The sequence below is a fragment of the Chenopodium quinoa genome, unplaced genomic scaffold (genome assembly GCF_001683475.1).
Source record: "Chenopodium quinoa cultivar QQ74 unplaced genomic scaffold, ASM168347v1, whole genome shotgun sequence".
NCBI lineage: Eukaryota > Viridiplantae > Streptophyta > Magnoliopsida > Caryophyllales > Amaranthaceae > Chenopodium > Chenopodium quinoa.
The window spans coordinates 6,899,411-7,043,540 of record NW_018743292.1 but is presented as its reverse complement, the minus strand read 5'-3'; the positions used below and the strand labels follow the sequence as shown (position 1 = coordinate 7,043,540).

The 144,130-nt window shown below is 34.4% G+C and overlaps 6 protein-coding genes, 1 long non-coding RNA gene and 1 other non-coding gene across 9 annotated transcripts; 4 read left to right on the top strand and 4 right to left on the bottom strand.

Annotated features, from left to right (window-relative positions):
- Positions 1-5,534: 5,534 nt before the first annotated feature.
- Positions 5,535-11,633, bottom strand: LOC110736732. The gene is made up of 2 exons (XM_021917027.1): positions 11,322-11,633; positions 5,535-5,925 (listed from the first exon to the last, which is right to left on the bottom strand). The coding sequence occupies exons 1-2, from the start codon at positions 11,471-11,473 to the stop codon at positions 5,865-5,867; spliced, it is 213 nt and encodes a 70-aa protein (XP_021772719.1). The 5' UTR covers positions 11,474-11,633; the 3' UTR covers positions 5,535-5,864.
- Positions 11,634-16,766: 5,133 nt separating this feature from the next.
- LOC110736038 (GDSL esterase/lipase LTL1-like) lies at positions 16,767-19,817 on the bottom strand. The gene is made up of 5 exons (XM_021916195.1): positions 19,372-19,817; positions 19,150-19,277; positions 18,250-18,492; positions 17,401-17,653; positions 16,767-17,270 (listed from the first exon to the last, which is right to left on the bottom strand). The coding sequence occupies exons 1-5, from the start codon at positions 19,613-19,615 to the stop codon at positions 17,038-17,040; spliced, it is 1,101 nt and encodes a 366-aa protein (XP_021771887.1). The 5' UTR covers positions 19,616-19,817; the 3' UTR covers positions 16,767-17,037.
- Positions 19,818-42,355: 22,538 nt separating this feature from the next.
- TRNAN-GUU lies at positions 42,356-42,429 on the bottom strand. Its single transcript has one exon. It is a non-coding gene; the product is annotated as a tRNA-Asn (tRNA).
- An 81-nt stretch (positions 42,430-42,510) lies between these two features.
- LOC110736730 (protein ILITYHIA-like) lies at positions 42,511-72,678 on the top strand. Its single transcript, XM_021917026.1, has 60 exons — positions 42,511-42,825; positions 44,448-44,824; positions 44,943-45,071; positions 45,153-45,534; positions 45,669-45,815; positions 45,918-46,102; positions 46,188-46,314; positions 46,437-46,510; positions 47,146-47,222; positions 47,370-47,406; positions 47,479-47,642; positions 49,717-49,900; positions 50,525-50,602; positions 51,079-51,198; positions 51,287-51,346; positions 52,044-52,127; positions 52,467-52,566; positions 52,660-52,829; positions 54,543-54,845; positions 54,921-55,037; positions 55,139-55,240; positions 55,322-55,471; positions 55,945-56,109; positions 56,186-56,362; positions 57,795-57,917; positions 58,084-58,164; positions 58,244-58,360; positions 58,438-58,610; positions 59,128-59,205; positions 59,336-59,483; positions 61,461-61,583; positions 61,684-61,740; positions 61,832-61,942; positions 62,029-62,220; positions 62,288-62,461; positions 64,215-64,325; positions 64,411-64,480; positions 64,583-64,661; positions 65,024-65,126; positions 65,243-65,413; positions 65,505-65,627; positions 65,713-65,826; positions 66,585-66,691; positions 66,844-66,895; positions 66,978-67,084; positions 67,176-67,235; positions 67,314-67,428; positions 67,531-67,641; positions 67,738-67,875; positions 67,952-68,074; positions 68,199-68,270; positions 69,437-69,549; positions 70,001-70,159; positions 70,280-70,376; positions 70,457-70,639; positions 70,734-70,928; positions 71,037-71,216; positions 71,306-71,438; positions 71,544-71,622; positions 72,262-72,678. Exons 1-60 carry the CDS (start codon positions 42,711-42,713, stop codon positions 72,302-72,304), a joined length of 7,839 nt encoding a protein of 2,612 aa, XP_021772718.1. The 5' UTR covers positions 42,511-42,710; the 3' UTR covers positions 72,305-72,678.
- Positions 72,679-79,366: 6,688 nt separating this feature from the next.
- Positions 79,367-86,612, top strand: LOC110736727. Its single transcript, XM_021917024.1, has 7 exons — positions 79,367-80,161; positions 80,295-80,381; positions 80,743-81,012; positions 83,083-83,253; positions 83,810-83,863; positions 85,491-85,637; positions 85,975-86,612. Exons 1-7 carry the CDS (start codon positions 79,955-79,957, stop codon positions 86,350-86,352), a joined length of 1,314 nt encoding a protein of 437 aa, XP_021772716.1. The 5' UTR covers positions 79,367-79,954; the 3' UTR covers positions 86,353-86,612.
- Positions 85,546-88,500, bottom strand: LOC110736729. Of its 2 annotated transcripts, XR_002514271.1 has the most exons (3): positions 88,273-88,418; positions 87,591-88,176; positions 85,546-85,659 (listed from the first exon to the last, which is right to left on the bottom strand). It is a non-coding gene; the product is annotated as an uncharacterized LOC110736729 (long non-coding RNA). The 2 variants fall into 2 exon arrangements; XR_002514270.1 differs by lacking the exon at positions 85,546-85,659 and having other exon boundaries at positions 86,388-88,176; positions 88,273-88,500.
- Positions 88,501-88,976: 476 nt separating this feature from the next.
- Positions 88,977-89,760, top strand: LOC110736728. The gene is made up of 2 exons (XM_021917025.1): positions 88,977-89,381; positions 89,510-89,760. The coding sequence occupies exons 1-2, from the start codon at positions 89,287-89,289 to the stop codon at positions 89,736-89,738; spliced, it is 324 nt and encodes a 107-aa protein (XP_021772717.1). The 5' UTR covers positions 88,977-89,286; the 3' UTR covers positions 89,739-89,760.
- Positions 89,761-121,516: 31,756 nt separating this feature from the next.
- On the top strand, positions 121,517-137,472 carry LOC110735878. Its single transcript, XM_021916056.1, has 16 exons — positions 121,517-121,926; positions 124,476-124,550; positions 124,875-124,963; positions 125,059-125,143; positions 125,567-125,648; positions 125,762-125,850; positions 126,729-126,995; positions 127,095-127,154; positions 127,338-127,385; positions 129,288-129,420; positions 129,505-129,581; positions 129,827-129,922; positions 130,041-130,111; positions 130,237-130,327; positions 130,429-130,537; positions 135,759-137,472. The coding sequence occupies exons 1-16, from the start codon at positions 121,741-121,743 to the stop codon at positions 137,246-137,248; spliced, it is 3,048 nt and encodes a 1,015-aa protein (XP_021771748.1). The 5' UTR covers positions 121,517-121,740; the 3' UTR covers positions 137,249-137,472.
- Positions 137,473-144,130: the final 6,658 nt, after the last annotated feature.

Here is a 144,130-nt window from a genome sequence, read left to right as displayed (position 1 = left end):
GTCCTTTTGTGACTGTCAAACTTACCAGAAATCTTAATGTAGTTGCATCAACTACTGGAGAATATGTTTCTTCATAATCAATCCCTGAAATTTGAGAAAATCCTTGGGCTACAAGCCTTGCCTTGTATCTAACTATCTCATTTTTCTCATTACGTTTTCTCACAGATACCCATTTGTATCCAACGGGTTTTACACCTACTGGTGTAAAAGTTATTTTTCCGAAAACTTCTCGTTTTTCAAGTGACTTCAACTCAGCCAGCATTGCCTCCTCCCACTTTGGTCAATCACTCCTGTGTCGACATTCTTCCACTATTCTTGGTTCAACATCATTTTCATCAGACACAATGTCGATTGCGATGGACTTTGTGAATATTTCATCCACGATAACATCTTTCCTATTCCACCGAGTCTTGGTAGAGATGTAATTCATTGAAATTTCATTGTTATTGATGTTTTGAACATCTTGTTCATTCCCCGTAGGATTGTTTTGTTTGTCCCCTTTTGGATTATCATCATTTTCTTTACTTTCATCCATATTTGGTCTTTCTTGACCTTTTAACGGGGGAACATCATTAGTCTCATTTTCTATTCCATCCAATCTTTTCAATTTCCTTGGATTAGAATCTTTTGAACCAAGTGGTCTCCCACGCTTTCTGCATGCTTGAGATTTATTCTCAATGGCCTTATTATTAGTTGGGATTTCAATACGTGCAGGGGCAATTTCTGCTGGTATATGTGATTTTGTCACCTTCTTTGTGTCTACAAATGCATCAGGCAATTGATTTGCAACACTTTGCAACTGAACAATTTTCTTGACTTCTTGTTCACACATATTTGTTCGTGGGGTCTAACATCAAAAGTTGTGTTGCATTCCAAATAAGTTCTATTTCTTTCTTGCGTGGGTCCACTTTCTCTCCCCCTAAGGCTGAAAATACTACTTCATTAAATTAACAGTCAGCAAATCTAGCCGTAAATAAGTCACCAGTCAATGGTTCAAGATATTTAATTATAGAGGGAGATTCAAACCCGACATAACTTCCCAGCCTTCTTTGTGGACCCATTTTATTCGTTGGGGTGGAGCAATAGGAACATATACAGCACAACCAAATATTTTTAGATGTGAGATACTTGGTTCTCTACCACAAACAAGTTGTAGCGATGAGAATTTATGATAAGCTGTAGGTCTCAATTTAATTAGTGCTACTGCATGTATTATAGCATGTTCCCAAGCAGATGATTGCAATTTTGATCTCATTAATAATGGTCTTGCAATTAATTGTAATCTCTTAATTAGTGATTCAGCTAGACCATTTTGTGTATGAACATGAGCTATTGGGTGTTCAACATCAATTCCGATTGACATACAATAATCATTAAATGTTTGGGATGTAAATTCCCCATCATTGCCGAGTCTTATTTTCTTTATTGTATGATCTGAAAATTGTGCTCTTAATTTGATAATTTAGGCAAGTAATTTTGCAAAGGCAACATTCCTATTTGAAAGCAGACTGACATGTGACCATCGTGTAGAAGCATCAATTAAAACCATGAAATATCGAAATGGTCCACATGCCGGATTAATTGGCCCACAAATATCTCCCTGAATTCTTTCCAAGAATTTTGGGGATTCAGTAGCAATTTTGTTCATAGATGGCCTTATTATTAATTTGCCGAGTGAACATGCAGAGCATGTTAATCCATTTGATCGAGGAATTTTGACATTTCTTATTGAATGTCCAACTGAATTCGCTATTATTCTTTGCATCATCCCAGTTGCTGAATGTCCCAAACGATCATGTCATAAAATAATCAAATGTTTGTCATCCAACTTCTGGTTAAATATCATATTGGTTTCCACAGGTCATATGTTTATACGATATAACCCCGAAGAATATGCTGGCAATTTCTCAGAAATGTGTTTCTTGCCATGTTTTCCTGCCGTGAGGCATAAATACTCCTTTTGACCTGTTGTCATTGTTTCTAAATGATAGCCATTTTAGCGTACATCTTTAAAGCTTATGAGATTTCTTCGAGATTTACTCGATTATAAAGCATTAATGATCATCAATTTTGTTCCATTTGGAAGCATTATACAAGCCTTTCCAAATCCTTCAATTAATTTTACTGACCTAGAAATAGTGTTTACATTTGCTTGAAACAACTTTAGTTGTGAAAAATATTTCCTATCCTTGAAGATAGTGTGTGTTGTTCCACTGTCCAAAAGGCACTGATATCCGGAACCAACTTCAGGCATATCCATATCTCCATAAATATGAGAATAGTTTAGAATAATATCATACAAACCTTTTATTGATTATAGAAATTAAAAATACACTGACTAGATATTTAAAATACAGTACATAACAGAAAATACATCAAAACATAGTATATATTACATTAGTAGATGGGTTATCTAAGCATTGTTATTTTCTCCAAAGATGAAATCATTTCCAATTTCAGCATTGTCCATGAAGAAATCGAACACATCAAGGGTAGGATATGGAGCATTTTCTTCATTAACATAATTTGCTTATTCATTTTTCTCTTTGCCTTTTACAGAAGTCTGGTAAAGGTCTACCAAATGTTTGGCCGTACTACAAGTACGTCCCTTAAACATGCCACATTTGTAACATGTGTCTTTTCCTCTTGAAGGAGTTTGTTTGTGGCTTCCAGATGATTGTCCCTTCTGTTTTTCATAATTTTTGAAATTACTGTTTCTTTGAAAATTATTTCTACCACGTCTGATCCTCGGCCTCGTCCGCGATAATTTTCATGGCCTCTTTCACGGCCATTTTAATATCCACGTCCACCTTTTCGTGTAGCATTAGCCTCGAGTGGATAAGAACTTGTTGCATTTGCCTCATGATGAGTGGCCAAAGACCCAGTTGGTCTAAGATTATGATTTTTCAACAAAAGATCACTATTTTGTTCTGCAATAAGCAATACACTCATTAATTCATTAAACTTTTTGAAACCTCTTTCACGATATTGTTCGTGCAACAGTATGTTGCTTGCATGAAAGGTAGTGAGTGTTTTTTCAATCATCTGTTCATCGGTGGCTGTCACAGTATCTCAATATAGATACTATCTCATGTATGGTTGAATTGTAATCAATTACAGATTTGAAATCCTGGAACTGTAAATTTGTCCAGCCAAATAATGCCTTAGGAAGGAGCACTTTTTGTGGTGTCCAAATCTTTCATTAAGACAATCCCATAATTCTTTGGGATCTTCAACCATCATGTACTCAGTTTTAAGGCCTTCATGTAAATGATGCCTTAGTGACACTAAGGCTTTTGCCTTTTCTCTTTCAGTTACAGGTTTTACAACCGTCATTGCAGAAGTGGTAGCATCAGTTGTTTGACCATAGTGACTTTTTATTATCTTTAACAGTGTGCTCCAACCCTTGAGCTTTTAAATTCATCATGGCATTCACTTTCCATTCCAAAAATTTCTTTTTAGATAAATCTAGGATGCTAAATTGTTTTTTCATAAGATCTCCCATTTTAACTACAACAAATTACGTGATAAATAGTGTATAATTATAAATCATACGTACAACACATATGTTTAATTCTTCCATATTTATAGTTTGTTAATGAAACACATGATAATTAGATTTATTTAACAATAATAAACTATAAGTAATATAGTTCTTTTCTCCCCCTTGGTTTATTATTGTGAGTAATTATATAATTAGGCAAAGATAAATCATATTAGTTGCATAAACAGCAAAACGATGACAACAACAGTAGTAAAAATAATTATAATAATAATGGTAATATTATATAATGATGATTAATAACAACAAAACAACATAATAAAACAAAAACATGATTTTAATCTACTAATACGACAAAATAAACAAACTTCACTTGTACATCATGATAAAAATTAATATTGCTACTAACAGAACTACAAGCGCCATAATTAGAAGAAAACATTGTTTTATCTTCCTTAAATCTTCCTCAAAGGTGAAGGTGAAGGTGTAGGTGTTTTGGTTGCCGTCGTCGGGGAACATATCGAAGAAGTAGGGGTGAAAAATTTTGGGTGATTTTTGGATAAAGAAAAAAAATGGGAAAGGATAAGGGATTTGTGGTGAAAATCAGGGGAAAATCTGCCTTTTATAGAGGTAGGTTTATCTGTTACTATTCTGTACAACTGTAAAAATATCATATAATAGTCTAATGTACTAGCAAAATTATGATCCAAATATAAATATTTATAATTGTATAAGGGTATCACACTGGGAATGCAAGCCATAGTGGTCCGAGAGCTCTAATATCTATAAAAGATCATGAGTTTGAAAATTGAAGGAAACACAAAAAGTACGTAAAAGAAAGAAAAATAATAAGTATAAAAAGGCTAATGAATTCATAAGTAAGAGTATATTTTTCACTGTTTTTTTTTTTTTTTTTTTTTTTTTTTTTTTTTGTGATACATGATACAGTAAATGTTTGAGTTTCTGGTATAGAGGTTCCCAAAATATGGGCAACTATAGAGCATACTCCTCAAAACATTTAGAAGTAGATAGTATTTATTTGTTATAATTTTGAGAAGTAGGTATAAATATACCTGACTAGGAATTGGTGTTGATAACGTGTTAAAAGAATTTACCGATAAAAAGGTTTTGATCAGTGAAAGGAGGAGTAAAGAAGAAGTGAAAGAAGATGGGTGAAAATGCCGTAGTATTTACTACTACATCAAGTCTCAATTTATAGTAAAATTTTTACAATAAAATATTAGACATTATTGTACTTTTGAGTATATAATTGAGAGCATATAATTGGGATCTAAATACCACATGTGAACTTTCACATTTGTATTTTTTTCTCAACAGGTTGTACATTTTAAAAAAAAAAATAAAAAATAATGTTTTGTACATACATCATAGAGGTGTCAATTTGGGCCACTAGGTCGAGTAAGGTTAGGTCATATCAGGTCTAATTCGGGTTTGCGTATGCTCTGTTTAGATTGGATCGAGTTATTTTTGACACCTTAAGAGTGTGCTTGGATTGAAGGAAATGGAGGGAAAGGAATGGAAGAGAAATGGAGGGAGGGAGTTTCTTTCATTTGGATAAAAAATTAGAGATGAAGGTAATTGAAGGGGAGAAAAATGAAGGGACTAAATTCTAAGAAAATGATCCCTCCAATAATGGAGAGATTTGAAAGGAAAAATCGTCCTTCTTCCTTCCACTTCCTTTCCCTTCCCTCCCTTTCTTTTCCTTCCCTTAACATTACCCAAACAAACTGTTAGTTGCACGTGCTTATTTACGGTAATTTTTTGATCATTTGAGATATTGTAAATTCAAATGAGCAAAACACATTTTATTTTCATACCATCACTATTGTACGATAAAGTAACACCATTTACTACTGAATTTTGATGGTTTGAAATCAATAATCAATCAATACATAGCACCATGAACCTTGTATTTCTTTGTTATTATTTACTCGTATTTCTTAATATGTTATGAGTTTACCAAACTTTATTAAACTGCTAGTCAAAATTGTATTTATAAGATATCATAAGCATTTATAAGATATCAAATTTATTAAGATCACAAAATGATTCAAGCGATCACACAATGCAACTATTATCTCCATCTACAAAAAATGTTTTACAAAACCATATCCATCACACAAGAACAAGACTGCATAATGAGAATTATGTAAGCCACATTACTCTTCTCCATCACGTCGACTGCAAGCTGAACCTAAGAACCTCGTAAGAATTAGCTTGTTCATGGGAGCTAAAGCACAAAATTATCTCTTCCATGTACATATGACAAAATCTACTGTTTATCTCTCTTCATAATATTTCTGTTGACCCGTGCGTAGCCTGAACTATTCGCCAAAAACGACTACTTGTCTTTTTTATGAATATCTTTATCCAGCTCTTTGGGTTTTGCCTTCTCAGCAGACCTGAAAGAGGCAAATTAGTAAAACTCATTAAACTGAAATGCTCAAAAACACAAGCTTCTGTATTGGTGATTTGGTGATTAAGTAACTGAAAAAAATGACAGTACTTCCATATGAATGCATTTGGGCAAAGATACTCTCTTGTTAACATATCTTACAAGTACATCATAGAAATATTGGTTTTTTTAACCCCTTTACAAGCCTCCACCCATTACAAGCAACAATATAATTGAATTTTCTCCACATATCTGAATTCATCTTGTGTGCCTACAATCTAAAGTCCACATAAAAAACGTAAAAATCTCATACTACAGCTAGTGACTAAGGTAGATTAATCATAAGTGAAGAGGAGAATAAAGAGTGATAGTTAGGGCAAATTCCTCACTTTTATCACACAACCATATGAAGTTGACTAGAGAAGAGGGGTAGATCGTACATGTTATACAATTTTCATTCCCATATCCCGAAATATGCTTTTTTAATGGCCAAGTCTAGCTCGATATCTTTGAATTGGTGCCCCTGCCATTTGAAAAAAATGGAACGAAATTGAATTAAGCTTGATAATTTACGAGGTCTATCTCCACTCCCAGTCTCCCACACCTAATTACCTCTATTAAATATTTTGTATAAGAAATCTCATTCACCAGTACGGATGTCAGTGGGACGGGTCAAGTAGGAGACCCGCCCCATCCTCACCCCAGTAGGGCGGGGATGGGTCTCGGTTTGGCGTGTGGTGGGGCAAGGTGGATTTTAGGCTGTACCCGCCCCATCCCCACCTCATCCCCACCCCATATCCACATCTATATATTAAAAAATTATATACTTTTATACTATTTTATAAGAAAATTATGTAAAATAAAATAGTAAATATAATACTTTGTAATACATTTATATTATAAACAAAAAAGTGAGTAATATTAACAATGATTTTTTTTTTTATTTATTTTTTTTATTGTAACCTATATTAATTATGTAGGATTGTGTATTAGGAAGGCAGGGTTAGGCGGGTTTTGGGTGGGGATTAGGTGGGGGTGGATATCCAAGTGGGGGGTGAGGCGGGGATGATTTTGGAATTGTACGCGCCAGGCGGGGATGGGAAGAAAATTTTAGGTGGGGATGGGGATGGAAAGGCCAACAATCCGCCCCGCCCCGCCCCATTGACATCCCTATTCACCACCATATGTGAGCAAAGCAATAACAATCTTAACAAGAGTCAATGACATGATTGGACTATGTTAAATGCCAAGTACAACCATAAAAGCACACATGAAGCTTTCCCAATATCATTTCACAGAAAAGCAATAATCCAGCATAGAAGTCTGCCAATCTGAAAGAAATAGTACATAAATCAAAGATCAATATAGATCCACTCAATTCTATATGATAGCCAAATAATTAAATCATAAACCCCACACCGAATGAGCCCAATGGATGACAGAGGATTGGTTAATTCAGCACTTTTTTGTGATGCCTAGTGATAGGTCAATAGAGGATGAGAAAAGGTTAGTAACTCTTGAGTAAATTTTGAAATATGTACACAAACGACAACAAAGCTCATTTCTATATTTGGTGATTTTAGATAATTACAGTTTGTGTTTTTCACAAAGGATGGCCAAACTGCAGAAGTACATTGGTTGTGTAGTGGTTTCAACGATGGTAACCAACGTAGTAGTAAAACAGCTTGAAAATTTTTGTCTCAGATTTTGTCTTTATCTTGTATATTTTTTTTTTGTCTAATTTAGACAAAAAATTTATTGTCTGATTTTTTTAATTTTTTTCTGGAAGATTAATTAAATTACAAAAAATTTTAAAAAAATGTTGTAATTTAAAATTAAATTTAGATTTGTTATAATTTAGAAAATTATCTGGAAGAAAAAAAAAATTTAATTATCTTGAAGGAAAAATTGGAAGATTAAAACTAAAAAAAATTAATTATTTTCTAGAAGACAAAATTATTTTAATTAATTTTTTTTTAATTAGACAAAAATCTTTTAATTTTCTTGTCTAAATTACCTCCAGAAGCAACCATTTAGAAGATGCCAACAAGTTCTTAATTTCTTGTCCTTGTCTAAATCTAAGGTAAATTTCATACACTTTATAAAAAAGGAAAATTTAACAACAACGAACCAATTTTTGCTCCATTTTCCCAAAATGGACCAACCTTTAAATCTTCCCAAAATAAACACAAGTTTGTATTTTTTTTTCTCCTATATTAAACCAAAATGACTTGTGACCTAAACAAGCGGTCACTTTTTATTTTCCTTTAATTACCTTTTTTAAATTAACAAAAAAATTTAAAAAAATTAAAAAAAAAACAAAAAAAAAAAAAAAAACTCAGACCCCCACCCACTACCAGCCCCTCCTCCCCCCTTCCCCCCATCATGAAACCACTAAAACTTCTCCCATATCTCCTCTTTCTCCAACTCCTTCTTCTTCTTCCCTCCCAATCTCTCTCCTCTCAGCCACCTCCAACCATCATTGAAAGCGAAATCTCCAGCGCGCCAGTCTCCCATTTCCTCTGTAAATACTCGCCGGAACCCTCCTCAATCGCCGCCATACATGTCTTCGAGAAAAACTCCGTTGTCGGAGATCATATAGCTACTATCACCAATCACCATTGCTAACAATACTACTCCGTTGTCAGAGGTCGTTTCATGTGGTTTAATTCGTTTAAACTTTTGTAGCGTTTCCAGTTGCGGGAAAGGGGGGAGGGGCGGTGTCGGGGGCAGCGGGAATGGGGGGAGGGGCGGTGTCGGGGGCAGCGGGAATGGGGAAAGAGGAAGGCTGCGCTGCCGTGAGTGGGAGAGAAGGAGGGGTGGTGGTTTCCGGTGCCGGAAAATCGGGTTGGGCGCTGGCAGGGGAGGAGGGGCTGGCAGTGGTGGAGAAAGGGTGGTTTTTTTTTTATTATTATCAAAATTTTAAAAATGAAATAAATAATTTATTTAAATTATCAATTTTTTTTAACAAAATTAACCAATGAGGAGACGACACGTGGATTGCAACCTGGTATAACAGGTCAACTTACCTGCTTGGTTTAATATGGGAGAAAAAATACAAATATGTGTTTATTTTGGGAAGATTTAAAGGTTTGGTTCATTTTGGGAAAATGGAGCAAAGTTTGGTTTGTTGTTGTTAATTTTTCCAATTAAAAACAAGGGAGAATATAATCAGGTAAACACATACCAAGAATGGTATAAGAGCACAAATCACATTCACAAAATCATAAACTTAAGTAACAAAATCCAACAACTGTAAATTTACAAGTAGTGGTTCTTGTGTGAATAAATAAGGGCAATTTGACTTAATTTGCTCTTCTACTTCTTAGCCTATTTATAGTAATCCATGACTCCCTTGAATTTGTCAAGCTAAGTGTGCTACGATTGTAGGCTAAGTAGGAGAAAGACTGTTCACAAGTGTTTTCAAAGTATTCTTTGATTACTTGAAGAGAGAATACAACTTGAAGGTGTTGGCTCATATGTACAAGGTTTCTGTAGGAGTCTATTTATAGTGCTCCATCCTACTTACAAGGTTTCTCTAGATTCTTCCTAACCTCCTCAAATGGAAGGTTCTAGACTGCCATCTAGAGTATTCCCACCTCCAAAGGATCTACATACAAGGAGGTTCTACACACATATATGCTAGAATGTACAAGAGAAGCCTAGGACATTCTAGAACATTACACTACTTATGTACATACATAGAAGAACCTAGAAACCTTCTACTATGTACAAGATCTTCTTTGAACCTCCAAGAGATGTTTGGAACCTTCTATAACTCTCCCGCGTTTTCCGAACTTCTTGCTGCCCAAACCCATATTTCGGGACCTCATCTAGGAAAATCAACACTTCCATGATGATCCTTGACCCAAAATATGGTGGACCCCTGAAATTGAGTACATTTAGAGCCCATTTCCCCCTCCAAAAAAAAAGGCTCATTATTGTGATACTGTCAAATGGGTGTTCATTAGAAATACAAGGCCATAACAAAATAAAGCTCTATAACAGAAAGTGTGCTGCTAGGCACCAAGGGCAAGCCCCCTAGACACGATTATGCCGTATTGCCTAGTGACCCATTCGACGCCCATCCTTGGTGTGAAAGATGACCCGTGACAATAAACCAACAATCTATACTACCACATGAGATAAAGACCCGACTAAACCCGATTCATTTCATTGGTTAGAATATTTCAACTTAGTCAAATCTCATTAACTCAAACACAAGATCTCATCCTCTTTTAGCCTCCTCAACAATAGTGCACAAAACTGGTAAGATTTCTCAATACCTATTCTCTAATTTTTGACTCAACATTAATACTCAATAGGATTCTACACTTATAAAAGAGCACCAATTTGATAGTCTCCTTCACAGTGGTTTCATTTCCCAATTTTTACACAAAGCACACCTTAGATGACTATTTTAAACTCCTCAACAAAGGTTTGCTTGATAAAATTTCCCCTGACTTCTTCAACAATAGCCTATGACCTATATATAAAAATAATTCTTCATTAATTGATTATAATTCTCAGTTCCACAAGGCTTGGTTTTCACATACTGTCACAATTAGCTCAACATCGGAACATTCACCGCAGTATTCACAACAACCTCATAAGTAATAAACTCTTGAGCCAACCATTTATACTACCACATGGTATAAAGACCCCACTCAAATTGATCATTTCATTTGTTCAGTGGCTTAATAAAATCTAAAGTAGCAGACCTCGATAAATCCTTGAACTTATAACAGAGTACAGGAGTAGCATATTTCAACATAGTCAATTTTCTTTACCTCATATACAGAAACTCACCCCTTTTAAACTCCTCAACTGCACAAAATTGCCTCAAACTTCCTAATTTCTATTCTGTATTCTCTACTATTGAGATCTTCCTTTAGCCTCACTGAGTTACATGACTGCCTGTGTTACTTGGACTTGGGAACTCAAATCAGACATGCGTACATGTCCAAGAGTCTAACTCAACTTCTCCATGAAAATTTCCATAATAATTGTCCTATATGAAGGGTCGAAGTTTCCATACCCACGTCAAAATGTCGAGGATCTACTCACACTTATACTTCAGGTAATCGAAGAATCCGAATAACATAACCCACTATATGTACAATATAATTTAACATCTGGGTTTTGCTAAATATCATCAAAAATCATGATTGACCCACAAACAACTTCGTCTTGTACCCTCATGATCAAAACAATGACCCAAATTCACAATCAACCCTTGAAACCCAAAACCTAAATTTCATCGAACAGCAGTCACAAACAAGCAATAAAACCCATCAAACAATAAAATCATAAAATGACAAAAATTTATTCAACAAATATTGCAAAAATAACAAACACCCATAATCTAAAAAATTAAAGAGAGAGAATAAAAAAGTAATATACTTGGAAGCAGCAGATGATTCTTCTTCAAGCCAATTACGAATGTGACGAACATTGCGACGGAAAACAGCAGCAGATTGTCTAACGTCGCTTTTGGCAAGAAGAATAACAGCACCAACTGCTGCTACTGTCACTACAAAATTCGTCAATCCCATCTTCTTCTACCTCCGTTCTCTCTCCTCTAAAGATTGATTTTTTTTATTAATATTTTTGTGCGATTTCTAGTAGTGAAGAATCACAAGAAGGTAGCTCTCTCCTCTCTGTATGTTGAGGTCTTTCATTCTTCTCCAAGAAAGGGATTTTGATTTTTTTTTTTGGGTTGGGGGGGGGGGGGGGGGGGGGGGGGGGGGGGGGGGGGGGGGGAGGGACCAAATGGCTGAATTGGGCTTGCATTTTTTTGGGTTTTTCAGTTTTTGCCTATATCATCAACCCAAAGTAAAATTTTTCAATTACAAATTTTTACCTACACCTATGTGTAGTTAGCTCTGTTTGCATCTCATTTTTATCATACGTACTATATTCAAATTAGTATTTTCCATTACCCCATATCTATCATACGTGCTATATTCAAGTTAGTATTTTCCATTTTTATTTTTAGACAGTTTTTCTTATTGATTTGTCTTATTAATTAGATAAATTAATAGGCTTAGTTTGAAAAAAAAAAATATCTTTCAATGTAGAATAAAATTAATTCAATTACAATTATAATATCATTTTAAATTAATACATACTCATTGTTTCTTAAGCATAAAAAGAAACTCTTTTAACTTTTCAAATGTACAAATGCTTAATTTTATTAACAATAAAAATAAAAAGTGCAAATCTTAATAAACTTCAAAAATTTACATATCATATATATGTGCTTACAAAATGATCATTGTCTTTTAATTTAATTAATACATTTGGTATAAATAAAGAGTACATAGGATCATCGTCCTTGTCATACGGTCGTACCCCTTCGACTTTTATGATGTTTGTTCGTTTTCCTTTATACGTATCTTTTCTCAATATATACATAATCGTCTTCAACTTTATTTCATTGTCCTGTGTAATAAGAGATCAAAATATTTTAAAGAAAAATGTTAGTAACAATCAAAAGACACTATAAACAAAACAGGATAATTAAATAAACATTTACGAAACTAATTTGAACACATTGCCATAAATGAACATAGTTCAATATGAGAATGAACAAGTAGTAAATTATATATGAACATCTTTCAATATAAAAATGAACACATAACAAAAGTCAAATGAACATTTTCAATACAAGAATAAACAAATATAAAAATTCAATTGAGCATTTTTTTATATAATAACAAACAAGTATTAAAAATTGAAATAAATATCTTTTAATATGAGAATTAGCCTGTATAAACTAAATGAATATGTTTAGATATTTAGATTGCAAATGAACATATTTTATTGTGAGAATGACCATGTAATGCAAAGAGAATGAACATGTATCACATTTAAATGAGCATTAGTTAATTTTTTTTTTCTTAGATTTTTATTAACTAATTGTTACATATGCTTCATTATCATTATTAAATACGAACATCTAATTATCTTAAATTGAACATTGAATATAAACGGTTTTTTATTTATTTGTGCACTTATGTACACTAACATGTGTGAATTAGTCTTAAATAAATTTAATATATAGGGCATTGCATATAATTTACAAATGAGCATTATATAAATATATAAATATACATATATCCAAGCTAGGATGAAGAATTTATGTATTAATATTTGAATAAACATTATCAATAAAAAAAAAATTACATGTATGTAGTATTAATATCCAAGTGAAACTCATGAGCATTCCTAAATATGAGAATGAAATGAACGTGTATTAAAATCCAAGTGAATATTTTTCAATATGAGAATGTACTTATATAACAATCCAAACGAACATTTATCAAAGTTTAAATTGTCATCAATTAGTATGTGAATGAACATATATATAGATCAAAATGAGCATTTCTCAATATGAGAATGGATAAACATGAAAAAAAAATAAAAAAAAATCCATTATTAGTCAAAATAATCATAAAAACTAGAACAAATTGTACACAATTTTCAAAAGTTTAGCCAACAATTTATTAATAGCATAAAATCACGTCATGAATTAATTTAACACAAAATTTGAACAAAAATCAAACATTAACATAATTCAACTATAATTATAAAAATTACTTACTTCCACAAAAAAAGTATAAGTAGTCGCAAACTTTTACTCAAAGTCTTTAATACTAGAGAGAATATTTGATAAAGATGACAATAATATGAACATTTATCAGAATTCTAATGCTCGACGATTGATATGTGAATGACCATTTACTAATACGCTAATGAACATCTATCAAAACGAAAGTGAACATTTTTCAAAAATTATTTTTTCACAGTAAACTAAATTTACATCTCAAAAATCTGATGAAATAGATCAAACAATCCAGAAAGTTAGCCCTCTATTTCCAATTTTTTATGTCTAATAATTTTATAATATAACAACACATTATAAACTAATTCAACACAAGAGTACATCAAACATTGATATAATTCAACCAATATATTAAGTTTTCTTTCTAAGATTTGACAATTAATTTGGGGAAAAATTAGAGTAATCAAATCATCATTTAAAAATTATATCAAATTGTTGAAATGAATAAAAGAGAGAGAAGTTAATACCTTATCAATGAATTTGCGTCAACAATGAAGCTCCGGTAAGAGGTGACGTGAATAGATGATGATTAAACTTTTATGATGGAAAATATGAAGGTTTTTAGATAGAGAAAATTGAATATGAAGGTTTTTGGAGAGAAAATGGAGATAGTGAAATTTTTTGAAGGTGATAAAATGAAGGATGAATGTTTTTGGAGAGAAAACCATAGAATCAAGCTATAACAATGGTGATATATACAAGTATATAATCTGTTTTTTTTTTTTTTTGGAGACTTTATTTAGAAGAGAGGTAAATGGGTGGGGGTGGGGGTGGGGGTGGGGTGGGGGGTGAGGGCGTAGGTATATTTACCTACAATAGAGTGTAAGCATTAGTAACTCTATACCCCTCAAAAGAAGGAAAAAAAAAAAGAGTAAAATCTTGCTTTCAAAAAATTTGTCAATCTGTTTAATTTTTTTTTTAAAAAATGCAAATTCTTTGGGATCGGATTAAATCACTTAACAAGTAATTTTATTATCATCATGATGGACAAAATACAAAAAATATGTAGAGTGGTAAAATTGTAACTGAATCAACAAAAATATTCACTCAATATGACATTTTTTTGTTTGTTAAAATGGTTCGAGAACTAGATTTAAGTTGCTCAAAGTAAGCTAAAAAATCAACAAATTTAAAAGGCTATATTTGCCTACTTGGTGAAAAATTGTTAGCTCATATACATAATTTCTTATTGATATGCATCTTTTATTTATCAAAGTGACAAACTTTTATTTTCTCATAATCATATGTCCATGAATACCATCAAGTAGTAAAAAGAAATTAGAACAATAGATTGATAATCTACAACAACAACAACAACAAACAAAAAAAAAAGTGCATTAAAAGTTACCGTTCATTAGGGCAAGGTCGTAAAAGATGGATGATGGGATTTATATTGTCAAATAGGTGTTTAATAAAACGAAAAGCAACAAATAAAAGTTGCAATGTTAGTAGGAAAAACGGGTGTAATTGTGTTTGATCAAACAAGTCAATGAAAAAATAAGAACGAAAAAAGCAATAAAGAAGATAAACAAAAAACACAAGGATTTACGTGGTTTGTTCAATTTGACCTACATCCACGGGTGGGGGATTCGAGAGCTTCTTCACTATAATGGAGAAAGAACGAGAGAATAATACAAGGAGTCCTGAGTCTAATGGCTCAAAAGGTATGATCGAATTGATCAACTAAAGGGTCCTTTTATAACATAAGGAAACCCTAATTAAACCCTAAAATTGTTCCCTAAGTATACTCAAATAGCCGTCATGAAAAAGATATAATTTTAGGAAATTATTCCTAAAATAATTAAGCTAAAACCGGACCAAAAAAACTGAAATTTCGACTAGGCATGGGCGTGCCTCTTTTAGGCACGGACGTGCCTAGTCGCGTACTTCGTCAGCAATATTTCCAGCAGCGTCAGTTCTTCTTTAAATGGCCATAACTTTCTCGTTTCTTATTGGAATTAGACATATGACCTATCGTTGGAAAGATCTTGAAGCAAGCTATCACCTCCAATTTGAATCATCTCAAAATCATTTATAGTTTGAGATATATATGCATTCAAAATCAGCCCTACTAGATTTCGAGTCACAATCAAACAAGGACAGCTCTAATGTCTTTGAAACTTTGTACAAAGATATTCAAAAGGTTTACTTAGATCATTTGTTGAGAGACCAATTAGTTAATTGATATCTAAATTTGACTTTCATCATTGATCAATATGTACTTACTTAGTGCAATATGCATAATTGTCTAAGAACCATGAAGGGCATGAACAAGCATCACTGGTGCATTATCTGTTTTATTTGACTTCTTAGCTTGACAAACCCATTTTCCTTTTGGCATATTCAATAGAAAACAAAGGAACAAATTAGCTGTAATTTCTCCTTAATTAGCATAAAGTAAATGAGTAATTTGACTAGCTAGTATGCAAATTACTTTCTTCTGCATTAGCCTCAAGAGTCTAAAATCCAACACTATTACAGAAGGTTTTAATTAATGATCAATTGAAGAACACTGTTAGGCACCCGGAATAGTGTAGCCCATAAGATTACAAGGTGGTGATTCGATAGACTTTTCGACTATTCAAATAGCTCCGGCAAGTTAGTATAGAATAGGGACCATTCTTTTTCATCTTAATTGGAGTACTACCATAAGAGAAAAAGATGATGGAATTGCTAATAATAATGCATTGCCTAAAACTAGAACACCCCTTAAATGAGGTTTTGCCGATAGTTTAGGACTTTAATTTGATAATTAGCTTTAATTAATTGTGACAATTGTTGATTAGTTTGAATAGTTGGAACCTGGAGTGATATCTGCATGAGCTGCAGTTATGAGCCACCTACTCTACGAGATTGATCCTCATTTCACTTTTCATGCCAATTTTTTCTAGTAAATTGTTTTTTTCAGCTTGATTCATTAATTTATTGTCACGGTCATATAGGTTACACAAATTGCAATTAACTTGTTGATTAATCAATCTATTGTCACGGTCATATAGGTTACACAAATTGCAATTAATTTGTTGATTAATCAATGCAAGTTGATATGTACAGATCTTGTAAGGAAGGCGAATTTATTGGAATCCATAGCTCTATCTACCATTCGTGTTCACGCAACCATGCATGAAGGATTGGTTCACCATTTTTGCTGCATAGTTTGCTAATAAGTTTAATTTTGCCATGCATAATTTATTAACCTTCAATTCTATAAAGAGAACAAATTCAAAAAGGAGTTTGATTTGATTTTCTTGAACATAATAATCCATCTATTACTTATTAGGTTACACCATCTTCAAACAGTTCTAGTCTTCTCCATTTAAAAAACTCCTCTTAGCCCCCCAAACACAACTAGGCCGACATGCAACGTACAAATTACTCATCACTACGATACGATACGATGATACATGACATGCATAACTTAACAAGGACTACCTATTTCTCCCTAGCAAAGTAAATAGATATTACGATACGATACATAAGCTTATCACTTCATCAAACTCTAGAATCCAGCTCCATTATAGTGCTGAGGTTCATGGGGTGCATGTAGTCTGTGTTGCCACTCAAAATCTGCTCAACGATCAACCTATTCGCCTTCTCTGTTGGGTGAAAGGCATCCCAAAACGCGTATGCATCCCTATTTGGACATAAATTTGATACCACTGAGCAAATTCCTAGTCCATTGTATGGTCCTTGTCCACAACATGCCACCTTTGATGTCACAAATCCTACATAAAACCAAAAATGTTACTTGAGAGGCCTTATATTATATATATATCCCCTGAATTTTTATATATACGGCATATATATGTCTTCAAGGATTATTAAAGAAAGCTAGTAAAATCTTTGAGATATTACCATATGATTGAGGGCTTTCAATGAAATCCATATGCATTTTAAATGCATTAGCAGCAACGAACACATTCGAGCCAGCTTTGTTGTTAAGCTTACTGATCATGTCAACAAGTCGAGGATTGAACAAAGCAGCTGCCCTTTGTGGTTCCTCTGCACAATTTCCATTTCTGCCTCTTTGTGCTATCTCTGATGGTACACACCCTAGTGGTCCAGTCCCTGTTACTAGGACTCTTCGAGCTCCCAAATCGTACAATTTCTGCAACATTAATTCCAAGTAATTAAGCATGTAAACCTATGATTCCATTCTGCATCAAAATTTGTATATATGTGTGCTTATATATAGAGGTAATCATCAACCAGTTCGTGCAGGCTAGGCTTGCTAGGTATGGAGAAACCAGGAATAATGAGTCACAAAATAGACGGGCTAGTCCGGTCCATTTTTGTGAAAAAAAAAATGGCTAATAATTAATCTGGCTAATCGAGCTGGCATGGTGAGCTAGTATGTTCATTTTACGTGTGTTGATCATTGTACACTTTTACTTTTAACATGTAACAACTATAGTTCTTTAAAAACATCACATAAAAAGTACTAAATCTTAACATGGATCTAGCAACTACTATCATAATATAGTCATAAATGTAAACAACAAAAAGTTCTACATGGATGCATAAAATGCATTGTGGTAACAAAGTCTGTGACATTAACAAAAAGCATATATTTGGTAATCTTGCTTTAATTTATAGCATTTATGTTTTCATGTGACAGCTTAGTACTGCAATTTGCAGGTAAATGTAACAAATAAAATTGTGTTACACTAGTTTATATAAGATAAAAATAAGATTAGTTTTCACCTCAAGAATCCTGCTATACTCTTGTATGAGATAATCAACATAAGCAGGGAGTGTGAACTGGGTAGATCTGACTGAGAAAGGAACCAAGTAATAGTTGTTAACGAAATCATTGCCACCAAGGGTGATCAGCACCAGAGCTCGGTTTACTAGTTGTTTTGCTCCGGCTTCTCCGATTAAGGCTCTCACTCTTTGTTGGTACTGACGGAAATAATCTAGCTGCCTGTAGATTCTGATTATGTTCAGCTGAAAAAAATGCAGTATCAGTTATTTTTTTCGAGTACTTCAGTAATTGTCTAACAAGAAAATCTATGAGACCTTTTCGTTACATATCACAGCAAGTATTTTTTTTAACTAGTAAACATGCTACATTATGAGCCAGCAAGAAGAACAATGGCATTCAGTAATAGAGTACCAAATTTTTTGTATGAAAGATCTATGCAATTTTCCAAATATAGTATAATCAAACTATTGTACATTCATGGAGACGTGGGAATTAATGAACTACATTTATCATACATTATTGTATAGACTATATAATATAGTACATTCAACTAGCTTAGGTTAGAGAGACTTACAAGTCTGCAAAATGTTCAATAATTGAAGAGCAAAGGCTACATAAGCCATGCAGTAAGCCAATAATAGAAAGTTGTCACATTCGAAATTGGACCATGTAAAGCAAGGCAGTACTTCTAACATGGATGCTTTTTTTTCATCAATTTGTACTTACCACATTGTCAGTGAAAATAACATACATGCTCATACTTACACAAATAAAGCTGTTATTTTGTCATATAATCCTACCATGTAAAACAATCAGTAGTTTCATATAGCGTTAAGACAATACTAACAAAGAAATTGCAAAAACAATATGAATGTGACATAAATTTGGTTGATTCTTACAAACTGAATTCCGGTGTCATTGAGGATTCCTATCCCAGCTGAAGCAAAATTAGCTCCAACTAGTAGCCTCTGCCCCGTTAGCTCGGGACTCAAGTATGGCAATGTAGGTTGTGAACCAAGTCTTTCACCTAATCATAAGAAGTAAAAAAAACACATTAGCCTAACACAAAGACTTAAAGACTTAACAATATAACACGCAACATAAATGTTGTGAAACTTAACTGATGATATCAGGGATGTTAAGTCCATTGGAGAACCTCCCAGTGGCACGGTGTGTAGGGTAGTCGATACCATAGGGAGGTGAATCAGCGCGAGCAGTGGTGGCAAGGAAGTTATTGTTACCACTATCCACGAGTGAGTCACCAAACACGAAGAAAGCCCGAGGACCATTCTGACCAACAACAAAGGAAGACATAAATGAAAGTAATAATGTTAAAAACAGGAAGATAGCTAATGTAGTTTCCATTATAATGTATCTTTAGTATTGACAGAAAATGACCAGCTTTTTAACCCAAACAAGTATAAGATGAATGAACTGAAGTTTATGAATAGGAGTATATAAAGGCCTTAAGAACTAGGAAGTGAGTTTGATGATATTAATTAATTGCAATTTCCCCTCTACTTTCACGGTTGCACCTAAAGATCATAGAAAGTGGACCACCCGAAAATACTGCTGTAATGTTTTTGAGGAAGAGTTGTCAAGAAGTTTGTATTTATAAAGTGTTATAATTGCTGTAAATTAAAGGCTTAAAGCCTTAAAATTTAGGTGTACATGTTAATGAAACATACAATAAAAATTGTTTTTATCTAACCCTAGTTCTACCAATGAAATTAACTTTATTGCATGCACGATCGATGACCTTGATTGTTATTTGCCTTGTTGTAATAATAGATAAAGCTGCTAGCTAGGCTAGCTTAATGTAATGTGTTTTATTTCATGCATGACAACCTTGAATTTTCTTTTCGGTGTAAGAAAGTTGGTCATGGATAAGATTTGATCTTGAATCTTGGACATCGCTCCCTTATTAGACTTTAACCAAGTTGGTTAACGTGTTGAAATTTGAGATTTAAGTACTTATTTTTCTGTAAGTTGTATTGATGATTGTCTCGCACAAATTTTGTTATAAATCACTGCGTGCAAAATGTAAGCATTTGAAAGATTACTTGTGATTAACCAAAAAGGCAAATGATTATTACTACGTACAAGATTTTGTCATAAAAAGAGATATATAGTGGTAATAATCAAGGTATATTAATGTATGTATGTTATGTATCGATCATGCTATGATGCTCATCAAATATCTTGATAGAATGAACATCATTATTCCAAGCTAAATGTAATATAATATGCTCTAGAAAAGGCACAATAAAATGTCAAATTTATAAATTTTTACTTAAGAGAAAACACATACTAGTAATTTCTTTGGTCAATTATTTCAAACAAACATGACTAATTAATTTAATCATGGCCAACTATTCAACTACCTCCAGCAATATAGTATAGGATTATAGGAAGTTAGGTAGGGACCACACTTTGTTTTTACTTTCTTAATTTTTGGATTGCCATAAGAACAAGGATGGCCTGGTGGTGGTAGGCCGGATTGTTAGTAAATCATTGCCTAATTTGGAAAATTTATTGAAAATGTTTTGCTAAAAGAGTAGGACTTTAACTCAAATTTTGGCTTAATAAGTCAAAATAGCTGGAGCTATGAGCTGCAGTTTCTTCTCTTGCAAGGGTTATTGAATTTGGACTTGACCTACTCATGTCCTTCATTATTTCATTTTTGATTTTAAGCCAACTTTGTATTAACATGTGTTGAGTCCCTTAGGTTTTGATTGATAGTTTTGAATGATGACAAACAGCTAAGGGAAACAGGTCCTTGAAAGTGTTCGATACAGTTGGGGGAACCAGCTAACATAGAACACTGTTTCCCCAGACAAGTTATTACTTACATGAGTTTTCTTATTGAACTAACTTGTCTTTATACAGGGAACAGTTATATGATAAAAGTGTTATGTACTGGTAGGGAACCAGTATGTACTGTTTCCATGGTTGCTACGTGGTAAAGCAGTCACATACTCTTTATTGTGCATTAACCATGTTACATGTGCAGTAGTTGAGTTGATTCCAAGACTTGGAGCATAGAAGCCTTTCGAAGATATTTCGAAGAAAGATTGTTTGCTCATAATAGAAGTATTCAAGGAAGATTCAAGTCTTGAAGATTACATGAAGAAAAGACGATTTATGCTTTAATATGTTATCTAGGTTTTCATGTAATATGCTCCGTAGTATGCTTGCATGTTTGGGTTATATAAGTGCTTAAAAGTATATTGAAGTATGATATGAAATCTGGTACAAAGTTGGAACAGGTTTCATAACATGTTTCAATTCAGGGAACCAGGTCGGGGAACCAGGTTCACTGTATTCGAGCTGCCGTTTTGGAAAAAGATTTTACAAAAAGATTTTTTCGAAAAGATTATTTTGAAAATATTTTGTGCAGCTGGAAATAAGATGAAATATTCTTGGTTACCTAAAAACTAGGAGTATTTATCTTAATTGATTCTATCTTTGTGATTAAATCAAATAAGATAAAAACTTTCCTAAAATTACATTATATCTTATTCTCTAAGATTGTGTGATTTAAGGAAACTAGGTTTTAGGAATCTAAGCTTATATAAACTCATCTTATTTCACATATTTCGTGTGCCTCTCCAGAAATCAAAAGAGCAATTATTTGAGAGCATATACTTAAGCACTAATCCCATTCATCAAGTCATATACAAGAGCATTCTAGTACTTAAATATTTTCTCTTAATTAGCTTCGTAGAAGTGAGATCAAAGGGGAGTTCTTGATTCTTGTATTGAGTCTTTAACAAAGGGGTTAAAGGCTGGGTGAGTGTTTGTGAGTTCAAACACATTGGGCTTACGAGTGTAAGTCGAGAGCACACTCGGAGTAGAGTGTGGGGTTTGCTGGTTCCCGGAGTAGGGAACAGCAGAGTGTTCTTTGTCTTTGTTTTTCGGAGTAGATTAATAAAGAACTTAGGATAGGAGGACGTAGGCCTGAGTTGGCTGAACCTCGTTAAATTTGTTGTGTTCTTTATTGCTTTGTTTTATTTCGTTAAATTTGTTGTCTTCTTTATTGCTTATTTATATTCCGCTGCGTACGGGAACCAGCACAACTGGTTCCTCACACATAATCCGAAAAGAAGCAAAATTAGCCAACGATTACTTAACACTCAATTCACCCCCCCCCCTCTTGAGTGCCCATTGAACCTTCAATTGGTATCAGAGCCTAAGCTTCTCGAAAGAGTAACATCTAGAGGAGTTAAGAATGAGTACTCAAGAATTAAGTGCAATCGGTTATGACAACAAGTCACCCAAGTTTAATGGAAATAATTATGCTTGGTGGAAGAACAGGATCCAGAATGTTATCATGGGTATTGATTATGAATGCTGGCTCGTAGTTAAAAATGGTCCTAATATCATTCTCAAGACAGATGTTGAGGGGAACCAGGTTCCCAAGAAAGATAGCGAATTGGTCACTGCTGATTACAAGTTGCTGGAGAAGAATGCTAAGGCAATGTCAATAATACAACAAGCAATAGGTGAGACCGAAACAAATCGTATATCTGGCTGCAGTAGTGCTAAGGAGATATGGGACACCCTTGAACTTGCGTTTGAGGGAACCAGTGAGGTAAAACGGTCTAAAATTGATTTAATCATGTCTAAATATGAATTGTTTGCCATGAATAAAAATGAAAAAATCAATGATTGCTTTCGTAGGTTTATGACTATTGTAAATGATCTTAGATCTCTTGGTAAAAATTTATCTGACGAGGATCTTGTGAGAAAATTATTGCGTAGTTTAACAGATGCATGGACAGCCAAGGTAACAGCAGTATATGAAGCAAAGGATCTGTCTACCTTGTCTCTGGAACAGCTGATTGGTTCCCTTATGACTCATGAGATGCTGATTGACTCTAAGTCTGAGAAGGAACCAGCAAGAGGCATGGCGCTTAAGGGAACAGTAGAAGATGATGAAGATGAAATTAGCATGATTGCAAAAAGATTTGAGAGATCTCTTCGAGATCAAAGAAAGAATTTCAAAGGTAAGCATTTTAAAAACTATAAAAAATCTAACTCTAATTCTTCTTCTACAGGATGTTTCAAGTGTGGAGAAAAAGGACATCTTATTCGAGATTGTCCTAAGTGGAATGACAAACAGTCTAAATCCGGAGATAAACAAGCATACAAGAATGCCATGATAGCTTCCATGTGGGGAGACTCTGACTCAGGGTCAGATGAGGAAGAAGGATCACCCAACTCAGATGTTTGCCTAACTGCCTTTACAAACATCAAGGAAAACAGCACTGGTCCAGGAACCAGAGGGGGAACCAGTACATTCAACAAATGCTTTATGGCAAAGAAGGATGTACTACATGAACGCAAGGTAAGCTTAGAGCAAATTAGAGAAGATATGCATGAATATGATAGAGAAAATATGCTTGCTTGTATTGATTCCTTACTAGATGAATGCTATAAACTAAGTGAAACATACATAACTTGCAAAAGAGAATTAAAAGAAAAACGTGGTGAATGTAATATTGCTATTGCTAGTTGTGATCATCTAGAAGGAGTCTGTTATGAACTAAAAAATCAAGTAGCAGAACTAGAGGTTGAATTGGACAAGTGTAAAGTGGAACTAGAAAAGGAAAGATCGTTTGAACCAATTGATGGTGAAGAGGATCTGACCTCCTGGTTCCCTAGAGACTTATCAACCACTAGTGATACTCTTGATTTTTCAGTAGCTATAAGTAAAGCAAATTCGTGTACTAGAACTTCCTTGTTGAAGGCCTTTGAAACATTGGCTTACAACCTGGAAAACTCTCACAAGGAAATTGCTTCACTTAAAGCTGCACAGTTCACTGTTTCCCCTACAGGTACCAGTGTAGATGTCAGTAATACGATTGATAAGTATGAAAGTAATATTTGTGATTTGCATGCGGAAATCAATCAACTGAAAAAGGACAAGCAACCAGTGACTGTTGACATGTCTATTGACTCTATGGTTTCAAAACTTAATCTACAATTCGAAGCTTTAAAAAGTAACTTTGATTTTCTTAAAGAGAAAAACGAATTGTTAACTAAAACACTTGAAACCAGAGAAAAAGAACTTAATGATAGTCATAGACATGTGGACAAATTATTGAATGCTCAAGAATCCTTAAATTACCTGACTTCATCAAGAGGAAACAGAGGAAAAGTTGGTCTTGGTTATACTAGACAGAGAACCAGGACTAACTGGTCTCCCAGAGAAACCACCTGGATCAAAGAATATCAACGAGGCAAGTATGTCATGACTAAAGAGATGCATGTGTGTTTTCATTGTGGTAAAAATGGACATAAGATACATGAATGTCCAGCTAAGAAAATTAGTGCTAATAAGAACAGCAAGGGTGTAAAATATGTGTGGAGAAGAAAGGATCAACAAGATGTTAATGTTGTTGAAAAGGGACCCAAGTATGTTTGGGTTCCTAAAACTAATGTTTGATTTGCTCTTGCAGGCTAGAGTGAAGGGAGACACCTATTGGTATTTGGACAGTGGTTGCTCAAGACACATGTCCGGGGATAAAGATCAATTCCTTTCACTAGTGGCCTTTGATGGAGGAAGTGTCACCTTTGGGGATAACAACAAGGGAACCATCACTGGTTTAGGTAAGGTTGGTAAGACACTTTCTAACGCAATAGATGATGTTTATTATGTTGAAGGCTTGCAACATAATCTCTTGAGTATTTCTCAATTATGTGACAAAGGTAATATAGTTGAGTTTCAAGCCAACCTATGTCACATAGTTAACTCACAAACAGGAGAACTTGTATGTGAGGGAACCAGGAAGCATGATGTTTACATCACCTTCTTAGATAAAATCCCTCAAGACAAGTCCATCTGTTTGAGAGCTGTTTCTGACAATAATCAATGGATTTGGCATAAGAGGTTTGGACATGCTAGCCTAACACTTCTAAACAAACTTAAAACACGTGACTTAGTTGTAGGCCTTCCTAACATTAAGTATGAAGCTGATAAAGTTTGTTCTGAATGTGTAAGGGGGAAACAGGTCAAAAATTCTTTTAAGTCTAAAACTGTTTTGAGTACCAGCAGACCCTTCGAACTTGTACACATTGATTTGTGTGGTCCCATGAGAGTACAAAGTCGAAGAGGTCATAGATATGTCTGTGTTATGGTTGATGATTATTCCAGGTACACTTGGGTAATGATGTTACACACAAAGGATGAAACGTTTGAAGAATGGGTAACATTGGTGAAACAAGTGGAGAACCAGCTCACCCACAAGCTGGTCTCGGTAAGATCAGACCATGGTACTGAATTTGAAAATGCTAACTTTATTGATTATTGTAGGGAACATGGAGTTAATCACAACTTCTCAGCCCCTAGAACACCTCAACAGAATGGTGTTGTAGAAAGGAAGAATAGAACTCTTGAGGAGATGGCGAGGACGATGCTCATTGAGAGTGGTCTCCCAAAGAGTTTTTGGGGAGAAGCTGTTGACACTGCTTGCTATATATTGAATAGAGGTCTCATTAGACCAAAGTTAAATAAGACTCCCTATGAACTGCTTAAAGGTCGAAAGCCCAACATTACATATTTTCGCATTTTTGGATGTAAATGTTATGTGCATAATAATGGGAAGGACCAGCTTGATAAATTTGATCCTAGAAGTGATGAGGGAATCTTCCTTGGATACTCTTCTCACAGCAAAGCATATAGAGTCTTTAATAAAAGGACTCTTCGTGTTGAGGAGAGTGTCCATGTCATTTTTGATGAATTTAACATGTCTTCTGAGATTGCGCAGGTACAACCTGATGAAGTGATTGGATTGATGGATTTCACGGGGAACAAGTATACTGGTCCCACGGATGAAGTGCAAGCAGATCTAGGCCTACCAAATACTCCACCAGATGATAATGATGAAGTGCCTAGAGAAGAAAATGAAGATAATGAGGACTCTGAAGGGGAACCAAGTCCTGATGGTTCCTCAAATAATAGACAGGTAATGAGTTCAGGGGAAACAGAAGAAGGTACCACTCCTGAACCTGAGGTAAGTAATGATAGAGGAAACAGCATGAATGTGAATCCTCCTGGCTCCTCAGAAGAAGGAGAGATCCATGAACATGCTGGTTCCCAACTTAATGAGAAAGCACAAAACAGTCTTAATTTTAAAAGTTATAGATATCAATCTTCTCATCCCACTGATCAAATAATTAGTGATATAAATAAGGGGATTCAAACGAGAACAAATGTTTTTCAAAACTTTTGTGCTTTCTATTCTTTCCTGTCTAATGTAGAGCCTACTGACTATAAAATGGCATTGACTGATCCTGATTGGGTACTAGCTATGCAAGATGAGTTAAATCAGTTTCAGAGGAACCAGGTTTGGCACCTGGTTCCCCGTCCCAAGGAAAGATCAGTCATTGGCACTAGATGGGTCTTTAGAAACAAGTTAGATGACCTTGGTACTATAGTCAGAAACAAAGCAAGGCTAGTGGTGCAAGGGTACAATCAACAAGAAGGAATTGACTATGATGAGACGTTTGCACCAGTAGCTAGGCTAGAGGCTATTAGGATTTTAATTGCTTATGCTGCTCACATGAATTTTAAGCTGTTTCAGATGGATGTAAAGACTGCCTTCCTCAATGGATATTTAAAGGAAGAAGTATATGTGGAGCAGCCACCTGGTTTTGAAGATGCACTGTTCCCCCAACATGTGTACAAGTTGGACAAAGCATTATATGGGTTGAAACAAGCTCCGAGGGCTTGGTATGAAAGATTGTCCAATTTCTTGATGGCAAATGATTACAAGAGGGGAACAGTAGACAAGACCTTGTTCATAAGAACCAGGGGGAAACACTTGATTGTAGTACAAATTTATGTTGATGATATTTTATTTGGTGCTACTAATCAGGTTTTATGTGATGAATTTGCTAATCTTATGCAGAGTGAATTTGAAATGAGCATGATGGGAGAACTAGGATTCTTCCTAGGACTGCAGATTAAGCAAATGGATGATGGAATAATGATCCATCAACAAAAGTACTTAAAAGAGTTGCTGAAAAAATTCGGCATGGAGAACAGCAAAGCTTATGATACACCTGTTCCCCCATCTACAAAATTAGATGCTGATTTTAAGGGAAAAGATGTTGAAGCTTCTCTTTATAGAGGAATGATAGGTTCTCTACTTTACCTAACAGCTAGTAGACCTGACATTGTGTTTTCTGTTGGTTTGTGTGCTAGGTTTCAAAGCAATCCAAAGGAATCTCACTTGAAGGCTGTTAGAAGGATACTTAGGTATCTTGTAGGAACAGCAAATCTGGGATTGTGGTACCCCAAAGGCAGTACCATTGATCTTATTGGATACACAGATGCAGATTATGCCGGTTTCTTAGTTGATAGAAAGAGCACATCAGGTATGGCACACTTTCTTGGCTCTTGTCTAATTTCATGGGGTTCTAAAAAGCAAAATTCAGTGGCCCTATCCACGGCAGAGTCTGAATATATAGCTGCAGCTTCATGCTGTTCCCAGCTACTGTGGATAAGGAACCAGCTGAAAGATTTTGGTGTTATTTATAAAAGTGTTCCTATTTTCTGTGATAACACTAGTGCAATCAATATTTCAAAGAATCCTGTGCAACACTCCAAGACAAAACACATTGAAATAAGACACCATTTTTTAAGAGACAATGTGGAAAAAGGATTGGTGGAGATGTTGTTTTGTAAAAGTGAAGATCAAATTGCTGATATCTTCACAAAGCCTTTGTGTAGAGAGTCTTTTTGTAGGTTAAGAGTCCTTTTAGGTCTAGTTAGATTTTAGGTATTGGCTTCAATTACTTCCTTCAATGATTGGTTAGAATGGTATTCTCTTGTATAGTGTGTGTACATACTTATGTTGATATCTTTCAAGTGTTGTGTAGATGGTTCAAAATCTCAAAAGGATTGAGAATCATTGTTGTAAGAAACAGGTGAAATCAGGCTGAATTGCCAGAAACAGCGTGACATGGTTCTATACAGGTACCAGCAAAGGAAAACAGCAGACCAGCTCTGATATGTCATCCGATAATATCTTTTATTTTCGGAAGATTACTATAAGATATTTCCTTTTGGAAGGAATTTATCTTATTTCAGTTATTTAATCCCATATAAAAGGCAAACATATCATATGCCTTATTTATAGTTGGTTGAGATAATTATGGTAAAAGATAATTACCAAATTTTTGATTTCAATTTAAAAATATCCTTTACAGTTGCTTTTTATTGGCTCAACTAACTCTTTTCTTTCCTTCTTCTTTCTTTGTGCTTCATTGTTAAAATATACACTAACCCTTTGTGCAGATCATCAATCATCATCACTCGAAATTCTCTTTCTCTCTCTCGTATGCTTTAAATTCATCATTGTTCATTTGGTTACTGTTCACTCAAGGAACCAGCTCAGTCTCAGGGGGAACATCAGAAGGAAGCATAAATGTCCTTAAGCCCGAAGTTGGAGGAAATTCAGAAAAGTCAAAGTGAAAAGGATGAAATAGAGGTTGTTGGTTATTATGAGGAGACACCCACTGCTAAGACCATGGTACGAAGTAGAGTAACTCAATTAAAGAAGTTCACTGAGAAGGTGCAGGAGGAACAGTCCATTGACGCTGTTCCAGGAACCAAGAGAAAAAGGGTACCAGCAAGAACCTCTTTGCTTGATTGATGTGATGCTAGTTTTGCACTCGTTATGCAACAAGGAGAACAGTTTTGCACTCGTTATGCAACAAGGAGAACATTCTGAATCAGTACATATCTCTCATGTTTTATAAAAAAAAAAAAAAAAAAAAAAAAAAAAAAAAAGAGGAACCAGCAGGTCAGGAAGTGGTTTTGAAGCAGATTGGGGAATCACAAGAATATGCTTAGTAATATAATGATTTTGGTTTAAGCAGAGCATGGTGACAAAGATGAAGAGGAATCAGATGATAATACAGAAGATGTTGCAAAGTTTGAGGAGGAGGAAGGGAACGAGAATGATGATGAGAAGTGATGCTGTTTCTGTTCTTGTTTCCTCACCCTCATGTTTATTCTAAAATAACTGATTTTGTTGGTCTGTCTACTTCTCTCCATTCCATGAACTTTCTTTTTGGATGGATTTGGGCTTCCTTGGTTGAACTTTGTTGGCTTGTATGAACTACTAACTCTGCTATGGTATGAACTGTTTGACTAATCTCTTTTTGCAGCATAATGCTTGAATGGTGGTTGATGCCATTGTATGGATAAGCACATTAACTTGTGCACATTGCTTTTACTTGTGGATACTTTTTAATGATGCCAAAAGGGGGAAGTAGTCTGAAGTTGAAGCCTAAGGTTTAGCTAGTTTAGATTGAGTCAGTTTGAGTCTTTTTATTTCGTATTTTCTATTTTCTGTTTAGGGAACCAGTTGGCCTAACTGACTTGTTCCAAAGAGTTTTGAGTCCTTGAAGTTTTTGACGGTTTTTCTTTTTGAGCATGTCCACAGGTTCAAGAACTTCAAGAGTTTGTCATCATCAAAAAGGGGGAATTTGTTGAGTCCCTTAGGTTTTGATTGATAGTTTTGAATGATGACAAACAGCTAAGGGAAACAGGTCCTTGAAAGTGTTCGATACAGTTGGGGGAACCAGCTAACATAGAACACTGTTTCCCCAGACAAGTTATTACTTACATGAGTTTTCTTATTGAACTAACTTGTCTTTATACAGGGAACAGTTATATGATAAAAGTGTTATGTACTGGTAGGGAACCAGTATGTACTGTTTCCATGGTTGCTACGTGGTAAAGCAGTCACATACTCTTTATTGTGCATTAACCATGTTACATGTGCAGTAGTTGAGTTGATTCCAAGACTTGGAGCATAGAAGCCTTTCGAAGATATTTCGAAGAAAGATTGTTTGCTCATAATAGAAGTATTCAAGGAAGATTCAAGTCTTGAAGATTACATGAAGAAAAGACGATTTATGCTTTAATATGTTATCTAGGTTTTCATGTAATATGCTCCGTAGTATGCTTGCATGTTTGGGTTATATAAGTGCTTAAAAGTATATTGAAGTATGATATGAAATCTGGTACAAAGTTGGAACAGGTTTCATAACATGTTTCAATTCAGGGAACCAGGTCGGGGAACCAGGTTCACTGTATTCGAGCTGCCGTTTTGGAAAAAGATTTTACAAAAAGATTTTTTCGAAAAGATTATTTTGAAAATATTTTGTGCAGCTGGAAATAAGATGAAATATTCTTGGTTACCTAAAAACTAGGAGTATTTATCTTAATTGATTCTATCTTTGTGATTAAATCAAATAAGATAAAAACTTTCCTAAAATTACATTATATCTTATTCTCTAAGATTGTGTGATTTAAGGAAACTAGGTTTTAGGAATCTAAGCTTATATAAACTCATCTTATTTCACATATTTCGTGTGCCTCTCCAGAAATCAAAAGAGCAATTATTTGAGAGCATATACTTAAGCACTAATCCCATTCATCAAGTCATATACAAGAGCATTCTAGTACTTAAATATTTTCTCTTAATTAGCTTCGTAGAAGTGAGATCAAAGGGGAGTTCTTGATTCTTGTATTGAGTCTTTAACAAAGGGGTTAAAGGCTGGGTGAGTGTTTGTGAGTTCAAACACATTGGGCTTACGAGTGTAAGTCGAGAGCACACTCGGAGTAGAGTGTGGGGTTTGCTGGTTCCCGGAGTAGGGAACAGCAGAGTGTTCTTTGTCTTTGTTTTTCGGAGTAGATTAATAAAGAACTTAGGATAGGAGGACGTAGGCCTGAGTTGGCTGAACCTCGTTAAATTTGTTGTGTTCTTTATTGCTTTGTTTTATTTCGTTAAATTTGTTGTCTTCTTTATTGCTTATTTATATTCCGCTGCGTACGGGAACCAGCACAACTGGTTCCTCACACATAATCCGAAAAGAAGCAAAATTAGCCAACGATTACTTAACACTCAATTCACCCCCCCCTCTTGAGTGCCCATTGAACCTTCAACATGAAACCTAATTAATCACCTAACCAAAGAGCAAATAAATACTTTTGTGGTATGTTTGTAATGTGCATTGTTTGTTCTCTATTATTTAGGAGTTGTTCTCTTCATCTGAAAAGGCTAATAAAATGTATTATTATGATTTTATGAAAGTTTTTTTTTTTTTGTTCTGATCTGATCTAAATCTTTCTAATGTGATGACTTTGGTCTAACGGTTAAAATAAAAAATTATCAAGTAGAATCTTGTTATATCCGTCTCAACATGTAATTAATTTACAGATATCTATTCTCATGATATTATTAATATTATCCAATAAAAGATACTTCCTCTTTTTTTTTTTTTTTATTACTTGCAACACTTCTTATTTCACGTGTAGCTATCAATGCATTGTTTCATTTACTATATATTTAGTTAACAATAATACATATAGTTTATAACACTTTAATATAGTAATAGTATAGTACTTTGTAGGATTTCTAATAAATGACTAGGCTATATTTTTCCTTAGCTACTAATCATCAAAGAAATAGTAATAGACCAATGGATTTAAAAGGCGACTTTGATTTAGTATTTGATCTAGTATGATCATATAATTAAATGAGGTAAAGAACAAGTTTTAAAAGTTTTCACTTTCGTACTATGTATAACTGTATAAGGGTGTCAATAAATGATATTTTGTTCACCTTATTTTCACTTATTTCATATTTAATAAGTTCAGATAATTTTAGTTAAGTTCAGCTCAGGTTCTGATAAAAATTATCCAAGTTTAAATTACAGCTAAAATAAGTTTTAATAAGTTCAGATTTATTCATTTAAATTCAAATAAGTTCGGATAAGTGAAAATCAGGTGAAAACACACTGCACCTTCAATGTTTTTAAAAAAAAGAAGAAGAATTGATCTTTGAATGCATTATTTGACATTTGAAAGATTTACAAAGTCTAATTTCATAAAATTGATTTTCACACTTTCAAAATTTATAACATGCTTTTCTATCTCTATTAGAGTAGAAGAGCATAAAATTACAAACATATTTTTCTTGGAGTAATTGTACTATTAGTTTTCATAATTCAATTGGCGGCCAATTAATATGTTACATAAAATTAAAGAAAGATAAAGAATAAAACCATAGCAATGAATGCACCATGAGAATCTAAGTTAATAGGGTAGGGTTGTTTTTCATCTACTCCTCTTTAAACACCTCTTATATAATTTGATTATTTCTCACTTATTTGGTTTACTTCCAAACATCTTGCCTTTCTTCATTGATTTAACTTCGTCTTTTTTGCTGGATTATTGTCCATAACATTACTCCAAATTGCTTACTAGAGCATTTAACCTATCTAAGTGGGACTGTGACTGATATATACAAAATTATAAGTCTATTATTATTATTATTATTATTATTATTATTATTATTATTATTATTATATCTCGAAAACAGACAAAGGCATACAACTTACAATAAATTAGTGGGAAGCCGAGATACAATCTAGGCCCCCACTCCTCTAGCTATAGCAAAGCCTACCCTAGTGATGATATGAGCTGCAGCACGAGCCCCAATGTCTGGCGTCACCGAGAACCTCTGAACCCGCTTCAGCAACGCAACAGTCTTTTTCTCTAATTCCCCAAGCGAAGAAAAAGAGAAGGGAAATGAAACCATATCCAATGAGCCGACAACTAGCTTCATACTTCACCCGCTTCCGATGAGCCACATCAGCCACAACCCGTCCAGGAACAAAGTCAGATAGCCCTGTCCGTGTCAAAGGAGAAGACCCTGTTAAGTCCACACATACATCGCGACCACGATCCCATGAATAAAGTAACACATCTGCAGGTCTGAGGGCCCCGTCATTTCCTCCAGACAACCCTATGTTAACCTCCTTTCTTGCTGAAATCCCAGATTTGTAGCAAATATCAACAAGGGTATCTCGGACAACATTATGCCGATGTTTAATACCCACAATACCAGCACACGACACCGCGTGACCGAGAACAAGCAAAGCACGGCGTCGAGATAGAGAACAATGAAACACCCATCTAGTAGCACAACACACATCGGTAGGTCTTTGCGTTCATCGACTGACCAAACCCAGAAGTAGGGACCACCCGAAGCCAAGAAGAGGTGTGATCCCCCTGCTGCGATTTCACAATGCAGATTGCCGAGGAGAAAAAATAAAGGCGGATTCTGCAGAAGCGGTAACCTTTGTGAAATATATATCTGCCAATTTCTTCATGAGTTTAGGGGCAGCGACCTCACTAGGATTACTCATAATGTCAAACTCCACCGTTCTATTGAACAAGCTCAACGCATCCTAAAAGACTCGACCAAGGCCAACAACGCCAGCATGCCGTAGAAGCCTTGTCTGCAACCCAGCAGATTGTAACCACAAAGCAAGAAAAGCATAATGACAAACATCACTTGCGGAATAAACACCAAGCCCGCCATACGCAAAGAGGTAAGGTGGAAAGCCGCCACTGCCAATCGCCAAACCCAGGCCCTGAAGCAGTAACAATACGCTCCAAGGAAGATCGAAGAGCCCCATCAAATGTGCGCTGAGCCATCTCAAAAGTACTAGGAGGACAAGTACGCAATGCAAAGTAGAGTTTAGAAACTCCGGTACAAGCCCTAAGCAACAACAGCTCGCACTGAGGATCATCAAGCTTTGCAACCCTATCCATAAGCGCAATGGTCTTGGTCACCCTCTACATCACAAGCTCACCTCCAAAACCGGAATCAGAACTAGCGGGACCACCAAGCAACTTAATACCACGCAAGGGTCGAGCAATATTAGGTGGAAAGACACCCACAAGCCTGCTTCGCGGCTCTTCTAAAGGCTAGAAAACTTCAGTTTTTTCCACGTTAAGATGCAACCCAAGACGAGGCTCATCCTCCATAATCAACTACTGAACCTTCCCCACCACCAACGTGTCACCAATAACAGTGCTGTCATCCAAATACCAAGCCTGAAAACATACATCAAAAGTGTCTCTGATTTTACACACCAGGGGTTGTAAAACCAAAGCAAAAAGCAGAGGACCAAGGGGATCACCCTGCTGCACCCCCTGAGACGACCATAAGGTGTGGTCCCCGTAATACAATCTAGCTGGATTAGAGTAGCAGAATTCAACCCATCGCGAAAGGCCCGGACAATGATAAGTCTATTTTATATATTTTTATTCCCCGTCCCAATAGTCATAATTGTGTTTATTTGAGTTCTATGGAGCTACTTTTGTTACTAATATGCGTTTTCTAGTGTTTTCGTAGTTGTGGCATTATTTTACAGGAAATTACAGATTTGGACCATTTCCCCGTACTAAGTTGAGCCGCCGCGAGCATTGGAGCGGAAACGCATTGCTATGATCATATTCCGAAGCCCGGGACCGCGTTAGAGAAGTCAACCAGGTGATTAAGGGCTCGGTGAAGAAAAGAAGAGCTCGGGCATTGGACCGTAATTCAAGACCCAAGGATGGAATCTTATTGGGCCAACAAAATTAGCCCAAAAGACTTGAGAAACCTTTGCCCGGGAGCTCGCCCGACCGGGCAGGGCTTCGCCCAAAGGCGCGCCCGGCCGGGCGAGGGAGTATAGGAAAGGGCGAGCTTCACCCTATCTCGCGCCCGACCTGGCGCGAGCGAAGCATTGGAAGAGAAAAGGCGCGCCCGACCGGGCGCGTGTTTACGTTAGGATTTTTATTTTGTTTTAGCCTTTTCTTTAATTAGTATTTAGAGTTTAGTATAAGTACGCTTTTGTTAAGCGAGTTTGGGGACGAATTTTCTTTACCTTCTCTCTCTCTCTCTATTTTCCCTCTTACTTTCTCTCTCTACACTTCTTCTCTCTACACACTCTTGAGTTTTATGCAATTAATTGTTTTCCATTAATTTTGGTAACGATTTCTTCCCTCTTTACTTTCAGTAATTTAATTGCTTTGATTTAATTATGTCTTGTCTTATTGCTTTGCTTAGTTTAGATTTTAATATGTGTAAGTAGTTTAATTCTAGGGTTGTGGGGATCCATGAATATTACGAAGGGGTAATTTATTATTGTTGATTATTGATGATTGATTAATTTCCTATTGATTGATTTAATGCTATGCAATTAGATTTGCGCAGGTTTAATTGTTTGAGTTTTGCAATATTGATTCGAGATTCGAGAGATAAGAATTGATGTTTAGGCTTAGTTTCAATAGGCATGTTAATCTATTAATGGTTAGGTCAAGATTCGAGAGATGCGATTTAATACCAGTAGATTGATTATGTGATTATAATACGTAGCGACAGCCCTTTATAATCTGATTAATTTATGCATTGATAATTGATTGTTATGTTTTACCCTGAAGTATTATTTACTGGTGAACCTATACCCTAGATCCTTTAGTATTGATTATTCCCTTATTTTATTTGCTTAGTTTTATTATTAGATTAATTCCTACAAACATAAATTGGTTACCTGATAATTTAGATTATAATAATTAATTAGGAGTAAAAGAACATTGTTTCCCTGTGGATTCGACCCTACTTCCCTATCTACTTTAGTTAGAGGACTTAGGAATTATTTTTGATTAGGTGATACGACTAAAGCCTGTCAGACAACGATGACGAATTTCACGTAACATGGCCGCACGATCAACTAGATTGAAGGCATTGTGAAAATCCACCAATAACATAGAAAGACAAACATCGGAACCACGATCCTCAATCAACCGATTCACAGCACGAAGAATCGCCTCACCTCCCGAAGAAATCCCAACACCAAATTAGAGACCATAAAATTAAATTCCTAAAGACTGGCCAACCATATCAGCACCAACCTTCGAAACCAGACGCCGCCAAACAGTACCCACAGCTATAGGACGAATACCACCACCAGGCTTGACAAGTGGTGTAAGAGGAGCAGTGGCAATATACTCTCCTAGTTCCATATGACACTTTCCAGCTAGAAATAGATTAACCACCCCGGTAATAAATCCAACTAACTCATCTGATACAGCCACATCAGCACCACTCAAGCAATCCAAAAGGGGCTGAGCACGTAAACCGTCCCTACCACATGATGTGCCACGTGGAAAACTCTTAATCTGATCCAAAACAACAGCAGAGTAGTAGTAACGAGTATATCAAGCAAGGATGGAGCTGGAGAAGTAGAGTGTTTAGACTGTAAATCCGCGAGAGTGGCGTCATTATAAGGAGCAACGCTTGAAGAAGAAAGAACCTGGACTGCAGCAGTGTAATGGCCGTCACAAATCTTCCTACGACATTGCTTGATATTAGGGGTGAGCACTACCGGGTACCCGGTGTAAAACTAAAGACCCGGTCCCGGAACTGGTTAGTACCGGGTCCAAGATTTTAGAACCGGATCCGGAACCGGTTAGTACCGGGTCCATAATTTTCAGATCCGAAACCAGAACTGGTAGGAACCAGTTCCAGAATCGGGTACCCGGTTGGCTTATATCTCAGCCAATATTTGCTTAAGGAATAAATCTGAGCTAAAGAAGTAAAACCAAAACTCTTTTCCAAATCAAGCCAAATTTCTTTGCAAGATCTAATGAATATCACACTACTCGCAATGCTCTCCTCCAGATTATACAGAATCCAAGAACACACCAAATCATTGCACCTTCCCAGTTGTACTCATCACTCAATTCATATAAGCAACAATGTCAGAAGCATATCTCTTTTCCAGTTAGTGAATCCGTCTCCACTTAACTTGAGCGAAACTCATTGAAATCGAATTCGCATCCGAAGGATGTATGTAGTAGATGCTGGCAGGATTTTGATTCAGAGTTAAATTTGATGTTTTCGATCGATTTTCAGCCATTTCAGGAAGTAATATGAAGAAATCTGAATCACAATTGAAGATGACGGGAAGAGGGTGGAAAAAGATAAAGAGAAGGGGAAGAGGAGAAAGAAGCAGATGAAGATTGGAGAACTGGAGACTGAAGATGAGAAAGAGGATAAAGGGAATAGAGAGGAAAGAGAAAGGGGGGGGTGGGCGGTGCGTTACTGTGTATGATATTTATGAACTAGGGTTGGAAACTTGGAATAAGTTGGGCTGCTTTTACTTGGGCTAATTTTCGTATGGGTATTAAAACAAAAAAAAAATTAATTCATAACTGAAACCGGGTACCCAGTGGGTACCGGGTCCAAATTTTTAGGACCCGGAATTGGAACCGATTCCAACCGGGTCCGAAATTTTGGAACCGGTCCCGGAACCGGTGAGATCGGATCCGGGTTTGGACCTGGCGGATCCAAACCGGTTTCGGGTCCGGTACCGGGTATCCTGGGTCTTTGCTCACCCCTACTTGATATTACGCTCTTCCAAATCAAGGTCCTCATTACCTAACCACTGATAAAGTAGGAGAATCCTCTGCCAAAGTATCCCTCACAAGCTGCAAATTACCACCTGGTGCACTCCAAGAACAAATAGCACGGGAAATACTCTCTTCTTAATGCCAACGTTTTACCGAAGACCTAGACTCAGAGCTGCTCCGTGGGCGAAAGGTTTTAAGGGTGCAAAGAGGTAACACCAACAAAGCGACCCAACTAGTAATGTCATCAGGCCTAGAGATCACCTTGTCAAGAGCACCTTTGAGAACCCGAGAAAACCCCAAACGACACTTGGGAGGTATAGACTTCACAGTACTAAACCCCTTGGAGAACAAACAATCAAGAAGAGCCACATCAAAAACACAATGTTGATCTTGCACCAAACCACATATGCGCCCAAGCTGAGCCGGAAAGAGGGAGCTTGCGGCTTGGAGAAACCATGAAGCACAAAACGAACAATACCATCTCCTTCATCCGGGGGTGACATAATCTCACTCCGACAATGACGACACTTAGTACGATGCGCATGCGTGTTGTAGCAAACCCCACATAACCAAATCCCCATACGCGAAAAAGTAACTTCAGCCTCAGTATAACCAGCCAAATTAGAAGTAAGAGAATGTCGTGTGATATCCGGCGCACCGATGCAACAATGACGATCACAAAGATGCTTGATCAAAGAATTTCTAGTAAGGCCATTTCCACCCCCATCTTGACAACCACTAAGACCCGCAAAGGGACAATGAAACCTCACGGACATAGCTTCACCACCACCATAGCCAAAAGCACCTTGAAATACCAACAAAAACCTATACAAAACCACCAAGAATTGCACCAGAAATAGAAGGTACAAATAGACGCTGCAAACACAATTCCACAAAACTACACCACAATTGCACCAAAAGAGAACCCAAAATTGCTCACCAAAATTGCAGTAGAAAGCCTTGGAAATTGATCACCGACAGAAATAATGATCACCGACAGAAATAGTGATCACCGAAATTGATCACCGACAGAAATAGTGAACACCGACATATGATCACCGAAAATTGATCATCGCTAAAACCACCAAAAATATGACCTGTGGGCACCGGAAATAGGCCTGAATATATCATAAAATCACTGCCACATGACGCCGGAATGCTGCCTGAAACACGCCGGAAAGCCGCTTGAAACACGCCGGGAAATTGCGCCTCGAAACTGGACCTAAAAAGCCCGAAACCACTTGAATTTCGCCCAAGAAAAAACCAAGAACCCACCTGACATGAACTCGCGTGACCTGAACGATCCTAATCGTTGGTAAGCCGCTTGAAACTCGCCGGAAAGCCGCCTGAAATAGCCCGGAAAAAGGAAGCCTACCCTACCCTAATCGCCCTTAAACGAGAGAAAAAATTATTATTATTATTATTATTTCATACATCCTTAATTTATATATATATATATACACTCCGTAGTTCATCACCTTATCAACTTCTAGATATAGTAAATAAAATTTGAAATGTTTCTTATAACCCTTAGCTTGACGGTGCCTTTAAGGCATTAACAATGGATTTTCTTTTAAAATTAAAAAATAATTAAAATATCTATTACAAAGATCTATGTATTACTTCCTCCGTTCTAATTATATTAAAAAAAAAAATCTATGTTGTTATGGCGATTGAATAGGTAGAAATTGAGATAGTGAAAGGATATTATTGTTGTGCTTTAGCTCATCAATTACATAAACAATAACCCCAATCAAATGTATTACTCCCTCCGTCCCTTTATTAGAAGCCTATTTCTAATATTTATTACTCACATATTAAAGAGAAATAGACTTCTAATTTAGGGACGGAGGGAGTACGCATTACTTGTATAATACTACGTAATTAAAAACAAAAGTACTTTGATAAATTTTTGTATTCTTATGTATATCATAATGATACCCTCTCGTGTGTGTGTATATATATATATACACCGTGTGGCAGGAGTTACTCAAGTTACTCGGTCAGGGTTTACTCGTTACTCGAATAGGGGTTACTCGAGTTCTTCGATTAGAGGTTTCTCGAGTTTTTTCGGTCAGGGGTTACTTGAGGAGTTTGGTCAGGGGTTACTCGGTCAGGGGTTACTTGAGGGGTTTGGTCAGGGATTACTCGAGGGGTTACTCGGTCAGGGTTACTCGAGGGGTTACTCGGTCAGGGTTACTCGAGGGGTTACTCGGTCAGAGATTACTTGAGGGTTTAGTCGGTCAGGGATTACTTGAGTTATTCGGTTTAGGGGTTACTCAGTTACTAGGTCAGGGGTTACTTGAGTTATTTGGTCATGGATTATTCGAGTTACTCGTCAGGAGTTATTTGAGGGGTTTGGTTAGGGGTTACTCGGTTAGGGGTTACTTGAGGAGTTACTCGATCAGGATTAACTCGACTAACCCCCATCACACGGTGTGGCCAGCCACACAGAAAATTCCCCCTATTAGCTTATCCTAACCCAACATCAACTTCTTGCCTGTTGAATTGATTTTAAAACTTGATACCTCAAGTTTCAAAAGGAAAGTTCAATTTAGTCACTCATAAAGTCCCCGTATGTAGCTTGATTAGTACTTCTATAACATTTGAATTTTTAGATTTTTTTTTTTTTTTTTTTAAAGGGCAAAACTAACCTAAGAATCCATCCAAATGAATTTTGATAAGCTAGTTTTGCAATAATCATATCAATTACTCCAAATAAATCGATTTGAGATCCAAAAAGTTATCTTGTAGATTTAAAAATGTTCGTTTTATGTCAACTTCCTATGTCTAATGATGTAGCGATTTCAAAACTCAAGACCATAATTCACGATAGAATGTATTTTTACTAACCACCTAAACTCTTCTCAATTTCTTGGTATGTTAGTAAATTAAAATGATGGTTATTTTTAAAACTTAATTATGAATAGTTGCACAACTGCCAACCAAAAATTTCAGCCTCCTTAACTTCCCATTGGTTTTTATTTCCACCCTGGTCGAGCATGCAATGAAGTAACTACCAAATATATGTGCCTTTGCTTTGTTCAAATAGGAAAAAAATACATGATTTATTTGCTATATATGGCAGTAAGCTAGTGTAGTTTAGTATAAAAAAAAACAGATCATCTAAATTATGGTAACATGTATGAAAAATTTATGTGGAATAGTGATTAATTTGATGTAAGTCGCATAGATTTATTTCATGGTCATTGGCTCGTGTAAAAATGTTAACTCGTCATTTGGTCACGATAAAGTATAAACATTGAAAATTTGATAGTCCAATTATTAGGCCTGTACAAAACTATCCGAGAATCCGAAATACCGATAATTCGATCCGCAATCGATTCGAATTTTTGGATATCCGATCCGAAAAAGCGGATATCAGATGCGAATTTGGATATTGATTTTTCGAAATTTCGGATATCCGATATCCGAAATATAAAGACTGAAATAGTGAAATATATATAAAATATTTAAATTATCCATATAAAACTGACCCTGTATTATTAACTTATTATAATGTTCATAATATATTTGATGATAATTTTTATTGCAAAAAGACTACTATTTTGTTAAAATATGTTGTACAACTTAGCAATAAAAAAGCGATAAAATTAGTGAAATTTAAAAAGTAATCACAATTAATTTTACTTATTATTGGATAATGGATATCCGAAGCCTCCGATATTCGGATACCCAAAATTTTCGGATCCGATTTGGATATCAGTTTCTGATATTCAAGTATTTGGATATCCGATCCATAAACAGGCCTACTAATTACACCTTAAAATAAAAATCGTCTATGAGACCAATTAAATAAATGACTAACATCAATTGATTTTGCATTAGAAACGGATCTGACATCCAAATGAGACTCGAAGTAACATATGTATCTATTTGAAGATCTAATTTAACAACTCTATTGTACTCTCAAAAGTAGTTGAAAAAGTCGTTGAAAGTGAAAAAGTAATTAGTTAATTAATCATATGTGGAAAACAATTTAATTATGAACAAATCATCTATTATACTATGAGAGTGACACACCTACTCTATAATTGTTAATATGTTATTGAAATTATACTATCTTAGTTGGATTTTATCTAATGCAAAATATATGTTTGACATTACTTATCAAGCACTACCTGAAATGATAAGGTTCAAAATATATTATTAACGACTCTACTCAAATAATTAAAATTGATTGATCTTAAATAAAGACAAAGGTGATAAAAAGGAATTAAATCAAGAAGTTGTCTTGAAATACTTAAGATAAAAGTTGTTATAAATTTTATATCTAGTTATCTAAATCATTTTTATTTTTAAATTCAAATGCTTAAAAGAATTTCAACTATTTTAAATAAATAATAATAATTGTTTTGTCAAACATTTAGGTATTCCTTATTAAGTTTAGTACCTCGTTAATTTCCAATACTAACCTATTGATTTCACTTTATTAATTTTTATCTGTTTTTCAAAGTTCAAGTATCCATCGTTTTCATAAAATAAAATAAAGTATCTGTTGTTGTCAAGCATAGGCACAGGCTAATGGTGATCATCAATGATTAGGCCTGCTAGCCCGATTTGAATCGACCCTAAAAAAAGTGTGGATTTGGGTAAGCCTAAATACCCAAATCAAGCTCGAAACCGCTAATTTAGCCCGACACTTTTTGTGAATTTGGGTAAAATATTTTGTGATAAGGCTCAACTTGACTCAAATTTTAATTACCTCTACCGGTTAAGTTTAAAAACGTTGGAAACCCTTGAAATTCTCTCTCACATTTATTTTTTAAGTTTTCCTATTTCTATTTTTGGATCGTCTCAAATAAAATGAAATTCGCTAGAAGGAGGGGTCGAACCTCCGACCTTGTGGTTAACAGCCACACGCTCTAACCAACTGAGCTATTCCAGCTTCTTGAAATACCATTACCCACAATTATATTTAATACAGTATTAAAAAACCTGAATCAAATATCTTTGTCTTCCACAACTCAACCAAGCAGCAGTTTCAGCAGCAACAACACATCTCTAAAACCCTAATTACATTATAACCTTCAAACCCACCACCTTCGTTTTCTCTCTCCTCCATTTTTACAATCCTTCATTCATCACCATTTTTATCACATTTTCTCTCTCCTCCTCATTCGGATCCTAACCTCATCGTTGAAGCTTCCTTCTTCTTCTTCTTCTTCAATGGCGGACTCTGTTGAGCGGCTGAGTTCACTCGCCGAGTCTGTCACTTCTTCTTCTACTGATCTTCGTGTTCGCCTCTTTCGCTATGACATACCCGATGTTCTCAGAAATTCAGGTCCGAATTTATCTCCATTTTAATGCTTTTTTTTTAGCCATTGTTGTTAAAGTATGGTGTTGTTGGTAAAGGAATTGTTTGTTTGAATGTAGGATTGAACTTTTATGCGTATTGATGATTAATTGAAGTTTTGAGATTGATTTTAATTTTGTTTTTCGGTTTTCGGAACGATTTAAGTGTAATTATACTTAATTTGAGCTGGATTAGAGCAACTGGAGATTCAAGTAAAGTTTTTTGGGTAGAATTATGTTGGGAGATGAGGAAAAATGTTGATTTTACTTATTTTGGAATGGTAATTTTTCGAGTTCGGTTGATGATATAATGATGGAGCTTAGATATGGTAATGCTAATGCTGTATGGACGCTCATATGAATAAGGTGAAATGGATAGTTATTGGAATTGGCTGTGTGCTTGCATCATGGATTGAACAAATCGAGCTTCTTAGTGTAGTGGATGTTTTGGTGTTCGCCGATATTGAAAGAATGGTACTTTTAGTGACGCTGAATGTGGAACGAGTATGTACATGAGGTCGGGAGGTGATTCTTTGTTTGGTTAGACTGATTCTCTGCATTTTTGGTGATGAGGAGGCATACTAGATCACTTCCAGAATTTTCCTTGGTAAAATAAGTGAAATTAAAATCCTCTACTTAGAGTTTATTCCATCAGAATTTAGGCTATTGATGTGTATCCTCTTGTGGGACTCTGTGCATAGACTTTTAAAGCATAGACTTTTAAAATACACATTCAAATATTCAATGGAGAAACATACTTGTGAACTGAACACATTCAAAAATTTGACTTCTTTTTATGAAGAATTGTTAGGGGGCATGTGCAAACTGAATAAGGGTGTGGTATGTCTATCCTTAATGTAAAGGAACATACATTATTGACTGAGGATATTCATCTTATGTTGGATGACAAGTCGGGGTGCAACTATGTTTAGTCAAAAGGGGTGTGTAGTCATTCCTACAAGTTGAAGTTAGGCATTGTTATGTTCACCTTCTATCGGCTTATTTCAGAAAAGTACGTTCAAATGAGGGTTAATAATTTCTAATAAGATAATATAAATTATGTTAATAAAGGTTACTCAAGTTCAACTAAAATAATTCTAATAAGTTTGAATAAGTTCAGAATTTCAGATGACATAGCCTTAGGCATTAAACTTAATTTTTGGAAGTTGGGAGACTTAAATTAGCAAGATTTTGTTGTGCAAACATCTTGTTAAGTTGTAAAATTACATGCCGTAGTAGATATCGAATTTCACGTACTTTTTGTACAATTTTTGGCCAGGAGAGTTTATGCATCAAATGAGCTTGAGGTTTGTTGAATTATGTAAATTACTTTTTTCATTAGGGTAGATGATTTGAAAATGGCTGTAATTTTGATTTATTTTTCTTATCCCAACACTCACAATAAGTCTAGCCATTCTTATTCATCACAGTTTAGTTCTGGGCTTCTTAATTGGATGTCAATATTTGTTTTGGTATCACATAAATCTTTCATTTAATTTCTTGCTCTTATCTAAACAAAGGTCAACATTTCACCTGATCTGAGTATAGCTTGATTGATTCTAGCTTAGTTCAACACCATTGTCTCAATTGATTGTTTTTTAAACATTGCAGATATGTCAAGTGAGGTCGCTGTTGTCCTTGTGGATATTATATTTAAAACTTTGTTCATTTATGATGATCTTCGATCGAGGAAGGCTGTCGATGATGTTGTTTTAAAGGCGTTGAGCGAGGTTGTGTTCATTAAAGCTTTTGCAGCTAGCCTTGTTCAGTTTATGGAGAGGCTGCAAAAGTCTCAATCTTATGTTGGATCCTACAGGCTTATTAAGTGGTCCTGTTTTCTTTTAAGTAGCAGTAAATTTCCCTCTATCTCAAAGAATGCTATGTCCAGAGTAATTGCTGCACAGGCATCACTGTTTCATCTTGTTATGAAAGGATCTTTTCGTGAGATAAGGGCTTCTAAACGATCATTTTTTAGCCTATTGTCTAAGGTTGAATCCCATTACCCCAGAATTGCAATTTGCTAGAATCATTTCATTTCATTTTAATTTACAATTCTGACTTTGGAGCTGGTACTAAATATTGTTGTTATGTGTATAATGTCATTAGTCCCAGGATATCTACAAAGCCTATATTGATGAGTTGAAAGATGCGAAAATACCATACAAAGAATGTCCTGATATTGTTTGGTTGTTGATAGAATATTCAAGAAAGAATCCTTTGTTTGGACAATACAAGGTGAGACTTTTCTCTGTTATTTTGTCATATTGGCAGCTGTTCTCTTGAGATAGAGTTCTAAAGTAACTTTCCATTGTGCAGCCAATATTCCTCGATTTATATGTGAAAGCTATTCTTAGTTCAAGAGAAAAACCAGCAAAGGGACTTAGTGAAGCTTTTTCTCCACTTTTTTTGTCCCTAACGCATGAAGAATTCGAAAATGTTGTTGTTCCTTCATCTGTCAAAATGTTGAAACGCAATCCTGAGATTGCTCTGGAGTCAGTTGAGGTTCTCTTGAAATCAGTGAGCATTGACTTGAGTAAATATTCGATTGAATTCCTTTCAGTGGTTTTACCACAAGCTCGCCATGTCGATGAAGGAAGGAGGCGTGGTGCTTTGGCAATTATACAGTGTTTGAGTAAAAAATCCAGTAATCCAGATGTTATTGATTTGATTTTTAAAGCCATTAAATCTGTAATTGGAGGTATGATGTCAACGTTTATAAAGCTCTATAATGACGGATTGCTGTTACTGGCTGAAAGTTGAAGTGTTGCTTAAGTATCTTGTGGTATTAGTGTTCTATGAAACTTTAATTGGTAATTTATTTTTCAACAACAGGCTCAGAGGGAAGACTCCAATTTCCTTACCAAAGGGTTGGGATGTTCAATGCCCTGCAGGAATTGTCCAATGCTCCTGGAGGAAAATTGTTGAACGATTTGTCATCTTCATTATGCAGCTTTCTCTTGTCTTGTTACAAGGATGAAGGTAATTAATATTTGTACAAACTGTGATATGCCTACATACATGCATAACATGTATGTTTTTCTAGTAAACTTCATGTGACTGATTTGTTTTCCAAATATGCAGGAAACGAAGAAGCAAAGCTTGCTATCTTGTCAGCATTGGCCTCTTGGCTAGCGCGAGGGGCAGATTCTATCCAACCAGCTACAGTTTCTTTTTTGAATTTGGGATTGAAAGAGAAGGAAGGCCTTAGAAGAGGTCATCTCAGATGCCTAAGGATTATATGCAACAATGCTGATGTCACTATACAGGTAATTATTGTATTCTGTGGCTATTTATAGTTTTCGGCCACAGCTCTTTCTGAGTGTTACTTTTGCTGCTGATGTTACTATGTAGGTTTCATCTTTGCTGGGACCTCTTATCCAAATAGTAAAAACAGGTTATACCAAATCAGTTCAGCGTCTGGATAGCATCTATGCGTTGCTGTTGGTTGCAAAGATTGCAGCTGTTGATATGAAAGCAGGTAGCCTTTAAATTGTAACTAATATGAGTAATTTTATCTGTTGGTGAGCTCTATCATCTTCTAGTGATGTTTTTTTTTATATATATGTCCTCCTAAAGGTTCTTTTTGAATCTGTATTCCAGAGGAGGCTGTCGCAAAAGAGAAGATCTGGTCTTTAGTTGCTCAAAATGAGCCATCATTGGTTCCTCTTTCCATGGTATTGTTTATTTGTACTTGTATGATTTATGCCTGTTTTCTGGTGGTAATGATATTACATTGATTTGCGACTGTTAAACACTCTGCCTCGGTTTCTTTGTGGTCTCTCTCCCTTATGTTTTTTATCTGCGCTCACTTCCAAAACTAGTTTTATTACTATTAATCTCTGTGGGAAACCTGCTGGTGAAATAAAATTGCGAACAAATGTGGTATTTGAGCTGTGATCAACCATTTGGCTTCATGTGTCACCATATGTATGGAATGCTTTTTATTTTTTTTTAAACATTTTGTTAAAGCCCTTTTTAGTTTTAAATCATCAACAATTGCTGTATCTATATGAGGATCTAACCATAGAGAAAGCAACCATCTTTATTGTAAAGGCCAAGATGCTCTGTCTCATCTATACCCATCCTTTGCCTCAGTGAGAGAGGGAGAGGGACAGAGCATCATTTGGTGTCTCAGTATTGCATGCAATTTTGATGATAGCAGGTTGGTTGCATGATTTTTGGACAGGCGGTTCTTCAGCTTCTACCTTTCTGCATCTTTGAACCATTATGTATCTTCTTTGTTTGTTATAGACTAACAGCTATTATGTCAATCATTAAACCTTTTCCATTTGTTGTCTGTTTTGTTTAGGTCCCAAAGCTATCAGGTGAAGATTGTCTGGCTTGTGTTGATCTCCTTTATGTGATGATAATAGATCATACAAAAAGGTTATTTCTGGGCTAACCTATGTGGTGTCCTTTGTCTTTGATTTTATAATACTTTCAATACCTTTCCTTTAGGCTTAAACTGCTGCCCATAATGACCATTTATATTTTTATATAGTAATGGGAATTGATTCCTTTGTTGTTATGCAGGACGTTGGAGTCTTTGTCTGTTCAGGCATTGTTTCAGGTAAGCTAGTCAGGTTGCTGGTTGTGTGTTATTGTTCATATAATTGTTGTAATTAATGCAAGTCTTTTACAGTTATTGTTCCATCTTTTGTGCCATCCATCATGGCAAATTCGCAAAGCTGCCTATATAAGCACCAAAAGAATTATTGAAGCAGTTCCCCAGACAGCAGACACACTTTTGAAAGAATTTGCAATTTTTCTTTCAACTGTAGCAGAAGCTCGTCTCTTGCATACAAGGTATAATGTTTTACCGTGGGCCAGCACTTTTTATAATTATGCTGTTATTTCTTTTACCACTTCATTTATTTTGATATCAAAATTGTTGTTTTTCTGCAAGAATTTAGAATGTAAAAGAGTTGTACCATGTTGCAAACAATCTAAGTCTCCGACCTCACTCACTTATACTAGAAGAAAGGGGAATGGTAGTAGAGGGAATATTCTCCTGAGTTGTAAGAGGAGTTATTAAGTAATTGTGATAGAAGTTAGTTAGAGTGTTGGAGTAGAGAGCAGATAAGGAAATGTTGAGGTTAATCAGTTGGGGTTGACAGCATATTGAGGGGTACTGAGAAATGTTGAGAGAATTATTACTTGGGAAGGCAACAACATTATTTCTTACTAGTCTTCCCTAATCCAACCTGTGATTTCATCATTGATTCTTCAAATCCGTCTCCTTAATTTCCTAAAATATTCTGGCTAGTGTGGGAATAGCCAAGGATCATCCTGATTCCAAGCAAATATTGTAAGCTGTCCAATTAGATTATTTGTTTCTTAAAAATGTTTCTTCTTAAATAGCATAAACTACACAGACCTCATTTTAGCAAATCTCTTGCTCTTTGTGCTCCATAACTACTTATACCACATTTTGGAGGTCATATCAAAATACCATTTCATGCTAAGCAGTTATTAAAAGAATTCTTTCACTTTATAAGAGTTTTGGCTTTCAATTGTTCCGATTGAATCTGGAAAGACAATATGAAATTGAGCGCTTTTTTGTGCTTGTAGAAGAGAGCAATTAGTATGTTGGTCAGGTTTTTGTTAATCAAACTTAACTGAAGTTTACTATACTCCTCCCTTTGCGAACCTCGAGATTTCTTTTGGACTAAAAGCTTTAAGAGATTGAGGGATCCTTCGCCATTAAGAAACCACACAATATAAGTATATATAGTTTATGAGGTTTTGGTTAACCAAAAAGTTACTAGAGTTCTCCCTATGATAACCTCAAGATCTGTTTTGAAATGAAAGCTTGAAGAGATAAAGGATTCCTTTGTCATTAAGAAACCACACAATATAAGAGTTTGTAGTCTATAGACCAGGAAAAGAAAATTAATGATGGTTGCCTTTCTAGTGTGTGCATTGCCCTTATTTTCGAGGTATTGTTTTTGCAGTCTTGAAAAATTCAAGAGGTGTAAAGACATAATCTTTTGGAGGGGGGTGGGGGGGAGGGTTGTTGGGGATGGGCTAGATGGGAAACTCATCTTGTGGGGCGAGATTAGGAGTCTTTGTTTGTTGAGGAGGGTGGTTTTTTTTTTTTTTTTTTTTTTTTTTTCTTTTTTATTATTATTATTATTATTATTATATATATATATATATATATATATATATATATATATTTGGTGTCCAAGTATTTTCCTTGTTGCCTAGTAGCTATTTCCTAGGGTGTCTATCGCTTGTCTACCCGTTTCTTTTTGGCACTTAGTCATTAAAGACAGGTCTTTAAAGGAAGGCTGGCAGCCTTTGTTGATACACATGCCTTATGTTTAGATCTATGAAAACTTTTTTCTTATGAGGAGAGTGCAAGTTCTTTGTTCTTGCATTATGGTCTATTGTCTTAGCTTCATGCTGAACAAAGTTGTTGCAATTATGGGAGATATTTACTAAATTATTTATTTTGGAACACCTGCCATTAAACTACCACTTTTTAGGGGGTTAAAGAGAATAAATCTTAATGTCATTTAGCTTGCATGTCTATCGATTGGTTTGATGCTGTAGTTGTTCGGTAAAGAAAGTGATTTTAGTGGTTGATATTTAGTAAGTCATGATGGAATATGATTATTTTTATTATTTCGTTATATTACAATATGTTGCTTTGGGGTGAATTGTGAAGCTCCGCCTAATTTTTGTCTCTTTGACTGACATTGATTGTGATTAGTCTGTTCCTTAGTTTTGTAAAGTTACTTTTATAACTGCAAAGCTTCCATGAGATTTAGGGGTTTTGTTATAATTTACCTTATGTCCCTGCTGTTTTTGATATAGAAAAAAATTATAAGCAAGTTCATGTGGCAAATAGGGTAATTAATTTGTTGTTTTGTAGCGACACAGAAAATGCAGTGGAAGCTTCTGTTTCGTTCCTTCCATCTGTAGAGGTAATGGTGAAGGCCCTGGTAAATATATCTTCTACAGCTGTTGCGGTTGCTCCGGTGACATGCGGTCGTGTCATATTTTGCTCACATCATCCGGCTTTACTTGGCACCGGAAAGAGAGATGGAATTTGGCAGGTAAATTTATTTGCTCAACTGGCTACCTTTTTCATAAATTACCCTGTAATTGTTGATGAATTTTGTTTGAGTTTCTGGCTAAGATGTGCTCCCCGGTAAGAATATCTTGCATATTAAGCAGTGAAATTGTTACCTGACCCGTTGTCTGTGCCATTTGACTGAAAATTTTGTTGCCTGAGTTTCTACATTGTTTTATGCTGATTGGTGTCACTATTAATATGTTTTTCTAGATGTTTGATTAATTTGTCTTACCTACTTTCTTGTCCCTGCTTACTACACATGTTTTTTCTTTGTTAAAAAAGGTGTTAGTTCCTTGTATATTCGTGTATGTTTGTGCCTTTTAACTTCTGCATTCACCATATTTCTCTCTCAAATATTAGCATTCCTGTTGAATTAAGCACCTGATGATTGTGTGCTTAATTCTTGTGCCTTTTCATTCTCTTTTTTGATAAGTTATTGCAAAATTTAGCTACAGATGTAATTCTTTATGGCTTAAGATGTTTTGATACTTATGAGCTTGTTTTTTGCCGCTCGTTTTATGTTATCGTGGTAACAGTTCTATCAGATTCTTTTTTCTTTTTAATCATGCCTGCCATATTCAATAATTTGTTTTTATTTTTCCAGAGAATATCAACATGCTTGCGGACAAAGGGTTTTGATGCTCTGAGCATTATTGCTGGAGGGATCAAAAGCATTTGTGAGGTGATTTATCTATCTTTATCTATGATGAAGTTAGAGTTATACACTTATACTCTTCTTATCTTTTCAAGTCATTGATCTGTGCAATACTAAAATTTCAGATGACTATGATCTGACATACCTTAGCATACTCAGTTTGTGATGTGAAATTTATTTGTTCCTAGTCCTTAGTTTAGATTCATTATTCTGATCTTTCATTCTCAGCCTGTAAAAAAAAAACTTGATTCTTGTGATTTGGTTCTTTCCTCCCAAGTGAAATGCTGGCAAGTGTCCGATTGGCCTACTTTGTGGGTAAAATACCATCTGCTTTCGCACTACTTATGTGATGAATGTTCATTTTCTCTATCTGAAGCTCTGAACATTCAGAGTGGCTGCTTGACTTGCTTCTTTCTGAATTCTCACTATTTTTGATTATCTGAGGACATTTATCGGCCGCACTCTCGTTTTTGCATATCTTTTGATATTGTTGTTTATTACAGGACCTTGTAGGAACAACAGGATTGATGAGTAGAAATCTTCTTGAACAACAGGCAGCTATTCATTCCTTGTGTACACTGATGACAATAGCTCCAAGTGATACATATTTGGAATTTGAAAAGGTGAAGCCCAAGATGTTAAATTATAGAGTTTTAAGACTAATCCTCTGTTTCTCTGTGCTGATCGTCTGTGTACTGTATCACTTTACAGCACTGTAGCAGTCTGCCTGACCGCTATACACATGATGCTCTTTCTCCAAATGACATTAAGGTAAAATTCTATTTCGGTCACTGATTTCATTTATGTGCTACAGCAGTGATTCTTCGCTATTGGTTTGGCTTTATTTGAATCTTGGTATTATTAGTAGGGGAAGTTGATTGTTCGCCTTTATTTTGTTTTTGATGGAAATTTGACTTGTATAGCACATCTAAAAATGTTCACTTGATTTTATTCTTTATTCCCCTAGAGAAACACACTGGATTTTCCATACCTTGTGTCATACTTGCTGTGAGTGTGACTCAGTTTTGGTAGTTTTATAACTGTATTTTTCTATGGAATATAATGCAAAATATATCTGAGATTACATGGAGATATGGAGTTGGTTGCAAATGAAGTATTGAAGCGAGAATTCAGTTTGACACCATCTCATAATGTTATTTTCCATTTTTAAAAGGCAAGGTAATGTTAGCTATATTTTGTGTGAAGTGACAAGGTCCAAGGCTCATATGGATATCTCTTAGAGTATTCTACTCCGTATAATTAATATGATTCCCTTTTCCATTCTTGTTTGTTGGGTGTGTGTTAAAGCTGTCATGTTAAACTGTTTTCTGGTTAACTGTTAACTTTTGATGCATTTTTTATGGTATTGTGCAGCATACATAATGACAGCTCTATAATAACATCAAGCTTGACTTGTGTTTGTAGCCTCCCATTAAATATCTTATTTATGACATATTTCGGATTTCAGATCTTTAATACCCCAGAGGGTACTCTCTCAAGTGAGGTTGGTGTATATGTTGCTGCCAGGGACTCTGAAGAACAGGGAAGCAAGGTGAGTATCGTCTCCTTAAATTTAATTGACATCTGAATTTTGATATATAATGGGATGTATAAATTTGCGAAGGAAAACAATATTGAAATTTTCTTTATTGTTAATGTTAAAATATTTTAAAAATATCTTGCTGCTTGATTGATATTGATTGAAGATAATTTCCTATGTTTTTTCCTTGATTGGTATGTTACCAAAAGTGTCGTAATAACTTCGGTTGCCTATTATGTGGTATGACATGGCAAGTGAGGTGGCACTATGAGAGGGGACCATTTGGGGTTTGCTCTCCTCTCATTATTTATTTATTTATTTATTTATGTTTTCTCTTATGGGTTTTGCCAGGAACACGTGAGCTCCAACCACTCTGTACGAAAAGATCTGTCTCGAAAAGATGCTGCTGGGCCAGGCAAGAAAGACTCTGGAAAAACAACAAAAAAAAATGGTCGGACTTTTAGTATCTCTTCTTTATTATCTTCATGATATCTTCTCAGCATGAGTGCAAACATTTATTGCTTGTGTTTTGTAATGTATGTAGACAAGGGCAAGACTGGTAAAGAAGAGGCACGAGAACTTATCCTAAAGGAGGAAGCTTCTATAAGGAAGAAGGTCAAGGCCATACAAAGGAATCTCTCTTTGGCTTTAAGGGCTCTTGGTGCGATGGCCATCGCCAATCCTATATTCGCGCACAGTCAACTGGCATCCATGGTTGCTATCTTTCTGTTTTTATTTTTGCTTTCATATACTTAGCCATTTGAATAGCTTTCAATTTTATCATCTCTAGTTTGACATAAGTGTTTTATTTTGCTTCAAAGTAACTGTTATCTAAAGTTTTAATGCAAACTTCTTACAAATTTTTTTATACCCTTATTTTGCTTTAAAAAATTGTTAGATTTATCGGGCATTGAAGTCATTCTTTTTTCTCTGTGTTAAACCTTTAATATCACATATATATTGAACTGGAGGGAGCATTTTGATTTTGTTATTGATGGCCATCTCAAAATAACACTCTAGGGAAACCTCTGAAGAGTAATAAGTGGCAGTGGGGTTATTTGTTATTTGTGTATCTATTGTATTGGTGGACCGCGAACGAGAATAAAGTTGTGGTTAGTGTTGAATTAGAGCCTTAGAGGCTTAAGTTAGAATCTCTGGTGTTTTAACTATTTAGACTTAGTCATAGCAAGTTCTTGCTAGGAGGAGGTTATAGTTACATTCAATGGTAAGGAGTTGCAATTGATTATTGTGTGGCACTGTGATTGTAGCATACTTCTAAAGTAAGAGGGAAATTTCTATATGAAATAGACTAGCATTGTTAGATGGATAAATCTGTTGGGTATATAGGAAGGATTACATTAGAGAGGTGAGTGTTGTAGAGATGGTTATGTAGGAACACCTTAATGACTGGGATTAAGAATGAGATATATGGAGGTAAATTGTAGTGTTAATTATCGAGGATAATGCAAGGGAGAAATGGTTATGTTGGTTTGATCATGTGAAACGCCAAACAAAAGTTGCCGTAAAGAAATGTAGAAAGTTGGGATAGTAGGGATGTAGAAGAAGCTGAGGGAGGTTAAGGGTGATATGGATGGAGAGAATAAAGATTAGATTGAATTAATTGGATTTACATTAGCATATAACATTTGATAGGAGGAAATGGAGAGGATATTGATGTCAATGACCATTGGAGGTAAAATCATTGTTCATAAAGCCAATCCCGATTATTGGGATTACAGCTCTGATGTTGTTTGTTTGTATTTTGTCAATGGAGGTGCTTGAGGAGGTTTATTCGGTGGTGGAGGTTCTTAGATTTGATTTACTGCAGTGATGGGATCACAGATCCTTTGGGGCCTTTTTCTTGTATAATGTTCTTTCTAATGCTTCATGCTACCAAAAATTATTTGGAAGGCAAAGGTTCCTCTTAAAAGTGTGGGCTTTTGTGTGGTAGGTGATTATGTGGCGTTTCATGTGTGGTGAGAGAAAACTTCCCGCGGCTTTCATGAGTATCTTTCTCTCCTGGTTTTTTGCGGGTAAAAGGAGCTTAACGTGTTGTTATGATTTATTGGTTGAATGCGACTCATCAATTACAATTCTTACTTGTATTTTTACAGGAAAACCGGTATTGAATTAAAAAGCAAACTGGGGGAATAATGTAGGAGACAAAGCTGTCCTCCAACAGCAAATAGAGACTACTAATTATCCCAACAGTACATATTGTTTGTGAAAAGTCAACTAGGGCAATATTTTTTTGGAGGGACTCCAGTAAATTGTTTAATCTGGTCCCAGTTGATTGAGATATTTCATACATGATTCTTCACATTTTATGTTGTCATGCTTTGATATATTCTTCGTTAATCTAAGTGTAGCTCTTTGAACTGCCGTTGTTTCCTTTCGATGCTTATACTCTATGATATTAAAATTCAGGTAAAGTTTGTCAATCCTCTTATTCGATCACCAATAGTGGGCGATGTTGCTTATGAGACTTTGGTGAAGCTTTCCCAATGTATTGCTCCTCCACTCAAAAATTGGGCTCTTGACATTGGTACTGCCTTAAGACTAATTGAAGTAGAGGAAAGCCACATTATATTGGATCTTATCTCAGCAATTGATACGGAAGAGTCAAATGAAAGGCCTTCTCTTGGTCTTTTTAATAGAGTAGTGAATGGATTTACAGTTTCATGTAAATATGGACCTCTTCCGGTGGACACCTTTCTATTTGTCTTCCCAGTAAGTTTTGAATATTTTTAATACTATGATAATTTTTGCCTTTTCTGGCTCTAAACTCTAAAACTCTGTTTACAGATTATGGAGTGGATTCTTTTGTCACCAAAGAAAACAGCTGTTCATGATGCGGTGCTTCGAGTCCTGTATTTACATACTGATCCAATATTGCCTCTTCCGAGGCTGAGAATGTTATCAGTTAAGTGATGGCAGCTTAAAGTTTCTGAATCTATTGTTTTGTCACATTGCCTTTCTCTGTTTTGCATTTCCTGATTATCTTTATGATCCCTTCCGTATAGGTTCTGTATCATGTTCTTGGTGTAGTTCCTAGTCATCAAGCAGCTATTGGATCAACTCTGAATGAGCTGTGTTTGGGCTTGAAGCCAGACGAAGTTGCATCTGTATGTGCTACATTTTTTTAACGTTATCTTGTTTAACTTTGTTGTTGGTTTATATTTTTTTGGTTACCTTTTTTTGCACAGGCACTTTATGGTGTGTATGCTAAAGATGTTCATGTAAGAATGGCCTGCTTGAATGCTGTAAAATGTATTCCAGCTGTCTCTAGTCGTAGTGTTCCCGAGAGTGTTGAGGTTGCTACAAGTATATGGATTTCGTTGCATGATCCAGAAAAGGTTTGTCTTGGAACTTGAATCACTGATATTTCCTTTGAGTTACTGTGAATTGTCTACCTGTGGTTACTATAGCTTCATTTGGTTAGTTTTTGTAAGCTAGTCAGTCAATTGCTTATTCCATATGATGATTGCTTGGAAATCAAGGTTAGAGTACTGTTTTGTAAAACATTGGGAATGTGTTTACTGTTGTAATGTTCAGCTGTTTGTTTTTAGTGTAAATTTATCTGGCCTTAGGGAGCAATTGGCTTGGTTATTCTTGTGGGCTGGGCATTGCTTAAAGATTGTAAAAATAAGGATGTGGAGATATCCCATCTGTGCTCTGCTATTTAGTTTTTAAATCACAGTACCTAATTTAACATGCAAGATTAACTGTTTGTTCTGCTCTGTCATGTCCATGAGCATTGACTTGATTTATTTTTTATTTTTTTATTTTTTTTTATATATATATATATATATATTTTAAAAACTTTCAGTCAGTTGCTGAAGCTGCTGAAGATTTATGGGATCGTTATGGAGTTGAACTTGGGACTGACTATTCAGGACTTTATAAAGCACTTTCGCATATTAACTATAATGTCCGTTTGGCTGCATCAGAAGCATTAGCTGCTGCTTTAGATGAACACCCTGATACTATACAGGTAATTGTACGTAGTAGCTATTTCTTCAAAATAGGTTAGCTTTTTTCCATTTTATTTCATTTCATTTTATTGACAGGAATGCCTTGCAACTCTATTTTCCCTATACATACGTGATGCCGGTGTTGAGGAAGGACATGTTGATGCTGGGTGGCTAGGCAGACAGGGAGTTGCATTGGCATTACATTCTGCTGCTGATGTATTAAGAACCAAAGACCTTCCTGTTGTGATGACATTTCTGATTTCACGGGCACTGGTTAGTCATTGTTTCAGTGCCCACTTCCCTTGCATTTTTGCATGATATGTGTGTGCACAAGTCCCCAAATCATTTTGGGAATGAGGCTGTGTTGTTGTTGTTGTTGTATGTGTGTGCACAAGTATCTGTGTGCTCTCCTAGCTCTGTTTCTTTTGGTGTTCCTTTTGAGTACTTATCGCTTTTCTTGGTCTACTATTTATTAAAATGATATTATTTGCGGAGTGAAAGATCTCATAGTGTTGGTGTGTAGAGTTAAGGAGTCCATTCTAGACTCTGATTCCTTGGTGATTGGATTCAAAATATTGTGGGATTTTTCTATAGATCATGGAGAGAGGATGACTCTCTGAGTCATATTCTGGTGGAGCTACTCTTTCAAAAGTTTCACATGCTGGAAAGTTGTCATCATTTTGGATGATGTGCTGCTTATCTAGACTCTGCTTGCAAGCATTTAGTAAATTTTTTTATTTTATTTCTTTTCCTTTCCTTTTAGTTTCAATCAATCAATCAAAGCCTTAATCCCATAAGTGGGGTCGGCATAAAGCTTCAATTTTCACTTGGTGCATTGTGTATTTTATTCTTTGTTGTCACTAATATGACATGTAATTTGGGTCAATTCCCAAACAGAAAATATGTTGCATATCTTAAAACTTGGGCCTGTAATTTGGATTTGTTGGTGACACAGTTAGTTGTCTTAATCCAATCCAATGACCAGCGCATTGAATAAGTTGAAGAATTTTAATCACAAGGAAATTGCAGATCCTACTAGCAGATGTAGAGTAGATCATTGTCAGTTATCATCATCTTTTTTTTGTGGGTGTAGAGAGAGCTACAAAGGCCCACCCCCCCCCCCCCCCCCCCCCCTCTCTTCCCCCTAAGACTTTAATTGGCTAAATTAGCTGCCATCCACAAATCCACAATTGTTATCATCTTCATCTCTTCTCCTTTAACTTGTTAATCCCTTGGGTTAGTCTCTGTGATGTGAGTTAGGGTGTTTGTAATTGGCTGTCAGTAAAATGGGTTGGGTTAATCCCTCTCTTAATTAGTTAATTACCATATCAAAAGTAGAGACTTGTTGGCTTCTTGACTTTACTCATGTGCATACTTAATCCAGTCTGAGGGTAGCTGCCTCATATGCATCTTGCATCGACATACCTGAGTCTAGGAGAAATTTTAGTGGGAGGGATCCTCAAACTAGTCTAGGAGTAGTTGAAAGGCACAATTTGATGGATACTTTCATCTAATGTGTGCTTTTAGATACTTGATAACAGAAAACCATATACCAATTGCGCATTCATTCTGTATCAGCCATGGGTAAGGTCCCTGTTTAGGTTCAATGTATTGACATTGTGAAGCTGGTTATGCTCTTTTAATTATTCTTCATATATCTTTGTTTCAACTAATAACGAAATATATGTGGTTATTGATTGTTTAGGCTGATCCCAATGGAGATGTTCGTGGGAGAATGATCAATGCTGGTATATTGATTATAGACAAGCATGGAAGAGATAATGTTCCCTTGTTATTTCCAATTTTTGAGAATTATCTCAACAAAAAGGTTCATTGATTACTGATTTTTCTGTAATATGCTTAGAATGTTCTAATATATATATATATATATATATATGTGTGTGTGTGTGTGTGTGTGTGTGTGTGTGTGTGTGTGTGTGACTGTTTAGATGTATATTTATATGATAAGATTTGTATTTTGCTTTGTTATTCAGGCTTCTGATGAGGAAATGTATGATCTTGTCCGTGAAGGTGTGGTTATTTTTACTGGGGCTTTGGCGAAACATTTGGGAAAGGTGTTGTGCACTTTTATCTCTCTTCTATTAATTAATTTGTTAGTTGTGCCACTGAATGTAAAATTGCCTCTTCTGACAGGATGACCCTAAAGTCCATGCAGTTGTTGAGAAATTGCTTGATGTGCTCAATACTCCCTCTGAAGCTGTGCAGAGGGCAGTCTCATCTTGCTTGTCTCCACTAATGCCATCTAAACAGGTATCTTGTGCCTCTTAATTTTACTAACATTTCTCTGTAGTAAATTTCCATACCTAATCCACAGTTCTCTTTTACAGGAAGATGGCCCACTTCTTGTTTCAAAGCTTCTTGGTCAAATGATGAAGAGTGAAAAATATGGAGAACGTCGTGGAGCAGCGTTTGGATTGGCTGGGGTTGTCAAGGGATTTGGAATTTCTTGTCTGAAGAAGTATGGTATTGTGCCTGCCTTGCGCGAAGGCCTTACTGACAGGTGCTCTCTTTGTTCTTTTTGTGTATGATGCTGCATTTTTGTACCCACATGTTTTGTTGGCTTGTATGCAATGCTCTGCAGTAAATGAATTTTTCAGCATGTTTGTCTGAACAATTCTGCTATTACAATTAATGAGAAGCCTCGGAGTTGGTTTTGGTGCAGTGTGTGGTCTTGTTGTGGTGATCTGCAATACTCTTCATTTTTGACTATTCTACTTGACATAATTAGTAGGATGTTCAATGGAGATTGAGCTTTGTGTTATAGTGTTCTTTGAGTTAGGGAAGGGTACAGTCCTCTTCCTTTCAGAGGATATCGTCACGCTCAAGGAGGCATGCTGATTTTGAGCTCATTTCTGATCTTTGGATTAATTTTGGTGATTCATGCAATTCAGGCTTAAGTCACCTCCTATGTACTTGATGAGGATTGCTATCTTGACTGACTATGTTCCTATGTGTCTTTTCTTTTCTTTTTTTAATAACTATGTGGTCACTGATTTAAAAATTTGTTCACTTTGTAGGACCTCTGCAAAGTGTCGTGAGGGGGCGCTGCTTGGATTTGAGTGTCTCTGTGAGAAGCTTGGAAAACTATTCGAACCGTATGTCATTGTGCCTTGTAATTTGAACTACAGTCCATGCTTTTGGCTTTTTGTGTCCATCCTATTATCAGGCATACACTCTAAAATATCCCATCGTTTGCCCCCTCCTGACAGCTCTTTTTATGTTCAGCTATGTGATTCAAATGCTTCCGCTACTCCTGGTGTCTTTCTCTGATCAAGTTAACGCTGTCCGTGAAGCTGCTGAGTGTGCTGCACGTGCAATGATGTCGAATCTTTCTGCTCAGGGGGTCAAGCTTGTTCTCCCTTCGCTGCTAAAGGTGCTTTTCATTGTCAACTTGTTTTTTTCGACCTAGTAAATGGTTATGAATCAGAACTGTAAAGTCTTATGGTTCAGATGTTCTGCTTATTTGGAAATCACAGAGTTAGGTTTCAATTTAGACTCTGTAGCCGTGTAGTATTGAAGTGTGTACAACTAAATCAGCCAGCTGACTGAAATAACTTTTCCTTTATTTCATACTAACACTATTTATTTATTTTCCTTAAATGCTAAATTTTGACTAGCACACTTGTCTGCACAACTTTGATCATAAGAATTACTTCCTCCGTTATTTAAATGAAACATTTTTTTTCCATGTTTTACAAGACATCTTCAAGCTTTATTATCTTTAAATATTTATAAATAGAAATTAGATGTTTAGAAAGTACTTCCTTTGATTTTTTTTAGTTGACACCGTTTGACTTTTACACTATTCACACACTACACTTTGACTTGCTTTTGTGATTTATAGATACGATAAAATGTAATCATGTGGGATCTTGTTTGAATCGTCTCGATATATATTTTTTTAATATCCACTTTTTATAATTTTACAATGTTACTAATTAGAGATATTAATCGTTTAAAACATGCGTTGACAAGTGTGATAATAGAAAGGTGTTAACAAAAAAAAACAGAGGAAGCATAAATTAAAGCGAATCTAGCAAAACCCCTAATGACTATGATAGTATGTTAAACGAATCTAACTATACATCAGATGACTGTCCGAGTATACCAAATCAGTGTGGCGCGCTCTCGTCTAGGGGTGGCGAAGGTGCAAGCCAGGTGTATGAATGGCCTGTGACACGGAGCGGCCCAAGTAAGATAGGCGTATGAGGGACACTCTTGTCTATTTGTGACAAAAGTAGTGAAAAGGGTCGATTGGGGCTTGTGATGGTTGAGCAAGTCGAGGCGCTCAGAAGGACAAGTAAGTTGTACCTGTTTAAAGGGTCTCTATGGCAGGTGCTTTAAGATCAAGTTAGGCACTAGTATAAAGGCCTAAAACAACACACTAGATTTAAAGCTAATGATTGGAGCCTGGATTTCATAAATTACTTGCTCCCTAATGAGCTTTATGTTTTATTTACAATATTTTCCCAGTAAACGTGGGTTAACTGTAATGGATAATCCTACCTACAACCTACCTACAGCCTAGAATACTTAAAGCAAAGTCCCAGAGGTATTACATAAGGTAAAAATAAGTAAAATGAAGGAACATATAGAAAGAAAAGAGGTGGATTCTAACACTATGACTATGTTTTTCCCCATGAAAAATTATTAACATTAGAGAATGTATTTTGTGTGAATAGTGCAAACTTAAAAGTGTTTCATCTTAAAATACTGATGAAGTATTTATTATCCACTTGTAAAAAAATAATACCTCCGTTTCTATTTGATTTCCTATTTAGATATTCCAATGCTTATGGAAGCTAATATTTTCTTAAGAGTAAAAATATATACTATAAACATAGTCATGTGGGATCTTGTTAGATTCGTCATGAATTTTAGTTTCTAAATATGTAATCTTTATATCTTTTGTAGTACGTAACTTGAGATATTTTAGTTGCAGTATTACATTAAAAACCGTGCAAATCGCAAATAGGGGAAAACGAAAAGAAAAGAGGTAATTTATAATTTGACATCATGAAAAACTATATGAAACCTTTTTTTAAAGGATCTTGATTGGAACTAATTCAACATCATTCTACTTGATAATTCGTGCTTGTGTGTATTAAATTTCTTTTCACCTTGTATTTTTACGCAATTACCATATTGTTAGTTGTGCTTTGATGGTCGTGCTAGTGCCATTTCATTTGTCGCATTGATTAAGCTTTTCTTCCATTCATTTATTTGTTCTTCATTTGATTGCTTTCCTGAGTAACATATTGAATAATTTGTTTATTTTTGGTGGTTATGTTTTTTTAGACATTCTGGTGTTTCTCTGATTCTTATGCTAGTTTTTTTTTGGTCTGGCTAGGGTCTTGAAGATAAGGCTTGGAGAACTAAACAAAGTAGTGTGCAGCTACTTGGTGCAATGGCATATTGTGCTCCACAACAATTGTCACAATGTTTGCCTAAGATTGTGCCTAAATTGACAGAGGTTAGTTTCATTGCAATTATGACATTTCTTTTGAAAATGTGGTTTAGTTATAGATATACAGCTTACTCCCCATGATATTAAAGTAATGGTGATGTGACAGGTGTTGACAGATACCCATCCAAAGGTCCAGTCAGCTGGCCAAACTGCACTTCAGCAGGTAAGATCTGAAAAACTCGACATTCTGCTTATCCAGTTAGTCAGTGCTAGACAATAGATATAATTAAATAACTTTTCCCCTTCCTTTTCAGGTTGGAAGTGTGATAAAAAATCCTGAAATTGCTTCCCTGGTTCCTACTCTGCTGACGGCACTTTCTGATCCCAATGATCATACAAGAATTGCTCTGGACATACTTCTCCAGGTAAGCCTATTCATTTTACTTTATAACTCTTGTGACTTACGATTGTACACACATTCTTTTCTCTGATATTCAGTGTTTGATTGCAGACTACCTTTGTCAACACTGTTGACGCTCCTTCACTTGCTCTTCTGGTACCAATTGTTCATAGAGGGTTGAGGGAAAGGAGTGCTGAAACTAAGAAGAAAGCTGCCCAAATTGTTGGTAATATGTGCTCATTAGTTACAGAGCCTAGAGACATGATACCTTATATTGGCTTGCTCCTTCCTGAAGTGAAAAAGGTATATATGCTTAGATATATCCCCTGAATACTTAGTCTTGGTTTGTAATATCTGTGCCCCTATGCAGGTTCTTGTTGATCCAATACCTGAAGTTCGGTCTGTGGCTGCTAGGGCACTTGGCTCCCTTATAAAAGGACTGGGAGAGGAACACTTCCCTGACCTTGTTCCATGGCTTCTGGAAACGCTTAAATCTGATGGAAGTAATGTTGAACGTTCTGGTGCTGCACAGGGATTGAGTGAGGTGGGTTTACTAGGGAAAAATAGGTCTCCTTTTTGCTTTTCAATTTATTTTCTTTTGAATGTTAATTTTTTCTTATGATAGTGTTCTTGGTTGATATTCAACATTGTGATTTGTTGCATCTTGCATACAAGAATTTACTGTAGGATATTTGAGCCTACGTTCTCCTCCTTTGTCCCTAACAATGCCCCACCCCTACACACACACACACACACCATATGTGGCTTTTCCCACCCCTTTAGTTTTTGTGTAGCTTTATCCACCTTCTCTATTTTATTGTTTCTTGTGTAGCCTACAGTTCCTGCAATATTTTCTTATCCCTGTCGTTGTTTTCCTTCAAGCTTTGGCAAGGATTTACTTTCTTACCAACTTAGGAATCTTTTTATCATTTTAAAAAGGGGCAATTATGGTAGACTTGGGAGTTTAATGGAAAGTGAGTAAGAACAGGGAACAAAAGTTAGGATGAGTATTTACTTCCATACTCATGTTTGAATGTGTATGAGACTCCAATCTTTACCTGATTCCTCAACTTGGGAGTGCTAGTAGCAGTTACTATTGGAGTATGTACACTTTTATCTACCTTTTCTTACTAAGCTCCCTACAGCAGAATTTTTGGTTTGTGTAGCTGATATCTTTAGGGGACGAAATAAAAATATTTATGAGTCAAAGGAATTGGTTACTATATTAAAAGGATTACCCAAGCAGTTAGGATTTGAGGATATTAATTTTAAACTTGTGGTTACTTATCTGCTAGTCTCTTTCTTGATCCTTGTCTATCACTAATCCTTGAACCCTTGATTTGGGGCTTCTTATATTATCACCAAAGCTATTAAACTGCCCTTAACAGGGCGAGTCTGGTCTGTTTATATCCAATCATACTTCTTTTACAGTTCTCCTCTAATTCACATGGGAGACTGAAACCATTAAGTTTGCAGGCCATAGGTTGTTCTCTTCGAGCTTCAAAGCCTTATATATGCTTATCATTTTTGTTATAAAGTTATTTTATCAATCTGATATATTTAAGTATTATTATCTTATAATATACCAATAACAATCTAGCAAATTGTTTCTTTGAGTAAATATATATCGCCAGGTGTATTGGAGTTTCTGCCATAAGCTTAGTTCGTTAATGTAGGGCTGTGATCTGTCATGAGTGTGTACAATACTAATGTTCCTTATACTGTTGCTAAATATAGTTTTATGTATCACTTCTTCCGTTTTTTTAAGTTGACACCATTTGACTTTTACACTATTCACAAACTACACTTTGACTAGCTTTTGTGACTTATAGCTACGAACTAAAACATAGTCAAGTGGGTTCTTGTTTGAATTGTCTCAATACATATTTTCTTAATATCCACTTTTTATAAATTTACAAGGTCGAGAATTAGAGATATTAATCGTTAAAATAGTGCGTTGGCAACTGTGATATAAGAAAGATGTCAACTAAAAAAAACGGAGGTAGTTTTTGTGTTACATTATTCTAATATCTTACTATGCTCGTCTTACTGATGCTCCTTTTCTTAGATGAAGGATTCTTTAGCAGATTCTTCTAAAACTCATTTTGTAGACTGTGTTACCTTACCATCATTCGAGCATGAAAAGTTTGTCTTGTATTGGTATCGACTTTTAATATTTTAGATATGATGTCTTGTTCAGAATGGTTGCTAGTGCATTTTATATTTATTGAAAGGAAATATTTTTGCTCTGTAATATCATATTTAGTGATTATCCTCTTTTTTGTCTCTCTTATTAGGTCTTGTCTGCTCTTGGTATTGAGTACTTTGAGCACATTCTTCCAGACATAATAAGAAATAGCGCTCATCAAAAGGGTTATGTCCGGGAAGGTTATTTGACTGTCTTCAAGGTAATAACAACTTTTGAACTATGTGATATGTTTAGATTAGAAGATTGTCCTTTAAACGTGTGATCTAATTTGAATTTGTTTGTAGTTTTTGCCGAGGTCTCTTGGTGTACAATTTCAGAACTATTTGCAGCAGGTGTTGCCTGCTATACTTGATGGTTAGTAGACTTCTGAAAATTGATCTATGATTTTTTTTTTCTTACAGTCCTTACCGTCCTCCCCTTCCTTTTTAACTTCTATTAATCTCAATTGTTGTTTAGGTCTTGCTGATGAAAATGAATCAGTTCGTGATGCGGCTCTTAGTGCTGGACACGTTCTTGTTGAGCACTATGCAACAACGTGAGTGCTTTTTATTTTATTATTCCAACCCTTTTTTTACGCTTCCCTTTTTTCTGATACTAGTTCAAATATTTCATTCATTGTTATGCTTTTTACCTGAATACATTCTTTTGTTTACTAATTCTCCCCTCCATTATTAGCCCCGCACCCCCCCACCCCCCCAAATAAAAAAATGTTTGGGATTTCATGTTAACCATGTACAAGTGATATTTAAATCCAAAGGACCGTTATTTTCTGAAACCAAAAACTCTGGATTTTCTGGGCTTAGTCTTTTTTGAACATATTACTATATGAGCCTGAAATTATGAAATCGTTAGGCTAATATTTATCTCTTGTTCTATGCTTTGCTATAATTTTTTCAGGTCCTTGCGTCTGCTACTTCCTGCTGTTGAGGATGGAATTTTTAATGATAGTTGGCGTATTAGACAGAGCTCAGTCGAGCTTTTGGGAGACTTGTTGTTTAAGGTGTGTTTTTAGAGGATTGTTTCCCTTTTACTTAAATTGCTCTGTTTGAAATAGTTGAGATCATATCACTCTCTTGTTGTCTCCGTAACCAAAGAAAAGTTATATTTCCTCTGTAGGTAGCTGGTACTTCTGGGAAAGCATTGCTCGAGGGAGGTAGTGATGATGAAGGAGCTAGTACAGAAGCACAAGGACGTGCTATTATAGAGGTTCTTGGTAGAGAAAAACGTAATGAAGTGCTTGCAGCCTTATACATGGTTCGAACTGATGTCAGTGTATCAGTGCGTCAGGTACATATCCAGTTTAAGAATTTCAAAACTCTTAATTGTTCTCTATTTTGGTCAGACTTTAGATAATTTGTTTGTGTTCTTGTTTTTATAGGCTGCTTTGCATGTATGGAAGACCATAGTAGCAAATACCCCTAAGACGCTCAAGGAAATTATGCCTGTATTGATGGATACCTTGATATCCTCACTTGCATCACCATCTAATGAAAGGCGACAGGTTTGTTAATGTTTAATGCTGTTCTCAGTTAAAGAATTCAATTTGTGAACTATGTACATTACTTGCTCTTGTGTTTGTCTACTAGGTTGCAGGAAGGGCATTGGGTGAGCTTGTTAGGAAGCTTGGTGAAAGAGTGCTTCCTTTGATTATACCTATTCTATCTAGTGGACTAAAAGACCCTGATTCTGGCAGAAGACAAGTAAGAAATATCCCCAACTTTTGTGTCTACATTCAACCAACTTTGTCACTTGTTGGGATGTGCTTTTGTGTAATACCTGTCAATATACTATTAATGGGTACACACTTAATTGGTCATTGTAATTTGGGTTAAGCCGTCGTGATGTTTAAAAAAAATGGTCTTGTTATGTTAGCTAACTTTTATTGTTACAATATTTTGAGTGAAATCTGCATAAATAAATTATCTGCGTCCTTTTGTGTGGCATTGTCCATTCTAACAGAAATTGGTCTGTAGTTGCTGCTATTATATTAATCAAATTACTGGATAGACTCTGTGATCTTAGGACCCCCCCACCCCACCCCCCGAGTTGAGTTTGTGCTTTATGACACGTTGCCTGATGTAGTTATTTGTATTTGCATCCTTCCAATTATACCTACATATTGAATTACAAAAATCAATATACAATGAGTGTGGCGTTATGATTTTGTATAGCACATACAATTCAGGTTATTTACCTTATTCCCTCTGCAACTAGACTATGAACTTCTGATGCTGGAGATAAGTTTCCAGTTATTTGTGTTTTTAAGATTAAAAAATGTTTGTATTTGTGTTGCCAATTGCCATTGCTATTTTATTGGTCATCTATGTTTATCTATAATAATAATCCTTATGTGCTTGCTTTATCTTTTACTATCTGGAAGTTATATTAATGCCTGTGGTAATGGTGATTACAATGAAGTTAAATTGATAGCTTAACTTATATGGTATTTGGTGGGCAGGGTGTTTGCATTGGTTTGAGTGAGGTGATGGGGAGTGCTGGCAAGAGTCAGTTGTTGAGCTTTATGGATTCACTTATCCCTACAATTCGGACTGCACTTTGTGACAGGTTTGTAAATCATACATTGTTGTGGAGATTCACCTGAATTTGGTAAAAAAATTTCATTGTTAGCTCTACATGATTGTAGGCAAAGACTTGACTAGTTTAGAGCTGCAAATTAGTACCCTTTTATGACAACGATTTTTTCCTTGCATCAACAGTGAGCAGGAGGTCCGTGAGTCAGCAGGCGTGGCATTCAGTACTCTATACAAGGTTTTATTTGCATCTTTTATTGTCCTTTCATTAAGTCTGAAAGATTGAAGCTACTAATGCCGTACTATACTACTATCTACAGAGTGCTGGACTGCAAGCAATTGATGAGATTGTTCCTACTCTTCTGCATGCTTTAGAGGATGATGATACCTCTGACACTGCATTAGATGGTCTTAAGCAAATTTTAAGGTTAGTTTCCTTGTTCGTGAGACACATTGGTAATCAATTTTCTTTCGTAGAAAGTAGCTGATCCTTTCATCCTTGAATATGGTATTGTTAGTGTGAGGACTGCTGCAGTATTACCGCACATCTTGCCCAAGCTGGTTCAACTTCCCCTCAGGTATGTATAACTGTGTGATGTTATCCTGTATGCCCTCTCCAAAGATTTATTTCCTTATGTTTCTTACTCTTGTGTTAGTGAATTTAATGCACATGCTCTTGGAGCTTTGGCGGAGGTTGCTGGGTCTGGTCTGAATTTGCACCTTAATACTGTTCTTCCTGCCTTGCTTTCTGCAATGGGTGATGACAATGTGGTTTGTGGCATCTCAAACATTTATTTGCTTCTTCCTGCCATTACATGTTGATTTTCCTTTATGAGCTGTGCCAAATCCTCACAACTTAATTTCACTGTATAGAATGTCCAAGATTTAGCAAAGAAAGCTGCAGAGACTGTTGTATTGGTCATTGATGACGAAGGAATTGACTCTTTAATATCAGAGCTTATTAAAGGTTCTGGTGATAGCAAGGTATGTCCAGCAAAATCTAATCTCTTAGTTGCCAAGTCTGAGTTATAGTTCTCATGTGTTGAAACCATTGTAATTTCCAACTTATCTGGATTTTAGGCATCAATAAGGAGAAGTTCTTCGTACCTTATCGGCCATCTCTTCGAGAATAGCAAGCTCTATTTGGATGATGAAGCTCCCAGCATGATATCTACCTTGATCGTTTTGCTCAGTGATTCTGATCATGAGACTGTTGTGGTAGTATATGCAAATGCATTGCTATGTGCTTTGAATTCTCTATACCATGAATTGTTTCTCATATTTTATTTTGCAGACTGCCTGGGAAGCTTTGTCAAGGGTTGTGAATTCAATTCCTAAAGAAGTACTCCCAAGTCACATAAAGCTTGTTCGTGATGCTGTATCCACTGCGAGAGATAAGGAGCGAAGAAAGAAGAAGGCAAGTTCATCTTATTGTTCTTTTTTTTTTTCAGCTGTGATTTTCCGTTTCTAATTATTTCTGTACTGTATTCTAAGTGGATGCTGTTTGATTCATAAGGTTTAACGGTTCATTAAATCTGTAGGGAGGACCAGTACTAGTACCAGGATTTTGTCTTCCAAAAGCCCTGCAACCTGTGCTTCCCATCTTCCTGCAGGTATCTTCTTGACTTTTTGTAGATCTTCAAAAGGTGGACGGTCCTTTTATATTTGAACTTGTAGTGTGTGATGGCTTGCAGCTAGTTGGAATTTTCTTAAAATGGTAACCAATTCTGGTAAATCATTTTAATCACCTGTCATATTTTCGTGACTTTGTATTTCCTCGAATCATGCTTGGCTTTTCCTTGACTATGCTAGGGTAGATTACTTTCAGAATGAAATATTTGTCTTTTTGTTTTGGTGAATGTCTTTGTATATAGTTCATTCTCAAAGTAGTCTGGTTATGCTATTGTTACCTAGCCATTGGTTTAACTTTGAACTCTATTATAATAAGCGAGAATGGATTTTGGGTTAATCTGGTGTCGAAATTGAGTAGCCAGAAAAGTATCATTGGATGCCATATTATAGATTGATCAGGACAATATCATGTTTTCTTTTTCATATGTCAAGGACCTGTAAGATTTTGCATGTCCTATTAAATCAAACCACTTGTTCTACAGCTTACAGAGGCCATGTCTTATCTTTTGAGTTTCAGTCTTGTGTCTGTACTCACTGGCAGTATGTCAACTTTATGCATTATCTAGGAACCTGATCCGTGTGGATCAAAGGCAAATAACAGCTGTTTATGACTTGGACTATTTTCTTTCTGATTGTTTGCTCGGATGCTTTTTCATGCTAGTGTCTATAGGATCCAAGACCTTAACTTTTGACGTTCCTTTGTAGTTTGTACATTTTCTGATTTGATGCCTACACATGAAATCCTAATCTCCTTTTTTTCAATCTGAATTACTGCCTATGTGCCCTATTTAAATGATGAAATCTCTTAATAGTTGCATTGATGCCTTTTTTAATCCCAGTAATTCTGTCAAGAATTCCGTTATCCATGTTAGTCCATATTGATGTCTTATACTCTTGCTGGCACTTATATGGGTAAGACCTCATATTGATCATATAGATCAAAGGGACAGCATAAGCTACTCTTGATGGTGTTAAAATCTCGAGATATTTGTTTATTAGTGTACTGCTTTAGCCTATGATATCTTATAAGCAATTGTTGGTATTCATTTTAGGACAACCTCGTAATATTCATGGCTTATCCTCCCCACCCTTTTGTAAAAATACTACTTGACCAATGACCAGAACTTTTCCTTTCTTTTGTTAACAGGGTTTGATCAGTGGATCAGCAGAACTGAGGGAACAGGCAGCCTTGGGTCTTGGAGAGTTGATTGATGTAACTAGTGAGCCAGCACTGAAGGCATTTGTTATACCAATAACAGGGTATGTTATCCTGATGGCAATATATACATACATTTTCATGATTTTCTATACTTAATATGTTTGATGATTTTTCTTTGAAAGATAAGCCTTCAGATGTCTGTCTCCTTCTCATGGGTTGCTGTGCTAGTTCATTCGCACTTACTTAATCTGCCCTGGCTTAATGTTTCAGCATATCACTGTTTTTGTGAACTACACCTCTTGAATTGTACTAATCTCTTGTATCGAGCATCTGAAGGTTGAATTTGGCTTGCACATTATATTGTTTTAGTTTTGCATCTCCCCCCTCTCAAGTATGTTTGTTTGTGTTTGCGTGTGTGCGCCTGTGTGTATGATGCAGAGCTTAGACAGAATTTGATTGTAGCTCCTTTAAATCTAGCTCTAATATTTTATTTTGATGCATAGGTGTAACTAATACAAAATCAATCCTGACCAAATTTCATTCTTACTGCAGGCCTTTGATTCGTATCATAGGTGATAGGTTCCCATGGCAGGTGAAAAGTGCCATTTTGTCAACTTTGACCATCATAATTAAGAAGGGTGGCATGGCCCTAAAACCTTTTCTACCACAGTTGCAAACAACGTTCATCAAATGTTTACAGGACAACACCAGGTCAGCTGCTGATTTAAATAGCTTTGTCGCAGTGATTACGAGTGTTAATAGTCTTGTATGCTGGTGGCAGTTCTAAAAGTTGCTTTTGTGGGAGTTTACTTTAATAGCTGTTTCTTGCAGAACTGTTCGTTCAAGTGCTGCATTGGCATTGGGGAAACTCAGTGCCCTCAGCAGTAGGGTTGATCCTTTAGTTAGTGATCTTTTGTCTAGTTTACAGGTAATTCGTGTTTCTCTGTTGTTCTTATTTGTTCTTGCACTGGCTCGTATTGCTGTTTAATGTGTGGCGTTGATTATTAGGCTTCTGAAGGCGGTGTGAGAGAAGCTGTTCTTATTGCTCTCAGAGGTGTCGTAAAGCATGCAGGAAAAAGTTTAAGCATTGCTGTTAAAAGTCGTGCCTGTGACCTGTTAAAAGACTTCATTGATCTTGAAGACGACCTAGTTCGTGTATCTGCTGCTAGCATCCTTGGGATCACATCTGAGGTATGTATGAAAAGAAATTGCTTTAGGCCTATCTCCATGTATGTACCTAAGTCTCCCATGTTTCTTTCTTGTTCTAAAATATTGTTGACTACAGTACATTGAGGACAGTCAGCTAGCGGATCTACTCAAAGACCTGTTAGATTCAGCTTTGTCTTCCAGCTGGACTGCAAGACATGGTTCAATACTCACTATCTCATCCATGCTTCGACACTGCCCATCAAGAGTTTGTCTATCATCTTTGTCACCCTCTATAATACATATGCTGAAAGACAAGCTAAAAGATGAGAAGGTACCAACTGAAGACTCAACACAGAGTGCACATTGATATCAAGATGCTGAAATGAACATTTTCCTTTCTCAAATCCTGATTAGGTTTTCTTTTTCTTCCCTTATACAGTTCCCGGTACGTGAAAGTTCTACGAAAACACTTGGAAGACATCTAATTTATCAGATTCAAAGTGACCCTTTGAGTAGCTCTTTGCATGCTCAAACTGTGTCCTCAATAGTTTCTGCGCTGAAAGATGACTCCAGTGAAGTTAGACGAAGGGCATTATCTGCTCTGAAGGCTGCTGCAAAGGTATTAAACTTATTTTCTAGACATAAACTTTTGATGTATCGTATTAATTCCTTACTCTCATGTGACTCTGGAATTATATTGTTTGGCAGGCAAATCCTTCAGCCATTATGAGACATGTGTCGATCTTTGGTCCTGCGTTAGCTGAGTGTCTAAAGGATGGAAGTACACCTGTGAAGCTTGCTGCAGAACGATGTGCTGTGCATTCATTCCAATTGGCTAAAGGTAATTGCTCTTCTGAGGCTGTTAATGAGAGACAAATAATAGTAATATATTTCACATTAATTAATCACATTACATGCCTCTTGGATCTTGGCCCATTGTGTACAGGACCAGATAATGTTCAGGCAGCCCAAAAATACATCACTGGCTTGGATGCAAGACGACTTGCTAAATGTCCCGAACACAGGTATGCCCCTGTTTATAAAGTGTATTAAACACAGTAGCTGTGGCATCAGACTTCAAAACCGATTTTCTCTAATGCATTGGTTCATTTGGTTCATACTTTAAGATGTTCCTAGCAGTAAATTGTAGTTGATGATGGGGAAATGGTTTTTTTTTTTTTTTTTTTTTTTTTTTTTTTTGGTCGTCGTAACAATTGCTTTCATGTTGAGAATTATAATGTTGCAGTTGATTATCTTTCGTTTCCATTAGATTAGTCTTAGTCCTTCCATAGCCTAGTATTCAGATAAGAGGAAATTCCTTTCGTTAGTTTAGCTTTTAATTCTTCCACTGAAGTGAGTGGTGACCTCCCTTTTTGCATAATTGACATTGTTGCAATATGGATTAGCTAAGAGTGGAGTTGTAACATACTTAGCATTCAAAATCCATCAAACTGTTATTATCCTAGAGTGGATCTGCTAGATACCAGGTTATAGATACATTTGAAGCTCTATCGCAATTTATATAATCCTAGGGTTGTGAAAATGAAATTTGCATTCATGCATCCATCCATCATACTGTTATGCTCTTAGCTTAGAAAGTCGTGTGCGCAGATTGTGTCTATCTCCTTGTTGGCTCACTAATGGGACCGTTATTTGATGTGCAGTGATGGTGATGAAGATAGTGAAGATGACAATACAAGTGGCTGAAAATTTTACTTTTAGGTTAATACATTTGTCCGATTGCAGAAAGTTTTGGTTGAGGATGATTGAGCTGCTGTAACAGGATGCTCGATGTGAGTTGTTTTGCAGCATAGGCTGTATATCGTGATTCCTTTTGGCGGAGACTGATACCATTACCAACACCATATACACATCTAGAAAACATGTCTTTATAGGGGGGGGTTCCTTCCGTGATTGTAGATAGAATATGTAAGCATAATTTTGGTCCCTTAGATGCCCCCAATTATTGCTTTTTATTGTATTCCTTTTTGTCAAATAGAAATCAAAAGGTAGAAAAATGAGCTTTTTGGAAATAAAAACACGGTTATTGCAGGCTTGCAGCATCACTTGCCTCCACGAAACCCTCCATCTTTTTGCTTCTCGTTCATTTGCAGTAGAGTTTCTCACTTTCCCACTTTTATGTTGGTGCCCTTGGCAGCCAAATTCATGGTAACTGGAGTTGTACCTAGATAACAAGTTCCTTTATTTAACAATATTTACTGCATGCTTCAACGAATGACATAATTATACAGTATTTGTCGAGGAACTGTGGTTTCTCAAAACTGAACTGACACCAGCACCTGCACAGCCACATTTGTATCATACAGTATAAAGATGTTCAAGAAGTATACATTGCTTAAAAAAACGCGAATACATCAAGGGCACGAGGAATAATTCTGTGTGTCATCAGTACCATCTGAAGCAGGGGAAAAAAAAAAAAACAGCAATGCGTTAAGACACAACTCACACAAGGAAAAGCTCTTATTTCTACAGCCATAGGTTCGACAGGTTCGATTTCACCATTAATAACAAGAGTAGGTGAAATTATACTACTTCATTTTCAATCTTTGCATCAAAATCAAATTACAAAGTTTTCCAAAGGATAATCTATATAAGTTGTCTTAATATTTGTAAAAATGTAGTATACTTGTTTTTTCTGCTGTACTGTACAAATTAATGAAGATATAGCTGGTGATCGATCAGATTTTGTTGGTTGTGCGGCTGCGCTGTTGATCTTAATCGTGCCTTAAAAGGGAGACTAATTATAAAAGTACGGGTTATGCTATTTATTTTTGACAACTACGTCTTCTTTTTTTCTGTATTTGTCCCCACTTTATTACAGCTCCTAGCCACCTTATGCTGATTTTAACACCCAACTTAATTACTTATTAAAGACTTTGTGTATATGCTATGCTCTTTCTAATTGGAAGATGCAAGTACTATTGTACATGATGCAAGAAACCATTATTTTGGTGAAAAAAAAAAAAAAAAAAATAGTTTCATTAAGTTGGTAGTGTATTGCATGTTTCTAATTAGTATTAGGGGAATTCGTTTGTAATGAGAGATCTGAGCTCAATCTTATTTTTACAAGTTTGACTTACAATATTGTACTTTTTTAATATCAATAGTTTTTTTTTATTAAGAAAACATTACTTAATTCAATTTCGAACTTTTGAATATTTTAATTAAAATTTACTGCATACATATGATTAGTCCAAAAATTCATAATACCTTTTCTAATATTAAGTCCTTAAATCAACTATACTTGTTTACATAGAAAAATTGGCCGCAACAACAACTATTACAAAGGTGCATGTAGCAGCACAATCTTTCAAGGGTGCGGTCTATATCACAAAGTATGTACTTGGGTGCACATAACAACATGAATGACACCAATGAACTAAGATTTCATGGGAAAAGTGGAATCTTCATTATTTTATTATTGTTTAAATATTTTTTAAACTTACATGATTTCCCATTACGCATGACTAAGTTAGCTTTTACTTCTATTAAATATTTTCATTTAAACACTTCTTAACCTCCACCATTAAAGCGAATTCCTTCAAAAACTTCAAAAAGTTTCACTATTATTTTCTTTTGTTCGCTTCATCAATTACCTTTTTTTTTCAATATATCGATCTCATGTGATTGATTTAGTTACCTCTCCCTCTCCATTAGTCAAATACTAAGTTGATAAATAAAAGAAAATCATCCGAACCATTTCGTTCCTCTAAATTTTAGGATAAAAAGTCTATTTCTAATATCATGCAAGCCCACAATTAGGATAGGCCAAATTAATTTATTTTTTTTTTGTTTTCAATGTACAACAATTTGATGGTGGAGGTTGAGAGAGATAGTAACTTAAAAGGAGAAAATTAAATAGAGGAATAGGAAACTAAGACAATCACGTGAGATGTTAAAAAAAGTAACCGAAGAAGCAAACGAAGGAAAATTATGGCGAAAACTTTTTGAAATAATCCCTTTAATGATGGAGGTTGAAAAGTGATGTTTAAAGGAAAACAATCAATAATGGAAGAGAAGACTACATAGTCAAGTGAGATGGAAAATCAAGTAGGATGGAATCAAATAAAAATATATTAAATTATGTATAAAAAGCATTAAAAATATTAAACGAAAATTCCACTTTTCGATGAAATCTGAGTTTAGTTGGTGACATTTATGCTGTTATTTGCACCCAAGTGCATAGTTTGTGATGTGAAGTGTACCATCAAAAGGGTGTACTGCTACACGCACCTTTGTCATAGTTGGTGTTGTTGCGGTCAATTTTTCCAATTTGTTAGAGATACTAATAATAATTTCTTGCTTGCTCCATAAAGCCTTGCTATTTGTAAGAAGACGTAAACTTTTCAAACTTCAAACTAATTAGCATGCAATTTGTTAGAGATGCTTATAATTCTTGCTTGCTCCATAAACTCTTGCTATTTTTAATTTCCACAAGATGTACGTAATACATTCAAAACAAATTTCACAAATGGAATTTGTGTTGCGGCCTTAACAAGAGTTTGCGTAAGCAAAACCATAAAAAGTCAGGTAAAATAACAACAAGATGTTGGGGTCATAAGAAAGATGCCAAAGAGGAAAGGAAATTGGTACTCTAAATTTGTCTTTTTTAAACGAAAAAAGGCGCAACAGTCCAACAATATATGGGATACTTTCTTTGGTGGAACTTGCTTAAAATTTTGGAAAGATAGTTCTATTTGACCATGTACCTTTGACCTTCAATATATATACAAAAATATAAAAATATTACCTTTTTTTTTTTTTTTTTTTTAAAGAATACTGAAAATTACTAAGGAAGTACTTGTCAATATAGTAATGTGGTTGTATACTTGTATGTATGTGGTCCTAGTCTCCTAGATCATAACCCGAGGCAATAATATAATCTCATTAGTCATAACCTATAAAAGAAATCAATTTATTTTGTGTTTAGTTTAAATTATGTTGGAGAAATATCAAACTATCTAAATAACATAACAAGCCGTCATACCTCAATATATATGAATAATTCTCCCTTGAATTATTAATGAAAAAATAAAAAATCTTCACTTTGTAATAAGTTGGCTTTTAATTTACTTGATCTCATTAAAATCGATAAGAGTTTTTTATATAGACTTATTTTAATAATTTTGAAAAAATTGCATATTAACAACTCAGAAACTAGATTTTGTATGAATGCAAATAATTAATCCGTATATATATTGAAAATTTGAGATTCTATTTTAAGTATAACATATAACCTACATAGTACTTGTATTGTGAATTTGTGATACAAGTAACACTCAACTGAAACAGAATTTCTTTTATTTACCGCACCTATTTGCAGGAAGCAGTTAACTTGCTAAACGAGTGAAAGTTACCATTTTTTGGCAAAATATCAACTAAGTTTAGTTGAACAATTTGAGCTGCAAAAACTACCATATGAAATTGCATGTAGTATTGTTTATGTATTGTTTATGTATTCTTTAGTATCCCTTACAGTATACTGTACTACACATTTAGACTCACCAAGTGCCGTGTACGTCAACATATAATATACTAATTTACGATATTTTTAATATATCCTTTATTTTTCACTTAATCTTAAGAAATAAAACTTTGTTTAAATTGCCTATTTGCCACGTGGCAGTAAGTTAGTTAGAGAACACACTCATTGCTTTTTACTTTATTAGTTTCTACTACTGTATGTCCTAAAATTAGAAGAAAAAACGGTTAATTATAGGGGATGGAAATATGTAAAGCAAAGATAATCCCTAAAAGGAATAAAAAAAATTTTAAAATAATAATAATAATATTAATAAAAAGAAAATAAAAATAAAGGAGAGAAAAAGGGATGTTGATGATGATAGTTTGGTAAGAACGTTCTTTTCCATTACATGTACCTTGTATACATTATTTAAAATGGAGCAAAATCTTTACTATTCTTTGACTTTTAAATTAATGAAAATAACTCATAATGATTCATGAATTGTATCGTTGTATGCTTGTATCAACTTTTTAATAATTGAAAAAAGTAGACCTTATTTGCAATAAAATTTTAGGTCAATGGAAAACGATATAAACAAAGAAATTTATGTTTTATGATTCCAAACTTTACATACACTATATATGATTTTAAATTTTATTATATATATATTTTTTACTAATCAATCCAAAAAAAAATCGGTTATAGCTTGAAATTAACATTAAAATCTCCACAATAGAGTAGAAGGCAAATTGTTATTGACATATGTCTCAGTTATGATTATTTTGCACTTAAATTACTCCTTTCAAGTTATAATAAACCATAGACAAATTTGTGTGAAAATAGTGTGATATACGACTATTTTATCATACGGTTTAAGTGATACAAAAGTCAAACATAAAAGCAATATAGACTTAGACCTTACGACAAAATACAAGTTTGAACTTGTAACAAAAAACACTCAAAAAGTTGAGGAAGAAATGTTTAAAATCAACTAATTTAATTAATACACATATTCTTTAGACCATGTTAACATGAGATTGACTCATTATCTTATTACATACTCCCTATGACCCTATCAATAACTTCATATTTCATGCTTCATAATACACATTAACCTTAATTCAACATATAAAAATCACAATAAAAAAGGAAATATAAACTTAAAAGGAAAAATTCACGGGAATAATCCCACCTTTAGGTCATTCGTTTTTAATAATCCCACCTTTTAGTTATTTTTTAATAATCCGACCTTTACCCCCCATTCTTTTTTATTGGTCCCGAGTGACCAGTAACCGGTTGAAGAGGTAAATTTTTTTTTTAAAGTTTATTTTACACGTGTCACAATTTGATTTGTCCAAAATACAAAAAAATTAACAAAAAAAAAGAAGTAAAATCAAATAAAAAAAACCACCACCACCATTTCAGCCACCACCATCCCCACACACCACCCAAACTCAAACCCCGGAACCACCACCCCATCCAGCCCTGAAACCACCGCCACTAAGAAACCACCGCACCGACTAAGAAACCACCACCCCAGCCAGCCCAACCCCAAAACCCCTTCGAAAAATCACAACCCACCAAACCAACCCCTTCGAAAAATCGCAACCCAGGCCACCAAACCAACCCCTTCGAAAAATTGCAACCTACCAAACCAACCCCTTCGAAAAATCGCAACCCACCAAACCGACTAGGAAACAGCGTGAATCGAGATCGGGGGAGGACGGAACGATCGGAATGGGGGATAGGGAATGCCGATGCAGCTGGAAAAGGGATGGGGGACGAGGAAGGAGCTGGGATCGGGATGGGAATGTGGTTTACGAGGGGAGGGGGCTGGGATCGGTACCGGAAAGGGGTTTTCAGGGGAGGGGTCGATTGCGACGCCGGCGCCGGAGTTGTCGTAGGGGGCTGGGTGGTCGGAGTTGCGGGGCTGGGGAATAATTGGGCTTAGGGGAAATTTTTTTTTTTTATGAAACAAATGTTTTCTTAATTAATTAAGTATAATTTTTTAATTTTTTTTAATATATTTTAGGCCAATTAGATTGCGACACGTGTCATGTAACTTGCTATAGCAAGTCAAATGACCGGTTGGGACCAATAAAAAATAATGGGGGCTAAAGGTCGGATTATTAAAAAATGGGTTTTGCTATACATAGCCCTAAGGGCTATGCATAAGAATCAACAATTTCATATCATTAACTCTATTTTTCTTGTTCCAATGGAATCTTATAGTATTATTAATTTAAGTTATTATTAATTTAAGTTATTATTAATTTAATGTAATATTGTTTATGGGATAAGTTATTATCAAAATGCATTTATTAACCCATTAAAGCTATTTTTATTTTCCTTTCAAGATTAAACTTTTGTATTTTATTTAATTAGTTAAGCACTAACAAATCTAACATCATACCAATAGAAAATTATATATACTGTAAAAAAGAAAAAAATTAAGTAGTATTAAAATCCAAAATAAACACCGTGCAAGTCAATATTTTACCCACATTCTTTCAAGAAACAACATATAGCAACCAAACCATCTATTAGATAATACTAAGTGGACAATACTGCAATATATTAGTGTGCTGCTAAGATATTTATTTAAAAAAAAAAAATTGTTTATACGCCTGATTTGGTTTATTAGGAGATAAACTTAAGTTATTATCATCCTTTTCAAGCTTTTAATGGAGTACTATTTCCATGCCTAGCCAATCTTCATTGTTTAAAAATATTTTATTCATACATATCAAATAAAATAAAGGTATTTTACTAGAAGTGCCACATACGATCTCGCATATCTTCGGCACCCAAACAACCAGTTGAATCCATCTTAGGATAGATTGGACTGGAGAGAGTATGATGATATTGAACTTTATTTTTTTATTTTTTTTTTTTTTTTTTTTTTTGGAAAAAACATTTTCATGGTAATTAATTGTGTAGGTAAGAAAACTAGAAAAGTATTAGTTACATTTTTGGGATGGATTAATTCTGGATTAATAGTAATATAAGATTTCATTGGAACAAGAAAAATAGAATTAATGATATGAAATTGTTGATTCTTATGCATAGCCCTTAGGGCTATGTATAGCAAAACCCTTAAAAAATAACTCAAAGGTGGGATTATTAAAAACAAATAGCCCAAAGATGGGATTATTCCCATGAATTTTTCCAACTTAAAAAACACCCATAGACTTAGTTAGACTATAGTAGTAGTAGTTAATGATGGTGGATTGGTGGTGTTTCAAGAAAAATTAATGCTCCTTTCTTAACTCAGTGGTGTTGGCAGATAGATGAATAACAAATCATTAAAAACTCATATTCAATTTGACAAGTAATTAATTAATTTAGGTGGGTATACTCTCATTAACTCCCTTTTCCTTTGGGTAGGTCTGCCCTACTTTCTCTCTCCTCCACCCTTTTATAATTTTTGCCTTTCAAGTCACATTTCCCTCTTTTTTTTTCTCTTTTTTAATTTATTTTTTGGTATAAATTTCTTACAACCCCACTTCATAAAAACCCCAAAAAAAACCCAGAAAAAAATCTAAAAAAAAATGAAAAATTATTAATTGTAAAACAGAGTGATTTTAATTTTGGGAAGTTATATATGACTCCAATGCATTTTCAGCAATCATGATCTCTCTGTCCTTCTTTCAAACCCTTTGAACTTCTAAATTTAATTCATTTTCCAGTTTTTACACCCACCTTCTTCACTTCTACATTACTGTTTTAGAGAGAGAAAGAAAACAGAGCATATATAAAAACAGAGGAGCCTTACTCTGTTTTTTAGGGATTCAAAAACCTTTTTCCCTCATCTGGGTTTTTATTATTTTTTATTTTATAGTGAGAATGTGAAAGAAAGTTTGAAAAATAAAATGGGTTTTTTAATTGGGAGAAGAAATATCCATCTTTCTAGTAATTTTCAACTTGCTTTTCTTGCATTATTTGTTCTGTTTTTGGGAAGATTCAATGTTACTTTGGGGTTAAATTACACAAAATATAGACAAGTTAGTGATTTGAGATTTGAGAGGATTCAGAAGCACATTAACAAGATTAACAAGCCTTCCATTTTTACCATTCAGGTTTGTTTTTAATTAGTTTATTAATTAATCTATTAATTTGACTAATTTTTTTAGGAAAGGTTTTTGTTGGTTTTTATGAATCTTCTATTTTGTTTTTTTGTATGACTAATTTTGTTTTTTCCACTAATTTCAGAGCCCTGATGGAGACATTATAGATTGTGTTCATAGAAAAAAACAACCAGCTTTTGATCATCCCCTTTTGAAGAATCACAAGATTCAGGTTTGTTTCTTCTTTCCTCTAATAGTTTTGGCAAAGAAAATTTAAGTTTTTTTTAAAAAAAAAATAGAAAAAAAAAATGAGCGTGAATAAAAGCTTGAAACTTTAGGTGCAAAATTAATTGGTACTTAATGTTACATTGGACTATACCATTATTCAAGTGATTTCAGCTTTTAATACTTTAATTTTTCACTTCTCACGAGTGTACTTTCATTTTTTCGAGTTTAGCTGTCACATAACTAGTTCAAATTGCACTATTATTGTTTATGTAAACGTGGCTATTAATTTTGGATAGAGACAGTATTATTTCATTTCATCAATTTTAAGAAATTGTCTAATCAAATTAATATTTTGTATGTGACAGAAAACGCCAACAGAAAAGCCAAAAATGAAAATGTTAAAAATAGATGAAAAAAAAGAAGGGGATAATAGGAAGGGCAAAGAAATAGAATGGCAAATGTGGCATTTAAATGGAACAAGGTGCCCTAAGGGAACTGTTCCGGTACGGCGGAGTACGGTGCATGATGTTCTGAGGTCTAAATCTTTGTATGATTTCGGAAAGAAACAACCGCGATCACTTCCTTTAGCTAGAAGGGTTGATGCTCCTGATGTTGTCAATGGCAATGGCCATGAGGTATGTAGTTTAATTTGTGTTTAAACTAGCTAATTACTTCATTAATTAACTAATTGATATTAATAAATTAATATTTTGTTTGATTGTTGATAATCTTGGTATCATTATAATGTGTGTTAAGTAGTGATCAAGAGATAATGATATTTTTTGTCATACATAATTATGATGTTGATTGAGGATTAATCCAATAATATATCTATCTCTTCATTGCTAGCTTAGGTTTACTTCCACGAATGTACATTATTGTTATACTTAAAATTTGACGAGAGTACATGATTGCATGTTAAGTAGATAGGCAGAGTGAATATTAACTAGTTAACATAATGGATAATAGCAAATTAGCAATAATGTATTAATATATATATATTTTGAAACCAATAATGTATTAAATTATAGTCGTATTAATTTAGTTTTATTGCTTTTAAAAATAGTCACGAAATGGTCATTTATATACTTGTTGCAAAATAATACGAAGTACTTCCTATGGCCCTCCCTTATAAATGGCCGACTATAAGGGCTATAACATTAACTAAGCTAGTTGATATTTACTTGCCTATCAATTAAATACGTAGACCGTTATAGTGTACTGTTTTAGCATAAAAGGGATGAAAAGCTAGCAGTGGAATTGATAATTAGTAATTACCTTCTTAGCTTGCTCAATTAGGAATTGAAGGAGACCAAGACAATCAATTAGGGAACTTTGGCAATTTGTACTATTCATTTCACTCGTCTTTAACTATTGCTATGTGCATGGGAAAAAATTGCATGCGCTTATAATCAAGATTACAAGGAATTTTTAGTCAATTAGGATTATTTATGTTGACTATTTTGACTTTTGACAATTAGTGATAAGACATATCACTTTTTCAAAGAAATGTTTGAAATTGTGGTTCTACTTACTTGATTATGATTTCTATTCTTATTTTCCACAAGTAATTAAAACTTGTAAGTTGGTCCACAAAGAATGAGGCTAATAAATTTTCATCCATTTAAGAAATAGACTAAAGTTTAAAGTCAAGTTGTGACAACTACAACCGACTAATGATGTCCTTTTGTGCCTTTTTTATTCCTACGGCAAGAGCGGTTACTAATGTTATAAACTTGTAATGTTTTTTGTTTTTATTTTTGTGTACTAAGCGAAAGATCATATTATCTTGATAATATCATATAATATTACAGGGTATATTTTACATACCCGAGTAGTAATATTAAAAATAAGAAAATAAATAAACTAGCCAGTGATATAATAATAATAATAATAATAATAATAATAATAATTTAATAATAATAAATAAATAAATAAAAAACATAAAAAACATAAAAAAATTACAATACTAAGGTCATGCCAACTGTAATATTGAGAGGCAAAGAGGGATGTAAGGAATTGAAGGAACTTTAATAAAATGGGTCTATCCTAACCAATTTTGTTTCCTTCATTCCTTGAATTTGGCTTATTTAAGGGCCCAAGGTTTAAATGCACCACTTTTGCTCCACTCCCTCCATTCATATATAACACATTTACGTATGGTGAATTGGATTTCTTAGTATTGAGTTTTCACTCTTTAGTAAGGAGTAGTTTGTATTGTTTAAAAATACCTATTGATGAAAATTGAGGACTAAAACTTTAATATTTATCTTATTTTTCCTTCCTCTTCAATTATTAATTTAAAACTAAAACGAAAATTATTGAAAGTTAAAGGAGAAAACGTACATGTGCATCTTGATTTTTGTAAGAACATATTCGTTGAATTACTTCACTTATTTGAAGAGGAAATTAAAATGGCAATCAAGTAGAAGAAAATGGAGTACTTGTACATCGAAAGACATGGAACAATTAAAAAAAAAAAAAAGATCAAAATATTAGGATTAAAATTTCTGATTTTTATGGAAAATATGAGGTGATATATAAAAAAAATACACGTGACATCATGACATGCAAACTTTCTATATAATTTGTAGATAGTAGTTTTTAGTGAATAGATTCTATGAATTGTGTTGGAATTGCCTTTCATATTTTTAATAATCTTAAAAAAAAAAAAAAAAAACAATGTGTAAAAACTACTTGTGTAGCATGCAATAGCATACACGGGAACATCGGGAGAAATATATGGAGCAAAGGCAACAATAGACGTGTGGGATCCATCAATTGAAGAATTGAACGAATTTAGCCTTTCTCAAATTTGGGTTTTATCTGGCAATTTTGACGGCTCTGATCTTAACAGTATCGAAGCTGGTTGGCAGGTACTCTCACTCTCTTTTTTTTTTTTGTTTTTTTTTACCTCCATTATCAATTTCTTTTATTATTACTTCATACAATTTGTATATGTTTGACTATATACCTTCATAGGAACTTGTTAATACATTGTGATTTCCCATATACCTCTAGGCCATTGTATTTACTCCCTATATTATATTGGCTCAACCTCATATAGTTAAAAGATGATACTCAACTCATATTTTATTTAGGATTTAACATCGTCTTTTTCACTTGATTTATTTGACCTGAAACTATCTATTGTTATTTTAAATTTAGTTTTTGCTCGGTTAAAAAGAGTTTGCTGAGTCTAGTGCTTTTTCAAAACATGATTACTACTCCGTTATTTTTATTAGATCAATAGATTGATCTCTTGAGCCATAACATGCAATCGTCTCATATTAGAATTTGCATTATTACTTATTGCGGAATATACACATTTCTTGAGTTATTCTATTTCTAGCATATGAATCATGCATGAATACAATAGTTATTTTAATTTGTTGATGGAAGCCCTAAGGATATGATTGTTGTACTAGTCAGGTCAGTCCGGAGCTTTATGGTGATAGCAGGCCAAGATTATTCACTTACTGGACGGTCAGATTTCTTCCCTTCATTTTTTGCCCTTTCTTCCCTATTTTTTTTTTTTTTTTTGTTTTTTGAGGAATTCTTCCCCATTTAATTTTTTATTTAGCTAATTGAAATTATATTAGAAAATTGCTTTTCCTTAAAATAAAAGAAAAAGAAAAAAAAATTGAAAATTGCTTGGTGTGTTATTGCTTATTACTAACTGCTGGCAAATAAAAGTCAGCACATTAATAAATTTAGGAAATACAAGTAGAAAAATTAAAAGAATACAAGCATATCAACAATGAGATAAAAATTTCTTTGAAGTCAGAAGATAATCACATGGGTAATTAAGTGTCTTTGAGGTCAAAATTATTAATAAATTCACCTACTTTTGTTCACTATTTGTAATGTATAAAAGTCAAATTCTGTTTCAATTAATGTCAACGATAATTACTCTGATTTTAGCATCTCTTTAATTACAAATTTGGTAAGGCCGATTTTACCAAATAAATACTCACTCTAATGATGATATTGACAAACAATTTCAAAAAGCATTAAAACGAGTTTCAAAACTTACTAATCACCCGAAGGATAGATGATTATTTTTTCTAATGAGCAAAGCTATGATGACATACATGCTTGAACGTACGTATGTACTAGTGTGTATGTATTACATTATTTAGTTATTTACATACTTCGTACTTTATAACTCCAATTGCTTATGAGTGTATATTAGAATTTGCTCGATTATGTTATCCAAATTGAGAGAAACATTACAAAGTACATTCATGATTTTAATTTATTTATAGAAAATGAGATTGGGATGGATCCAATGGCAATATTATATGCATTAAATAAGATAATAAACATTAATTAGTTAGTACACTTGTGTACTAATTATAAGTAATGGTACGAAAGTGACACAACCATGTGCCTTAATATCAGAATAATGATCAACTGAGCAACTGACCAAATTTGATTACACCAATTCCCAAAAATATTTGGACCACCTATTCATTACTTATGATGATGAAATTTGCACCCCTTTGTTAGTGGATCTTATTAAATGGCCGTTAATTCTTTTTGTTTTCATTTCTTATTTTTTCCTATTTTGCATGGTAGACTTAGAGTGACTTGCAATTAACATTTTTGATAAAAGATAAGTTGATTGGAATTCACTCCTAGGATCTACAAAGGTGACCTAGAGGCTAGAGGTGAACTTTAAGTTATAAAACCCGTGTTTTCTATAAGTTCTACAATATGTAGGTTTAGATAGATAAATATCAAGTGAATCAAACGCATCTTAAATAAGGTTGTATGTACTTATCCCACTAAGATGCGTAGCAAATTTCTGTTAATTAGATTGGATTAGTGGTGATCACAACATAGAGTGGAAGTAAAATTGACAACTCACAACAAGTGACTTGTACATAACTCGCTTACATACAGAGAGTTGTTAGTTATTAGTATATATTAGGTTTTTTAAAAAATAAAATAAAAAATTGTACTATTTTGAAATATGAATTGTACTACATTGGTTTTCAAATTCTAATTATTAGTAATAATATACTAGTAATTGATAAACTAAGTGATAATAGATGGTAATAAAATCGAGTAAAGGAATGATTAAATTATGTTGTTTGACATGATGCAGAGTGACTCGTATCAAGCAACTGGTTGCTACAACCTTCTATGTGCTGGGTTTATTCAAATTAATAGCCAAATTGCTATAGGAGCTGCTATTTCTCCGGTTTCTTCGTTTCAAGGCAGCCAATTTGACATCACCATCCTCATTTGGAAGGTTTGTATCTCCTCATTTTGAACTGTATACATGTAGGTAGCATATCATTGGTTAATTTAAATTATACGAAATATATATTAAAATATTGCCGTTATTATATGGAATCTATGGAATGACTTTTAGGATTAGAATTTTAGGGATATGAGATGACTTAAGTTATACTACTATAAGTTAAACACGTCTTTTAAGGTGTCCACTATACACTCGGGTGTATCATGTGCACGATACATTCACACACATTTTTAGCTTAAAGGCTTTGGTGTATGGAATGTCCACAACATTCAACTTACCTAAGAATCGACCTTTATTTTATGATATTTTTGTTTGAAAATTGAAGGATCCAAAACTTGGAAATTGGTGGATGAGCTTTGGGGATGACACCCTAGTAGGGTACTGGCCAGCAGAGTTGTTCACCCACCTAACAGATCATGCAACCATGGTAGAGTGGGGTGGTGAGGTGGTCAACACACAGGCTAACGGGCTTCACACCGCGACTCAAATGGGTTCGGGCCATTTTGCCGAAGATGGGTTTGGCCAAGCCAGTTATTTCAGGAATCTAGAAGTTGTGGACTCAGACAACAGCCTTAGTGCACCCCAAGATATCCAAATACTTGCTGAGAATATCAATTGTTATGATATTCAGAGTTCATACAACAATGATTGGGGCCAACATTTCTACTATGGTGGGCCTGGGAGAAGCCCAAAATGTCCATGATTCTTAGCCCAAATCTACCTAGAATATAATTAATCTTTTTTTTTTTTTTCTTTTCTAGTATTAATTCTTTTCTTTTACTTGTTTTAAGCTAAGGTAAATATATCACAAATTCACAATGCTTTCTGATTTTGTTCTCTGCAGTTATCTTCTAGTATAATTTTTCTTTGGTCAATCTAAAAAGGTGACAAAGAAATGTAATTGTGAAATAATCAAGGAAGAAAGCATTATTCTTAATAGAAGTGGCAATTTCTTTGTATGCGTCTCAAATTTCTCTAACTAGTAAGACTCCAGAGTTAGCTTCACGTCTTTTCAAGATATTAATCGTCGTCAAATCGGCCAACTTGTTTTTGATAATCTTGTCCATATCATGCATGAGTTTTAAAGCATCGTTTTGCAAGCATCCAAGCATTTGATGGATGACATCTACGTCCGTAAGAGCGTCCTTGTTGTTGCTTTTTATGCAGCTAATGCATACAACCGGAGCGAATGTTGCACCGCACATTTTGTTAACTATAGTAACGTTGTCTGCGGCATGTGTCAAAACGTCTATTAGGCAAAGGAGAGAAGTTACTTGTGTGCAAATTTTGTTGTAAAAACTCACTGTATTATTATGTTCTTCAATTGGAAGCCTAATTCAATTTTAAATAAATAGATGAATTCATGTAATTTATAGGTCAGATTTAGGTGGTATTTACTAGACAGAAGAATATGGGTGAGCAAGCACAAATCACCCATACTGTTAACCAAACTTTCCAAAACACCCATACTGTTAACCAAACTTTCCAAAACACCCATACTGTTAACCAAAAATAATCCCACCTTTATACCCCATATTCTCAAAATGAGCCTTTTACCTATTAGTGTTATTGGTAACCTGTTTAGAAGGCATTTTGCCACGTGTTGTCTTCTAATTGGTTATTTTTATTTTTTATTTTTAAAAAATAAAGGAATAAACAAAAAAAAACAATAACCCATCTTCTTCCTTCCCTTGCTGGAGCCCCCTCCCTCGCTGGGTCAGTCGCCGCCGACCTTCCGGACCCAGCCGTCCTCTTTGCTTCCCTCCTACCCAATTCACCACCACCACATCCAGCCACCCTCACACCGGAAAAAATAAAATAAAAAAATAATTCAACCACCTCCAGGTTGCTGCCGATATTAAAAGGGTAAAAAATGAAGGACTCCACTTGTGTTTTAGGCAAACAATGTTAGCAAGACAGATTTAAGACACAAAAGAATACCTTTGGGCAAGAAAAGGTGGTCTTCTCAGCTAGAAGGCGGCGTCCTCCACTGGGAAGGAGAGAGATCTGAAAATGGGAGATATCATTACTGGTTGACTTCTTGGCTAATTATTCTGATATGCATGTACTTGCAATCTCATCTTGGAAAACAGCCAGAAGCAGCGATACAAACCCCAACAGCATCAACTCTGCAAGATAATGTTGTGAGAAAAAAGATGCAAAAAAGTTGGTATATAACCTTCTTTGATCTTCAATTCTGTAAGGCATCATAAAGGGGCTTCTTTTCCTATCTTTTCAACATCTGCAAGCGTTTTTATGGTTTTAGCTTCGAATAAGGTCTGAGGCCTATGGGAGGGGTAGAAAGAGACTTGCCTGACCGAGGAAACTAAGAAGTTTTTCGATGAACCAATTAAGAAACAGCAACCATCAGAAACACCACTGCTCCAATGATCCATGATGGTGTAGACTCAAACCATGGCCCTCCTTCTCCTCCTGCCTGGCTGCTTAGTTAGAAGGATGATATACCTGTGTGACAACAGCAAAGAGCGGTAAAGTGCTGTAACTGCAAATGGTTTGAACCAACAACCTAAAGCAAGGAAGTACAAAACGAGGTTAATTAGTCTATAGAAGTGCAAAGACTGATAAATTGAGATAAAGAAACAAGGTATGAAAGTAATGATACATTAGTATGATTCTTGGGAGCGCAAATATTGTTTTGCCCATTTCGCAAGAGTGTAAACCGAATTTAAACTGTTGCAGATCATGTGTCAAGATCAAGTTAAGAACTTGAGATAATGTTTTTAGTTTCGAAATAGCATGTTAGTTTCAAGGTGGTAAGATCTAACCCATATTGGGCATACTCCTAACATCATTTAAACTTAAAGTCAATTATATTCCTATTTCCACTTAATTTATACGGAGTACATTAATGATGATTATAAAATAGATCATGTTGTGTCAGGTTCATATTCGTCTTGGTATTAAACAATTTGAAAAATAGTTAATCTAAACAATTTGAAAGCCCTAGACCCTAAATCTAACTCACTTATTAAGAAGGTAAACTTTTAACATATTAAAATTATTGTTATGCATTTAGAGGTGATTTTACATGTGTATTTTTTTTAAAGGTAAGGATGAAGGGATCCTACTAAACTTGCACCTCTCAGGCTCTCACAGGTTTAGTCAGCCCAACTCCGCAGGTCAAGTGGTAAATGCTTGAGAGTAAAGAGGGGGGGGATAAGGAAATCCCTTTACTCCCAAGCAAATGGAGTTGGTGAAACTTGATCTCGTGACCTCAAATTCGTGAGTTCCCCACCAACTTCAACAAGCAAAACTTGGTTTGTTATAAGTATGGAACACATGATATATTAAGAATAGAATAAATACGTTCTTCCGTATAGAGCAATATATACTACTGTTAAGGAAAGACTTCTTGCTTAGGTCTTTCCTTATATTTCTATTCAATAAGATAACACACACATTAACCAAAAAAAATTCCTTTTCTCATTGTCCCACATTAAAAATTCCTCTCTCCTTGTCCCCTTTTTTCACCATTCTCCCCTATACCATTATAAATAAACCAAACACACCCAAAACAACCATAATAATAACAATCTCCCTTCTTCCTTTTTCATCTTCTCATAATTAAACTCTTTTTATTAAAAATAAAATAAAAATAAAAAATAAATAAAATAAAATGGGAACAACTTCTGAATCAAATATCAAGATCATAATCGAGAAAAATCCCTCCGAAGCTCGTTTATCTGAACTCGGCATTAAATCCTGGCCCAAGTATACATCTTTTAGTTACTTTATCAGTCTGGAATTTATAGTCACGTTGATAGTATAGTCTGAACTACTAAACGAAACCCTGATGGAGATAATAACTCTATGCTATGTTTATTTGTGATTATGTGCAGATGGGGTTGTCCACCAGGAAAAATAACATTGAAATATGATGCAACAGAAACATGTTATTTTGTGAGAGGAAAAGTAAAGGCATACCCTAAAAAAGGGTCAACAAATGATAATGAAGGAGTAGAATTTGGGGCAGGAGATATTGTGATTTTTCCCAAAGGTCTTAGTTGCATTTGGGAAGTTTCTGTTGCTGTTGATAAATTCTACAAGTTTGATCCTCCTTCATGCTAACTAAAATACTTAGTTAATTAATTAATCACCATTTGAATTTATTTATTTTAAAGTATTTTTGTTTAGTTATTAGATTTTAATTTTAGTAAGAATTTCTGAAGTGTTCCAAAAATCTAGGAAATATTGCAGAAGTAATAAGTCCAAAGTTTTTTGGAGGTTTAATTTTCACTTTGTACAAGTTTTGTAATTTGGGTAGCATTTATATGGAGTATAAATACATGGGTTAAGCTCAGAATTTTATATATCATAATGCATGTACTTAGGCCTAGTTTAGTTCAACTTATTTTTACTTATTTGAGAAAAAATAAGTTCAGATCAGATCATCGTTTTATGTGCAATTTTTTATCGCTAAATATCTTTAATTTCGTGATGGAAAAAATTATGAAAATTACATAATAAATAAAATACACATTATTACGAATCTAACAAGATCCCACTTGATATATTTTTCCCTCACAGATTATCGTACACTTAAGGTCAAAGTTTGGTCAAATAAGATAATAAGATCAAATCAGTTCAGATAAGCAAAAATAAGGTGAACTAAACAGGGCCTTAGTTTCATACTATTCTCTTGTTGATTTTATAAATGTGTTGGACTTTCAAGTGTTTGGTGTGAATGTGTGAGCTAGCCATAACACTTAAGCATGATGAAAAGGATTCCTTCCATGAAGATCTTTATATCTAATTGGGGATTGTTCATCATCAGTTTATTACTAGGTAGATGTATTAAGTACTCTCTCGGTCCACAATTGGTGAGAAACACACACTTATCGACAATCAAATCACTACTATGTTGATTGATTCGCATTTGTTGGTGACTATTTAAGGGTAAAACGCGTAGTATATATGATTATTAACTTGCAATTTTCTTCATGTACAAACATATTTATTTGTACTTGAGTGCTTTGTAATATGCATGTTAATTATAAGCAACATTATTTGAAATTTTGAATACTACATCATTCTATCAATTTTAGTTTGTGAACCAATTATTAAAAAAATATCATTTGAATGTCGATGAAAGAAGGGCAATACTTGTGTTAACGTGTTGTATTATTCGAACTCTAATTTCTTCTAAACCTATATGAGTTACTTTTCATTTTAATGACTACACATAATTTAACTTCATAGTTCAATCCAAAAAAAAAAAAAAAAAAAAAAAGGATATTCAAGATGCTATGTTTTATAGTCAAGTTATATACTTCCTCCGTTTTAATAATATAGCAACAATGAGATTTTTGCACTATTCATCACTCTTGTTTGATCATATAATATGATTTATACGTTAACAAAATATAGTCGTCATGAGGGATCTTAATAGATTCGTCTCATAAAATACTTTCACAATATCAACTTTTTATAATTTTTACTCTTATACGACAATTATAGATATTTAACATATAAAATGTGCTTTGGAATGCGTAATTTCATCCTTGTTGCAATATTATTGGAGTGGAGGAAGTAATATTCTGTTACACTATTTATAATATCGAAATTTTACAGATAATGTTTAAAACTATAAGCGAATAATATTTTTTTAAAACACCTCAATTATCCTAGAAGAAAAAAATACATAGTACATACTCACAATTTAGTATGTATTGAAGTACATATGTATTCTTAGTTGATTTCTTATACACCTAAGACTTAGGGTATGTACCTATATATAAACATTTTTTTTTCTCAATCTATATGTCTTACTCAATTAAAATTCTTCAAATAATGAACAAAACTAATGATTCAAAGTAAATGCAAAATAAACTCGCTCTCACTGAGAAACATCTATTTCGTATATATCTCTTATATAGTCTCTCTTCTAATCGCCTCTAGATATATATCCGAGATCAAGATAGAGACAGTCGTTAATTATGAAGATATATACTTTGTATTATTGTTATGTGAAAATATTATCAACAATTAAACATGCAAGAAATTTAATTTTAATTTCTTACCAAGATTACGATTTATAAATAATTGAATATGATAGGAGATAGAGAGTGGTATGCATCATGCATGAGTCAAAGAAGGTTACGAGTAAAAGGCAATAAGTTGCATGTCAAGTCCACAACAAAGTGAACACCTTTTTGAATTTAAAGTTGCCTTTTTATTTTTCAAAAGCTTTGAGGTTTGACTGGTCAACTCAAGAGATCTTCATGAACTTCGATCTGTAAATATTAATTTATTAAATGGTTTGCTAAAAATTTGCCATGATTAAGATAAGATCGAAGAAAGCTCCAACTCTTGGTTTTGCTTTTCTTCTTTTGTTGGTTTGTCGTCTGTGCATGGCACGTGAAACCCACCATGGGATCTTAATAGTGGACCTATATATTTGACAGGCAGCATATGTTACATGATTATATACAACCTTTTTTTTCTTCTTTTCTTCCAAGAAAAAGGTTAGAGGTTTATAATATATACTTGTATTACGACAAAAATATCGTTTGTTAGATCATATTAGAGTTGATTATAAAGTTTGGTCAAAATCGAGTCAAAAAAAAATAGGATAATAATAAAAGAAATCGAGGTAGTAATAAGAATTTTATGAAAGAGAAATTTCTAAACGAAACTCATATCAAAGTTAATTCCAAGATTATATAAAGGTCAGCCACCAAAATAGAATTTTGCTATTAAATAACTTTGATTTAACAATTTTGATTGAACAAACAACTTTAATTTTACTTATGGCTCAAGATTGATGATTTTATGACAAGATAGAGTAGCGCTAAGCATGGTACACCGTCTATTATGATTTACTACATATCTCTGTTTTTCTGAGTTCTACCCATTTACTATTCACAAGGTCAAAGTTTAAGAATTTTAACCATGTCTAGCTTATTGTGTTAATTCATCTAGTAAATATAATTAAAATAGTAATGGATCATATACTTAGGGATGATGGAGTAACTATTTGGTAGACGGTTGTTAGTTCAATCAAAAATCAATTGAGTGATCATATATATTATCCCTGAGTTGGTTGAAGAACTTATTGGGCAAAACATAGAGGTTGATTTCAAGGATAAACAAAATTTCATTGTACCAATTCTCTAAAGTAATATCGTATCACTCCCAAGCCATTTACATAGTTTGCAACATATATACTAGTACGTGATTTTTTTTATTGATATACAAGAAATTAGAATAGTCTGTATTGCCAATTGTGTATCACTATTACGAGAGTACGAGCCACTACGATCCATTTGTTAGATAGATAAAGATATAATTAAGGTGCCATAATTGTGGTTATAGTCATTGTGGTTGAGCATTTGTCACGAAAAAATTAAGATGCCAAGTGGAAGGCAGGTATATATTACTATTGAGATTGCATTGGTTACGTAAACAGACGACATAACCTAAACATGCATGTCGCACGCAGCAAAATTGGATGGATAAAAGTTAGCAGACGTAGGAGAAAGAATATATTCCACTGACATTATATGATATGATTATGATGTACTCCTATCAATCCTATCATATGCAATTGTAGTTTTGTGAGAACTAATAAGAAGTGATGTATTTGGTATCATCACCTTTATATATTTTGTGGGATAATAGAGGGTGGAAGTTTTTTGTGCACTTCAAAATAAAGGAGGGTCTTAAGACCATCACTAAAATATTCCAAATAACTTGCTTTTGGTTTGTAGTTCTCGATCTCTTCCATATTAAACATTTTATTATTTTTTAATTGAGAAGTTATTGCGTGCGAATGTCCGCATGTAAATTTTCGTGCGACTGGCTTGACTGATATGTTTTAATTGTTGGCTAATATGTTTCATTTGTTGGCTGATATGTTTCATTTGTTGGCTGATATATTTTTTTTTTTAATTTTTGATAGATTTCTTTTATTGACTGAGATCAGACATCATTTGGCTTATATGTTTCTTTAGTTTGCTGATATATTTATTTTGTTGGTTGATATGTACAAATATATTTTAATTGTTGGTTTATATGTTTCATTTTGTTGGCTGATGTGTTTATTTTGTTGGCTTACCTGTTGATTTTGTTTGTTTATTTCATTCTTTTGTTGGCTGATATGTACCTTTTGTTGGATGATATGTTTCATTTGTTGGATGATATGTTCCTTGTGTTGACTGATACGTTTTTATTAATGTCTGATATGTCCGTAATGTTGACTGATATCAGACATCAATTTGCTAATATGTTTATTTTAATGACTGATATGCATCATTTGTTGGCTAATATGCATACAATATATTTTTATTTCTTTCTCTCTCTTCTTTCCCCCTCTTCCTCTCTTTCTTTCTCTCTGTTCCAAGTGAGAATCCATTCTCATTAACAACGAAAAAACATCTTCACGCCACCACAAATCCTCACGCCACCACCATAACCACCGTCGCAACCACAACACACTCCACCAGCCACTTGCAGCCCCTACTCAATCCGCTGCAGTCCCAACTCAATCCGCTACGCATCAGCTCCCTACCTCCTTCACTGTTCCCCTGCTCCAATTCAAGCACCAACCGCAGCTCACCTGCACCGTAACTCCGTCCACCACCAATCACCTCCAAATCCAGCCACCACAACATCAGCCCCTGCAATTTACAATCAACAACAATCAATTAATCCTAATTAATCTCCAATTTACGGCAGCCCTGCTCACGCCCACCACCAAACCGCAACCCCCCTGCTCCTCACCGCAGCAAATTCCGACCACCACCCCTTTACCAATTCGCAAACAATCGAAAATCGTAAATCGCACCCATGCCCATTTCGATTCAATAGTTAAGATTAGAGATGTGATAATCAACCATCGTCCAATTCCCATGATTTTGGGATTCGCATTGGAATGTGGGTAATAATCTTCTGATGAATGCAATTGATGGGTTTAAGGAGATTGAAGAAGAGAGATTTAGGTTTTAGAATGAAAAGAAGGTGAAGAAGAAACGACACCCGCAAATCAAGAGAGAGAGTACACTTCACAAGACTAAAGGAGGTTCTATCCCAAAACGATATGGCAATAAGAGGAGTACCTTTTTAGCCTTATAAAGTTATTAACTTTCTCTTTTTCAACCAATGTGGGACACTTACATATATTATTTGGTAGGATATATTTCAACACCCTTCCCCTAATTTGAAACAAAATTGTAATTGTTGTTCTTAATTTGACCCCTTCCCCTAATTTGGAACAAATTTATAACTCATAATATATAATTCTTAATTTGATTTTGAAAAAAAAATTGTTCAAGATCCGTCACTATTTATTGGCCATCTATCACATTTTGATCCCCATCAAGATGTAAATCTCTTTGCTCAAGGTTAACTAAAAATATTTTATCAAACTATATTCCTTATTCAATTCTGTGCATGCATGCAAAAAAAAAATTCACAAATTTTCGTATACAGCCTGCTGCACCGTGCTATACAAAACGGGCCCAGCCTTCTTTAAGGCTTAAAAAAATAACGGACCCCTTTTCTATCCCGTTTTAGATTATTTTCAAACAACCGTTTTATTTTCAAACAACCGTTTGATTTGAATTTCGCAAACTCGGCTTTCTAGTTTCCTTCCTTATTTCCCAAACCGCCATTACTTCTGACACTTCATCCTTTTATTTCCCCTCTGCAATTCTCTCTTCTCACTTCTTTCTTTAATTTTCTTTTGCAATTTCGTTCTTTCTCTCTCTAAATTACGTTCTCTCTCCTCTAAATTTCCTTCTTTTTTCATCTCAATTGTCAAAAATGGTTAAAATCAAGAAGGTCGTTCGTACGAAAAAGAAAGGAGTTTCTACATGTTCAGTCGTTGATGGTACAGGTACTTTTAAAACCCTAATTTTTTTCGTTTTCACAATTTTTGTTCTTTGTTTACTTGAATTATCTCTAGTTTTTGTTGTTTTGATGATTTTCTTCCTTGTATATGATGTTTATTGTAATTTTTCACGTAATTTCGTTGTTTTTTGTGAAATTTCTGCTTCAATTTCTTTGTTACTGTAATTTTTTACATTATTTTGTTGTTTTCATGTTGTTTTGTTGTTGAATTAATTTTTTTTTCACTTGATTTTTTTTATTACCTATTTTTGACCTTTTGTTTTTTCTTTATTATCTATTTTTAACCTAAGTCTCGAATTTGTTGATTATGAGTTATTCTAATATAATCTTGTCAATTTTAGTAAATTTATGTAATTTCTCATATATTTGATGTTATTATTAGTAGTCGTTTATGTAGGGGTTACTTATTTTGTGTTTTTGTCCTGTTCTATAGTTGTTTATGTAGGTGTCACCTATCTAATGGTTTTCTTAGGGTTTTCTTCTGGTTGTGGTTGGTGATTAGAGTAACATTGTTAATTGAGGTTTTTTGTTTACTAAAGATGCTCATGATGTGGATGCTTTGCATGGTTGTGCTTGCTGATTAGAGTAATGTAGTTAATTGAGGTTTTTCATTTGTTTAATGTAGCTGCTAAGGATGGAAATAATTTGCAACCTACTGAGGATTTGAAATCTGTTGAGGCTGCTGAGGATGTAAGTGATTTACAATCTACTGAGCATTTGAAAGTTGTTGAGATTACTGAGGATGTGAAATCTGTTGAGGCTGCTGAGGATGTGAAACATGCTGTTGAGGCTGCTGAGGATGTAAAACCTGCTGTTGAGGTTGTTGAGGATGTGAAATCTATCAATGCCAAGAAACGAAAAGGTCGACGTGCTGCTGAATCTAGTTAAGAAGTTGATGTCAAGCCTGATGTTGAGATGTGAAACCTGGCATTGCAAAGAAACGAAGAGGTCGTAAAGCTGCTACTGATTCTAGTCAAGTAGTTGAAGTAGTAAAAGTTGAAGGTCAAGGTGAAGAATGGTATGTTTACATTTCTTCTTTCTTATTTTATGTGCTTTGGTTTACTTGTTCTTGTTTTATTTCAATTGTGCTTTGAATTTCTTGTTTATGTGTTTCTTTTTTCATTGTCAAGTTAGTTCTAAGGGGTTACTTATTATATTGGTTCCTTGTTTTTTATATTCTGTTTTGGTGTGTTATAATATAGTTTCCTTGTTTTTGTATTCTATTTTAGGGAGATAAAAAAATGGATTACTTGAAAGTAGAGGTTACTTATAATATGGGTTACTTGAAATTAGGTGTTAGCCATAATATGAGTTATTTAAATTAAGGGGTTACTTGAAATTTGTTAGATATTTAGAGTGTTGATGGTTACGTTCGCGACCATGAAGAAGCGCTCGCGCTTTGGAGGCGCGACCGCGTAGTAGGCGCGCTTAAACCGCGTACCCTACTGGAAAATTCTGACAGTTCAAGGTGGAGTGCCCGCTCTTTCAGATGGCGCGCCCGCGCTCCAGTCCGCGCTAAAACCGCGACCCTTGCTAGAAAAATTTGGAATTTTGGAAGAACGAGGAGGAGCGCCCGCGCGAGCAAGTGGCGCGCTCGCGCGCAGGGGGTGGCGCGCCCGCGCCCCATGGCAGCGCGCCCGCGCATCTGTGGTGGCGCGCCCGCTCCTCTTCGCTCGCGCCCGTGCCTCCTCGCTCGTCTTCGGTTTTTACGGTTATTCCCTTTATATTGTATTAGGGGTCTTTGTTTTCGATATACAGAAAACTGCTTCCTCTCTGAATTTTTTCCTTCTCTACACCATTATTGAAGAACTTTGCAAACTCTTCATTAATTCTCTATCATCTAAGTTTATTGTTTGAGAATTTAACCATCTTATCACACATCTTTGTGCTAAGTTTGTGGTGTTGTCTATTGTATCTCAAAGTGAGTTTCCGGTCACAACCCAAGCACCGTGGTGGGGGAAATTATCACTTTAGGAAAGTGTATACACGCCTTAGACAAGTATCCGGTAAAGAAGACTCACGTGGTCATTGAATTTCTCATGTTCTTGGTGGTGTTCGGCTTGGAGTGAGGCAAGTTTAAGAAACTTTCACATTAGTGTTATTTTGTTGTAATTTCTGGATTACTTTGTTAATTTAGTGCTTGGTTTGTAATACTACTTGAAGTATTTGGTGTTGTATATTTCATTGAAACTTATACACATTCTAGGGTTTGTTCCACCAATTTTATTTGATTCTTATTGTGTAGAATCATTGTAAACCCTAACAAAATTAGGGGTTACTTGGAAATATGGGTTAGTTTTTGGTAATATGGGTTACTTGGAATCAGAGGTTACTTGAAATTTTTACTTACAATATGGGTTACTTGAATTTTGGTTTATATTGATTACTTGAAATTAGGGGTGAATTTTGTTTTATATGGATTACTTGAAATTAGGGGTGAATTTTGTTTTATATGGATTACTTAAAATTAGGGTTATATGGATTACTTGAAATTAGGGGTTACTTGAAATTAAGGCTTACTTGGAATCAGTAGTAGTTTATAATATGGGTTACTTGAAATTAGGGGTTACTTGAAATTAACACTTACTTGGGATCACTAGTTGTTTATAATATGGGTTACTTGAAATTAGGGGTTACTTGAAATTAGGGATTACTTAAATTAAATCTTACTTGTTTTTGTGTTCCTTATTGGTTATGTTTTTGTTTAGGGCTGACTTCTTTATATTTTATGTTTTTTGATTCAAGGATGATGGAGTTATTGTGCTATGCAGATTAGCTGGTGTTGTTCAATTTATGAAAAAGGCAACTGATAAATAAAAGAGAGTTGTTGAGTCTATTGGGTTTGGTAGTTTGGTATCAATGTACATTTTGATGTAGAGACTTGTTCTTTTAATCTACCTTCTGGACAATCTTTTAAGCTGACAGCAGCTGATGTGCATGATGTTTTTTTCATACCCATGGGTCCTTCTGCTGTTCCCATTTCTGGTAGACAACGACATTCTGAGTTGAAGGCTTCTTGGAAGGAAAAGTACACTGGTGGTGATAAAGATATTACATTCCAATTTTGGTTAGTAGGATGAAAAGTGATAAGGGTACGTTGGCAGGCAATGATGATTTCAAAAGGTGTTTTGTGATGTTTACCATGGTTACGTTACTTGCCCCCACAACAAATAGGCAAGCTGATTTGAAATTAGTTTTAGCTTTAGAGGATGTTGAGGAAATTAGTAGGTATAATTGGTGTTAGTATGTTTTGGACGATCTATGTGATAAGTTGCCAGGTTACAAAGATGCAGTGAAATATGTTGTTGGGTATGTACTTTTTCTACAGCTTTGTTATTTCCATAGGGTTCAAATTCAAGGGAATGTATTGAATAGTTCATTGCAGTGATTAGGCATTGGACTGATGAGTTGATAAAAGAAAGGATAAGTCTTGAGAATGGAAATTATGGGCAAGGTGTGCTAGATGAAGTTACATATCCTGTTACTAAGACTGAGATTTCTGGTAAGGTGCAAAAGAAGAAAAAAAATTAATTGAGGAGAAAAAAGAAGACAAAGAAGAGAGTTTACTAGAAGTGAGCAAGAAGATAAAGGAAAACAAGAAAAAAAAATAGCAATAAAAAAGGTTCCTCGGAGAAAGAAACAGAGGAAAAAGAAAAGAGTTTGGAACAAACAAATTTGGAGAAGGAAATAGAAGAAAATGAAGAGAGTTTGGAGGGACAAAATGAGGAAGATGTAACAAAAGAACTTAAGGAGAAAGAGGATAAAGAAGAGAAAGAGGATGAAGAGAAAGAGGAAGATGTTGAAAAAATTGATGAAGAGAAAGAGGATGAAGAGAAAGAGAATAAAAAAGAAGAAAAAATTGAGGAAGAGAAAGAGTATAAAGAAGTTGAGGAAGAGAAACAAGAGAATTTGGAAAAAAAAAAATGAAGAGAATTTGGAAAAGGATGAAACAATACAAAAGATGAGAAGGCGTAATGGCTGATCAGAAGTCAAAGAAGAAAAGGCATTTGATGAAAATGTCTGCTCGAAGTGTTGGTATTGCTAAGCAGCCTTCACCAACTATAGATTTTTCTGGTCTTGAAGATTTTGATACTTCTATTGGTGATACTGGTGTAAACCAAGTATCTGAATTGAAGAAGGGTGATGGCAGAGCTGGTGTTGAGCAGCCTTCTGCAATTCAAGGTTTATATTTCTTCTTTTATATTTATTGTGCTTTGGTTAACTTTTTCTTATTTTGTTTTATGGTAATTAGGGGTTACTTATAATATAGGTTCTTTGTTTTTATATTAATTTTAGATTTGTCTGCTTTTGAAGATTCTGATGTTGCCATAAATCAAGTATTTGAATTGAAGAAGGACGATGGTAGTGCTGGTACGGTGTTGAGCAGCCTTCTGTAACTGAAGGTACTAATGGTGCTGATGCTGGTGCTATTGCTCGTGTTGATCAGATTTCTGAATTGAATAATAAGGATGATGCATTAGGTGATGTTCAATAGCCTTCTTCAGTTCAAGATGATCATACTGATCATCAAATGGAATATGTTGTGAATGTTGTTTCTGATTTTGATGCTACTGTTTCTACTGATGACGCTGAAGTGGTAGATGATATTAATGTTGCTGATAGTGCTACTGTTCCTAGTTCATCGGGTGTTATTCTTGATGGTCCATCAAGAATTGTTTCTTTTGAACTTCCTGCTGAAGCTCAAACAAATGAAGAAATTCGTCAAATTTCTAATAATGTGAGTTTTTTTTTTAATCTTTCACATGTTTTAATTTTTTTAATTTATTTAACGTTGGGTTTACTTGTAGAGTTAAACTTGGGTATTACACTTGGGAGACAAATTTGGGGGTTACTTAAGTTATAATTATGGGGTTACTTAAGTTCTAATTAGGGGTTACAAGATTATAAAGGGTCGAGGAGTTACTTGAGTTATAAAGGGTTAAGGAGTTACTTGAGTTATAAAGGGTTGAGGATGTTATAAAGGGGTAAGGGGTTACTTAAGTTATAATAATTATGGGTTACTTAAGTTATTAGGGGTTACTTAAGTTTTCAGGAGTTACTTAAATTATGGGGTTACTTAAGTTATAATTATAGGGGTTGTTTAAGTTTATGGGGTTACTTAACTTCTAATTAGGGGTTACATGAGTATCAAGGGTTGAGGAGTTACTTGAGTTATAAAGGGTTGAGTAGTTATTTGAGTTATAAAGGGTTGAGGATGTTATAAAGGGGTAAGGGGTTACATAAGTTATAATTATAGTTATAGGGTTACTTAAGTTATAATAATTATGGGGTTACTTAAGTTATAAGGGGTTACTTAAGTTATGGGGTTCCTTAAGTTTTAAGGGGTTAACCCCTTAAGTTATAATTATGGGGTTACTTAAGTTTTAAGGGGTTACTTAAGTTTTCTTAAGTTATGGGGTTACTCAAGTCTTCAGAGGTTACTAAAGTTATAGTTATGGGTTTTACTTAACTTATAAGGGGTTTTCATTATGGGGTTACTTAAGGTATAAGGGGTTTTCAGGGGTTACTTAAGCTATAGTTATGAGGTTACTTAAGTTATAAGGGGAGAAGTTACTCGAGTTATAAAGGGTTCAGGTAAGGGGTTACTTTAGTTATAATTATGGGGTTACTTTAGTTATAATTATGGGGTTACTTGGGTTATGAAGTAGTTACTTGAGTTATAAAGGGTTCAGGTAAGGGGTTACTTAAGTTATAATTATGGGGTTACTTGGGTTATGAAGGTTAAGGGGTTACTTAAGTTATGAAGGTGTAAGAGTTTACTTAAGTTATAGTAAATAAACTTTTTTCCTTTATTTATTGTTTTTTTGATTGATTAGGGTTACTTTTTGTTTATTTGATAAATTAGGGTTACTTTTTGGGTTAATTTTTACTATTTATTTGATGGATTAAGCTTTTTGAGGGGGTTACTTGTTTATATATTGATGAATTGTTCATATTTTTATAGGGTGTTGAAGAGAAGCTTATGTTAATGCAAAGGGATATGAAATTGATGTGTTATCAATTTGATCAATACATTGATTCAATCAAGAAGCAGTCAGAAGTGGTTGAAGTTGAGAAGGATAAGTTCCCTGTTCTTTCTCAATTGGATCCTATTTTCAATGATCCATCCTTTTGGGAGCAAATTGACAAGATCACAAATCAGGGTGTTTTAATGAAGAAGATGGTAGATGATTTGCCTGCTTTCAAGTTGTTTTCTTATTCTAATCTAGAACTTGAAACACCACCTTCAAGTCAGTTTGCTCTTAGTGGATTTGCTGATATAATTAAAGATGATGCCGCTAATCCCATTCAAGCTGAGGAGGTACTTGATGATTCGTTGGGTGCATCTCATGCAAAATCAGTAATTGAGGACGTTTTGCTGTTTATTAATGAAGAAGTAAATACTCCTCTTACTGAGCCAATTCAAGCTGTTGAGGATGAGGGTGTTTCTGTTATTGAGGCTGAAGTTCGGGGTGTTTCTGTTCCTACTGAGCCAAATGCTACTGCTACTAAATTCAAGATGAAGATGTTCAAGCTGTAGAGTTTTCTGTTCCTGAACATGTTACTGCAAACGATTATAATCCTTTAGCTATTGTTTCGTATAGTCCTCCTGTTTCAACTTTATCAACTCAGGAGAATATTGATGTTCTTTCAACTCAAGAGAATGTTGATATTTTTTCAACTCAATAGATATTTGGAAGTCTTGAGAGTCTTGTTGATCTTTCAAGTCAAGAAGTTCTTCCAACTGATCCTGTGATTCATGTTTCAAGTCAAGACGATACTCAGGAATATCTTGACTTTATTGTTCATCTTTCAAATCAGGATAATAGTCAAGAAATTCTTGAACCTGTTGTTCAGCTTACAAATGAAGAATGGACTGAAGAAATAAGAGAAGTTTAGAGAATTGAAGAATCAAGAGGTCAAGGAAAGGAAACTAGAATTGTTGTTGCCTCTTCCTCTGATAAGCCTGCTCAACAAGCCCGTCCCCCTAAGCCTTCTTCCAAAAAGGCAGCTGAATCATCTAAAAAAAAGCCAGCTTAAAAAAATCCACCCACTCAAAACAAGGGAAATATGAGAGAAAGGAAAGAAATATTAACTTCTTTTGTTTGTGGGTGCACTCCTGAATAGTCTATGGAGATTCTGAAAAAGAAATTTGTTGATGATGGAATGCATGACGGTGAGGAGAAACTAGAAATTAGTGGTGTTCAAAATGCTGAATTTATAGCTGTGATATTGACTGTGGAATTGCTGGTGGCTACAAATTACAGTTAACATCAAAATTTATCAGATCTAACAGAAAAAAAATGTCATCGATGAGAAGTGTCAGGCTAGCAATAGCTGACTATTGTTTTGTAGAGAATTACTCTAGATTTTCTAACTCGTAAGTATATTTTGTTTTGGTGTGTTAGAAAATAGGTTGTTGAAAGTAGGGGTTACTTAAAATTAGGAATTACTTGGAAATAGGAGTTACTTAAGTTGTAAGGGGTATGGGTTACTTGATTGGAATTAGGAGTTACTTGGAATACTACTTAAGTTTTAAGGGGTAGAGGTTACTTGAAATTAGGAGTATTCCAAATAACTCCTAATTCCAAGTTACTTAAGTAACAAGGGGTAGGGGTTACTTGAAAGTAGGAGTTACTTGAAATTAGGAGTATTCCAAGTAACTCCTAATTCCAAGTTACTTAAGGTTTAAGGGGTTACTTAAGTTTTTAGTTTTAAGGGGTTATTTAAAAACTTAAGTTTTAAGGGGTTACTTAACTTTTCTGGGGTTACTTAATTTTTCTAGGGTTACTTAAGTTTTAAGTTTTAATGTGTTAATTCTTCGGGGATTACTTGAATTTAATTGTTTGTTTCCTTATTTGAATTTAGATGTTTGTTTCCTTATTATATTGATCTGTGATTTTTTGAGTTATTTAAGTTGTAAGGGGTAGGAGTTACTTGAAAGTAGGAGTTACTTGAAATTAGGAGTATTCCAAGTAACTCCTAATTTCAAGTTATTTAAGTTTTAAGGTTTAAGGGGTTACTTAAGTTTTTAGTTTTAAGGGGCTACTTAAGTTTTAAGGAGTTACTTAAGTTTTAAGTTTTAATGGGTTACTTAATTTTTCAGAGGCTACTTAAGTTTTAAGTTTTAATGTGTTAATTCTTCGGGGATTACTTGAATTTAATTGTTTGTTTCCTTATTATATTGGTCTGTAATTTAATTATTTATTTATTTTTAAAATAGGAAAGTTATTGTTTATTTCAATGAATTCTATTCTCTACCTCGTGAAGAATTCTTAACACTGTTGAATAAAGAGATAATATCTAGTCGTATTTTGGATTGTTTCTTTATTTTGCTTAACTATGTTGAGGTTCTAAAACAAGATTACAATGCAAGATTCTTTTTTGGTGGTGAACATATGGTATTTTAGTACTATGAACTTTTTTTAGTATTTATAATCTTTCATTATTTCATTTTAATATTTATATTTCATTTTAATTATTTTATTTTTTTTATATTTTGTAGTGGCCTCTTTTGCATTGTATTTATGGTGGAGAATATTGCATTTATGAGAGAGAACTTTTTGGAGCATGGGATATTTGGACCAAGTCTGTAAGATGCACTGAATTGTTAGATGCAATGTTGGTATGTTTTTTTTTTGGTTTAATTTTTTATTGTTTAATATTTTTCTTCATATTTTTGGCCAATTTTACCAAGTTGCTTGTATTTTTACTTGGGGTTACTTGTATTTTTTGTTGGTGTTACCTGTTTTTTTAATCTGATGATACCTTTATTTCAATGGTTAGTCTTATTTGGGGTTACTTGTATTTTTTGTTGGGGTTACTTTTTTTTTTTTTTTAATTTTTATGTGAGGTTACTTTTATTTCAATTTTTTTTGTTGGTGTTACCTGTTTTTTTTAATCTGAGGTTACTTTTATTTCAATGGTTAGTCTTATTTAGGGTTACTTGTTATTTTTGTTAGGGTTACTTGTAATTTTTGTTAAGGTTACTTTCTTTTTTTTTTGTTGGTTGATAAGTCTATCTTATATAATGTTTTACCCTCGCCCCTTGGTCATATTTAGGAGTATTTTTGGCTCTGCGGAGCTACTTTTATTGCTAATATGCGTTTTCTAGTGTTTTCGTAGCCTTGGTATTATTTTTATAGGAAATTGTAGATTTTGAGCATTTTTCCGTACTTATTTGAGCCACTACGAGCATTGGAGTAGGATCGCGTTTATATGACCACATTCCGTAGGCCAAGACCGCGTTAGAGCAATCAAACCGGTGATTAAGGGCTCGACAGTTGAGAAGAGACCGAGGCAATGGACCGAGTGTTAAGGACCCAAAGAAGAAATCCAGATTGGGCCAAGAATATAGCCCACTTGAAGAAGTCTAAGTTGCCAGATGCTCGCTCGACCAGGTAAGCCTTCGCCTTGAGGCGCGCCTGGCCGAGCGAGGCAGATAGGAAGGAATAACCCTCCGTCCGGAGGCGCGCCCGACCGGGCGCGATGTTAGAAGTCCACCAGCCGAAGGCGGGCCCGGTCGGGCGAGATGGCGCCCGACTGGGAGCGTGTTTTTGAGGGTTGCTTAGCGATTATTAATCTTTGTTTTAGCTTAGGATTTTTATCTTGAGTACAAATACACTTTTTTAAACGAGATTTGCGGACATCATCCATTAGTTAATTTCCAGATTTTTAGTTTTAAGATTTTGATTAATACTCTTGTTCTTTCAACTCTTTTGGTTTATGCAATTCATTATTTCCGCTTATTTTGGTAACGATTTCTTTTTATTTCATTTTCAGTAATTTAATTGCTTGACTAATCGTGTCTTGTTTTATCGTTTTGCTAACCTTAGATTTTAATATGTGTGAGTAGTTTTATTTCTAGGGTTGGGGATCCATGAATAATATGAAGGGATGATCTATTATTGTTGATTGTTAATGTTTTAGATTAATTTCCTATTGATTGATATAATGCTATGCAATTAGATTAGCGCTGCTTTAATTGTATGAGTTATGATTCGAGATTCGACACATGAGAATCAATGTTAAGGCTTAATTTCAATAGGCAGGTTAATTTATAAATGGTTAAGTCAAGATTTGAGAGATGCGATTTAATACTGCTAAATTAATTCTGTGATTGTAATACGTAGCGAAAGCCCTTTATAATCTGGTTAATTTATACATTGATAATTGATTGTTGTTTGTTATCCCGTAATATTATTTATTGGTGAACCTGTGCCCTAGGCTTTTATTTTAGGAAAAATTCATGGAAATAATCCCACCTTTGGGCCGTTCGTTTTTAATAATCCCACCATTGAGATATTTTTTAATAATCCGACCTTTACCCCCCATTCATTTTTAATGGTCCCATTTTACCAGAAACCAGTTGAGTAGGTAAATTTTTTTTTAAAAAAAAAATAATTTACACGTGTCACAATTCAATTTGTCCAAAATTAAAAAAAAAAACCCACCCTGAACCCACCCACCGGAACTTCCCCTGCCACCCCTGCTGCTCCTCCTCCTCCCATCACCCCACCCCTGTCGTTCCTCCCCCTCCCCTCACCCTTGTCACCGCCGCTCCTCCTCCCCTGCCTCACCTTTGTCGCTGCCGCTTCTCCTCCTCCACTTGCTTCTTCAATTCAAATCACAAAACCCAGAATCTCTCCTCAAATTTTTCTCTCATTTGTGTTTGGTTGTGGGAATAAGGAATCCAATTCCGAGGTTTATTTTCCTTATCTTCTTCCTCTGCATTTTTACTGCAAATTATGTGACATTATTCAATTTGAAACAAAAAAAGGGACGGTCCAAAATTATAATTATAGCATATTCTTCAAAATCAAAACTTTATTCAAAAAGGGGTTCTATTAAATAAAAAAAATGGCAGTTGAAATTGAAGGAAATCGTCAAGTAGAAGAAGAAATGGTTGCAAACACTATGCAAATGGTCGAAGGGGGTTGAGGGAAGATGGTTTTCTGGGTTTCGAAGGGGGTCGAGAGAGGGTATCTGGGCTTCGAGTTATGGTGGGCGGGGTTTATGGGTTTCAAGGGCTGTGTTTCGAGGGAGGTGGGTGGCTGGTTTCAGGGTTTTGAGGGCTTGGTTTCAAGGGAGATGGGTAGGTTTTTTAGGTTTCGACGTAGGTGGGTGGCTGACTGGCTGGTGGGTTAATTGGCCGGATGTTATTATGGGTTAAAGAAGGGAAGAAGAAAGAGGAAAAGGGGGTGGTTCAGGTGAAGGGGGAGTGGGAGTGGGGTTGCGGTGGTTTCATATGAAGGGGGTGGGGTTGTGGTGGTTGTTCGGTGGTTTTCGATCGGGTAGGGGAAGGAGATGGTGGTTTCCGGCTGGGAAGGGTGGTGGCTTGGGCTGGTGGGTGGTTTTGTAATTAATTTTTTTATTTATTTTTATTTTTTCTTTAAATAAAACTTAAATTTTTTTTTGACCGATCACAGGCTGCCACGTGTCATGTAACCTGTTATAACAGGTTACATGACCGGTTGGGACCATTAAAAAAGAATGGAGGGTAAAGGTCGGATTATTAAAAAAATATCTCAAAGGTGGGATTATTAAAAACGAACTGCCTAAAGGTGGGATTATTCCCATGAATTTTTCCTTTATTTTATTGATATTCTCTTAGTCTTATTTGCTTAGTTTAATTATTCCCTTAGATAAATTCACATAAAAACCATACTTGTTACTTGATAATTTAGATTATATAATAATTAATTAGGAATAAAAGAATATTGTTTCCCTGTGGATTCGACCCTACTTCCCTATCTATTTTAGTTAGTGGTTTTAGGAATTACATTTTGATTTGGTGATACGACTTTAGTCTGTCATTGGTGTTACCTGTTTTTTTAATTTGAGGTTACTTTTATTTCAATGGTTAGTCTTAATTTTTGTTGGGGTTACCTTTTTTTTTTTTTTTTTTTGGTTTGTGTTACCTGTTTTTTTAATCTGAGGTTATTTTTATTTCAATGGTTAGTCTTATTTGGAGTTGCTTGTTATTTTTGTTGGGTTTACTTGTCATTTTTGTTGGGGTTACTTGTAATTTTTGTTGGGGTTACTTTTTTTTTTATTTTTTTTTTATGTGAGGTTACTTTTATTTCAATTTTATATTTGGTTAGTCTTATTTGGGGTTACTTGAACTGATTTCACTTGTACTTAAGTTTTTAACTGAGGTAACTGAAGTTACTCTTACTTGGATTTTGTCTGAATTTACTCTTATTTGGGGTTAGCTGAACTAATTGTTTTTTATTTTTTTGTGTTTTTTTTTGGGTATATATTTATACCAATTTACTGAAAACTTATTACAATGAGACTGATTACTCTTTTTTTTTTTATTTGTAGATATATATATTAATCTACTAGGGCAAGCATTATTCTGCTGTTGTCAAATTTCATCGATGAGACTGTTGATTACTTGGACAATAGAACCTATTCCATGCTTGTTCAAGTTGACAAGAAAAAATTCAAAATGTCAACCAATTTTGATGAATTTCACACTGAGTATTATACTTTCACATGGTACTTGGTAAGGTTTATAATTTTGATTACTATAAATTTTTATGGGGGTAACAAATAGTGGTTATGTGAACTGATTTGTTGTTTTGTCTTTTTTTTTTTTTTTTTTTTCAGAGACACTACATGTCAAAATATTTGGTTTTAAAAGGCCATGAGAGGGGAGAACTTAGCTTGTTGAAAATTACAAGATACAAATGATTCCACTTGATTCTCAAAAGTGTTCTCTAAAGAGTAGTGACGAGAGTAATGATGGTGGAGTGTTTTGTTTGTACCATTGTGCTATATATGAAGGAAAAGTTTTCAAATGCAAAGATTTGACTCAAGTATTTTCCCTTATAATAGTAGAGTTAGATAAATAGTATGATTACTTGATTCATGTTTCTTGGGTTACTTAATATTTTCTTACATACTTTACATTTTATTGATTGTTTTATAGGCATTGGAGAGACGTCATTTTAGAGCAGAAATATGTGCTTCTTTGGTGTTATGCGATTTAAATGTATTACGAGATGATGTTATAGACATGATTCAAATTTTCTCTGACAAAAAATGAAGAGATTTATGCTGAAGTCAAGCTTAATGAGGAGATTATGAAGGTTAATAAGATGGCTGAGCAAATTGCAAAGGCTAAGAAGATTATTAAGTTAAAAAGCAAAGCAAGTAAAAGAAAGAGCTAAGGAAAGATTGAAACACGAAGCACAAGAAATAGTCAACAGAGTCAAGAAAATGAAGTGGAAATGTCAGAGATGGAAGAGGAAGAGTTAGTAGTTGCTGCAATTAGGAAATGACAATGGCAAAGAAGGAAGAGGAAGAGTTAATAGCTGTTACAATTGCAGCAGAGAAAATGGCAAAGCGTGCAAACTTAAGACTGCTGCAAAGGGTGCTGCAAAGAAGTAAGAGGTCATGTTTGTTTTTGGTCATGTTTGTAAAAACAATAACTTTTGTTAATTTACTGTGTAATTATTCATAAATTTTTTAATATGGTACTTTTGCGATTTATAAATTGCAGAATATCATTTTTCTAATATTGGGAGTTTTGCATTTTAAATTTTTAATTGTTATTTTTGAATAATATTAACTGTTTATTTAGGGTGGGGTTACTTTAATTATAAATTTTTTAATTGTTATTTTTGAATAATATTAACTGTTTATTTAGGGTAGGGTTACTTTAGTTATAATTGTTATTTTTAATTCACAAGTTACTTAAGTTTTCAGGGGGTTACTTAACTTTTGGGTACTTAGGGGTTACCTAAGTTTTGAGATTGTTATTTTTAAGTTTAAAACTTAAGTAACCCTACGTAAGTTTTCAAGGGTAACTTATGTTTTTAGGGGTTACTTAAGTTTTCAAGAGTTACTTAACTTTTTGGGTACTTAAGGGTTACCTAAGTTTTCAGGGGTTATTTATTGGGTACTTAGGGGTTACTTAAGTTTTCAATTTTAAGGGGTTACTTAAGTTTTAAGTTATAAAGTTACTTAAGTTTTCAGTTTTAAGGGGTTACTTAAGTTTTCATGAGTTACTTAAGTTTTAAGGGGTTACTTAAGTTTTCAGTATTTAGGGGTTACTTAAGTGTTGAGGGGTTTCTTAAGTTTTCAGGGGTTACATAAGTTTTAAGTGTTGAGGGGTTACTTAAGTTTTCAGGGGTTTCTTAAGTTTTCAAGGGTTACTTAAGTGTTGAGGGGTTTTTTAAGTTTTCAGGGATTACTTAAGTGTTAAGTGTTGAAGGGTTACTTAAGTTTTCAGGGGTTACTTAAGTTTTGGGTACTTAGGGGTTACTTAAGTTTTAAGTTTTCAGGGGTTACTTAAGTGTTAAGGGGTTACTTAAATTTTCAGGGGTTACTTAAGTTTTAAGTTAAAGGGGTTACTTAAGTTTCTAGGGGTTACTTAGTTAATCAGTACTTGGGGTTACTTAAGTTATCTGTCATCAATAATGTAAATATAATAAATGCAAAAATTTCAAACAAATAACTTAAAATAACTCAGTCATTTACATATACTTTAAAAAAAGTCATAAACACATAAATAAAACACAAAATACACATAATTTAAACACAAAATTTAAAATAACTTTGGGATTTAAACTGGAGTTATGGTTCCAAATTCTCTAGTGTTTCCTTTGGCTTGCATTGCTTTTGTTCTCTTTGTTTTTGGTTGTTTCCTTTTCTTAAAGTGCCTTTTTATTCTTCTGCTTCTTCCTTTTGTGTTTACTTTTTCTGGATCCATGACTGCAGGGATTTCTTCTTTATTTTGTTGTTGATCAGATGAATCTTCTTGCTAATTAGATGAAGTTGCTGGCTAATCAGATGAAGTTGCCTGTTGGTCAGATAAAGTTTCCTTCTCTCTATTCTTTTGCAACTCCTTTGTAAATTCTTTTGCCTTCTCTTCATTTTCAAATATGCTTCCATTAAGTTGTGTGTCTCTTTGTGTTCTTGACATTTTAAAACTAGCTGTAGCTTTTTCTTGCCATCATGTGACGCCTAAGGCATGAATTTCTGTGTGAGTTTCATTTTCAGCTGCCATTTCATCTCTTTTTTTCCAGACATGTTCTTTTGCTATTTTGGTCCACCTTGTAAGAATGTAACAGGTAGGTATCCTTGTCACATTATGATTCTGCAAGATCTTTATACAATGATAACACAACCAACCAACCTCTTCAAAATTCTTGCAAGAACATGCTATTGTATTTTTGGCATAGTTATATGTAACTTTTTGCTTAGTTGATTCATCATATCGTACTCAATCTGCACCTCATAGAAGTAAAAGTTTCCCATTATAGAATGGAGACGGGTTAAGCATCCAATTGAGTACAGGAATTCTGTCTCAAAGTATCTGAATATAGTCTGTGTATATACTTCAAATGCATGTCTTAGTAATCCAAAAAATGGCAAATTTGAACTTGGCTGAAAGTATGAAAACTTGAAATCAGCATCAGACTCATTCTTTCTCCACCTCTTCACTGTTTCATTGAATATTTTGAAGAAATCAGTTAGGCTTGTGTTTTTGTTGGCCTTAAACCCAACTACATTATTGGTACTTTTGCTTCTCTGTGATGATAGTATACCAGCTGAAAAGAAATCCTTACTCAAAGTTGTACACCATTTTTCCCTCAAATTATACAACCTTTTAAACCATCTGTTGTTTTGAAGCTTATATTTCTCAATCATATCATCCCAGCATGTCTGAAATTCAACCATATAATATTTTAGTTCCTACTGTACAGGGATAACTTATGGGGTTTAGTTGGGGTTACTTAAGAATTAAGGGGTTACTTAAGTTTTTAGGGGTTACTTAAAATCTGATAATAATTAAGAATTAAGGGGTTACTTAAATTTTTAGGGGTTACTTAAGAATTAAGGGGTTACTTAAATTTTTAGGGGTTACTTAAACACATAATTATTAGACACATAATTATTAACACAAATTTTAAATAAGGGGTTACTTAATTATAATTGGTTACTTAAGAATTAAGAATTAGCGGGAAGTTTTTAGGGGTTACTTAAAATCAAATCTGATAATTTATAAAGGGTTAATTAAAATAAGGGTTACGTAAGTTTTTAGGGGTTACCTGAAATTATTTTCCTGTAACACAACTAGAAAGGCATTTGTTGAAAGCATCTTTGACTGTTGTATCCCTTTTTAAGGCTCCTAACCTTGATACAGAATTTTTTATTAGATGTCAAATACATAATCTATGTCTCGATAGAGGAAATACCTGCAAAGTATTAAAATATAGGTTATTTAAGTTGTGACATATTCATGGGTTACTTAAGTTGTAACAGAAGGTAAGGGGTTACTTAAGTTATAAGGCGTTGCTGTTTTTATAGACAAGTTTTGATGTTACCTTTTCAATTGCTTTAGACATAGCCATGTCTTGATTAGTGAATATAGAGGCAGGTTAACTTCCACCCATTGATTTCTTGAATGTGGATAACAACCACTCAAATGTCTCAATTTTCTCATCAGCAATAAAAGCACAGCCAAACATAACATTCTGCCAATGATTGTTGACACCAACAATAGGGGCACAAATAAGGTTATATTTGTTTGTCCTATATGTGGTGTCAAATATTACAACATCTCCATAAATTTGAAAATCTTCCTTCATTTCAGAATCCCTCCAAAAAAATAGCATAAGTTGTTTTGGTTTTCACCTCCTCCTAATCTAAATCTGAAAAAGAACAGAAGTTACTTGTTAATAAACAGGGGTTACTTAAAAAAATGGTTACTTAGGTCATTAGTCAGGGTTACTTATAGGAGGGTTTACCTGAAAAAGAAATCTCCATTCCACCATAGCTTGTGCATCACCACCTTGAATTTCTTTCATTTTCTTTCTTGAAATGTAATTGTAGTGGTCAATCATAGTGTGTCCAACATTCTCTTGCTTCATTACTTAATAATCTGAATGCTTCTGTTGTTCTTAATCTACTCTTTGCCATTAGATCAATGACTTTAGCTTTGTCCTCTATTATTTTTCTCTCTGATCTATGTAGATGTTGCTAGACACTTCTTGTCAACTCGTGGTTATGTGCCATAACATGTTCTTCTACTTGAAACATTCCATCTTTATTTATTTTTGCTCTAATGAATGCCTTGCAGCCAGTCCTGGTAATAGGTACTTGGTGTTTTCTTTTTTTCTTTTATAACTTTTGGTGCAAACCTAAAACCTTTCTTTAGAACAAACAAAATCTTTTCCTATAAGTTTTTTATATTTCCCTTGTGAGTACCTTGTTGTTGAGTTTCTTATACTAAATCCTATAACTGTAGCATGAAGCTTATATTGCTCATAATTTTCATTCAAAGTTGCTGCTATAAACCCTACTAGACTTCCTGCAAAATCAGCAATATTCTCTTGTTGAAGTTCATCTTAAACTCCACTTTCTTCTGTCAATGTACTATGACTTGTTTCTGTAATACTTGTATTTATTTCTGCAAAAAAGTAAATTAAAGTTATTAGTATGTATTTGTTACAGTACATAGTGGTTTATTTTAGTTATAAGGGGTTACTTTTTAAGTTTTCATAAGGGGTTACTTAATTTATAAGGGGGTACTTAAGTTATAAGAGGTTACTTAAAATATAAGAGGTTACTTAAAAATAAAGGGTTACTTGGGTTACTTAATAAGGGGTTACTTATTAAGTTATAAGAGGTTACTTAAAATATAAGAGGTTACTTAAAAATAAAGGGTTACTTGGGTTACTTAATAAGGGGTTACTTATTAAGTTATAAGAGGTTACTTAAAATATAAGAGGTTACTTAAAAATAAAGGGTTACTTGGGTTACTTAATAAGGGGTTACTTATTAAGTTATAAGAGGTTACTTAAAATATAAGAGGTTACTTAAAAATGAAGGGTTACTTGGGTTACTTATTGCAATATATATAAGAGGTTACTTAAAAATAAGGGTTACTATTACAATCATAATTATAAGGGTTACTTAAGTTATAAGAATTTTTAACATCAGGGGTTACTTAAGTTACAAGAGGTTACTTAAAATATTAGAGGTTACTTAAAAATAAAGGGTTACTTGAGTTACTTATTACAATATATGTACCGGGGTTACTTGAGTTACTTATTAAAGTATTAAAATAAGAGGTTACATAAGTTATAAGAGGTTACTTAAAAATAAGGGTTACTTAGGTTACTATTACAATATGTCAATATATGTACAGGGGTTACTTAGGTTACTTAAAAATAAAGGGTTACTTGGGTTACTATTACAATATATGTACATGGATTACTTGTATTATTTATTAAAGTATACAAGGGTTACATGTTATATAACCAGGGGTTACTTGTTAGTTTATTAAAATTTTTAAGTTTGATTACTTATTAAATATAGGAGTTACTTTATTTACCTTGTAATCATTGCTGACATTAGATACTTTGATTTCTCTGCATCTGTTTTCGTCTTCTACATCAAATTCTTCATTTATGTCGATTTTCAGATTCATCAAAGAATCTCCAATTTCTTCGACCTCCATTGATTCTCGTGAATCTGGTAAGTTTTGTGATTTTTCTGTCATATTAATCGAGTTGAAATTTCTGGGAAAAAAATCGATCGATATTAGGTTGAATTAATCGAGTTAAAATTTCTAGGAAAAAAATTGATCGATATTAGATCGAAAAAATCGAGTTGAAATTTGATGGTTGTTTTCTCGAATTGATTGCGCTTAAAAATGTGTTTTTTGGGTTTTTAGGGTTTAGGGATTCGTGCTGGAGATTTTTATTGATTTCAGGTTTTTTTTTTGGAAAAGAAAAGTGCGTGTATAACAATCCCGTTATGCACGCGTCAATCTCGTTATTTATGCTGACTTGACAGCCTACGCATGGTGTAGCGTGTTGTATCAAAAAAGCGCTGAAAAAAATTATGTGCATGCATGACATGCATATCTTAGCTTATTTTTTTGATTTATTCCTTAATAAGTTAGGTTATAATAGTGAAAGGAGACTTTTCTAACTATTGATTATATTTTGTTTCAAAAAGAAAAAATTCCGAATAAAAATCATTACTTTTTCTGGACCTAAACAAAAATATTTTTAAGTACGTAATTATAGTTAATTGTCTTTGTCTGGTTGGACAGCCACTAAGAGTGTGGTCCTTTAAATGACCACATTTTGTCGCCTTGATCCAATCAAATATGATATTTCGGGTCTACTTTTACGTGTAGCGTGAGTGCATGAATTTCCCCCCTTTTTTTCAATTTTGTTGTTATTTTTGTACCATTTAATTTTACCAATCATGAAGCAACTAAGGATGAATAATATGATTACGTATATGAATATACCGATGTGATACTTAAGAACTACTCCGTATAATCGTATATTGTGTATGCCTGTATAACTCCTTACATTCAAATTCAAAAACATAGAACTAATTTGTGTGAGACGAGTCTCATCATGAAATATCTAATTAAGCTCGCTATTGAATATTTTTGCCATCAAAAAATAGAGAGAGATATGTCATATACTCATATACAGTTGTGTGGTAAAGTGAGACGGTGATGAGAGGCTTTAGAAACCGTGGAAATTTCACAAGTTAGTACTATAAAATAGTGGGTATAATAAAAGTATAAAACTAATAAGATGTAAGATATAATGGTATGAGTTTTATCTGATGGCGGAAGATTTAGAATTAGTTGCCATACCCTCGTTGACTTCTATATCCATACCTTATACATTGTTTGGATTAAAGGAAATGGAGAGAAAGGAAGGGAAGGAGAATGAAGGGATAAATTATCTTTCAGTTGGATAACAATTAAGGAAGGAAGGAAATCGGAGGGAGGAAAAACGAGGGATTAAATTGTAAGAAATTGATCTCTTCAACTATGGAGAGATAATTTTGGAAGGATATCTCATTATTCTTCCCTCCCCTCCCCTTCTCTTCCTTCCCATTTTACTATCCGATCCAATCACACCGTCTAGGGTTATTTAAAGTAACATTTTATATATTTGCAATTTTCTCAAATAAAGACAAAGTATGGGCTCTAGGCCTCTAGCCAATTTAACTCATAGACACTTTGTCCCTAATTTTTTGTCCCTTTTGATTTTTACGGTTTTTAAGACACGTGTTATAATGTGTATATCTCCATTATATATGTAAACATTACAAAAAGTTGATATTAATGAAATATATAATGAGACGGGTCAAACAAAATCTCACATCATTATATTACCTCTTGTAGTTAACGGGAATTTATGGTCAAAGTTTACAAAGTTTGACCAAACTTTTGACAATGGGGCAAAACACAAGGACAAAGAGAGTACTTGATACCTGAATTTAGGCAATTGGGTGAAAGCATATGGGGGTTGGTAAATGCCCAACCCTCATGGCCCAACTTTACATCTAATTATTTTCCTAAATTGTCTTCTATAGAATTTTGTACTTTGTAAAGCACTACAAGCAAATATATACTTGTAGACACTTAAAAATGTCTCCCCAAAATCAAACCTGATGATGAATAACCTTTCACCGCCATTATTGGGCGGGTCGAGTATTTAATCTCGGGAGTGCTTAAATCCATGTTCAGTCAAACACAGCTTACAAAACAGTCAACAGATTAGTCCTAATGTTTAGTTAAAGCATAGTCCAACTCATATCCTAACCCAAACCCTTTTAAATCATTTCGTGTTAGTTATTAATTAAGCCCGATTAATAAATAATGAAAACCCTAAGCCTGAAAATAATCCAAAATAGCTTAAACGGCGCATAAAATATCACGTACTTAATTATTAAGCAAGGAATAAATGAATGTGGACTGTTTCAGGAAAACATGTGCACCGTGTCACGGCAGACACACCGCGTCATGGTATTTCGCGCCGTGTTGCGGTATATTGCACCGTGTCACGGTATTCCACGCCATGTCGCGGCACACATGCCGTGACGCGGCATTTTTCTAGGGTTTCTCCGCGGCGCCTTTTCACTTCTAGGGTTTCGTGCTTCACCCCTCACATTTTCTCTATAAATACGAACCTGATTTCTCCAACTTTGGGGCACCAAAAATCATTCTCTTTTTCCCTACACCAAAAATCATTCTGTTTCTCCCTGCACCAACAATCATTCTCTTCTCTATTTAGCCTAAACACTAGCCACCCTATTCTCTCATAATACTTCCCCTAAGCACTCTAAGGAGTCCATACTTGACCCGAAGTTCTATACTTAAACCAAGGCGTGAAAGGTAGAATTAACTGAAGGTTTGGACCAAATCAACTCTACTTTTCATTTAATTTAATTCAATTTGATTTATTATTTATTGAAGTTACTAACAGTTTATTCATGATGTAGCAATTCAATGAAACGCGGAACATGAGTAGTTAATTCACTTAATTACACTTTTTATTATTCTTGTTGCTAGTATCATGATTAGGTTTATCATTATTTGATTTGGCTATCGTTATTATGGTTAAATTGCTTCTAATGTTAATGTTGATTCTATTAAATTTATTGATTACCGTATTGCATGTTTAAAGGGAATATGTAAGTAAATATCACGATTAATAAGATAATTTGGACGACCGGTTTAGGTTCCTTTTTAATCTTGTTGTTAATTAAAGTGATCACGATATTATAGAATCATATGTTGCATTAACATTAAACCAATTTAGCTTAATATTAGTTTGGAGCAAATTGAATCTTTGTTTGCATACTTTTTAGATCGCAAGAATCACTTTTCACAAAAGGAATCGAGTAGAGGCCAATACGGGCGAATGTGACTCCATGACTCACTTCGTACCATCATCCCCGATCTTCCTTTCGTGGTTCCGAACCATATGGAGTTAGTAATCTCATGGATTATGAATGGGGTGTAACCTTCGCGGGTCAATTGTCGTTGCCTTTTGTTGTCCCTTAATCGTGGTTGCCTTTAATGATCCGTGAACGTCCTTAAAAACTTGTTGGCGGCTCCCTACTTTCCTCGTCCTTAATCGTATATGTCAATTCCCACTTTCTATAAGTGCCAAGCATATTCACAACATGCTAAAGTAGGCGCGCTTCGAATGACGCCTACAATACTCTATTGAGTTTTAAATTACTATATCCGTTTCTTATTATGCGCAACAAAAGAATATTTTATGTCTCACAAATAATACTCATTGTTGCAAATAATAAAAAATAAAGGTGGTATCTAGTATTGATTCAATGGTAAAAGTTATAGAGTACCTATGAACATTGGTCCAAGTGGCAAAATTTACCAAATACTACTTTTAACCAAAGTGTTACATATACCCATAATTTTTGTGAATAATTTAATTATAGACATAACTTTGTTCAACCCAATTTTTAAAAAGGGTTACTTTTATCTTAGTTAAATCCACTTTATTTTTTATTTTTAAATAAGTATCAGCCCTCTTCTCCTCTTATCTAAAAACCTAAGCTTCAACACTGGATGAATTTGAATGAAGATAGAAAAATACTATGAACATACTCAATATCATCATGATGACGTTCGTTTTAGCATCATGGAATTTGTGATGGAAAAAACGAATACATAAAATCAATAATCAAAGATGACTTGCGCTAATGTGCATACTTTTATTTTAGATACTAGGGCCTTTTCCCACAATTTAGTGGTCCTCTGCTAGTAAAAAATTTGGCTTATACAAATTTTAAACGACATTATTAAAAGTATTTCTGGAGGCATATTTAAATATTTGAAAATCAAACCAATAATTATATATAAAAATTAAAAAAAAAAGCATTAAAAGAACCATAGATAGAATCTGGATTTTAACTGAAAATTTGTCACAGAAAAATTAAAAAACTTGAGTGCAGTGATTTTTCCCCTTAACAATGAAATTAAATTGAAATTGTATAATTCAAAAAGTTGGGGATATTGAGAAATTATAATACTGATAAAAGTATTTAAAATTAAGTGGACTATTTAAGTTCTCTAAAAAAAAAAAGAAAAAAAGTTATTTAAGAAATAGCTCAAGTTAGTGGCGGAGCCACGTTAGAATATAAGGGGACAGTTCTCCCCCATTTTCCAATTTTTTTTGTTTGTTTGTAAAGATGCAGTAATAAAAGAATAAAAGAATTACAGATATGTTTAGTATCACAGAGGTAAAGATGGTCTAGTGGTTAGAGTGAATGAGGTTATTACTCCCTCCTTGCTTTGACCCTGGGTCGAGCCTTATCATTCTCATTTTATTGGGTTAGTTCATACAATTTAATGAACACATATCTCCATATTTTATAATCTCACTAACAAATTAAAATTTTTGGCTCCGCCACTACCTTAAGTGGTCAAAGCTTCCTTATCGATTTCAGGAGATTCAAGTTCATTAAAGAAATACAGGAAGTAATAATTGAGGAAAAAAAAAAAACAAACAAATATTAGGGCAATGATACCCTTATTTTTTTAAACAAAATATATTAGTCAAATAATAATTATAAAATAGTTAAATAAAAGAGGAAATTAGAGAAAATGTATTAAAATTAAAACCACACATAAGTATTAATAAAAAAAACAAAAAATTGATATTAATAATCCTAACTTTACACCATTTTCTTTTAATTATTCTTAATTTTGGACATTAATCTATTATTTTATAAACAAAAAATATTAGTCAAATAATAATTAAAAAAGAGTTAAATAAGAGAGGAAATTAGAGAAAATATTTTAAAATTAAAACCACACATAAGTATTAATTAAAAAAAACTAAAAATTGATATTAATAATCTCAACTTTACACCATTTTCTTTTAACAATCCCAATTTTGGATTATTCTGGAATAATCCGAACTTTAGGGGTGTTTACATTTTTCAATCCCAAACCGGTCAACAAAAGTCAATGATCTGTTATAACAGGTTTTATAACACGTGTGAAGTAGTGATAGGTCTAAAAAAAATTAGAAAAAAAAGAAATTTGTCAGAAAAAACTTTTTAAAGCACTCTTTTTGTTGGAAAAAAACCTTTTAAAATTTTTTTGGCAATCTAAAACCTGATTCTAAATTTTTTTTTTTGAAAACAACCAAAAACTCTAATTACCCTAATTATCCTCTAATTTTCCCTAATTACCCTTTTAACTCTCAATTAATTATTTAAAAATTATATTATTAATTAGAGGTGGGCAGCATACTGTGCCGGGCCACCGCGGGTCGTGCCTCGCCGTGCCTGGTGGTGGCTTGTGCCGGGCCATGTCGTGACGTGCCTGCAACTTGGCGGGCCGTGCCTTGCCGAGCCACCATTTGACACACCCCAGCCCACGGCATGGCACAACCCACGTGTCTGGCGTGCCGTGCCGGGCCGCGATTTATTTTTATTTTTCTTTTTTTTAAAAAAAACGATATATATTATTTTTGAACAACTTTTAAAATGAGTATATTTAAATAATTTTATTAATTTATGTTTATATTTTTGTATTATTATATTATAATTGTTCTTTTTACTATTCTTATTTTTATTATTATTGTTCTTTTACTCTTTATTATTATTTATGTTAATTTTATTATTAATTTATTATTATAGCCGTTTTATGGCTGTTGGAAGCAGCGAAATATAGCCGTTTTGCACGGGCTGTGCCTGGCGTGCCGCGTGCCGCGTTGGAGGGCTGTGCTGGCGGGCCAAATTACCGTGCCGTCCACCGTGTATGTGCCAATTTTTCAATATTGTGTTCACGACACGGCCCACGACCTACTCCTTGGTCACAGTGTCGTGCCGCTGGCGAGCTCGTGTTGGCCGTGCCACCACCGTGCCGTGCTTGTGCCGCTCGTGGGCCAGCACGACCCATGCCCACCTCTAGTATTAATTAAAAAAAAACATAAAACACCCAAACCCCCACCCCACCACCAACCAACCACCCCCTCCCCTGCAGCAGCCACGGTGGCCAAAACCCCTTTCCTTTGCCCCGCGCCGGTGCAGATGCCGCCCCTACCCCCCACCGTCACCCTCCCCCTTCCCACTAAACCACCACCCCCAATATTCCTTTCCTTTGGACATGAACCCAGCCCCATCCCCCGCCGGCACTGATCCAGCCCAGCCCCTATCCCCGTCCGACGCCGGAAACTCTCACAAAATCAAACCCAAAACTCTTCTCAATCCTTCTACAAGCTCTTAATTATTATCGCGTTCGTAATCTCTCTCTTCTTCATCTTTGTAAGCGTTGCCGCCATCATTTTCATCCATATTTGCATCGTAGGTTGACGATAGGTGGTAGGGGCGGCGCTGGTGCCGTCGCAAGAGAAAGAGGATTCTGGCCGCTACGGCTGCTGCAGGGGAAGGGGTGGCTGGGGTGGGGGTTAGGGTGTTTTATGTTTCTTTTTTAAATTAGTATAATTTTAAAATAATTAATTGAGAGTTAAAAGTGTAATTAGGGAAAATTAGAGGATAATTAGGGTAATTAGAGTTTTTGGTTGTTTTCAACAAAAAAATTTTAGAATCAGGTTTTGGATTGACAAAAAAAATTTAAAATGTTTTTTCCGGAAAAAAAGTGCTTTAAAAGGTTTATTCTGACAAATTTTCCAAAAAAAAAAAAAACGAAATTCCCAGCCCAGCCTAGCCCCTCCCCCTTCCCTAACACCCCAACCCCACCGCCACCGGAACCACCTCAATCCCCTTCTCGCACCGGAAAAACCCACCCCCTCCTCCTGTCGGCTAGTCGCCCCTTCCTTTCGTCCCCTCGCCCCTCCCCCATCCCTTTGAACCACCATCCCCATTCCCATAACCCCCCTCCTTCCCCTCGAAACACCCACAAAATCCCTCCCCCACCCCTCCAAACGCTCACGAAACCCCTCCCCCCATCCTCGAAACACCTGTCCTATGTTTGTTTAGCCCTAGATTTGGTTAACTTTTATACCAATTCAGATTAGTTGTATTCGCTAGTTTCGATTCCAATTTAGATTACCTTGATTTTTTGCAAGTACAACTTAAGTACCCTAAATGATAACTCCTTAAGGTTTGTTGTATTTACGAATTCCGATTCCAATTCAAAATACCTTGATTTTTTGCTTACCCAGTCAGCCCTAATGAGAAACTTGTATTTTCTCTAATCATCCACCATAATGTTCATAACTCATACCCGAACCCAACCCAAGCAAACCCGACTCATTGACCCGCCCCTCTCAAAAAATTAAACCTCTACCATTCAAAAGTCTACATTCTTTTACAGTGAACTCCCGAAACCCCGCCCCTCTCAAAAAATTAAACCCCTATCGCCGCCGTCAAAAAAGCCGTCAATTTCGCCGCCGACGACGACTCGCCGCCGTCTGAATCGAAGAGAAACCCAGAAAACATGGGAGAAATCGAAGGAGAGAACAAAGAAAAAGTAACACCAGGAGAAATTTTAGGAAAAGCATCGGAGCTTAAACCTGGTAAAGGTGCTTACGTTGCCGCTGATGCTGCCGGTGTTAATCTTGTCTACGCTTCTCTTACTGGTTTCCGCACTATCTCTCCCCCTCCTTCCGATTCTACTGACAAGGTTTGTTTCTTCTTCTTAATTTCTTTCACATTTTTGTTTTGTTAATTTATTAAGCTTTTTAGGGCTTTTATATGTAGTTTCTTTTTGGGAAATTCAATATTGGTTGTATAAGGAAAGTTGGGAAATATATAGTAATATAGTATTTGACATCTTGGTGATTAATAATGTTTCAGAGTTTTGTTAAATGGTTAATTTTGTGAATTAGTTTGAGATTATGGAGTTTAATGGGGGTATTTATAATTTTGCTAAGCATTGATTTGTGGGCGTGATGGAAATTCTAATGCTAGTGTAGAGAGAGCACAAATGGTAATGACTAATGAGGTAGACAGGATTCGGTATCGAGTATCTAGCAGCAATTCCCGGACTTTAATCAACTAAGCTAGTTGGCATCTGCGCTATGTAATTGGCTTTGGACTTATGGAGTATCAGTGAAGCAAAATTCTATTTCCGGATTGGCAAAATTATTACCTTTGCGTTTTTAATTTTTTTCTTATAGAGGAAAATGTTGGTTGAGCAACCAAACAGATTTTGATTGCTCGTTTGGGTTTTTAAAAATGACTGAGAAGGAAAGAGAAGCGAAGAGAGAAGAAATGGAAGTTATTAGTTTTTATGTCATTTGGTTTAGTACATTAGGATTGAGAGGCACCTTTTGTTTGGTTTTGTATATATGGGAAGTCAGGAAGATGACATTTTTACCTCCCAATTCCAATTCTGTCCTTTCAACAAAATGCTATGAGTGCACTAGATAATACTTTATTAGGACTTGGCTAACAATGTTATGGATTTTTGGGTTGGTATGAGGTGCTAAGTGTGCATATCCATCTTGGAGAGTTAGTTGTCCAACATGGGTATTTTAGGCGAAATGAAGAGTCAAAGTGCAATGATTTGAGAAATTGATATTTGGCTTGATTTAGGTTAAATGAGAGGATATGAATTGAACTGTTGATTGATTTTCGCATAGAGTTATTGTTTCTATTATCATGGTCTTGTGGTAGGTTGACCAAGTATGCAGAAGCAGCAGAACAAAAATGGGGAAGAGAACGGAGTTTGAGTTTCATCTATTTTTATGACTAAATTATTAGTTGCAAGGTTGACATTCAGTTTTTCTTTGCTAGAACTACTTGGACTTTAATTGTATCTTTCCATCAAAAAAGTGAAATCTAAGCAGACATACTGCCAGACCTAGAGTTTGTGAAGTGGTTAATCTGGAGGAAATTTAAGTAACAATTTCATTACGTTGTAGATTGTGGATTGTGTATGATTGTATGGATTTGAGATGTTCCAATGCAGAGGTTTTAGAGTTGTGTGACAGTTTTAGTGGTTCCATATATGTGGTATTTATGCAGTATATGGAGAACTATGAATGCCAATATTTTTGATCTGGAGAGGTGGTTTGGTGGCTTTACTTTCATTACTATAGAAGCTTGGAACCTGAGTAGAATTTCCAATACAAATATTTTTTGGATGGGTCATTGTTCAACATATGAAGAGTTTTCAACCCAATATTTTGGCTCAAGGATGGTGATTTTAGAGCAGATTCAATTTGGCGGCTTACTTAATACGGAGTAATGCTAAATATCTAGTCTATGCCAATTTTTATACTAGGGAGACAGATATCAAGCCTTTTGGAACACTAAGGATGGTGATTTTAGAGCAGATTCCATGATCGGGGCAGACTGAAGTCTTGAATACATTATAAATTTATAACTCAAACGACTCCATTCTAAGGTTTTTCTTTAGTTGTAATTGGAGATAATTATTTCTTATGTTCTTGCCAAAGTGCTCTAACTGCTAAGGTTGAATTTGGATTCGTCTAGAGAATCTTAGTTAGTTTGTTTGTTTTTTTTTTTTTTTTTCTTTCTAATTAGAATCTTTGATGGACTAACACAGTTTGTTGAATAAATAATCCTAGCAACGTAGTAGTGTTTTTTTTTTTAAAAAAAAAGGAAAAAGTCCTTTACTATTAAGTTATTAATGGGCTTGGTGTAAAGTTTTAGTATCCCCTTCTTTTGACAATTCTATACGGTAGACCAAATATGTTGAATGTTAAAGGTAACCTTTTAAATGTCCAATTTCACTTCATGACCTTCCTAAAGTTTTACACCAGGAATTTCCCACCCAACAAACCATAGCAGCTACCCTTCATGCCATGGAAACCACCCTTTCCCTCTCCTCCTCACAAATAGGTTAAACTATTACGAATAGGAGAATAGGAGAATGTAGGCATAAAAGGGGTATGGGTGGCTTTCATGATGAAGTGGGGGTGGTTACCGTGTTAGGTTAGGTGGGAAGAGAGGGGGGGGGGGGGAAGTGAACATTGATGGAAAATTTTACAGGTCATTGGTCTAACAAATAGATTTTTGTCAATATTATAGGGTACCAGGTAGAAATTCGCTATATATTTCAAAATGTCCAGGTTTTTATTTGATGTATCATGCTTGCAGTAAGTGCTGTATTAATTGATGTTGATAAATTTAGCAATTGGCTTTGTTTATTACATAATTCACATGATGCCTATGTTCTTACAACTGCAACACTTTCTTCTAAAGAGGTCAGTCGTGGAGGTAACCGGTCATAAAGCGCATGGTGCAGTCCCTGAACCTGGCTGCACAGTCCTTGCACGGGTAAGTTTATTTTTTCTTGATAACTTTTAGCAATATATTTAATGTTTATAATTGAGTTACTTTAAAAAATATATTTCCAATGGTGTGGGGTACTAGACAATTTCCCCTTCCAGAAAATTCCTATTTTTCCCATAATCCCACTATGTTTTGCTAGCTTTTTGAAATTTATCAATGTTACTTAGGAACACTATGAAGTATGAAGGGGTAAAAACTAACTACTTATTATCATTGCTAGTGACTATTGAGTTGCCTTTTTCATTACATTTGCATGTTATGATATGCTTTTGCAAACTGAAACTAATCTGTATGTGATCTTCATGACAGGTTAAAAAGGTGATGGCTAAAATGGCTTCAGCGGATATCATGTGTGTTGGTAGCAAGTCTGTTAGAGAAAATTTTACAGGCGTAATTAGGTGCTTGCTTTGTGTTAGAAGATCATTGTTCTGTATTGTTATCCATAATACATATTATGCAGGTCTTGATTAAGTAAATTGCCGTGCCTTGGCAGACAGCAGGATGTAAGAGCGACCGAGATTGACAAGGTCGATATGCACGCTTCATTCCGAGCTGGTGATATCGTCAGGGCAGTGGTTGTATCCTTGATATACTAGTTATTCTGCCGTATTTGTCTTTTCTTCATTCATTATTTTTCTTGCTATGGCTTTCTATATTAATATATATCTTAAATGGATGTGTTGCTACCTCAGGTTTTTGGAACTCTTTTATTTTTTGCATAAATTCACTGCCAAAAGGAACGGTTGAAAGCTTTGTTAAAAATTATCAACTTAAGCATTTACACATTCTATCTATTGGTAATAAACTGGCTCTTTTTTACCTCAAGTGTACCCTTGTCGAATCTTTGACACTATGCTTTGGACCAGAATATGAAATTTTGTCATATAATACTTGAGTCTGTCACGAGTCTGTAGTCCATACAGTCATACCTACTTTATCTGTGGCATGTGCTTTATTTTACTCTATGAGCCTTATGAAGAATTCCTTGACATATCTATTAGCTATCCCTGGGGGATGCAAGGGCCTATCATTTGTCAACAGCAAAAAATGAATTGGGAGTTGTTTCTGCAGAAAGCACTGCAGGTTAGTGGATTTGGCTATACGTCTTGCTTTGAGCCTTTGTTCATTGCCCCTTTCTGGTTTCCATTCTGTTTATTTAGTTACTGCATGAAATGATGGTTTAAATTTTCTTGCAGGTGAGACGATGATTCCAATAAGTTGGACAGAGATGCAGTGTCCTGTGACAGGCCAAATTGAGCAGAGAAAGGTTGCCAAGGTTGGAAATTGAGACCCAACATTCTTTCAACATAGGACTTAGGAATGATAAGCTCTTTGTAAAGCTGAATATCGTCATAGAAATCACCGCGGTTTGTTACATGTATTGCGAGCTCTTGTTCTAGGAATCGTTCTGGCTTTTGTTTAGTGTTGATAGACCATGATTTAGGAAATTCTACATGATTTAGTAGCTGCAGAATTCAGCTCGATATTTACAACAGTGACATGATTATTTGATCTATTGTAATTGCTTCAGCTGCAATGCCAGTTAGTCTTTATGGATGAGCTAAAAAGGATTTATACCTGGAGATATCAAATTTAACAGTCTTATTGATAACATTTTTTTCCATTGTTGCCAGGTGAGCTTTTTGATGCAGAAAGAAAAAACAGCAATTGTTTAATGAGATTGAGCTAATGGTGAGAATTAAATTGGTTGGCTACAAAAGTTTAAAAGCTCACAATTTCCTCTCCGGCTGAAAATCGTACACCGGTGGCAAATGTTATGGCATTGCCTTATTGATAGCCTAGGCACGTGTGATCAAATCGTATCTACATCATTAGAGATTTAGAGGTGCATTGTTTAAGTGTTGCTTTGCCTGCAGGCCCTGCACGGCTGCGCATACAAATTAAATAGGTCATATTATTTTCACTAGTTATTTTGTGATCATGATTTATGAATAAAGCATATTATAAATTTCATGCCATCTAATCCAAACCCAAATTTTGTGGGCCATTAGATATCCACAAAAATTTCCAACACCACAAAATGATCTTGAAACCACTCCCAAAATGCACCATTTGTACAGTGCTAACCAAAAAAAGCCAATGTTGCACACTTGCACTTGATATTTAAAATTTTTGGGTAAAAATATAATTTTTTTTTAAACAAATAGAAGAAATAATAAGCTCCCAAAAATGGCTACTCTTTACCATCATCAATACTATCATCCACTTCTTCTTCTTCAATCTTCAACTAAATTATGTTCCACAAAATCACTGTGTTTCAACAAATATTCGAATTCCCACTTTAGAAAATCTCTTAGCTACAAAACCCATATCCCCAAATTTCCTCTAACTGTTGCATTTGCTCTCACTCAATCAGATTCCCCCAAATCCTCTAATCCTGACCCACAAACCCTTCTTCGAGAATTAGCGGTTAGTTGTTTTTTGGACTTTATTTTTGTTTTTGGTATTTTAGTCTAATAATTTCTCTTTTTTAAGTGAAATTTTAAAGTTTGTTTTGCTAGTTTGCAGGTTAATTTGGATTTGCCACCTGATTACTTTGCCAAACTTCCTAGGGACCTTCGTCTTGATGTAAGTGAAGATTTTGTTTAATGGGTTTATTATTATATATTTTTTTATTATTTTTGTTGTTGTAAAATTTAAAGTTTTGTTGATTATATTGTGAAGTTGGCAGCTGCCGCAGCTTGGAAGAATTTTAATGTTATGTTTCATAATGTAGGGTTTTAGTTAATTTTGTGAAAATGTTTGTTACAGCTCAATGATGCCGCGTTTGATCTTTCAAATGGACCTGTTCTTGATGAGGTTAGCTTTGTTGAATGTGTTTTATGCTGCATTTTTTTCTGTAAACTGGGCTCGAGGCCTCGAGTAATTTTTATCTCTTTGCAATTGTTTTACAATGAGTAGTATATGGACATTGCACTAATGCACTATGATCGTTGTAAAGGCTCGGTTTTATGTATGATGAATTGGATGAGTAATATACCAAAATGAAAGGATTAGACTGTTAGATAAGTCATATGATACTTTTGTACATTGGTAACTCCTAATTTACTTTGACGTCGTAAGTGATAGAGCTAGGTGAGGTTTTCCTGTCACGGGGATTATGAACATCGTGTAGAAAGGTAAATTTTGTGTTACTAGATTGTGTGGCAAGGCATTGTTAAGAGATTGTATTTCCAGTGAGTAGTACGAGAAGCAGGCCAGGCAGCCAGCTGACTATTATCAATGTACAGTTGGTTTAGGATCATTGCTTAATTTTTTGACTGAGTGATGACAGCTTTATTGGCCAATATGATTTATTTGATTACTTGATATTTTGGGATGATGTGGAGGTCAACTCAGGACAGGCAGAGATGAGAACTTTGTTGGTTAACATTGTGGACTAATGAATCAGTGTCCTTAATGCGGGGCTGTTGCTGGGGTAGGCTTTTGAATGTGTCCTGCAACCTGTTCTTTGTTTCTTAACCTTAACACTTTGCTCCTAAATGTAGGGGCTTCTGAAGTTTTATGTGGCTTTTAAAGTTTCAACCGTGTAGCGAGGATTTAGCAGTTTTTATGTTACCGGCATTCCTAGTTTGATGTTGACAAAGAGTGTAATAGAGATTTTGATAGATTTGATAGGAAAATGGAAACTCTGTTGACATGGATGGATAGATTGCTTCGGTGGGAGTTAAAAAATATCTTCCATTAGGGAGGAAATGGATGAATATCTTTTGCAGACGTAGCAAACCAAACTAGATTGGAGTTTAACATTCCTTTACACAGTTTTAACTTTTTACACCATATAATAACAGATCTACAGAAGAAAGTTCAACTTTCTTTAGATCATCATTATGGATGGCGAATTGGCAACACATAAGTGCTGAAGGGAGATTTCGTAGAATTCTGTGAACATCTTAATCTTGAAGAACAACCCTGTAGAACTCTGATTGTAGGTTTCGACCCAATAAATAATAAATGCAATTTTAAAATTGTCATGTATATTCCAAATTGTGAACTCAAGTTTGGACATAATACTTCAAAGAGTCAAGTTAGTAACGATGTGAATGACTAGATAAAGGAATCAACCTCATCCATTGCGAATATCCTTTCAAAGATAATTGTCAAACATGATTGGGGGATGATTTATGGTGTGGTTGTGTTAAGGATGACATATATATCTGTGTGGACCTTTTGCGAAATGCTTGAAGGGGTGATGACGACTCTAACTTTTCTGAGACCATTTGGAGACCAAAGGCTTATGCCAAGGACACTTCCTTCCTTATCAAGCTACAAAGAGAAGACCGAGGCAACATGAAGGGATATCCTTCGCATTCTTGTCCCCGGGTGGTTTCTTTGTTGAATTTGAGTTTTAATTATATGGAATTGGCTGGATTAGACTTAGTGAAGTGGAATAAATTTATCCTGTGACAACTTGTAAGAGGAGGATAAAGGACTAATGGATTATAGATATATGGTAGTTAGTCCTCTGGTTATTTGATGGTGCTGTTGAAAGGAGATGAATCCACGGGATTTTGATGCGCGTTTTTAAGGAACCTGTGTAATTGGAGTCAGGTTTCAACTTGAGCAATAGCTGTTTTAGACGATCCCCAACACCCCCCCACCCCCCAAAAAAAAAAAAAAAAAGTTCTCTTAGTACAATCTTATTTTCCCACCACTCAATGCATTGCCACTTTGATTTTTGATTTTTTTTTTTTTTTTAAGTGTGGCCAAGAGCTGGGGGAGACGTTATTGAATCTGGCCCGTGCATGGGAATCAGCTGATACTTCAACTTCTTTCTCTTTAGCGAAGCAGCTCCCTTTGTTGGAGACTTCTTTGACTGAAAGGGAAAAGGCAGGTAAAAGATTTGATTGACATATTGATAGTTACATTGTCAAAATGTAATGCTTAATCCTCACCCAGAAGCCTTTTTCCTTTGTAGCTTTTGGTAAGCGATTGCTGTCTGCTGGAAGAAGATTTCAATCTATGGGACAATATGGTCAAGGTGAACTAGAAAGGGTATAGTGCATCCTTAACATGTTATTATGCTGCTTTACTGAATCAAAGGAATTTTAAATCCTTGTTTATGATATTTTACACGTCAATGAGCAGCAAACCAACTAATTATCTGGGGATATGGTGAAGAGATTGATGTGGCTAAAATTGCTTATGCAGCACTTCATTTTTTCACTCCTTAGTGTAATTAACTTTTAAATCATGCATTCCTAAATAGCAGTATTCTTGGCTGCTTGCAACAAGTATAGATTGCAAAGTCAATGATTTCTGTTGGGAAGCTTCTATCTGCAACTGCAGTGCCTACAACTGAGGAACTCCCAAAAACTGAATCTCGGACTTTCAAGGTGCGCTATCTTCTTCAACCCCTATGATTACCCCTCACCCTCTGTGCCTTTTACATGATAGTGGATGCTACGGCCTACTGTTAGATGTACCAAGTCTTATGTGAACCTCCAACTGCAGTTTGGAGAACTTCAAGTCGAAGTGACACCTGAAAAGGCAATTATAGGTGCAGTTATCGCTGTTGTTTTTGGGTAAGCCCTGTTGTTACCGATTACTGAGTGAAGCAACTATGCTTCTGAATTATCATCGAACTTGTTTAAATATTCTGTCATAGTTTTGCTGTCTACTGACAACTTCCATGCTTGATTGAATTTAGGATCCTTTCATGGCAAATTAGTCAAGGAATTCAAAGCATCTCAGACGGTAAATTGCAATATGCAAATGATAATGCTTTGCTGCTGGCCAAGGTTTTTGAACATATTCATCTTAGAATCCATCTGATTATTTAATCGTCGCTGTGATCAAGATCAAATAGCTAACATTCGATTCCAATTTTGTCTGATTGCAGTCTTTGAGGACATCTCTGATTGCAATGTTCTATACATCCACTTTGCTGTCTGGGTTTTCTGCAGTTGGTTTGGTCTTGCTTGCAGTACAACTCAAGTCAAAGAACAAGTGACAGTCGATGTTCTGATCTAATGGTCTTCTTAGTTGTGGTGCATCGATCGGTTATGGTAAATTGTTGTTCCATCTGGTGGTTGGCTACTTATTTAAGTGTTATTAACATTATTAAGTACTCAGTATTTTGTAAAAATAGGCTTTTTAATAAGTTAAGGAGCATAGCTGCATAAAGGCTAAACTATTGCATATAATACACCCGTTGTATACAAAAGACCCGTGCATCCTTACAGTAATTTTCTCTTAACAAGACATCATCTTTGACATTAATCATCAATAACAATAAGAAAATAGATTGCGTACTTACACGGTCTATTTAGGTCATTCATAATTTCTTTGACTTTTTAAAAATTTATCAACAGATTTTGGCCTGATTCTCAAATTTCAACACGCTTTTCTAAATTTACAAAGTGGGGGAAAAAAAAAGTCCAATATTTCGAAATTATTTTTGAAGTTAAACAAATATCAGGTGGCGAATCTCAAACCTAGATTCATGCTTAAGAAAGAAAGATTTTGTTAGGGAATAATAAAGCAGATTTTGATTAATTCACTAATTTTACAGCTTAAATATAGTTCATAGCTGTAATTATTGACCTACTCTTTGATAATCAAGTTTTAAAATTTAATTAAATGTACAATCAATGATATTCAAAGTCGTGGGAACGACATTGCACTACTTTATGAAGTTAATATACTACCTCCGTTTCATATTTTTTACAATTTTGGGGTATTATTTGTGAGATATAAAATATTCCAAAGTTGCAAAAAAATATGAAACGGAGGTAGTAATTCAAATAAAAACTATAGGTTATACAAAAATAATACTTGTACTATTGTACATGTTACGTATACCTACAACTCAGGAAATTCTAGATTTTTCATAGTTTAATATAATCTTATTTAGGTCATTTGAACTGTACTTATAAGACTAAACCATGTGTTTACAACTTCGATGCGTCATTATTTAGATGATTCAACATTAACGATATTCCAAGGTTTATTTATGTTGCAAGCTAGCTCTGACTAATATTATGCAATTTTTATATTTATGTGATTAAAAAAAATCAAGAGGGCAATTTTTCATTGTTTATATAGTTGATTAATTGTTTATATAGTTGATTTTAAGCAACTAAACTATGGGGGAAGGGCCAAGTTGGGTGGTTTACTAGAAATGGTATTGGCCCTTAGGCTTATTTAATAATCCATATTTGATGATTGCAAAAATTATAATTAAGTGTAATATATCAGAAATTAAATGACAATCATAAAATAATGAAAAACTTCAGATTCAAAATTTTAAATTATGTATTTGATAAGTTCTTTTTTTGTTCAAAAAAATAAATAATGTATTTGATAAAAGAAAGGGAGTTTCACCCGAAACTATCTAAATGTAAGATGGTGCATCCATATTTATGCGAATCATGCTTGGGTGCACCAGCTTTGTTTAATACCATAAAGGTTTGCTCAATATTTGTCTTTTAGCAAACGAAAGTGCACTTATGAAATCGCAATTCAAAGTGACAAGATTTTTGGGATGAGTATTAATATTGCAAAAGGTTTCATAGTTATAAAACTATTGTATTAAAGTAAACATATCATATGATTAATCAATGAAACAACAATAAGTCATACTAAATTTAGGTATTATTAAATATTAATTCTATTTATTACACAAAAACTCAATCTCACAATGAATTATCATCTAAAGCATAAAGTGGAGTAAGTCCATCTCTATATGATACGAAGTATGTAAAATGATATGGGAGAAAAAGGGGAAATGAACAGTAGTATTGAAATTTTCGTTTGTGCTTTTTCCTTTAGTTTTTAGCTTCGTGTTTGTCTTTGGGGCTTGCCCTTCTCTTGCACCAAAAAATAAAATAAAATAAAATCAATTTTAAGTTAATAACCAAGAGAGTTTTAAAAAAAAAAAAGAATAATAAATAAACAAGAGAAGTTTTTTATATTTACACATTACAACGGTTACACTCTCTACGATAAATAAATATTCATTAATGTAGTTTGTCAAGTTTGACGTATACGTATTATATGTTAATACTTCATGTATTACATCAACATGAGTAGTTTCTAGTTTCTTTAGGGTTAAATAGAAAAATAGAAAAGTTGAGTACTATTTTCTTTTCTTTATGCCAAAGTTCAACTTTACCATACTAAACTAGTCACTTTCATAATTAAATTGTTATTTGTAGTACTCTTAGGCTATTTCAGTGAAAAGTACGGTAGCTTATTGGAAGATGCAAGATATTAATTAAAGTTTTCAACATATTATAAGTAAGATCAAGTTATAAAAAAATTGTGATATGGTTCATGAATCTTGCCCACTTTTGACAGTGCAACGCCATTTCTATATACGAAAAGTAAAAGATTCCTATCTTTATTGTCTTTGAAACTTTTTTCTCCCATTGTTTCCACTTTAGAAAAGATCAGTGCCCTACTCTGATCCTACGTCTTATAAAGATTGTCTCGTTTTTCTTTAGTGATTAGTCTCTATGAAATTTCATGATTTACAGCTTAATCCTACTTTCCAAAGTCCTCTCTAATTAATTTAGTGCTCCATAGTAGTTTAATTATTTACTAAAAATCTAATCTATCTACTCCCTTAATACAACATTTAATATAGTGAAAAACGAAAATTATGATGAGGCAATGTCTAAGGGATGGTTGAGTACTTTTTAGCATTGCAAGTTGCAATAAGATAAGTGTTTGATTTTAATTTGTTTCAATTCAGTGACAAGTTGTGACATTACTTTGTTTGATCTAGTCAAGTATTAAAGTAGTTGCACTATTCTTGTCATTATTATCAAGCAACTATTATTGTCTTCATGACTTCGTCAATTTATGTGTGCTTAGCTTGTTAACACTATCTATATTCTCTTTGTGTTAAAAAAAGCTTGTTAACACTATGGCTAATTTAGCTATACATGGAGTTTATTATAATAAATTAATCTTCTTGATTTGTTTTAGGTTTAATAGTTTATGCTAAATATTTTCTTAATAATAAATACTTCTTTCGTTTATTTATAGTTGCAACATATCCCTAAAATGAAAATATCACAATAGCTACAACAGATTATAAAATGATGGTTTTTATGGTGAAAATTGTACTATTTTCTTTATTTAAAGTTTATGACCCATTTAATTATACTCCTAAGTCCTAACAACTTCTTAACCCCATTTTAAGTGTATTATATAATGCGAGGTTCTCTTTTACCGTGATAAAGTGTGTGTTGTAACGTACTATAAAAAAAACGGAGGAATTATTTCCTATACTATTATAATTTTCGTTCAAAGTAAATAACTAAATATAGGTAACATATTATAGATAGATGAAAAAATGTTGCGAGTAAAGAAAAAGGAAAAAAATATTAATCAACACTTCATCCTCATAATCTCAAGAATTGCACATGTGATGCATATCATCCATACAATTTGGATTCAATGGAATTACTGGCAATTAATTATAACACAAACGACTTTATATAGAAGGACTTTACTACTAATCAAACAAGCTTAACAAAAAGTTCAATGCAATCCCTTCTCGATTATAATATAAAGATTAAATGATAAAGTTTATTTTATCTCAACAATACCGTGGAAAATTCATAGAGATCTTGAATTTTTTTTCAAATAATTCACCTTTAACGTGTTTGCAATAAATGCCCTTTTTGATGCAACTAGAAAATTTTATCATACCATTAGTTGTACCATGTACTTTAGCTTAGTAATTTGTCGTTCTAATAGCAAGTAGCAACTATGTACCACCTTTCAAGCTGACGCAACTACTGATGACTTACAACTTTACAAGTCTTACAACACATCTCAAGTCAAGTTGTACGGGAGTTAGTTCATGATTGGGTAATTGGATTGATAACAATCCCGCATGAGAAGAGAGTCTGATCACGTACACATTAATTGGGTATTAAAAATCAGTTTGTGTCAACTACATTTTTTTTGTTCCTCCTTTCATTTCGATTTAAGATTTTTAGTCTCAAATCACATATGAGTTCTGAAATAACAAATTTAATTTATAGAAATTGAAGATTAACTATGTTATTGCCTCAAAGAGGAAAGAAAAAATATTTAAAATATGATGGAAGAAGCTATAATTATCCATCCTGAAAAATTGAATTTTTAATACCAAAAATATTTTCTTATTTCAAGTTGGTATAATCAACTAATGACTGTAATTGAGGTTTGTCTTTTATTAACATAAAATAAAATAATTGCGGATAAAAGTTGACCAATAGAGGTTTGACTTCAAAATAAGGTGAGGTGTGAAATATTGATAGTCTAAAGCTTCTAGAGCAAAACTCCTAGAAATGTACAAGCAACTACGTTGAAAATTAAAACAATTTACGGCCAACATTTTTCATTTACAAGTTGCAAATTAAAAAGATAATGTTGTGTGATTTTAAAGTACATAATTACATACTTGTAGTTTCATAGTATCCCATTATTTACCTTACCATTGAATATCCTCTTGAATAATTTACCATACTCATAATTTCATAATTTAGTATCCTCTTAAAAGTTAAAGGTTTATGTTCAAAAATAGAAATATAACAACCCACTCACTGTTTAAGCTCATGTCCCAAAAAAAAAAAAATAAAAAAAAAAAAAAAATTATATGTAGTTGACCACATCGTGTGATCGGGGTTACTTATTCAGGGGTTACTCGGTCGGTCAAGAGTTACTCGGTCGGTCAAGGATCACTCGGTTGGTCAGGGGTTACTCTCACACAGAAAACACACTAACCGACTGAGTAACCCCTAAATAAGTAGCTCTGGCGAAAACGCGCCAACCGACTAATGAATAACCCCAGAATAAGTAACCCTTGACCGAGTGATTAACCCCTAAATAAGTAACTGCTGAATAAGTAACCCACCCACACAATGTGGCCAGCTACACAGAAAAATCACCGCAACCACTCACAAAAATATCTCAGAAGACCATTTCTCACCTTACTAATGACAGTTGTAATCACCGTTGACACTGTACTACTAATACTACGGAGTATATACTTAAAGTTAAACAATTAGACTCTTACCTTAATTATAATCCTCAAATATAAATATACATGACATATATCACAATATCATCGTCCTTTCCCAACAACTTCGTACAAAAAAATTCCCTACTGCACACATAAATTACATATGCTTATCCATTATTTCTAACCTCTATTTTTTTCATTACCTCCAACAATGTCTTGTAACGCTGCGGAGCTACTCCCCCTCCTAGGCGGAGGCTCGGCTAATGCCACCGCGGCAGCTACCTACTTATGTAACCGTTTTACAACGGTGGCATACGCGGTGGACACCACGTACCTCCTTTTCTCAACCTACTTGGTTTTTGCCATGCAACTTGGCTTCGCGATGTTATGTGCCGGGTCAGTCCGGGCCAAGAGTACGATGAACATCATGCTTATCAACGTTCTTGATGCTGCTGCAGGGTCTCTTTCTTACTACTTGTTTGGGTTTGCATTTGCTTTTGGTTCGCCTTCGAATCCCTTCATTGGACGACGTTTTTTTGCTCTTAATGATGTACCTGAAGCTGGTGTAGACTATAGTTTGTTCTTGTATCAATGGGCTTTTGCTATCGCGGCCGCTGGAATCACCAGCGGCTCGATAGCAGAACGTACAAAGTTCGTAGCCTATTTGATATACTCGTCGTTTTTGACCGGGTTTGTGTACCCGGTCGTGTCTCATTGGTTCTGGTCCGCGGATGGATGGGCTAGCCCATTTAATGCGGATAACTTGTTGTTTGGGACGGGAGCCATTGACTTTGCTGGGTCAGGTGTTGTTCATATGGTTGGTGGGGTGGCGGGGTTGTGGGGTGCTTTTATTGAAGGCCCGAGGATCGGCCGTTTTGATCGTAACGGCCGGTCCGCGGTCCTAAGAGGGCATAGTGGTTCATTGGTTGTGTTAGGGACTTTTTTGCTTTGGTTTGGATGGTATGGGTTTAATGCTGGTTCTTTTTTGACTATTCTTAAGCCTTATGGTGAGCCTGGGGGATTTTATGGTCAATGGAGTGCAGTCGCTAGGACAGCTGTCACAACGACATTGGCTGGATCGACCGCAGCATTGACTACTTTGTTTGGTAAGAGGATATTGGTGGGTCATTGGAATGTAATTGATGTGTGTAATGGGTTATTGGGTGGGTTTGCGGCTATTACTTCCGGGTGCTCCGTTGTTGAGCCGTGGGCGGCCATAATTTGTGGATTTATGGCCGCCTGGGTTTTAATTGGGTTTAATAAGTTAGCTGAGAAGGTCAAATATGATGACCCACTCGAGGCTGCCCAATTGCACGCCGGGTGTGGCATGTGGGGTCTAATTTTTACCGGTCTATTCGCTACAAAGAAGTTCGTACAAGAGGTCTACGGGTCGGATAGGACCCATTATGGACTATTCATGGGTGGAGGGGGAAGGTTACTAGGTGCTCAAATTATTCAAATCCTCGTTATCTTCGGGTGGGTCAGTGCCTTAATGGGTCCGCTTTTCTTTACCCTAAAACAACTTGGGCTCTTAAGAATTTCTAGCAAAGATGAGATGGCGGGTATGGATCTAACCAAACATGGTGGATTCGCTTACATGTACTATGATGAAGATGACCCGTCACAAAAACCCGCCTTTGCAATGACAAGGGTGGAGCCTGGTAGCATGACTCCTGATGGTAGACAAGCAAATGTATGATCAAATTATGCAAAATCATGTAAGAATTTCTAAGATTAATTGTGCAATTATGTTGAATATGAGTAGTTTAGGTTGGACATGCAATTTCAAGTTGTTCTGTTTGCTAAATCCTTGCTTGTATATTTTAACACTCTTTTGTTCAGCGTTAGTGAATGTATTGATGATCTTGTGTGGATGAAAAAACAGTGGTATTTCGATATCTAGACATTATGTTTTGAATGTGAGTTACTCTGTTAAATTTTGATCTTAAACTTCATTTATACAAAATGTGCATGTTATAAAATTAAAGAGAAAAAGGAGTAATGGAGGAGAGAATCAATCTACTTTTTATTACATGTCAAGGGATATATATACACAACAATAGATAGGGTTTTCTTAGACAATGATAAACCCTAATAAAATAAGAATATTCTAGAAAGATAGAAGGGTATAATGGGCATCCATAAATACATATATTATATAACACTCCCCCTTGGATGACCATTATCGAATAGTGTGTCTCGTTAAAATCTTACTAGGAAAAACCCTATGGGATAAAAACCTAGTGAAGGAAAAAAAGTACAACACTTTCATGATACGCCTTGGAATGCTGCCTTATTGAAAACCTCACCAGGAAAACCCAATGTGAGACAAAACCTTAGTTAAGGAAAAAATAGTGCAGCGCGTATTTTCTCCCCCCAATGATTGCATAACTTGATATCTTCCAGTGTAATGAAGCCAATGCCTTTGGGTAACTTGCACTTGGGCGTAATAACATTCCGATCCTTTAGTTGATCCTCCTTAATCTAACATGAATCTTGAAAACTTCAATGTGAGGAATCTTCATTTCTCCATACATGTGAAAATAATAAGTCATGTGTTGTGTTACAAATGTCTTATATGATATTGTTGTTTCAAGTTTCCTTAACCATTAAACTTATGCCTTCTTTTTAAGGACATATAAATTTGCTATTGATAATCAAATATTGATCATAGTTTATCATAATTTATGGCAACTCGTGGTATCATCAATATCATTGTACAATTTTATGGATTAGTGATATAATGTAAGTAATTATATAACTTGTTCATAATTCTTCTGGACCATAAGAAGATTATTCTCATTATAAGATTATAACATAAAATATCTCATTGTTATTCTTTAGACGTTTCATAATTTATATGATATTTCTCTTGTAAATACAAATAGTAAATCTCACTAACTGTCACATGCTCAATCTTTAGGTTGAGCTGTCAATAATGTAGTCACATAGACTTTTTAGGAGTTTGATTATAATTGCAATATTCGAAATATAAAATTTGTAGAGCTATATAATTAAATACGTCATATATAAGTTCTTCAGGAACTCTTCTTACATCCATAACATGCTATTAGATCGACGTAATACATAATTTCATCACAATTGTAAGGGACAAACATTCACACATACCACAATTTTAATATAGAAACTAATTAATGCATGCAATATGAGATATAGAAATCGTGATAAGATATTGAACAAAAATATACAATGAGTAATGCATCTAACTTCCTATACGTGCAATGAGCAATCCATTTACCTATGACTCACATATGCACATGAACATAAGACTCAAAATAATACAAGACATTGTACAGTGTAGATTTAAAAATCCATATTTTATTGGACTTCTGGTCCATGATAAACTTTTGATGATTATTATTATTATGTTGACATCAAAATGGACTTATATTTCAGATCCCTTATTCACTAGTCCATTCTATCATGCATATGCATATTATTCATTGGTTCCATTATGTACCGGTATCATAAAATTTCTTTAATGTACATTTCGCATGCTATTTTACTATGATATCTTAATACATTTCTCATTGGTACCATCATAACTTTTCTTACATCATAGGCCATCTATTGTAATAATTCAGATATTAATACCACTTTTGGGGTATTTCATACACTATGGTATTTATATACTATTACACTATTAAAAGTATTAACTGCACTATCTTGCCATATATCATATCTATTGGACATATCTAGAACCGATCATACAACTTACGCTTCAAGTATAATTGGCAAGATTTTATCTCAATGTATACACATAATATGACCAAAATGTATCTTCAACGCTATGCAACATAAGTCATAACTGAATACAAATCAAATCATAAATGTGCAACGTATCTTGATAATATATAGACAAAAGTTGGCATATAACTTTTCAAACTACCATTATAGGGATCATCAATTTTTTTCCGATTTTTCCAACTTTTGCTAATTCTTCTCCCCCTTAAGTTAGTAAAATATCTCATTTATAGGGGCGTCTAATTCTATACCAACTTAGTATACAAATTTGCATTAAAGTTCATTTCATTAGGAGGATCACAATCAAAATTTATCACTCAGAAGATTTATATTAAACAAGTTTTATCTCTTCTGGAGAACAATTTCAATGAAGAATCATTTTTTCATTAACTTTACATTGCACGTGTATTTATTATTACACTTTCCATAATATGTTCTCTTCTGGAAATCAATGTCAATGGAGAGATAATTGTTGTGTAGTTGTACGTTTTTCCTTCTTTTTCAATTTCTTATGTGCTGACATATAATAGCCCCAATCAAGAGAAACGTTACATAAACATAAACTTGCTTGTAATTGCACTAGGTGGTGATCTTGCGGATCACTAGAAACATTGATAGTATGATACTTGTTACTCAAAATTTCAACATACAACTTGTACTTGGTGAGCTTCTAGTCACCTAATATTTGACGACATATAAATTATACTAGTGAACTTCTGGTCACCAATTATTCAAAACCAATATATTATCTCTTGAATTTTTCTTCAACACAAACTATTACGAATCACAATCCAAATATAGTTCATTCTCAATGTTATATCTTGCCACTTAATTTATTTTATCTATATCTAACATGAGAGAGTGTCAGCACATTATCGAGTGAAACTTCAGGTTTCAATAACAGGTAATTTAATTATTAAACTCGAATGGCCTATTTTCATTATCACATCCAATCGTCGTTCCAAATTTAAATTCTAGTCAATTTTTCAACACTGGCGATTGCTTTATTAGACATACTTTATGTATGGCCATGAATATGAATATATGATGTGATATAAGAACACTAACATGTGTTTAGTTCTACACTTGGCAAGACAATCAATTAAAACTTGATCCAATAATAACTCATATTCTGTTGGAGTACTAAGTATAATCTTGATACATGCTAATCTTGTTGGATAATTCTATACTCTTCTGGAGTATTTTATATAATCATGATATATATCAATTTTACTAAAACTGATTTCTTCTAAAATTCTAAAGTGATTTATTACTTCCTCAACTTTTTCATAGTCAATAGTTGCTTCTTTCCTTTTCGAAAAATTCTTATGGAAACCTATTAACCTACCACGCTTCAGGCGTGCTCTAGGTTCATTGGCAACTGATGTTGTCCTTTTGAGACATAAATTTTAATTGGAGCATATACAACTAGTATATAGTCAATCCAATGACAATGGTTCATATCCATTTTGAAGATGCTATCATACTAAAAATTTAATTACCGTGTGGACACCTCTATTAAATAAATAGTTGGTATTTAAGCTAATGTATGTATCAAATTGACCATCAATGTACGTTATTATTCATGTCCAAGGATTACATAAAATAATGGAATAAATATTATATTCCCCTAATCCTTGCATATGGGGGCATTAAATTAATCCAACTACCTTTAAATCTCTTGCACCTTTTAAGCCATAAATTCTTTTATTAATGCATGTATCAAGCAAAGTAAAATGATTCTTATAAAAAAACATATTCGTTCCTCTTGCCCAATTATATGAATCTTTATACTAAAAATTCTCAAAAGTATATCATGCTCAATTTCTTAAATTCATAAAAATAATTTCTAACTCAAATGAATATTATGTACTCATGTTTGCATTTCTTATGATCTTTTCCATAATCATGATCAATAAAGTCAACAAACATTCTTTTTATCTTTTTCCATCATACATCAATCTCTCATTCACTTCGGGGAATAAGTACATCTTCGTAAAAAATATTAATTTTTTGAAACCATAATTCATTATTTTACATATTTATCAAAAAGGTAATATCTTCCAATTCTACAAATTCATTCCACATATGATAAAGGATGAAGTTATAATAGAACAAAACAAAGCAAAATCACCATTATATATAGATGCAAACTTTATAATTTAAATTCTGATTTCGGTAAGAGGGGGACAGAAATAAATTATTCATAAGGTGAGTATGTATGTTGATAGTTTTTAAAGAGTATGAATATAATTAGCATGCATGCAACTTCACCCGGCCCCCTTTTCAATAGATTAATTTAATAATTAGATTTGATCAACCATCTCATAATATTGTATAGTGTTGCTTCGAGGAGATCAACAAAAACTCAAAAGAAAGTCGTATTGAAGTCTAGTAAATTACACAAGGATACAATATATAACATATAAATGGAAGCATTTATGATTATATATGCACAGGCAACATTGCCACAATCAACTTTTCTAAGTTCAATAATTTATATAACCATAAATTTGACTATAAAAGAATATAGTACTTTTACCATCAAGATAGAACACATAATAAATATATATGGAAGTAATTTAAGTTGTACTTCAATTCATCAAATTATGCTACAATTATGATAAACAACTATCATATATTTTAAGATTTGGAATATGATATTTCACGTATTATGTCTTTAACAAAGACATAATGCAAGGCCTAAAAACAAACTAAGCCTAGGAATAAAAAGGAAACAATAATACAGGATTTATGAAGGAAACTGATTATGTGAGGTTTGCATTATCATCAAACATAATACCACTAGTAGAAAAACACAATTAGTACCGACAAATTAGCACCGGTTCTTGAAAACCGGTGGGAAAAAAACAAGGCGGGATTTAATGTAAGAGCAATGGCACCGATACAAACCAAACCGGTGCTAATTTCTTGAAATGGCACCGGTTCAAACCGGTGCCAATTGTAATAAATAAAATTAAAAAAGGCGCCCTTTTTTCCTTCTTTCTATTTCCCCTCTTCTTTCCTTCTGCTGTTTCAATTCCTCAGTCTCTCATTTTATCTCTCTCTTCTCTCTCCTCTCTCCTCTCTCCTCAACATCATCTCTTTCCCCCCATTCTGTTTTTCCTCACTCTCACTGTCTTCAATCCACCATATATTCATCTTCTTCTTCTTCTTCGATTTCTGGTTCGATTTTCCTAAAATCGATTTTCTATTCATCTTCTTCTTCTTTGCTTTCCTAGGTTCGATTTTCCTACAATCAGTTTTCTATTCATCTTCTTCTTCTTCGTTTTTCTGGGTTCGATTTTCCTAAAATTGATTTCTATTCATCTTCTTCTTCTTCTTCTTCTTCTTCTTTGTTTTTCTGGGTTCGATTTTCCTAAAATCGATTTTTTGCAAATAGAAACCTTAGATCTGTGTTTGAGTCCCTTGATGTCGGTCATGAATGTTTTCCCATTACACCTTCAATCTGTTTGTAGGGTTTCTTGTCTGACCCTCAAAAGAATTCATGGAGTTGGGGCAAAAATCTCATGCGATGATGAAGATGATGTGAATCTTGAGTCCCCCCCCCCTGATTCGCTTCTTAAGCGTTAGATCCAGTAATTGTAGCTGATGAGTAAATGTCTCTGTGAAACCCTAATTTATTTATCATTCCTTTTTTTTTTTATAAATAGCAACATGTTTAGGGTGGAGGATTTGTTTGTGGTTGTGACTGTATGCCAGTAACTTTAGTTGTTGGCCAGGATGGATTTTGATGATATTTTGTGTTGGTGTTCGTTGATGTTGTGTGGTGGTTGTTGCTTACTATGTGTAGCTTGTGTTATTGTTGATTCCTTTGCCCACCATGTGTAGTTGTTTGTTACTCTGCTCAGCCTGTGTTGTTTTTGTTTCATATGCTCATTCTGTGTTGTTGTTTTTGTTTCATATGCTCATTATGCGTAGTAGTTCCTATGGTCAGCCTATGTTGATGTTGGTTCTAATGGTTAGCCTATGTTGTAGTGAATGCCTATGGTTAGGATGTGGTAATGTTGCTTCCTATGGTTACCATGTGTTGATAATGCTTCATATGACTAGCCTGTGTTGTTGTTGGTTCCATCCTATGCTCAACCTGTGTTGTTGTTGCTTCCTATGCCTAGCCTGTGTTGTTATTGCTTCCTGTGCTCAGCCAGTGTTGTTATCGGTTCCTATGGTCAACCTGTGTTGCAGTTGATTCTTGTGGTTAGGTTATGTTACTGCCCCTCAACTGTGTTGTTGTTGCTTCCTATGCATAGCTTGTGTTATTATTGCTTCATGTGGTCAGCCATTGTTGATGTTGATTCCTTTGGTCAGCCTCTTTTATTGTTGCTGCCTATGCTGAGCTTGTGTTGCTATTGTTGCGCATGTTGAGTCTCTGCCTTTGCCTATGCTGAGCTTGTGTTGCTGTTGTTGCGCATGAAGTGAGGTTTTTGTTGATGAATTTTGGTTTTTGTTGAGGAATGATGATGAATTTTGCCAATTTTTGAATTAACTTTACTCGTAACATATACGGAGTAGTACATGTCATGCATATAAATTGATAAAATCACAATTTTTAACCTTTTTTTTATGAATTGGTTTCGGGTTTGGCTTTTTTTGATGAATTCATTTCGGTTTTGGCCTTAATCATGGATTATTCTACTGATTTTGATCCAAGTGGTTGACTAATTGTCCCTTTTTCTTTGAATTTTAAAGATGTGTGTCCCATCCTAATTGTAAATAACTCTAATTTGAATGCTTCATCACTTCATGGATGAAGCAGAAATTAGGGTGCTCCTTTGGTTAGGTAACTTGATTGCCC

Bases quoted from the DNA above. Each gene is read 5' to 3' on its own strand.
- LOC110736732 (XM_021917027.1), bottom strand. From the start codon at position 11,473: ATGGGATTGACGAATTTTGTAGTGACAGTAGCAGCAGTTGGTGCTGTT. The intron at 5,926-11,321 runs GTATATTACTTT...TGCCTCTTTCAG, and splicing joins GAATCATCTGCTGCTTCCAA to GTCTGCTGAGAAGGCAAAAC.
- LOC110736038 (XM_021916195.1), bottom strand. From the start codon at position 19,615: ATGGAAACTACATTAGCTATCTTCCTGTTTTTAACATTATTACTTTCA. The intron at 19,278-19,371 runs GTTAAGTTTCAC...TCTTATGATTAG, and splicing joins TAACATCCCTGATATCATCA to GTGAAAGACTTGGTTCACAA. The intron at 17,271-17,400 runs GTAATATCTCAA...GGTTTTATGTAG, and splicing joins TGAAAGCCCTCAATCATATG to GATTTGTGACATCAAAGGTG.
- LOC110736730 (XM_021917026.1), top strand. From the start codon at position 42,711: ATGGCGGACTCTGTTGAGCGGCTGAGTTCACTCGCCGAGTCTGTCACT. The intron at 45,072-45,152 runs GTGAGACTTTTC...TCCATTGTGCAG, and splicing joins CTTTGTTTGGACAATACAAG to CCAATATTCCTCGATTTATA. The intron at 58,165-58,243 runs GTGTTGTGCACT...CTCTTCTGACAG, and splicing joins TGGCGAAACATTTGGGAAAG to GATGACCCTAAAGTCCATGC.
- LOC110736727 (XM_021917024.1), top strand. From the start codon at position 79,955: ATGGGTTTTTTAATTGGGAGAAGAAATATCCATCTTTCTAGTAATTTT. The intron at 83,254-83,809 runs GTACTCTCACTC...TGTACTAGTCAG, and splicing joins GTATCGAAGCTGGTTGGCAG to GTCAGTCCGGAGCTTTATGG. The intron at 83,864-85,490 runs GTCAGATTTCTT...GACATGATGCAG, and splicing joins GATTATTCACTTACTGGACG to AGTGACTCGTATCAAGCAAC.
- LOC110736728 (XM_021917025.1), top strand. From the start codon at position 89,287: ATGGGAACAACTTCTGAATCAAATATCAAGATCATAATCGAGAAAAAT. The intron at 89,382-89,509 runs GTATACATCTTT...GATTATGTGCAG, and splicing joins GGCATTAAATCCTGGCCCAA to ATGGGGTTGTCCACCAGGAA.
- LOC110735878 (XM_021916056.1), top strand. From the start codon at position 121,741: ATGGGAGAAATCGAAGGAGAGAACAAAGAAAAAGTAACACCAGGAGAA. The intron at 124,964-125,058 runs GTGCTTGCTTTG...GTGCCTTGGCAG, and splicing joins AATTTTACAGGCGTAATTAG to ACAGCAGGATGTAAGAGCGA. The intron at 127,386-129,287 runs GTTAGCTTTGTT...TTTTTTTTTAAG, and splicing joins ATGGACCTGTTCTTGATGAG to TGTGGCCAAGAGCTGGGGGA.